The following is a 140,953-nucleotide window of genomic DNA, read 5'->3' on the forward strand; positions in this document are numbered from 1 at the left end:
CTTATCACCTCTGTGCCTTTGTACATGTTCCCTCTGTCTGGAACGCTCTTCTCCCACTTGTCCCCTTGGAGAACTCCTATTCATCCCTCAAAACCCAATTTAGATTCCATGATTCCCGAGGGCCCCTCTGTGCCCTCGCCCCCTTCTCTGGTTGCACATACCCTGCTTTGCTATAACTATTTTGTTTGGTTCCTTTCCTGGAGACAGTTTATCATCTTTGCCATAATGGTTTTAGATTTGGGAGACTTGGTTTTGCCTCTGGCCCTGATACTTACCAGGGCTCTGAACTTGGATGTTGTCTACCCACCTCTCTGAGACCTTTTCATTACTGATAAAATGGGGATTAAAATATTACCGTCTGCATTGTGTTGCTTTGATGTTTAAATAAGATCACACATGTGTGGGGCTTGGCACGGTGCATGGCACAGAGTTACTGCTTCATTATTTTGACGTCTTTCCTGATGTCGGGCAAGTTCTGTGAGACCAGGGAGTGTATCTCCTCATCTTTGGACCCTTGGGAGTCCAGGATGGGACTTCTCCCAGAGTAGACCCCAGGAGGACAAGTTGCTGGGTAGCTCAGGGCTCTGCTGTTCTGCCCTGTCTCTGGAAACTGTCCCCACTTTGAGTGCCATCTTTGACCGTGCTTAGGGAAAGGGCCCCGTGTCCCTCTAGGGACATTCATTGGAAGTGAGAAAAACCAGCAGGGCCCACGGGGTGAGAGAAGCAGGGATGGGGGCGGATGCTTAGCCCCAGCTTAGGAGAACAGCTGTGTAGTCCGGTGTGTGTTCCAGGGTGCCGGCGCCCTTCCCATCTCCTAGGGTCCTGCCCAGTGTCGGGGGGAAGACAGCGTGCCCGGGAGGCACCAGGACTGGCCCCAGCTGCAGAGCTGGAGCGAGAATCTCTTGATCTCTTGGCTACACCAAGAGGCGGAGGCAGCCGGGGCCCTGGAGATGGTCTCCATGACAACTGCTGCCACTCACTCCCCATCTCGGATGTAAATTAGTTACAATTTTATTAGTGTGCAGAATTTCAAGAGGCCGGATCCTGCCTTGGAAGGGAAAAGGATGGTGGGGGGACAGGGAAGAGTCTCCAAATGCTTCCTACTCCCACAAGGGCCCCAAACCCCAAGGTAGGTCCACGGAGACTGAATTGGGCCGCACGCCCTCATTTGTCTGGCCTGTCAGCCGGTCTGGACTGGGCGAGTCAGCCTGTCTCTGGAGAGGAAGGGACACACAGGCCCAGAGCACCAGCAGTGGGCCCCGTGCTTTTCAAGCCTTGTCTGGCCTCCTCCTTTTGGCAGCCTGTCCACCTCCCCACTTGTCGGGGGAGGTGGCTGAGGGCCACAGGGGTCATTAGCTGGTCCGAGGGTGCCCGGCTTGTCACGACCAGGCTCTGCTCTCCCCTCTCTGCTTAGCTGCCTCCCGATGGGGGGTCAGAGGTCACTGAGATGCTGCTGGGCACCAAGGCAGGCAGGTGAGGACACTGCCAAGAGTTTGGGTTTCTGAGCAAACTTGGGGCCCTGGGCGCCAGGAGTCAGCATGTGGGGCTGCTGCAGATGTGGCCGGTGGTGCCCAAGTCACGGCTTCCTGACGTTCGATGATCTGAATCACATGTGCAGATACACAGGCGTGCACACACACACATTTTTCCCCCCAAGGAGGGAAAAAAGGGACAAATGTGTCTTTCTCCTAAGGCTGTTGTCAAAATTAGTTGCGTCTCCCAAGGCACATCGCACCGTGTGTGCCCCTCAGGTGGTGCCACTCCCTCCGCTGCTGCGGAGATCAAGCTCTGGAGGGCGGGGCCCAAAGAAGCAGCAGGCCAGCCACGCCCCCTGGGCTCCTAGCCACGCCCCCTGGGCTCCTAATTGCGGCTGGCTTGGTGGTGGGCACTGAGGTGCTCTCCCAAGGGCAGAGGAGTTGGCACTGCAGGGGCAGGGGGGTGCCGAGGGACAGAGGGCAGGAGGGGATGAGGGAAAACTCCAGGTAGGTGTGAATGGCCGAGCCAACGAAGAAAAGAAAGCCGAATACAGGCTTGGAGGTGCGCGACAAAGCCTCAGCGAAGGCTCAGGGCATAGGCTATCGGGAGGACGGATGGAAAATGGATGGGGGGCTGGACAGGGGACTAGATGGGGATGAATCAGAGATGGATGGGAGGTTGGATAGGAAACTGGATGGGACATGGTTGGGAAGATGGATAAGCTGGATAGATGATGGACGGGAGGAAGGATGGAAGGGCAGGTGGGAGGCTGTTTCACACAGCGGTTAGGCTTGTGGGCTACGGCCACACGCGCTGGGATTCAGCCCCCAGCTAGTCCCTTTAGTAGTGCTGTCACCTTGGACAAGTTTTCATAATCTCTCTGAGCCTCAGTGTTCCAGACGGGAGGGTGGATGCAGGATCAGTGGAAGAAGCAGTAAACTGGGGGCTCATGCATGTAAAGCACACAGTAAGTGCTTAATAGATGCTCACACTATCATTTCATCCCCGAATCCCGAACTCGGCCTTGGGGACATGGTGGTGAGTAAAGAAATGCTGGGGTTGCCCTCGGGGGCTCGAGTCCATCGGGCAAGGTGATCGATCCTGATGCAGGGCCCCTTGGGGTGGAGAGAAAAGGAGGGGAAGGGGGGAGGAGAGGGGTCAGGGTTATGGGATCTGTGTCCCTGGGGTCTCGGGACAGGGTTAGTGCGCTGGCAGTGTTCAGGTGAAAGAGAAGAGGGCCTGGCTCTGGAGGTGCCAGTGCAAGGCGGGAGGGAAGCCAGAAGCAGGGGTGAGGAGGGCGATTGTGCTTCACGCAGGCAAGAGGCAGGCTGGACGAGGTGGAGCCAGACCAGGTGCTTTTCAACAGGGGGTGCTACTCCGACCGTCTCTCCCTCGCTCAGTCAGTACCCAGGACCTGGCCCACCCCTGCCTCTGGACCTCAGTTTCCCCAGGTGTACGTGGCCTGGAAGATTCCTAAAGGTGCTTCCAGATTTGGGGACAGTCTGCGCCTCATCCAGGTGGATGGTGGCATGGACCTCTCGCTCCTCCTTGGGAGTGAGCCAGCCATCGTGGCCGGCCCCTCCTAAATGCACTAGCTGGGGTTTGAATCCTAGCCCATGTGGCCGTAGCCCACAAGCCTAACCGCTACATGAAACAGCCCCTCCCGACAGGGATGGAGAGGCACCAGCCAGGCCGCAGGCCTGCCCTCCCGAGGTCCAGCCCACACGTGTGAGACAGATGAAAGTGTTAGGGAAGGATCTACAGGAGGAGAGCATCCTGCTGCTTCGACAGGGCTCTGTCTGTGGACTGTCCATCTGTGATTAGATCATGGCCCAGAGGCTGGGCAGACCCCGTGGCAAATAGGCCCCGGTGACCCTGTCCTGGAAACACGCCCTTATGGATAAACCACTGATTCTACAGAGACAGCGAGACCCCTCTCTCACTCCATACTGCTGGTTCCGACATCCGCGTGAGGGTGACGGGATCCCTGAGCTTCACCCGGGTTCAGTGTCTGGCGCCAGGTGCGTGGTAGATTCCCTGTAAGGCAAGGCCACCTGCCCATCTCCCGTCACGTGGAGACAGAAGCCCACGGAGCGAGGTGGCAGCTCCGGCTGGCTCCCCCGCCACCCCGTCTCCTCCATCCCCCATCTCACAACGCGCCATATTTTGTGGCCCGAGGGCTGAGAATCCTAACAGGCAAGAGCAGGGATGGGACCGCCCACCCTGTTCCAGTCATGTGTCTTCCTAATTATGCCACACACCGGAAAACTTAATTAAATCGATGCTTGGTGTGTAATTTCAACTAGTTTGGAAGTAGGGGCAAATCAAACAAACAGGCACACGGCCCTGCCGGCCCGCGCCACCTTCGGCAAAATCCGGCTGGGCCCGGGATGCTGAGAGTTGCGGGCACTTGTCCTGTCCGGCTCAGCTGTGGTGAAAACGCCTATTTCCCTCTGAGCCCCCGGAGGAAGCTCTGCTCCCTGGACTTCCCAGCCCTAGAGACACACACACACGTTCACACATAAACAAACACACACGTGCGTGTACAGACACACCAGGAACTACAGGAGGGAGCTAGATAGCCAAGGGGACAGGGAAGGTGGGAAAACCCTATGAAGTAAGGGCTGCACTCACGGTTAGCAAGACTGTAGGATAAAAATACAAGGAAATACAAGGAAAGGCCAGATACATAAAAATGAAGTCCAGTGTCCGAGTCTCCTGGGACTCATTTCCAGGTCACTCTAATCCTTCTCCTCCTCCTTCTTTCTGTCCCTCTTTGGGTGACACCCCTGCTCCGTGTTTTGCACATGAGGTCGCCCAGCTGCAGGCTGTGTCCCCCTTGGGGACCAGGGTGGTCCGAGAGGGAGGGAGGCCACCCCCAGGAAGGGCGTCCTGGTGCCCAGGTAGGGATGTGGTGGCAGAGGAGGGGGCGATGGATGGGAAGGGGACAGGAAGGGCGGGCAGGGAGGAGCTGGGCACGCTTCTATTTGATCCTGGTGTCAGCGGAGAGAATGTGAAGCAAAACAAGAGAGGCATCCCTCAGCAGTGGGGGGAGCTCCAGAGGTCTCCGTTGACTCAGCTTCTTCAGCCACAGCACTTAGCGGGAGCTGGCGGGGGCCAGGCACCTGGTGCACTGTGCACGGGTCAGACAGGCCCTGCTCCAGATGACTTGCCATCCAGGGCGGGAGACGCAGAGGGAACGAGGCAGCTGCAGAGACAGAGGGGGCCGCGGGCCAAGGCCTGCTGGAGAGTCCCTGTGCCGGGCGTGGTACCAACAGCTGGCAGAGTTAATTTTATTTCATTTATTTATTTTTTTGCGGTACGCGGGCCTCTCACTGTGTGGCCTCTCCCGTTGCGGAGCACAGATTCCGGACGCGCAGGCTCAGCGACCATGGCTCACGGGCCCAGCCGCTCCGCGGCATGTGGGATCTTCCCAGACTGGGGCACGAACCCGTGTCCTCTGCATCAGCAGGTGGACTCTCAACTACTGCACCACCAGGGAAGCCCTGGCAGCGTTACTTCTGACCCCTCATACAACAGCCTCCGGAGGCTGCTGCCATCCCCGTTACAGCCTGGGGAAATAGAGGCACAGACAGTTAAGTCACTGCCCAGGGCTCCCTGCTTGTAGACATCGCAGCTGGGCTGTAAGCGGTGGCCTCTCACTGGATTATAGTTGCTGTGGACAAACAAGGCTGCAGGGAAGGGTGGTCGAGGAGGCCCTCTCTGGGGAGGGGGCTTTTGAGCTGGGGCTGACTGACTGTGTTTGCTCTGGGCTGGGCACCAGGCATCCCACCAAGACCTCACCGGAGCCCCATTTTAGAGATTAGGAGACTGAGGCACAGGGGTTAAGGGATGGGCCTAGGTTCTCAAGGCCAGGGAGAACAGCTTGGGGCTCTCAGGACCTCAATCTGCCCCCAGCCCACCTGGCCATCCTGCCCCCACAAGGTCGTGGCCTCTTCCTGGCTCAGAATGAAAAAGACGGGTAAATGAGAGAAAAGAGGCCTTGCTTCTCAGAGACGTGAGGTGCTTTTCCCAGTGTCACCGGGTCCTGCATGGCCTGACTGTCTGTCCAAGATGCTGGCACATCTGCCCACTGCCACGGGGATGGCCCTGCAGGCAGCAGGTTGCAGTGCGCTGGGACTGCGGGCCCCCATGCTGCTAAGGAACGAAGGAGGGGTGGCTCTCACCCCCACAGCTCCTGGCCCCCGGGGTCCCTCGGCCTCCCTGCCTCCTCCACCCACCCCGCCCTTGCTAACCCTGGCCCAGGAGCCGCAGGAGAGCCCTGGGTACCTGCTCGGACTGCTGTCAGCTGGGCCTGGGTTTGAATCTTGTTGTGCTGCTGCCAATCCTGTTGCCTCAGTTTCCCTCTTGGGAAACACGCCTCAGAGTTTCGGTGGTTCCTCACCACTTGGGTTTTGGGCTCATGTCATCTCCTGGGAGAGGCCCTCGTGACTGCCCTCTCCCAACTCCTACCCCGCTGATTTCTCTCTTCCTTATTTGCTCACAGGTCCAGGAACATCTTTGCTCATGTGGGGCAGGCCCTTTCCTGTCTTGATCTCCCCAGCACAGGCCAGACCAGAGAAGGTGTTCAGTGGATGTTGGTGAATGAATGAGTCAATCTGACTAAAGCGGACAGCATGGGTCTCTCCCTCTCCAGGACCTTCTGAGTGTTAAACTAAGCGGGATGTCACAGCTTAGCTGGGGCTGGGCTCAGGCCCTGGCTACATAACTAGCGGGTCTTCGCCAAGGAGCCAGACCCTAACCTTGGGCCCATCCTTCCCGTGACCTGACCAAACACTGGGGTGCCACCTGGCACAGGCCTGCTACTCAACCCAGACAACCCCAGCCAGACCCCCCAGTATCCAGGGCCAGAGGTTAGGGCGGAGAGCTGGCGGTCTCTCCCTCAGGGCCCCAGGGACGGTCCTCACCCTTTCCCCCCTACCCTTCCACTCTCTGGTCCTCCCTCCTCCCTCCTTGTCCTCCCTTCCCCCCCTCACGCTCCCCCTTCGTCCCCATCCCTGCCCTTCAGGGCCCGGCTCGCCTAGATCTCCCTCTTTCTCAGGTTTCTCTCACTCCCTGCCTCTCTCCTTTTCTCTCTCCAGTTCTTTCCTCCCCGCCTCACCCCCTCCAAGGGAGGGGCCGCCAGGGGCCGGTGATTTGCAGTTCCCCAAGCAGCCATCTCTGCAGCTGCACATCTGGGTCATTAGGACGCTCTGGAAAACCGGGCTGCCTGAGCCCGGCTCCCGTCCCTCCTCCCTCCAACCTCCTCTCCATCCTCCTGCCACCTCCCACCCTCCTCCTTCCTCTTCCTCCTTCCTCCATCCTCCCCCGCCCCTCCCCAGCTCAAGCCAGTATTTTTAGCTCGCTGCTGTGCATCGGCGTGCACGGCGCTCCTGGTGAAGCCTGCATGAGGCTTTATCTGTTGTGACAGCCCCAAGGGCAGCTGGCAGACTTTTCTCCCTCTTCAGTTCGGAGCGCGCTCCCTCTCGCGCGGGTCAGAGCCTCCGCTGGATGCGGGGGCAGGGTCTCGGCTGGGTTTGGAGCCCCCGCGCCGCGTCCGGGCCGAGAGCTTTCCTCTACCTCCCCCTCCCTGCCGCCTCCCTCCCCAGCTCCCCTCCCCGCGCCTCCTCCGCGGGCCTCCGGGCCTTTGTCTCTGGAAGACTCCGCCGCGGAGCCTGCCCGCCGCCGCACGTTGGGCTCCCGCGGCCCCGCCGCTCTTCCCTCCCTTCTCTCCTCATTTACTCTTTTCCTTGGGCTGCTTCTCTCAAGGTTCAATCCCTCTCCGTTTGTGCCTCTCCTTGCTTGCCTCCATTTCCACCTCCCCCTTTCTCTCCTCTCCCCAAACACCTCCTCCCTGCCTTTAGGGAGTGGAACCGATTCCCGGGTTAGAGCACCGACCCCAGCCTCCTTCCCTGTCTCTGTTCCCTTCCGCCCTTGGCAGGTCCCTCCTGGACCGCAGCATGGGGGGATTGTGAAGGGACCCTGGGGCTTGGGGGTTCCTGGAGCCCCCTTCTCCAGGGTCAACCTTCATGGGGGCCCACCTGGGTGCCCAAGCCTTTCCAGGACTCCCTAGTGTCCAGCCTGGCCCCAGTGGGACGTGCTGCTACCGGCTGGGAGCCCCCAAGACAGCCCTGCTCCTCCTGGGACGGCCCCGAGCGTCCCGTCCAGGTGGCAGAGTCGTCCTGTGGAGGGGCGGGGCAGGGAACTCTTCTCAGAAACCTAAGCGTACCTTTGTAAATGACCATTTAAGATAAGCAACCCTTTGTGCATAGCACTTCACAGTTTCCATAGCTCTCTGTTCAGTGCCACAGCAACTGTGCATCACAGACCCAATTTGATTATCCCTCGCAATAGAGGAGGCACGGGGCCTCAGAGAGGCCAAGCGCCTGGGGCACAGATACCAGGCCAGTCTGGGTCTGACGCCCGCAGCCCAGGCCTTGCATCCCCCGAGCGCTGCCTTCTACACTAAGCTCAGCACCTTTCAGGGGGGCTCTGAGCCCCAGAGAGGCAAAGTCCCTGCCCAAGGTCACAGAGCCCAGGCTGATGCAGGGAGAAGCAGGGTTTGGGGGCTCAAGGGCAGAGAGCCTGAGGCCCCGAGGGGTCCTACCACCAGCCTCCTCGGCTGGACCCCTCACATGCCTGTCCTCTCCCCAGGGCAGCTTGGGGGTGGGGGCTGAGGGAGCCACCCTTTGGCCCCCTGCCTCCCCCAATCCCAGGGCTGACAAGGGATGTCATGAGGAGAAAGCCCTGGCCCATCTAAGACCCCCAGTCTCAGCCCCCATCCCCGCTCAGGGCCCCCAGCTGTACTCCGGGCACGGCTCCCACCCCCCCCTCCCTGTTCCCCACCTCCTCTCCCTTATCTTGGTCTCTCCCCATCCAGCCCTTCAGGGCTCTGCTTTCATGATTCTCTGATTCTCGCTGCCAGGCCGGCCCCTCGCTGGTGTCCCTCTTTCCCTTCTGTCACCTCCCCCTCTCTCTGAACTCCTCTCCCCAGCTTTCAAGCGTCCTCCTCCCTGTGTGTTTGCGTTGCTGCCTCTCCCTGTCACCCAGCCCTCTGCTCAGTCTGGATCTCTCTCTCCCTCCCGCCCTCCCTCCCTCCCTCCCTCTCCCATCCGCTGTTTCTGCCTGCCCCAACACACACACACACACACACACACACACACACACACACACACACACACACATGCCACATGGAGACACACACACAGAGCCCTGCCCATCATCACTGCAGTAGTGATGGGGTGAGGACTGGCCCCAGGAAGCTAAGCCTGGGGTGGGCTGGGGTTCCAGGCTCCAGCGGCTTGGCAGCGGCATTTTCTGAGGCTCTGGGGCAAGGTTTACCCCTGACCAGGCTGAAGTTTCTGGAAGGCGGGATCCCCAGAGTGCCCTGCCAGTGGTCACCACGTTGCAGGGACCCAGCAGGGGAGGGCAGCTCGGAGGGCAGAGGGTTAGGTCCGGGCTGGGACCCCAGAGATGGTAACAGTGAAGGACAGAGTAGCCAGGTGGCCACCAGGCCTGCCTCAGAGGCGCCTGGTCCTCCAGGCCCTGGGTCTACCCAGCGCATGTGGACACGGCAGGCCTGCACCGAGGGCCTGGCACACCAGAGTTCTCAGGTCCCCTGCTCCCCTTCTCTTCCCCTTGTTCTCCTAGGTACATGGGAGCCTGGGCCCTGGAGTCCAAAAGTCCTGGGTTCGAATCTCACCCCCTCTCACTAGCTGTGCAACTTTGCGGGTAACTGACTCCCTCCCTCAGGGCCTCGGTTTTTTTACCTGTAACGTGGGGCTAATGCAGCTGCCCACCCTCAGGACCGTTGTGAGGACCCGGGGGGGGCCTCCGTGGGAGGCACCTGGCCCACCCTGGGCTTGGGCACCCTCGCGAGCTGCCATTCGCCCGAACCCCGATTTCTCCACCATCCTGCCAACACCAGCTGAGTGTCGTTAGCCCTGAGTTGGCTCCTTGGCTCTAGCACCTGAGCAAGTTATCAGATCCATGGAGCCTTAGTTTTCTCCTCCATAAAATGGGGCTAATGATAGTCCAACCCTCCCTGGCTGCTCTGAGATCATCTGGGAATACTCTTAGTTCAGTGAGTGTTGAGGGTTCGAACGGGAGTGGCTGCCGAGGGCTGTTTTGTTATTTTTGTTTTGTTTTTAAATTTTATTTTATTTATTTATTTTTGGCCGCGTTGGGTCTTCATTGCTGCGCACGGGCTTCCTCTAGTTACGGTGAGCGGGGGCTACTCTTCGTTGCGGTGTGCGGGCTTCTCATCGCGGTGGCTTCTCTTGTGGCGGAGCACGGGCTCTAGGCCCGTGGGCTTCAGTAGTTGTGGCATGTGGGCTCAGTAGTTGTGGCTCGTGGGCTCTGGAGCACAGGCTCAGTAGTTGTGGCGCACGGGCTTCTCATCACGGTGGCTTCTCTTGTGGCGGAGCACGGGCTCTAGGCGTGCGGGCTTCAGTAGTTGTGGCACGTGGGCTCAGTAGTTGTGGCGCACGGGCTTAGTTGCTCTGTGGCATGTGGGATCTTCCCCACCCAGGGCTTGAACCCGTGTTCCCTGCATTGGCAGGCAGATTCTTAACCACTGCACCACCAGGGAAGTCCCAGCTGTTTTGTTTTATCTGCTGCTTGTTGTTTTAAATATTCAGCCCTGCCTCCTGCCTTCCAGCCCGCAGGAAGTGTCCACTCTGGGGCCTGGGGCTCAGGGGCCCTGTCCCACACAACCCTTTGTGTGCCGGGCAGAGGTTGCATTGTGGAGGGACAGGGGGATGGGGCCTGTAAGAGCTGAGTCTGCGCCCCTCACCGCAGGGCTGGTGCTTTGAGCCCCTCCTCAGCTCAGACACAGGTCCCTGGGTACTGGGAGGTTGTTCTGCTTGCGGGTCTGGCTTTGTCCCCAGATTGGCAGCTGACCAAGGAAAGGAGGGACAGAGGTTCGAGGGGGGGCCAAGAGGGGGAGAAGAGGGACGGGGAACAATGGTTCCGGAGCCCAGAAGCCCTGCTCGCTCTTCCCTCTTGATGATGGGGGAGCCATCATATCACTGTGAGCAGGGGAGGGGGTGCGCCGGAGGACTCCCAGACTAAAGGAGCGTCCATCAGGACTTGGTCCCCAAAGTCACCATTCCAGCTCTGACAGTGAGACCCTGCTTTCTCTGGCTGTGCCTCCTTCCTCCCCATCACACCTGTACTTCTACCTGACTTTCCATTTGCTTCTAAACCTTCAGCCTCTGGATGGAAGGCACTTGCTCGTATTCCCTGCTGTGTTCCTGGTACTGGTGAGCTGGGGAGTGACTAATAGTTGTCAAATGAATGAGAGAGCGAGTGAAAGAATGACTCATTGGGTGGCCAGGGGTCAGCCTGGCTCTTTCTAGATGATTAGACTCAGTGGTGCCAGAGGGCGGGTGCTGCTGGGCCCTGGGTCTCCTTGAAGCCCCGCGAGGCATGGAACGGCCTGGTGCTTTAGGGCACAGCTGTGGAGTCAGCCCTGGGCTCAAGTGTTGACACTTAAGGTAGAGAAAGGGGGAAGCGCTGGGGGGCTGTTCCTCACCCTTTGTGGGCCTGGGCCAGCCCTCTCCTGGTGTCCACTGGGGTCACAGCCTCCACTCACCTTTCAGGTTTGCCGGTCATTGCTACCTTGATGTGCTTCTGGGTCCCCAGGGCTGCTCGCCCTGCGAGGCAAGGGCTCTTCACTCCCTCCTTTGGTTTATTTCCCCATTTCACTTGCCTCCGGCCCAGCTTGCCTCCTCTTTGGGGCTGGTTTCTCTGGGCACTCAGTGCTGCCGGTCTAGCCCTCTCCCCTCCCCACCCTCCCACCACAAGAGCCTTTGCAGCTGCTGTTCCCTCTGCTGGGAATGCCATTCCTCGTGCTATGGCTTGGCTGCTTCTGAGATGTCAGCCCCAACCACTCTTCAGTGTGTGGCCTGATGACTGTCTTGAAAAAGCACACTGCTGCTCCGCTCTGTTGCACTTAGCACCATCTGTGAGCATCTTGTCATGGTGTTTCTCTTTGCTCGTCACCTGCCTGTCTCCTCCTTAGAAAGTCAGCTCCGTGCTGGTTGGGCCAGGGTCTGGCTTGCTTGCCATTGCCTCCCCAGTGCCTGCACAGTGCGTAGCATGGAAGAATCACTGCATTACCAGACCTTAGAGCGACGTTTCGCATGCAGTGCAGACAACAGTGAATGAATGGACAAACAGATGAGCTTACAATGGGACAAATAAGAGGATGGGCTTTGGAATGAGACGGCCTGGGTTTGTACCCTCATCAGCTCCCACCCTTGGGCAAATCGCCTCTCTGTGCCTTAGTTTCCTCATCTGTAAAATGGGGATAACAGTAGTGATTACCTTGTAGTATGGTTGTGTGGATTTTTTATTATTTTTTTATTGAAGTATAGTTGATTTGCAATATCTTGTTAGTTTTCGGAGCACAGTGGCTTTGTCCACTGTGAGCAGCACAGTGATTCAGTAATACATATATATATATTCTTTTTTTAAAATTATTTTTTGGCTGCTTTGGGTCTTCATTGCTGCTCGCGGGCTTTCTCTAGTTGTGGCGAGCGGCAGCTACTCTTTGCTGTGGTGCGCGGGCTTCTCATTGCAGTGGCTTCTCTTGTTGCGGAGCACGGGCTCTAGGTGTGTGGGCTTCAGTAGGTGTGGCACACAGGCTTCAGTACTTGTGGCTTGTGGGCTCTAGAGCACATGCTCAGCAGTTGTGGTGCACGGGCTTAGTTGCTTCGTGGCATGTGGGATCTTCCCGGACCAGGGCTCGTACCCGTATCCCCTGCATTGGCAGGCAGATTCTTAACCACTGCGCCACCAGGGAAGCCCTATATATATATATATATATATATATATATATATATACACATTATATATATGTTATATATTATATATATATTCTTTTTCAGATTCTTTTCCCTTATAGTTCATTACAAAATATTGAGTAGAGTTCCCTGTGCTATGCAGCAGGTCCTTGTTGGTTATCTATGTTATGTATAGTAGTGTGTATATGTTAATCCTAACCTCCTAATTTATCCCTCCCCGCCCCTTTCCCCTTTAGTAACCATAAAGTTGTTTTCTATGTCTGTGAGTCTCCTTCTGTTGTGTGGATTAAAAGACAACATCTGATAGCTCTAAGTGCACAATATGTGAGTATCAAACAGGCTTTTCCGACATACCGTGTCCAAATGCCAACTCTTGATTCCACCCCCCGCCACCCCCCCTCCCCCCGCACCTCTCCTATATTCTTCCTCCATCTCAGGAAATGGTACCTCCCACCTTTTGTGACACTGCAGTCATCCTTGACGTTTTTCTTTCTTCTACGCCCACATCCAGTCCTTTGGCCAATCCTGATGGCTGTACTTGAAATAAACCCTGAATCCAGCCATTTCTCTGTCTCCCACTGTTGCTATCCACAGCCAGGCCATCACCGTCTCTCACCAGGACTCCATCAGCTCCTAACTTCTCCAGCTTCTCTCTGGCTCCTTCAGGCTGTGATCCACTCAGACACCAGAGAGATTCTTTAAAAATGCAAATTAGCCCCTGGCTTCCTCTGCCCGCCACTGCCCCCTCCTCCCCGCATTGGCTTCAGGTATACCTAGAGAAAATCTGAGCATCCCCCCTCCCATGAGACCTGCACGTGCTGTGCCCCCCAGCCCTCAGGGCACCAGGATGTACCACCTCAGGACCTTTGCACTTGCTGTTCCTCTGCCCAGGACCACTCCTCCTGGCTTTGCACAGGGCTCACTCCCTCCCTTCACCCAAGTCTCAGTCCACTGTCACCTCCTCACAGCCCTGACCTCCCTTTCCAAATTCCAGCCCTTTTGTTCTCTGTGTAGCCCCTCACCCTGTTTTCTCTCTGACTTGTCTAGCTCTCTGGCTCTTGTATTGCCCTGTTTCTTTGTCTCTTTCTTCCCTAGCACGTGAGCCGCCCAAACTCAGGAACTGTGTCTTTGCTGCCCGCTGCCTCCCGATGCCTGGGACAGTGCCTGACAAGAACATGTGCTTGCCGATTGCCATGATGGGACAAATGAATGAGTGGGCGCTATTATGATCATTCTTGCTCTGCAAAAGCTGGAGAGAGAGAAGTTGAGGAGGGAGTTAATGTGATTGTGTCTCATAAGAGAAAATCCAGTGGCCTGACCCTGCCTGTCTCCTGCCAGAGACCAGTGGGCTTTCTGTGGTCGGGGCTCAGTCTGCCTGCTGCTATGGTTACCAGGCGCCACGGGCTCCGGAAGACAGGCAAGGCCAGTCTGACTCTGCTATTCTACTCAGCTTGTCACACATGTTCCTTGAGTGGCCCAGGTGGCCGCCCCCACCTTGTCCTGGCTCCATTGTGCCCGCGGGAGAGAGGAGGGAGAGGCTGGGGGTCCTGTAAAACTGTCCCTGCTCAATCCGCACGTGTTGCGGACCAACTCACGATCAGCAGCCCACGGTCCCTGCCCTCAGGGAGGTCTCTGGCAGCTGGGAGTGGCCAGGAGACGGCACCGGCTTAGCTGTGTATAAAAATAGCACGCGCTCTACCGCGGGAGGGAGGACGCAGACCCCCAGGGAGCCAGTGGGAGTTCGCTCCTCCCTGCTGCACACTCGCCCGGATGCAACCCCCTGGCCTGAGGCGGCTGGGCTCCTACTTCCGCAGCGCTGGAATCCCAGATGCTTAGCACCCTGGAGCGAAGCAGCGGCTTCTATAACAGCCCAACCCGAGGCCGAGGCCAAGAGGTTAAAGGGTTTGCTGGAGGCCTCGCAGCAGGTATGCAGCGCTTCGAGAAGGGTGTCTGGCTCTTCTCACGGCGCTAGCTTGGCAGTGATGTCCTGGAATCATCTTTCTCATTTCTCTGCTCCTTCAGCTGGACACTCCAACCCAGCTCTTCACTGCAGAGAAGAGACTCCTGAGCTCCAGAAAGCCTTGGGAACTGACCACAGCTCCCTAAGGAGCTCCCGCAGACTTTGGGGGTCCGGGGCTGAGGCCTGTTACCTTCACCGTCACTATCACTCTCATCTCCATCACCACCATCAGCTCCATTGCGACCACCGGTAGGGGGTGAACTGTGTCTCCCCAAAAGATATGTTGAAGTCCCAACTCCCCAGTACCTAAGAATGGGACCTTATTTGGAGATAGGGTCTTTTCAGAGGTAATCAAATTAGGATGAGGTCAGTAGGGTGGGACCTAATCCAATAAGACTGCTGTCCTTATAAAAAGGGGAAATGTCAACACAGAGACAGATACACACAGAGGGAAGACAATGTGAAGGGAGAATGCCATGTGAAGACAGAGGACTGGAGGACTGGGGTGATGCGTCCACAAGCCAAGGGATGCCTGAGCTACCAGAAGCCAGGAGAGAGGCCGGGAATGGTTCCTTCCCTGGAACCCAGTTTGTGATACTTGGTTAGGCACTCACTACCAGCATCACCCTCACCCCCTAACGTTAGCATCGCTGTGGCATCGAAGCCAGCATTACCACTGCATTAGTTTCCTGTGGCTGCATAACAAGTCACCACAAACCTGCTGGCTTAAAACAAGGTTATTCTGAGTTCTGCAGCCAGAAAGCCAAAGTCAAGGTGCCAGCAGGGCTGTGGTCCCTCCCGAGACTCCGGGAGGAACCCTTCCTTTCTATTCCAGCGTCTGGTGGCTCCAGGCGTTCCTCGGCTTGTGGCTGCATCAGTCGCATCTCCGCCTCAGCCTGCACGTGGCCTTTTCCTCTTCTGTGTCCTTGCCTTCTGTCTCCTGTAAGGACACTTGTGATGACATTGAGGCCCACCTGGGTAACCTAGGATGATCAGATCTCAATATCCTTAACATCTACAAAGAAACTTTCTCCAAATAAGGTCACATTCACAGGCTCCAGGGATGAGGATGAGGACATATGTTTTGCGGGGGCCACCATTCAACCCACTGCAACCACCAGCATCCCCACTGCCAACAGCATCACTGCCAACATCAGTGAAGTACTAGTATGTACCAGGCCCTAGTCCAGGTGCTTTTCCTGTACCATCTCTTTTATTCCTTAAGACAAAGGTAGGGCAGGTACTGTTATTATCCCCATTTAACACATGAGGAAACTGAGGCTCAGAGAGAAGAATTCGCTTGTCTAAGGTCTCCCTTAAAACCCAGGCAGTCTGACTTCAGTGCCTTCTGCCTCACCATAGTTGTCCTGCCCCACCCCCACCCTGTTCCTGAACTTCTGATCGTACAGATAATTCCATAGAAGAATCAGAGTGGGGCAATGAGCACCGGAATGGGAGGCAAGGCCCCTGGGTTCTGGTCTAGGTTCTGCCACTAGTTAGTAGTAGTCAGGTCTCTTCCCCTCTCTGGGCCTCAGTTTGCCCATCTGTAAAACAGGAAAGCAGTTGGTGTGGATAATCTCCAAGATCCTCCCAGCTCTGAAGTTCTGTGATGCTGGGTGTCATCTGACAACTCAGTTCTATTCAAACGCTGCCCATGGGTACGACTCTCACACCAGCTCAACTCTCTAAACCTGCTACCTACTGCCAGAGATGGGTTTGCTTGGAAGGCCGGCAGCAAGTGCTGGGGATAGAGATGGGAAGGGCAGTGCTGTTTTCCCACCTTTCCCTCTGCCTTCCCATACCACCAGGCTGGCACAAGCTGCTGAGGAAGGACTAGGCGGTGTGGGTACAGTTGGAGCTCAGGACTTCTGGTTCATACGTTCAGGGAGGGCTCCGAAGCTCAGAGCTCTGCGTGGATGCTGGGAACAGAGCTGAAGATAACTTGATTTTGCTGCCACACCCCAGACCCAGAGCCCTTAATGGGGAACTGGCCCTCACGCTAGACTCCAGAGAGTATGCAGAAACCATCCTGGGGCCAAAAAAGCCCTTGTTGATCATCTAAGGCCAAGAGACTGGGAGAGGCTGCAGTGACCAAACCCCAAGCCTCCTGCCCTTGGAAGGGGGAAAAAAAAAAACACAAAACAGCCTGAGGAGAGTCTCTGAAAGTTCAGTTTCCAAAACCTGGTCTGTTCATTAGTCGTTTGTTGATAAGTATAAACACTTTTTTAAAGTCCTTTTTATAGTGTGAACTCAGGCCTTTTTCCTCTGGCTTTTTCCTCTGCTTCTCTGTCCAGAGCACAACTGTGCATTTCAGCTAATAATTATTCAAGAGTGGGGAGTTAAGTTAGGGACAGAATTGCAAACTTTAATTAGCAGGTGAGATTAACATCCCAGCAGGGACTTCGGGGGTGAGGCATCCTTCAGGCCCATCTGATCCCCTTGGACACACCCCAGACAAACCCCCCAAGTTGAGGGCTCCCGGTGGGGTAAGCCGGAGTCAGATCGGCCAGGGTTTACACTCGCCGAGTTAATCTCCCCTCGCTGAGCCTCACCCTCTTCCAAGGCCCTGAGTCCAAGCACTGGCTCTGCTCCCCTGCCTCTGCTGGTTTTGTCCCCGCAGGTGTTTGAGCAGAATGAAAACTGGCTGTGTGACCTTGGGCCAGTTCTCACCCTCTCGGGGTACAGGAGTCTAAATGGGGCGGTTTGTTGGAAGACAAGCCCCAGGCCGGTGGACGAATTCGGCCCTCCCCCCGGGCACACCCAGGGCTCACGCGCCGCCAGCCTGCCCTTGCTGGGTTCAGACAAGGCTGAGAATTTTCTGGTCTTTATCTGGTTTAGTTTTGAGTGTTTCCAGCGGCAGCGGGGCCGTTCCACCACAGTCCCCAGGAAATTGGTCCACGTAGGACGGAGCCTTCCCGAAAATGAAGTCATCTGTTCCTTTTTTATTTTTTGTTGCCTTTCTCCTTCAGCACGAGTTACCCGGCCTCTGCAGTCTCTCCTCGCGAAAACACGGCCCGCGAGGGGGTCAGCCGGGCTGGCTGGGGGAAGGAGCGAGGAGAGAACCCCACGGGCCGGGGCTGCCCGGGGCGCCCCCTCGCCGCCCCCGATCTTTGCCCAGCGCCCGCCTCCCGTTCCCACCCGCGACTTCCCCGGGACCCCCCGAAAGGTGAGCTCCCGGTAGGCTGCCCGCGCCCCGGCGCGGCCAGCTCTGCAAACAATAACAGTAAATAACGCTCCCTTGTCAACGTAATAAAAACGGAAACGGTTACAATGTTTCTTAATAGGCGTCCCCCATCAATCTCCCTCCCTCTCTAGCTCCCCGGCCGCGGGCACCGGCAGGGCGGGGCGGGGCTGGGAGGAGGGGAAACCGGGGCGCGCGGGAGGGGGCCCCGTGCCGGAGGGGGAGAACGCCGTGGGGAGAGCGGGAGCACAGCAAGTGAGAGACGAGGGGGCGCGGGCGACCGGGGTCACGCGCGCCAGCCGAGCCGGGAAGCGGCCGCGGTGAGTAACACCGTTGCCATGGCGACGTGGCCGCGAGGAACAGGAAGCGGCAGAAATAGCAGCCGCCGCGGCCAGTGCGCCCGGCCCCTCCCCCCGCGAGCCCGTTGCCACGGAGACCGGCGGGAGCGAGGCTGCGCGGGCGGCAGCGGCCTCCTGCGCCCCGGCCCGCGCATGCGCCCTGGGCCGGCCCCGCGTGACGGACGCGGGAGCAACCGCCACAGTCCCGGTGACGCCCGGACCCCAAACCTGCCTGACCGCCGACTTGGGTGGAAAAAAAAAAAAAGAAAGCAAAAGTATTTGCTGTTTGCCTTTGTAAAGCAGCCCCGCTTTTGTTCCTGGCGGATTCGCTGGTTTCCAGACGTTGAAGGCGGGGTGCCGAGGGGGAGGGACACGTCAGCCGGCGATCCCAAATGTTTTCTGAGCGCCAGGCGCTGGGTCGCGTGCGGGATGCTTAGGGGACGCGGTACACCGGACCTGCCCTCCCGGAGGGAGGCCTGAAGGCCTGAAGCCCTCTCTGAGCCAGACCTCCCCATCGGGAGAGGGGGGACTTCTTACAGGTGATGCCCAGAGGTCCCCCCACCTCTGTGTTGCCTGCTCCCTTTCCCCTCATATCACCTTCCCCAGATTCTAACCCGCAGAGATCGCAGAGGGAGAAATAAAATCCTGCCAAACCCCAGGCTCCCTCTCCACTCTGTTCACCAGAAAACTATGAAACAGCCCGCCCCCTGCCCTTCACCCCACCAAAAAAAAAAAAAAAAAGTTGAGGGAAACCTAAATGTTTCATAAACAAAAGCCACTCGGCAACAACTTGTTTATGTGGAAGCCTGGCTGCAGCCTTGCACGTCTGAGGCTGTGTGTGTGTGTGTGTGTGTGTGTGTGTGTGTGTGTTGGGGGGAGGGAGGGGACATGAACATCTCTGAGGCTGTTTGTGCAGGATTTTTTTCTCTCCAGATTTTGTTTGTTTTTAATAAGGGTCAGAGGTCTGGGCTTCTGCGGGGAAGGAGGAAGGGTCATCTCGGATGGACAGGCCAGGAGGTCCCAGGAGGACAAGTCAGGGGGCCTGTGCGCCGGGGCGGAGGCCAGAAGCCAGAGCCTCCCCATCTGGCACAGCTCCTGGCAGGCAGGGGGGTGTCAGTGGGTGCCGGGCTCTCTGGGCTGCTCCCCAGGGTATGGCCCCAGCGAGGGCCCAGGCCAAGGACTCGAACCTGTTTCCCCTTGGCCAGGACCTCTGTCATTTCTCCAGCCCCTGCCCTGGCCACATTGGCCAAAAGAGAAGGCAAGCAGAGCAGCCCCGGTCTCTGAGGTTTTCTGTAATGGAAATGAGAAGCTTATGTTTTTTGTATGGGGCTGACTTAGATTTTCAGCATCCAGGCTGACCAGATGGGAGTGTAGGGAGCGCGTGTGCACGCAGAGGGGGACTTGCTGCTTCAAATCTCCTCCCCACCCCACCACCATCCAGCCTCCTTCCCCATGTGGCCTTGTGCAGGCTGATGGGTTTCTGGCCACTCAGCGTGGGCAGAGCTAAGGAGAGTGGGAGGGGCTGGAGTGATGTTCCTTGCCCCCTCTTCTCTCCCTCTTTTGATATGCGGGAGAGGGGCCCCAACCCTAAAGGGGAAGCTTGATTGATGATCAAAACACTTCAGGTTCACCATGGCCGACTTACCATCATATTTATCCCTCTTCTTCTTGGAGGAGGAAAGAAATACACAGAAGGGAGCTAGGAGCAGTTGGTACAATAAAGACAAGCTGCCGCCTCTGTTCAGAGGGCAGTAGCTTGTGCTGAGAACCAGGGCTTCAGAACCAGTCCTGGTGGTGAACTGCCTTGGCCCCCCACAAAGCTTGTAGCTCTGGACAATAAGGACAATGCAGTGCCTACCTTGAAAGTTGTGATGGTTCCATTAAGTTAAGCATAAAAGCTCTTAGCACGGCGCCAGGCACAGAGGAGGTGCTCAGGACATGGCAGCTCTTATTGGAGCTGGAAGAGATTTACCAGTCTCCCTGGTATGACTCAGGATTGCCGCCTTGGGCCCTGACGTCCATCTTTGGCACAAGCTCTGCCACCAACCAACTATACAATCTGAGGCAAGTCACTTACCTTCTTGAGGCCTCAGTCTTCCCATCTGGCAAATGGGAAGATAATAATCACAACCCCTGACGGGGAACTTACTCTGTGCCAGGCACTACCTCAAGGTCTGTGCATTTCCTTATCTAATTTAGCCTTCAGACAACCCTGAGAGGTTAGTACCCATGATGGTCCCAGTTTCACAGGTGAGCAGACAGAGCCTTAGAGAGGTGAAATCACTTGCTGGGGATTACCCAGCTAGAAGGTGGTCCGGAACGCAAAGTTGGTCAGATTGTCCTGCACCCCGAGATCAAGCTTCAGGTTGTTTGTATTACTACTGTTCTCCCCACATTCCTGCTCATCCTCTGACCTTTTCTGTGGCTCGGACCACAGCCGTCCTTCTGCATCTGCACCCTGGGCTTCAGCCATCCTGGCTCTCCTGAGACTGGTAGGGACCCAGCCCTTTCGGTGGGAGATACCGTCAGGGGTACATCTGCTTTAGGAGAGTCAGGTGGGCCCCACACAGGCCCTGCGGTCAACCTGGCAGCTCACACCAGTTCTCCCACTGTTTTTGTCTCTCCCTGCTATATTTATACGAAAGTGTTGGGGTCCCTTATACTTCCAGGTGGACGTGTGGCATCCAGATGGTGCAGTTAATCGAGCTGGAAGCCATAAATCTCCGTTATTGTCCCAGCTCCTCCTCCCCTCTGCTGTGCTGTCACTTCAAGGCACTGGTGGGAGAGGCACCCCACCAGCCCCGCCCACCCGCCCCAGGCTTTGTTCCCACTCTGTAGCCAGGCAGGAAATGGCCCAGTTGTGGCGTCCACTGCCTCCATTTGAATCCTGGCCCCGTCCCTTCCAGGCAGTGAGGCTTTGGCCAAGCACTTAATCATCCCGGTACCCTCAGTTTCCTATTCCATAAATTCAGGATGGTCACAGCACCTGCCTGTCCCACCAGATGGCCGATGCGTAATGAGCGCTCCTCCCCTCGCAGCTCCCAGAGGGTCCTCAGGATGTCACTGGTTGTAGCGAGCACTTACTCCGTGCTGGGTGATGTCATGCATTAGCTCAATGAATTTTCAAACAAGCACATTATTACCCCATTTTACAGGTGAGAAAGCTTCCACGCACCCAGGAGAAGGGAAGTGAGTTGCCCAAGGCCACATAGCCAATTAGCAGAGGAACTGGGATTAAACCAGGCAGGTCTGTGCGGCTCTAAAGCCCTTGATGTAACCCCAGGTTCCTGGCCCTCCCCACTGGAGCCCCTGTGGGGCTCTCCACCAAGGTCTGCAGTGACAGCATCGTTAGCCCTGCTCAGAGCTGCTTCTATAACCCAGGCATGAGAGACACTGGGTTAATAGGTCCTTAATGAGGCCAGCAGAGGCATCTGTATCTTCCTGGGGCAGGGACCAAGGAGCCAGGTGCATAGACGGGTCCTAATGAAAATGCTGGGGACGGGGAGGGGCCATGGGCGAACTGCCTGCTCTTGTGTCAAAGTCAGTCCTCTCACCCTGAGTCACTGGGTGCCTCCCATGGAAGGAACAGTCACCCATCACTCATTCCACCCTTTCTTTCTTCCTTTTATCCATCCAGTCACCCACCCACCCATGCACCTGCCCTTCCATCCATCCATCCACATATCCTTCCTCCCTCCCATCCTTCTCTCCATCCTTCCACCAACCCATCCATCCACCTACTCATTCACTCACTTCCTTCCTCCCTCCCACTCTCCCTCCCACTCTTCGTTCGTTCGTTCCTTCCTTTCCTCCTTCCTTACATCCATTGTTTATTTTTAAATTTTATTTATTTATTTGCGGTACGCGGGCCTCTCACTGTTGTGGCCTCTCCCGTTGTGGAGCACAGGCTGCGGACACGCAGGCTCAGCGGCCATGGCTCAGGGGCCCAGCCGCTCCACGGCATGTGGGATCTTCCCAGACCGGGGCATGAACCCGTGTCCCCTGCATCGGCAGGCAGACTCTCAACCACTGCGCCACCAGGGAAGCCCGTCATCCATCGTTTATTGAGCACCCGTCTTAAGCCAAACCTCACATTAGGTGCCTAGGGTCCCTCCCTCCAAGGGCCTCAAATTCTAAAAAAGACATAAAATAAACAACTAATTATGCACGCACAGGATGCCAGGAGATGAGAGGGCATCGTGGGTACTCTGCCACTGGGCTCTGCAGACCCACCTCAGCCAAACTCTCTGGGTGACCTTGGGCAGGTCACCCCCCCAAGAGGGCCACTCTCTCCCAACCTGTACAGATAAGGGCCCTGTGATCTCCCCTATTCTGCAATTCTAAAATTCCAAGCAGGATGAGGAAATTCCGAATTAACTTGTTCCCACCCTAGTCCCTAGGACCTGCCCTCAACACCCTTCAAGTCCCCAGATGGAGGCCCAGGTCTACTTTAACTGACCCAGAGAATGAAAGACAAGCTGGGGCTGGGGGGCTGGGGGGCTGGGGCAGAGTGGTGGACCAGGAGGCAGGAGACCAGGTGACGTGTGGCCAAGGGAGATGACTTCCCAGGTGGTCCCTCACCTCAGTTGAAGAGGCTTAGAGGACTCAGGGAACCTCAGATGTTGGGGTCATTGCTATTATTGTTAAGGTCATGTTGTTACAATGAAGGGAGCTGGTCTAGGGGGACTGGCTTTGGGAGGTGTTATTCATTCAACAGTCACCATTTATTCACTCACTCACTCAACAAATGTTTATCACTGTGACCTGTGCCGTGTACTGGGCCCCAGGCCAGGTCCTGGGACAGATACAAGATCAGACTAGACCTAAAATCTGGGAAGAGTGGTGAACAGGTATCACCTTGGTTGCCAACTCCACACTTGGTAAAGCCTGTGTTGAGAAGCCTGTGTTGAGAAGGATTCTGAGGCTTATAGGGGAAGAGTGCTGTGATCAATTAGTCATGTCTGCCATGAGCACAGAAAGGGAAGCAAGACCAGTGTATTTGCCAGTCTTAACACCGAAGAACAGGAAGAACCTCAGACAGGAGACCCTTTTGACTGTGACTAGCCTGGTACACAAACTTGGGCAAGTCATTGACCTACTGCCTGCCTCTTTTTTTTTTGCGGTACGCGGGCCTCTCACTGTTGTGGCCTCTCCCGTTGCGGAGCACAGGCTCCGGATGTGCAGCCTCAGCAGCCATGGCTCACGGGCCCAGCCGCTCCGCGGCATGTGGGATCTTCCCGGACCAGGGCCCGAACCCGTGTCCCCTGCATCGGCAGGCAGATTCTTTTTTTTTTTTTTTTGAGGTACGCGGGCCTCTCACTGTTGTGGCCTCTCCCGCTGCGGAGCACAGGCTCCGGACGCGCAGGCTCAGCGGCCATGGCTCACGGGCCCAGCCGCTCCGTGGCATGTGGGATCTTCCCGGACCGGGGCACGAACCCGTGTCCCCTGCATCGGCAGGCGGAATCTCAACCACTGCGCCACCAGGGAAGCCCGGCAGGCAGATTCTTAACCACTGTGCCACAAGGGAAGCCCTGCCTGCCTCTTTTTACAGATGCTGATAGGAGACTCTGCATTTTTAGAGACAGAAGGAGCTAGAGCAGGACAGCCCAGTCTTCCTGTTTGATCTCCTCCTGCTCTGGGTGGACGTGAGGATCAAATGTGAGATTCCCCTACGTGAAAACACAGGGCTGTCAGTAAATGCGTGGCGGGTGGGAGACCAGGAGCCCAGCAAAGCCGGCCCCCAGCTGCTCTGCTGACTGACCTTGTCTGGAACTCAGCTTCTCCACGTGCACAATGAGGAGGACAGGCAGGGGAAATCCTGAAGCGTTTCCCAAATCTGCTGTCGTCTGATGCCTGTAACGCTGAGGTCCTTGGCCGGGGTGGGGTGAGGGAGAGAATGAAAGAGAACCTCTGGAGGCAAGATGGTGGAAAGGAACTCTCCAGTACTCTTGGCAGTGTCCGACACCCTACCCCTCCGACGGCAGCTGGAGGCTGGGAAGGAAGTGGGGAAGGGGCGTGGGGCTGCTACAGCACCCGCGGGGAGGCCACCTCTGCTGGGTTCATTCTGAGGGCTGTTCAGCTCCACTGTGGGTCACTTCCCAGGTGTACCCTATAGATGCCATCCCTGAGCGAGGAAGGAAAGAGGGAAGAGAGTGGGCAATGTGGGGACCTAGGAAGGGCTGGAGGGGCTGAGACCCCTGACTGGTGGGAGTCCGTGTCCCTGGCAGGGATGGCCCCCCAGCCCCAGGGATAGTGAGCTGGGGCAGAAGACTCAGGCCAAACCCCGGTGTTTAGCAAAGTGCAGAAGGAAGACAGGGCCAGATCCCTGGAAGGCCTGTAACCACCAGTGGACCTCGGAAACAGACCTGCCAAGTCTCCACAAGCCTGAATTCGGGGGTTTGGAGCATCTAGACTCTATGACCCACCCGATCCCCTTTAAAATCCCTCGTGGTTCCAAGCTGCGTTACGGTGAAGTACGAACTCCTTAGAGGTCGCACATGCTGCTGGGTTAGAACTGGGAGCCTGGATCCAAGTCCCAGACCAGCCACTATCAGATGTGTGACCACCAGCCACTCACCTAACCTCTCTGGGTCTCAGTTACCTCATCTGTCAATGGGGATGATAATAGTATTCACGTAATGGGATTGTTGGAGGAGCCGGTGGACCTCAGTGCTTGCGATGGGCTTAGCGTGGTGCTGGACACATTATAACTGTCCGATAGCAGATAGCATCGTTATCACTATCGACTCAAAGACTTGGCAGAGCACGACACAGAAGGCCTTGACCACGTGAAGCCAGGTCTGCCTCTCATGTCTCATCAGCTCCAGCCATTGGACTCCACTCTGACTACACCGAGCTGCTCTGTCCTCCCAGCACGCCACGTTCTTTCATGTCAGGCCGCTGGGCCTTTGCTCGTGCTGTGCCCTCTGTCAGGAGCGCCCTCTCCTCTCCACGCTGCTTTCAGACCCCAGTCAGTTGCCAGTTGCTCTGCGAACCACCCTCCTGGCGAGTTGCTCGGCATCCTCTAGGCATTCAGAGTTTTGTGCACACGCGGCCCCGTGGCCATTGCCCATGTGGCGTCCGTGTTTCCCTCCCACCTGACTCTCCTGCTGCAGCCCATCCCCAAGCTGTGAGCACTCACAGCACACGCAGACCCCTCCCCGCTCCTGCACCTCTTCTCCCTTATCAAGGAGAAGCAGGATGCCTGAGCGCCTCTCTGATGATTCCCATGGGAGAAGTTTCTATGAAATGCTGGGGCCTCCAAGTTAGAGCTCAGCACAAGGGGGAGGGTCAGAGGGCCCCCCCCGCCCTCCCACCCCAGCCCCTGCACCTCTCCTAGCCCCCCCGCCCCTGCTTATCTCCACTGCCTTCTACTCCTGGCCTGGGCAGAGCGACTGATCTCTGGGACTGAGTGGGGAATGGAGAACAGCGGGTAGATGGGCAACAGATACCCACCCAGGTCCTACTGGAGCTGCTGGGGTCACAGAGGATGGCCCCTCACTGCCCCGTGAGCTGTCTGCAGTGTGGGGGCAGCCGGGCGGGGGGTGCTCTGTGGCTAGCCCTGGCTGGGCTCTTGTCCCCCGTTCTCACTGTGTCCCTGTCTGGCCACTAGGCCTCTTTCTGCCACTCACTGCAAGGCAGCCAGGTCTCCCTATCCTGGCAGAGGGACGGCTGTTTCTCCCGTCTGGCTGGATGCTCTACTCCCAGCCACCTGCCCCAGACCGAGGGCCTCTGCAGGATGCTCAAATTGAACGAGGTCCATCTGGCAGATGAGAGAGCTGAGGCCCAGGGAGGGAAAGGGGTGTGTCTGAGGTGACAGGGTGAACCCAGTGTTTTTTTTTTCTGTAGCTCACTGCCCTGCCAGGAGAGGAGAAGACCTACAGACCTTGGCTTTGACCTTGAGGAAATGGAAAAACTTGGAACTTAAAGACAGATTTCCATGGCTAAGACATGGGCAGGCTGTGTGACCTTGGGCATATTACCTAACCTCTCTGAACCTCACGTGCTAGTGAGGATTCAGTGAGCTGACAACTGTACAGGGCCTAAAAGGCCTCCTGGCATGGACTAAGCTCTCAGTAAACCGGTGCTTTCTTATGATTCAGGAGCAGGTAAGCCTCACCTTGAACACATGCAGCCGATGAAATTTGTTTCTTTGCAGACGTGGTCATTCGCCCGCCCTTTTTTATGTTATGGGAAAATCCTCAATGTTGTAAAAGGAACCACTGCAGGTTTGTCTGGGTATAGTCATGGGGGACCTGACAGATATCCTGCTCTGCCTCTAGAAGCTGTGACCTCAGGAGAGGGACTTGCTGACTCTGGACCTCAACTTGCTCAGCTTCAAAATGGGGACAATGGCGCCTCCCTCCAAGGACTGCTGTGGGGCTCAGTGAGGTAACTTAGGGCTACAGGGCCTGGTGACCACAAGCCTTCCAGATCCCATAGTTTTCACAAACTAAGGATGCCCATTATGGAGAAAGTGCTTGCCTTTGGTTGTGGGCTTGGGAGACTTGGTCTTAGGGATTATGTTTCCTGGGGAGGGATGGTGTCCAGAGCTCCGGGGCTAGGTGAGCGGGGTCCCTGCAGGACAGGGAAGCCCCACCTGGCAGCCCCTCCTGCTGCCTGGTCCACAGCTGGCCATCCCTTCCTTCCCACCCTCGCTGGAGGCCCGTGATGCCCGGCCTCCTCCCCTTGCTGCTGGCGCTGCGCAGCTGCCCTTTGCTGAGGGGGCGGGGGTGCACGTTTTCCAGGCGATGTTTCCCTGGCAGCTCTGAAAATTAATTGGCCTCTAATGTGGCACCGTATTTGTTTTAATTAGCAGGAAACTGACCAATTTCTTAATAAGGGACTCTGTGGAGGCTCCATATTTGGGGGGTGTGTAAGGGGGTTTGGTGATCAAGCAAGAATGACACCCACAGTCCAAGAGGGGGCTTTCAGGTACCACGGAACTTGGCCTTCCTGGCTGCAATTCCTGCTTTCAGGGAATGAGGGGGCCTGTCGTGAGGGTCAGGGAGGTGAGAAGGACAGAGGTGACAGGCCTGCCAGACTGGGAGCAGAGTCTGGAGACAGGGGGAGGGGAGGGCTCTGGGCCCGGGGACACCCAGAGGGCCAGGTGGCTTGGCCACAGGCCTCTCGGGGTCTGACAGCCTCAAATTCTGCCTCTGACCTTGGTCTAGTGGGTACAGGTCACTGATCCTCCTGGCCTGAGCAATGCTCCCTCCCCATCTGAGGAATTAACAGAGTAGATCAGTAGAGCTTTCTTTTTTATTTTTTTAATTAATTAGTTAATTTTTATTTTTGGCCGCATTGGGACTTTATTGCTGCAGGGCTTTCTCTAGTTGCGGTGAGCGGGGGCTACTCTTCGTTGGGGTGCGGGGGCTTCTCACTGCATTGGCTTCTCTTGTTGCAGAGCACGGGCTCTAGGTGCGCGGGCTCAGTAGTTGTGGCTCGCGGGCTCTAGAGCGCAGGCTCAGTAGTTGTGGCGCACGGGCTTAGTTGCTCCGCGGCATGTGGGATCTTCTCGGACCAGGGCTCAAACTCCTGTCCCCTGCATTGGCAGGCGGATTCTTAACCACTGTGCCACCAGGGTAAGCCCACTAGGGCTCTCTTAAAGGATAAATTCCTTTTCTTTCATCTGGTAGAATCAGGCTCCCTGAGCTGTGTAGTGCCCCGGCTATGACAAGACACCCCCTTTACAAAATGTGGAGACGGAGGCTCGGAGAGGTGCGGTGTTGTACCGAAGCCTCACAGACAGTTTTGCAGAACTGAAAAGCGAAAGCCTTGCGAGCTGTCGCCATCCCTCTGCCTCGGCGTGTCTTTATGATTTTATATTTTAATTGTGATGGATGCTGACGGGGGACGTGCCCCGCTCCCTGACCAGATAACTCATCTCCAGGGCACTGTCTCACCTCTCAGTTCCTTGGGGTGTGACCCAGGAGCCTGTGTGTTCATGTGCCCATTTGGGTGAAGGAGAGAAGAACGCTTATTCCGTCTCCTGGCCTGGATCCAGAAGGGCGCCGTGCTGGGCAGCCTGCCTGCTGCTCAGCCTCCAAAGTCCAGGGGAGGGGGCTGCCCATGGACCTCAGATCTCGTGGCCTCACTGAGCCCTCCCAGGGCTGTCCAAGGATCTGCCTTGGTCTGTGGCTGGGGAAAGTAAAGCCATGACCGCTCACCCCAGCCCTAGCACAGCATCCCTGCCTCCTGCTGCCCCAGGGTCCGTGGACCCTCCCGGTCCAGAGACATCCCGGGGGCTTCTCTGCCTCTCTGCCTGGACTCAGACCTACCACGTTCCCTATTTATTTATTTAAAACCATTTACACGATGCTTTCTCTGCGCCAGGCACTGTTCTGAGCACTTTAGAGACGTTTATCCTCAGTATGAAGCAGGTGCCGTTATGTCCCCATTTTACAGACAAGAAAACTGAGGCACAGAGGGGGCAAGTGACTGATCCACCTTCCCTCTGGCTTTCACTGCAGACCTCTGGGGAAGAAAACTGAGGCACAGAGGGGGCAAGTGACTGACCCACCTTCCCTCTGGCTTTCACTGCAGACCTCTGGGGTGGGGGAATTGGTGCTCATAGGCTTCTTAGGTAATTGCTGCCCCCACGATTCCATCCAGCTGCCCGGCATTTGCTCACGCAGGTTACCTGTCCCCAGACGCAGGCACGATGGATGGACAGTCGTCCCTGGCACACTAGGTGGAGCAAGGACATGGCCCCTGGAACCAGCCACACCAGCTTTGAATCTGGATTTGCCGCATGTAGCTGTGTGATCCTGGGCAAGTGGCTTCAGGTCTCTTTGGCCACCTGTTATCTGAAGACTGGGGGCAAAACTGTTTACCCAAAAGGTCGTAACACGGAAAAAGCAGGGGAACCCATCTAAAGCACCGGTGTCCGGCTTGCAATTTTTCATTAGTAAAAGTCATATTCTCCCCTTTTCTGCCCCAACCCGTCCTCCTGTCCTTCAAAGCATAGTCATCCCAGAAGGCTTTGCCCCCTTTCCAGGGAAGAGTCCCTAGTTACAGGGTCCCCAGAGCACTTTCTGTCTGTGTCGCTCAGCCTGGTTATGTCCACTCTGGCCCCGGGACCCTCAGAGCCCCAGGCAGAGGGGAGATCAGGCCAGAGGAAGGCAGGGGCTGTGCTGGGGATAGAGCCAGCATTCTGGGCTCCTTCACCTGTGAAGACCAACATTTATTGAGCACCTACTGTGTGCCAGGCACTGTGAGTGAGCCTCCAGGAAGCCCACCATGCGGTGGGAGAGGCAGACAAGTGAACTGGCCACACTGCCTCGATGGTCATCCAGGCTCAGATCAGCCCAGGGGCGGAGACTGATGTAGCTGCAGAGTCGGGAGCCTTCGGGAAGAAATGACATCCACGCCGAGGCTGGAAGTGGGGGTGGAAGCTGGCGGCTGAGGGGCATTTCTGGCAGAGGGGTGGAGGGTGAGGCAAGTGTGGTCTTCGGGAAACAGCCGGTCATTGGCTGTGGCCCTGCCCAGCATCCTTGCCGGGTGACAGGTGCTGACAAAGGTGAACAGAAGGGAGCTGGTCTCTGTCCCCCTGAATTACATTCAAGTGGGAGACGGATGGGAGCAAACATCAACCCAGTAACCAAATAAATAAACAAGATCATGGCTGAGGGTGAAGAGTGAATGAGGCCAACAGAGCAGGGAGGGGGGGAAACCCGGCCTGAGGGTGCATCCGGGAGCTGGCCTCTCTCCCAGGGGTGCTGGGAGCCGGGAGGCCTGATGCAGGGAGAGGCATGGTCGGAGAGTGTTCTAGAAGAGTCCTGTACGGCTGGGGGGCAGAATGGAGTACAAGGAAAGACCAGAGCCCAGGGGTCAGGGGAGTCTCCAGGCAAAGGGTAGTGGCCGTGGGGCTGAGAGAAGAAGGCTGATGCGAAAGCTCTCTAGGAGGTAAAGGGAAGGGGCTTGGTGGTTACAGCTGTGGAGGGGGAGGGATGTGGGCAGATGAGGCTGAACCCAGATTTCTGGACCTGGCCTTGGGGTAACAACGATGCCACTTACTGGTATGGGTCAGAGCTGCCCAACAGTCCCTCCAGATCCCGCCTTTACCAAAGAAAAACTCAGGCCATCCTCCTTCCCTTCCAGTGTTCCCGACTCATCCCAGAGAGTCTGCAGTATAAAACATTCTAGAATCTTGAAGATTTTTCCTCCAGGTTGGCAAAGTCCTTCAAAATCCCCTTCCTTGCCTTCACGTTCCTTCCACTGGGACCCAGCAATCAAAGGTTCCGACTGGGGAAGGGGAGAGGCTATCTCTCAGGAAGGAAGGGGTTCCTGGGCAGCTCAGGTTCACCACCACCGCCCCCCCAGCTTTAAAAAGCACCATCACTGCTGTCATATCCTGTGTGTTGGGTTCTCGACCCAGTGGGAAGGGATGCTTGGGGTGGAGACTACGGGGTCTTGAGCCGTGGTCCTCGTGAGGGTAGGGTTGGGTCACAGGCTCCCTGGTTATTCTCATTGAGGGGCATTTCTCAACTCCTTGGGGGTGGGGGCTCTGTGTCTGTTTTGTCCCCACAACTGGGGGCTGGGCAGGGACCCAGCTGGGCTCTGTCACTGGGCCTTACAGACTGATGGAGAAAGGGATGTGTGTGTGTGTGTGTGTGTGTGCGTGCATGCGTGTGCGTGTGAGAGAGAGAGAGCGAGAGAGCGCCTGCCTGAAACCTAATTGTCCGCTGTCTAATCTGTCAGCCGGAGGACAGCTTGCCAGCCCCTCCCGGCAGGCTGATAAATGCCGACCGAGGCCCCCCCTGCGCCAGAGCCGCCTTAATTGGTATCAGGACGTGCCTGGACTCCATCCTCCTGGCCCCCGCCTTCCTCCCCTCCTGCCGCTGCCTCCAGCCTGCAGGCCTCCACCCCCAGCAGGGCTCACAGCCCCAGGAGGAGGGTGTGAGACCAACAAAGACAGCTCCACTTACACAGCACCTACTGTGTGCCTCCTGCACGCCCTCCCCCACCCTCATGCAGCCCTGGGAGATGGGGGACCACGCTGCTTTCCCATCCACACACACACAGGACATATTCCCTGAGCCCTCCGCAGACTGGGTGCTGGGGTACATGGGGAACAAGGCGGACTCACAGACAGGACTGCCTGTCCCCGGGGACCTCCCCATACTGGCAGGAAGGGGCTGGTTCCCAGACATTTGGCCTGGTAGGGCTCAAGGGTAGGAGTTAATCCTTTGCCCATTTTAGACAGTTCAGAGAGGTCTGGCAACCTGCCCAAGATCACACAGCCAGGACAGGAGGGAGAGAGAGCAAGGCTGCCCTCAAGACGACCACACAGTTGGTTTGCAATGTCATGTGGGTCTGAATCATTCAGGGCGCAAGTTAGAAACTCATATGCCTCCCCCTGAGACTCGGAATGCGGGTCTGGGCGCCCCAAGAATCAGCATGGACGTTTGGCTCTCCAGTGAGTGGGCCACACAGGACCCTGATGAAGGTTAGTTCTCTGTTCCCCACGCTGATGGAAAATCAGGGAGGGGCAAAGCAGACAAGATGAGGGTGACGTTTCATTCATGCATTCATTCAACCAGCACTTACTGAGTGACTGCCTCGAGCCAGAGCTCCTCGTTCTGGACACAGGCAGGGCCAGCCACGTGATCTGCGGGTTCTGTGCAAAAGGAAAACAGGGGCCCCTTTTCCAAAAGGTATCAAGAGTTGGAAGATGGCGACCCCAGAGCATTAAAGCAAGTGGGGGCCTGGAGCGATTGTGCAGGGTGCCCTGCAGGGAGACAGCCAAACCGGCGAGGCCCAGCCCCATCCTGATCTGGCCCCCACCCCTTATCTGGAATTCTGAAATTAACAAAAGTTCTGAAAATCCAAAGTTCTTTTGTAAGATGGTGGCAAACTCATTTGGAGGCAAAACCTGACCCCAACCAACAGGAAGCTATTTATAGCTTTATTTATTCCCCTTGATGCGAACATTTGTACATTTCATTGTAGTGCTATTAATGTGTTTGACTATGGGGGCTGCCCAGGCCCTGCTGGGGTGTTACCTAAAATATACCATATGCACCATATTACTCTTCTAAAGGGACAACTCTGAGTCCCCGAACACCTCTGGCCCCGCGTTTAGGAGAAGGGATTTGGAATCACACAAGACGGTCATCTATGCCCTGTACGGAGCAATTGCCATGTGCTCCATTTTTTTTTAGTGTAATTGACACATGACATGTTAGTTTCAGTTACAGCATAATGATTAGATATTTGTATATTCCATTTTTTTCTGCACCATCCAAAGAAGATGAGGGTCTGACAATGACCCCAGTTCCTGGCCTGCCCGTTCCTTGCGTGTTTGGTAGCTGCTCTGTGCTAGGAAGGGGGCTCGCTGATCTGATGCCCAAGAGGGCTTGGGTGGGTATCATTCTCAAGGTCCACTGGGATATTTTATTTCATAGTGAAGGGGTTGGGGAGAAGATGTGAGGTCAAGCAACAGAGCGGTTTTCTTTTCTTTTCTTTTCTTTTTTGGAGCGGTTTTCTTGAAAAGAAAATAGTTTTGATTTTGCATGTAATATATGCCCACCATCATCAAAAAAAAATTAATAGAAAAGAAGAAAGTAACCATAATCTGAAACTTACCCTCTCCACAGTAACTACTGTGGACATTTCTGTGACTACCCTTCCTTCCAGACTTTTCTAGATAGATCTTTTTTTTTTCCCCCAGAGATGGGCTTCACCACCCAGTGCTTTGCAACCTGCACTTTTTCCCATCACTGAACAATATGTTGTAGCCATCTTCCCACACTTCCGTCCTTGTGTTACAGGGAGACGGGGAAATCCGTGTAAACACGTAACCAGCTCAAACAATCGCTTTGTTGGCCGTTATCTGATTACAGCTTTTCACTGTGTAGATCCCCGAGACGGCATCCGTGCGCACACGCCGGCCTATGTCCTTAGGGCACGTCCATAGATTTGGAACCCCCAGGTCTACGTGGGGTGGGAACCTCCATCGCACTGGAGGTGCTGCCAGATCGCCGATGCCATATTCCCTGCCCTGGGCCCATCTCTCCCAAAGTGCCATTCGCTGATCATTCAAAGAGTGGCCCATCCAGGCTGGGCAAAGGGTCCTGCCAGAGGAGCCCCTCGCTCTGCAGCTGCAGGAGAGGCGGGAAGCCGGCAAGGGCGCCACGTCAGCTCTACCTTGACGGCCCTGCGGCCGCCTCTGTGTGTCTGTCTCTCCCTCTGCCTCCGCTGGTTCACAGTCTACCTTCCCGGTCTCCATGAGGCCCCTCGGTTCTCTCTTCTCAGGCGGGGATAAAGCCTGGACCCCAGGCCCTATCACACCCTAATCACTTGCGTTTTCTCCTGATTTGCACGTCCTTAAGGCACCTTGATTAATACCCCTTCCTAGGATCTTCTGCGATCCGACCACGAGGGCGCTGATTGCAAAGTGGCCTCAACTTCTTTAAAAATAAGATAAATCCCCCCTAATGCAAGTGGAGCCCATGCTTCTCTGAACAGTAAGAGAGCTGGAGGCGTCTCCCAGGAGCCCTGTGAGCATGGAAACACTGGAAATTTCCGGACAGAATCAGGCCATTTCTCTAACTGGTAGTCTAGAGCCTGTTATCAGCACAGACATGAACTCTGATGGTAGCTGTTGGGAGCGGACATCACCTTCCCCATCACCGAAAGGAAACTGGAGTTCAGAGAGGGCAAGCTATGTGCTCAAGGCCACCCAGCCAGGCAATTTTCGGCTCAGTCGAGATTTGAACTCAGCACTGTCTGATGCCAGCTAGACACTTATCTGACACTCTTCACTGCCTTGTTAAACGCAGGCTGGGCCTGGAGCTGGGGCTGCGGGGAGGATGAGACTGCATGTCCTTGCAGTGGATGAAGCCCGGCCGCAGACCTAGGAAGAGAACCACATGCCCCTCTGCTATCCCCCAGCTGTGTGTTTTCATGTCTGGGGGTTGGCACAGGGGGTGCTGGGTTTTCGTGGCTGTTACTGCAAGACCTCTTGGGACCGTGGTCATGACGCACAGTTGCGCCCGTGCATTTCCCGCGCGTGGTCTAATTCTCACATGCCCTCCAGTCTACACTATTAAGAGAGTGCGCCCCACATGCAGCCCAGGAATTCTGGTTGCTCTCTGTTGCTTGGAAATGCTCTTCGGGGGTCTGTGTGGGGCAGGATGGTCCCCAGGGTGGCAGGGAGCAGAGACCTACCTGGCTAAACTCTCTGCCCTGCCATCCCCTTGGAGGTCTCCCTTCCCTGTCTGCTGCAATTCTTCCTGCTTCTCATTAGGGCCGAGCTGTGGGAGCTGCAGGGCTTCGAACACTGTGAGTGGAGCACACTGTTCGCCTTTCATCTCCCTGGTTGAGCCATTTCCCAGCCCACTGCTTCTGCCACCGCTCTTTCCTGGGTCCTCCCTCTCTCTCGACAGGTGGGTTGTCAGGGTCTCCCAGACCATTTGCAGGGCCCCTAGGGGGGCCTGGACTCTCCCATGAGTTCCTGTTATCCTGGACATCTCAAGGTTTGCTGAGCTGGACCTCCAGCTGAGTGTGGCTGTCCCCGACAGGAACCTGCCAGGTCACTGGGCCTTGGAGCAGGTGTGCCCACACGGTCCACTGGCCCGCGCCCGGAACACGCCCTCACTGGCCTCTGGAACACGGTGTGCTGGGGACTCCACCTTCCTGGGGAGCTGTAACAACTGTTCCCACTCCACAGGGGACACCTCCAGGGAGTGGCGAGGCGGCCATGGGAGGCACAAAGCAGGCTAGGAACGTTCTCCCTGTGCCAGGCCTTGGGGCCCAAAGTGCAGGCATCTGGAACAGTGGCCCCTGGGCATCCAGCACCCCCCCCAACTGCTGCTGGCCCCTCGCAAGGGCAGCTGCCCGCCCCTCCTGCATTATTTCTCCCAGCTGGAACAAATGGAGGGAATTCCCTGGTGGTCCATTGGTTAAGACTCCGCGCTCCCACTGCAGGGGGCGTGGGTTCGATCCCTGGTCGGGGAATTAAGACCCCACATGCAAGTCACTTCCCCTTCCTGAGCCTCAGCTTGTCTCCATCTGTAAAATGGGTATGTGTACAGTGAGGATTCCATGAGCTATGCATACCAAGTGCAGAACTGAGCCCTGGGAGCCGGAGCAGCTTCTCCCCACCCCCATCTCCTGCTTGGGGCTTCTCCTGGGAGGCACCAGCTCCAGGGTGTGTGGAGGGAGCAGGGTGAGGGCTCCCCCAGGGAGGCCTTGCTTCCCAGCCAGTTGTTAGCACCCCATGAATGACCCCCTAGGGAGTGCAGCCCCCTGTTGCTGGCCCCTGGGGACACCTGCCTTCACCCATCCGTCCACAGTGTCCCGACGGCAGAGTGAGCCAGGAGAGTCCCTCCGGGAGTTGTCTCTGAGCAGGGGTGGCCCTAGCAGAATCAGGGGAGGGTTCTCTGTTTTTCTCTTTTACCCCGTCCCCACCCCTCCCCAGACCCGCCAGATTGTCCACCCAGACTGTCCCGCTTTCCATGTGGGTGACTCCCTGCCCCGGAGCCTCAGCTCTCAGACCCACAGAAGGGGGGCTGGCCCAGCAGCCTCCTCACTGTTGAGGTCCCAGGGGGTGGTGGGGCCGCCCTGCCCTGCGCCCCACAAGGCCTGTCTTGTGCAAGCCTCTCCTCTTCCAGAATCCAAACCTGGGGGGCTGGGGGGAGCTGGCAGCAGTGAGGCAGAACCTGAGCGGCCGGGGGGGGTGCGGGGGGCGACAGGCAGTTGAGAGCCGCTGGGTGGGGGGCGGGCAGCAAGCAGTTAATCAGAAGGGCCACTTGGCTTGTGGCTGCATCGAAGCTGTCCCCCTCACGAGGCCACCCCAAGGCAGCCCCTGCGAACCGTGGACCCGGAGGAGGCCCCTCTCCTCCTGGCCCCTCCCCCCACTCTCCACAAGCCCCCTCCTTCCCCCCTTCCTCTCATCCCCCCAACTTCGCAGGCTTCCTAGGCTTTGGTTAGAGAACAGGCAGAGACCCACCCAGGCTAGGTGTGTGCATGCGTGTATTGTGCTGTGCGCATGTGTGCACACGCGCGTGTGTGCACGGGTGCGTGTGTGCACACACGTGTGCACAGGTGCAAGTATGTGTGTGGTGCCTTGTGCACGCGTGCACGTGTGTGCCTTTGTGCACATGCTTGTGCATGGGTGCTCGTGTATGTGTACACTATGCATGTGTGCACACGTGCACGTGTGTGTGTGTGTGCTCGCGTGTGTGCCTGTGTGAGCGGCGTGAGGCCTCGAGGAGGGGCCCGCCGGGCTCGGGAGGGGATTTAAAGCTGCTTCCGCGGCTGCCGGCGTGAGCGCTCCTGATAAACACCCCGGAGCCGAAGCGCTGCCGGCGGCGGGAGGCTGCGTATCAGAGCTCCTGGCAGGCTCGCAAAAAGCTGTCCTCGGCCCCGCGAGCCGCTCTATCAGCCCACGGAGGGAGGGCGGGGGAGGCAGGAGGGAGGAAGGGAAGAAGTATTTGCTTCAGCCCTTAATCACGGAATTTGAAATCCCAGCAAGTCGGTGCCGTTTATTTTCAGAGGCTGTCGAGGCGGGTTTCAGCGTTTAAAAGAAAAGGAGGATAAAAAACATTTGCATTTCCCTCCCTCTCTGCTCTCTCCTCTCTCCCCCTCACTCTCTGCTCACCTCGCTGCCAGTTGGGGCTGTGTGTTGGGGAAGGGATGCCAGAGAGAGATTTTTCAAGGCGCTTCGGGCACCGGCCAGTGTGGGGGGCAGCCCCGGTCAGAGGCAAGGGTGTCGGTGTGATGGGTGGGGGGGAGGACCAAGCCTGGTGGAAGGGGACAAGGGGTGGAGGTGGGGAGCCAGGCTTGGCCGGGGCTGCTGTTTTGGGGGGTGCTGGGGGCTGTCGGCGGGGCTCTCCTGGGTCCCTTCAGAAAGGAGCCCTGGCCCCCAAATTTGCCCCAGCCCCGGCGGACCCCACCGACTCTTCCTGGCTTCTGCAGTGGAAGTGTAGGATGTTGAGGCTGCCAGGGGAGCTAGGACACCCCCCGGGGCAACACGCTCCCTGCACAGATAGGGAACTGAGGCCTGGAAGCGGAGAATGACACGGGCAAGGTCACACCCTGGCAGGACCAGGGCAAGGAGGGAGGCTAACTGGGTGTTAAGCATATGCTGGATGCCAAGCGCTATGCAGCACCAAGTACGGGGCTCTGATCGGCGCTGGACGCGGAGCTGGGGTCTGGGCAAGGAGGTCTTTGCCATCAGATGGACCAACCAGGGCTCCAAAGCCAGCCGTGATGCTTTCCAGCACAGTGACCTTGGCCATGGCCTTCTCTCTGACCTTCAGCCGGAGCCCATGGTACCTCCCATGAGGACCATGTCAATGTGTGCACTGCATTGCGGAGGTGGCTCTGTCACCAGCATCCTTCCCGTGTCCACCGCACTCACTGTTCTTGCCTGGTGTCTCTTGGGGAATGACTTGGTGGTTGGATGATTCTGTCCTTGAAGAGGCTGGGGCACAGAACCCCCCTGGGTCTGCTCCCCAGGGCTCCCTTCTGAGACTCAGTTTCCTCACTGGTGAAATGAGAAAACGCACAGAATTACGGTCGTATTTCGATGAGTTAATGCATGTGAAGCCCTGGGCAGACCACAGAGCACTGGGAGGTGCCCTCCCACCGCCATGGTGATGATGACTTTTAGCTTTATGAGCATGTGCCCACCTGTCTCACTCTGAAGATTCCAGACGTCTCTAGGCCAAGACCCTGCGGTTCGTCTCAGAATGCCTCTTGGTCCCAACTTAAGGGAGTGATGCTGAAAGGTGCCCAGTAGTCCCCCTGCTGAGGCAGATGGAGAGAAAGCCATCTGGAGGGGAGAAAAGAACCCCGGCCCTGTGGATGGACCCCCCACTTTGCCTGAACTGAGGCTGGGAAGTAAGTTCTGGTATCTTTTGCAGACACCCAGGATGCCCCACTCCCCGCCCCCCCCCACCATTTGCTGATTTTTTTAATTAGCAAAATGAGCCATCTTCATTGTTACACCACAGAAGGTATAAAGAAAATAGTAAAATCGTCTCCCTCCCAACACCTCCCAATTCAACTCCCTAGATAACCAGCGTCCAGAGATTAAGACTTCTGTCTTAAGTTTCTTCTGTCAATAGAAGCCCATCTAAATACTTCTTTTGATAAAAGTCGGGCAGTGCTCTACATCCTGTTTGGCAATTTATTTTCCTTTACACATTACAGTCTCCTTTCCAGGTCTATACGTGTGGCGACCTCGCTCTTCCTCGTGACTGAATAGTGTTCCCTTGTGCGCATGCCCCTGCGCGCGGTGATCCAGTCCCCGGTGGATGGGCACAGAGGTTGTGTCCACTCTTGCCCTCTCAGGGCTGCAGAGAACGGGCTGGCCTTCCACAGCAGGCAGCGTTGTTGGCATCGGAGGGGCCGCTGTACTGAGGGTGCACGGGGAGGACAAGGGCGTCTGGGGGAGCCCCCCACCCTTCCCCAGGGACAGGCTGGTTGGTGCCCTGCTAGGACCAGGGCTGGGTGGGGAAGATAGCCTCAGGGAAAGCAGGGTCCTGGGGTCCCAGCCCTCAACCCTGCAGGGGAAGGAAACCCCTCACCCGGCCACCTGGGGGCCCCGGGGTGTGGAAGCCGTGCGGAGAGGACCCAGTCTGGGCTGTTCCGGCCGAGCCCCTCCCCACCTCCCTGCCCTGAGGAGGTGGAGCCGTCTGTGTCCCTCGGGGCGGGGGGGGGGGGCAGTAGCCATCTCCCTCTCCTCCGCCTTTAGCACCTTCTGTGGCCCCCCGTCCCTGCCTCCCTCTCCCCTCCAAACTGCCCCCGCCCACCAGAGGGGGACCCCAAACCTTGCATCCACGGAGAGAGCCTAAGTCAGCCAGGAGCGGCTCTGTGTGCAGCGAGGTGGGCCTTTGTTCATGATTTTGTTGTTTGTGCATCGAAGGGAACATTCAGTGTGGCTTCTGGAGACGGGCTGACCCGTGTTCAGTGACAGCTCCATCCATCCCAAGCTCCAAATCCTCGAGCCTCAGTTTCCCAGTCGTGGTACCCAACTTCCCCACGGGGGCACCGACAGCACCTGCTTCACAGGGGTGGTGGGAACTCCGTGAAGGGGTCCATGCGAAGCCTTCACGAGTCTCCTGACCCGCAACAAGTTCTCAATGAACGCCCGCTATTGTCATTACTATTTTTGTTATTATTCCTAATCGTGACGTTTTCAAAAATCTGCAGTACAAAAAGACCGCCTCTGAGTTGGGTGTCAAAACCAAGAAAAAGTCTGCCGTGGTGTGTGTGCTGTGGGTGGTGTGTGGTATGTGATGTACGGTGTGCGTGTGAGGGTGTTATGTTTGATGTGTGTGTGGTATGTGTGTTAAGTATGGAGTGTGTGGGGTGTGTTACATATGGTATGTGTGTGAAGAGGTGTGAATGCAGTATGTGTGGTGTGTGCAGCATATGTGAATGCGGTGTGCGGTATGCATGTGTGCATGTGTGTCCTATGTATGTCAGGGTGTCCTCACACCATCTTTTGTGCCCTCTGCCCCCTGCCAGGCACTCTCTCCATTATCTCGGGCCCCTGGACTCTGTCCCTCTCCCCGGGAATCACTGTCACACCTACATCTTCCTTGTTACTGAAGGACAAGCCTGTTGACCTGGTGGCCTGGGAAGACCCGAGGACAACCCTGGGAAGCCTAAGAGGCCCCCCCTTCCCTAACTACTTCCCCATCTGGCCCCACGTGGACCTCATGTTCGGTGGGGTTTAGGTCAGCATCACCACTGGCTATGGGAAGTTGCTTCTACCTCTCGGGTCTCAGTTTCCCCATCTGGAAAACAAGGATAAGAACAATAAGGTCCTAAGATTGTTTAAGCTCCTCATTTGCTCCCAACAGACAAACAAACAAGCGAACAAACAAAACAAATGAACCAGAAAATGCTCAACGTTCCCAGAGACACTGAGAGCAGGAAGAGGTGTGTCCAAGCAGGCGATCCGCACAGACTCACATAGTACACAGGCTCCTGGGATGGAGCGAGACTCTTCCTCTCCCTTTCCCCCAAGAGTTGTGTTATTGTAAGCCCCCTGCCCTCCTCAGTGGCTCTGGCAGTATTTCTAGATTTGCTGGGCAGGGTGAGCCAGGTGGAGCTGAGCTAAAAGGTGGGGTGTGAGCTCCCCAAGGAATGGGCTCTTCTGACACCCTGAGAACGTTGCCACGGCCAACATTCCTGAGCATGCCCCATGGGCCATATCTTGAGCCAGCCCCTCCTCACCAAGTGTTTTCTCACCCCGGATGCCGAGAAGAGAAGTGACAGGAGTAAGACCCCATGTGCGTGTAGACCCTTAGGGCTTTTTCAAGGCATGTTCGTAGATCTTGTTTATCATACTAGACAGTGAACAAGTCTCTTCCTCTCTCAAGGCCTCAGTTTTCTTATCTGTAAAATGGGGCTATGACGATGAGTCAATGAGCTGAGGATGTGAGGCTGCCGGCCCAAAGCCCCACATCTGGTAAATGTGAACCAGTGTTAACTCTTGTGGTGGATGGGGCCATTGTGCCCAGTGATTCTGGACCCTAAGGAGGTGACATCTCCCTGCCCCGTGGTCAGCGACTCACCGTGCCTCCCTATGGGCAGAACATACTTCCACACCCACTGGCAGCAGGCTTGGCCACGTGAATTGCTCTGACCAATGAACTGTGAGAAGTGACCACATGCCAGTGCCTGGCAGAAGCCTGAAAATCTATCCTGTGGTTATGCCAGCTCTCTGGCTCTTTTCTCTCAGGTTTACACGTCCTAGATAGGGGCTGCATCTTCAGCCTGGACCCCAAAATAAAGATAGCATGTGAAGCAGAGTGGTGCAGTGGAGGGGCAAGCAAACTGTGGGCAGCATTAAACCTGAAGGAAGATAAACCTTGGCTATGGTAATGTACTTATATTTAGGGAATGCTTGTTATGTAGCATAACCTAGCAAAATCTGACCAATACAGAAATTGGCAGCATCAAAAATTTGTAGCACTGGCTCTAAGAGTAGGTAACAGATGACAGGTGACAAGGAATCAGTTATTGGGGGTAGGAGAGATGGTGACCCATGTTATACAGTGGGAAACATTTGGGAAGATTCTTGTCCACAGTAACTTGCAAAGCTGATACTATACTGCACTTGTGGCTTTAGCTGAAGAGCTTGGGAAACAGAAATGTCTAGAATGTCTTTTCGCTACATGTCATGGGCTGAATCAAGTCCCTGCAATTCATATGTTGAAGCCCTAACCCCCAGTACCTCAGAATGTGACTGTATTTGGAGACAGGGTCCTTAAAGAGGTGATTAAGATAAAATGAAGTCTTCAGGGTGGGCCCTAATCCAACATGACTGGTGTCCTTCTAAGAAGAGGAAATTTACATACAAATGTGTACAGAGGAAAGGCGTTGCAAAGACAGGGAGAATGTGGCCCTCTACACACCAAGGAGAGAGGCCTGGAACAGACCCTTCCTTCTGGGTCTTCAGAAGGAACGAGCCCACTGACACCTTGATTGTGAGAACCAGCCTCCAGAATTGTGAGAAAATAAAGTTCTGTTGTACTTTGTTACAGCAGCCCTAGAAACTCATATACTGCCTTTCACAAGCACATCAGAGATGCCCTCTGAAAGGAATTAGCCTGCTTACAAGCAGGAAAGACAGGGAAAGGGAAAATTCAGAAATTGTGGGTTTGCAGGGTTGAAAAATGCAACGATTTCTCATCTCTAGCCAGTGAAAGGGAAAGGAAGCAGGAGCTCCACGGGCCCGGTGCCCAGAGGCCTGGAGCCCACGGGAGGATGCAGAGATGGCATTAGGGGAAGGGGTCCCCTGTAGGGTGCTGAACTTGGGTGTAAACACCTCATCCCCAGTGGAAAAAGGTGGCATTCCCCACCCCCACCCTAGCAGTTTGTCTTCCAGAAAACCTAGAGAGAAAACCCAGTCCCATTGTGGGAAAAGCCTGCTCTTTGCCTGACAAGTGGGCGCAACAGACCCAGGTCCTGCCCCTCCGGCAGTTAGCAGATTCCGCAAATTCGGAAATGACATTTTAGTAAAAGTTCTAATACGTGGGTGTTTGGAATACATGATGTGACTTTGGAGCAGATAATGAGTTTAAATTTTAACTGTCTGTGTCCCCAGAAATGTATCGTTTGAGAAGTCTAATTGTAAATTTGAATCTTTACGTAGAGGCCTGCAAAATGGGTAATCCACAAATAATCAATAAAGAATATTCTAGACTTATGAAGAAATAATAAAACTAAGAAATGCCGGGGCTTCCCCGGTGGCGCAGCGGTTAAGAAGCTGCCTGCTGGACTTCCCTCGTGGTGCAGTGGTTAAGAATCCGCCTGCTAACGCAGGGGACACAGGTTGGAACCCTGGTCTGGGATGATCCCACATGCCGCGGAGCAACTAAGCCCGTGCGCCACAACTACTGAGCCTGCGCTCTAGAGCCCACGTGCCACAGCTATTGCAGTCCGCGTGCCTAGAGCCCGTGCTCCGCAACAAGAGAAGCCACCGCAATGAGAAGCCCGCACACCGCAAGGAAGAGTAGCCCTCACTCACCGCAAATAGAGAGAGCCCGTGCGCAGCAACGAAGACCCAATGCAGCCAAAAATAAATAAATAAATATAAATAAATTTATTTTTTTAAAAAAAGAAATGTCTCGGGTGATAGAGTCTAGTTAAGACCCAGTGTCAGGGTAAAGATTGCATAGGCATATGACCAGCACTCCCTTGGTTAAAACCTCTGGTGAGGGGCTTCCCTGGTGGCGCAGTGGTTGAGAGTCCGCCTGCCAATGCAGGGGACATGGGTTCGTGCCCCGGTCCGGGAAGATCCCACATGCTACGGAGCAGCTGGGCCTGTGAGCCATGGCCGCTGAGTCTGCGCGTCCGGAGCCTGTGCTCCGCAATGGGAGAGGCCGCAACAGTGAGAGGCCCACGTACCGCAAAAAAAAACAAAACAAAAAACCCTCTGGTGAGCTCAGGATACCTGTGATAAAGTCTAGAGAGGCAAATCTAGAAAAAGTGGATGCATCTTCAGCATAAGAAGCTGAATGGCAACAAATAGAGAAAGGGTAACTAAGTTCTGAAGATGGTCACACTGTCAAAAGAGCTGCCAGTCTGGACTAAAAGAGGCTGTGACCGTTCACGACTTCAAACAGCATCTGGACCCCAAAGGGAGGAAAGCTGATGAGCCCCATCGATGTGGCCAAAGAGGTGATGGGAAAGGAAGTCCTCCCAGAGGGTGACCCAGGGGCCACAGGGAACAGGGGGCTGGGGGCAGTTCTGAGGGAGCACAGATTGAAGAGTGTTTTCTTCACCTGGGGGAGGTGACCCCCACAGTGTCCACCCAGCGGGGCTCAGGATCGCCACGCACAGTGCCTGCGGCTTCCCTCCCAGCCCTCCTCCTTCTAAAGGAGCATGTCTGCAGGTTACCCTGTCCCTCTTCCACCCCTGAGTATCAGGCGTGTGGATGAATTGCTAGGGCCGCCATAACAAATTCCAGACTAGGAGGCTTAAACAGCAGAGGTTTACTTTCTCCCAGTTCTGGAGGCTGGAAGTCCAAGAGTAAGGTGTCAGCAGGGTTGGTTTCTTCTGAGGCCTCTCTCCTGGGCTTGTAGACGGCCTTCCTCTCATTGTGTCCTCGCACGGTCTTTTCTCTGTGTGCACACACACGTGTCTGGTGTCTTTCTGTGTGTCCCTCTTCTTACAAGGACACTGGTGGGTTAGGGCCCACCGTAAAGGCCTCATTTTAACTTAATTACCTCTTGGGAATTCCCTGGATGCCCAGTGGTTAGGACTCGGCACTTTCACTGCCGGGGCCCAGGTTCAATCCTTGGTCAGGGAGCTAAGCTCCTGAAAGCCGTGTGGCACGGCCAAAAAACAAACAAACAAAACCCCAAAAGTAATTACCTCTTATAAGATACATCCAAACATGGTTACATTCTGAGATACTGATGGCTGGGACTTCAACATGCAAATTTTGGGGAGACACAATTCAGTCTATAACTGTGTGTGAGACCAGAAAACGTTACCCCATATACAGAGCTCCGCATCAAGAGAAGCATGGGGCGTGGGGTGGCATTGACGCAGTTGCATTTAGCCGGCAGCTGGGCTGGAAGGTCCAAGAAGTCTTACTTTGTAGGTTCGGAACCTCAGTGCTCCCCCACTGGCCCCTCTCTTTTCTCTCCCTCCCTCCCTCCCTCCCTTTCTCTCTCTCTCTCTCTCTCTCTCTCTCTCTCTCTCCCCCTCCCTCTCCAGGGCTTCCTCACAGCATGGTGGATTTTTGCATGGCTTCCAAGAAGGAGCATTCCAGAAAGGGTGAATGCAGAGGCTTCAAAGCCAATCCTGGGGCCAGCCCGGATTCAAGGGAGAGGGAAGAAAACACCAGCTAGGTCTTGATGGGAGGATGACAGAGAGCCTGCAGCCATCTTTAATCTCCCACATGCTCTAGAAAGGGCCGTTACACAAGCTCCACGTTCCATACGATACAAGTCCAATTGGTGAGGCGTCTACTCACCTTGGGCCCTTTATATTTCTACATCCCTCCATTCTCAGATATTCAAAGTCCTTAAATGCATCCATTTTTCTAGAAGTAACACCTGGTGAGTCTGGCACCTCAAAACACCACCTATTCTTCCTCATCTGCGGAACTCTCTGAGGGCGGCAACCCAACCTAGGAAATCACCCTAGTCTTCACAGTTGGGCTCAGATGCAGTGAACCCCTGAGTCATGCGCTCCACAAGTGTGGGGGCATTGCCTGTCGGGGCTGAGTCCTGACCTTGGACCCGTCTGGACCCTCACATGGGAACCCTGTGGCTCAGAGAGGTTATGTGACTTGCCCAAGGTCACTCAGCTAGGAAGTAGTAGCAGAGTCAGGATTTGAACCCATGGCTCTTTTGCTCCCGAGTTCTTAGCCACTGGGGTCTCCTGCGTCACAGTCTGTAAGTGGTCTACAGATATTTAGGATATTTAGTAAGTGGATAAATAAACTACTTGGTGTTTCCTTTGGCAACCTGGGAGGTTCTGGACGCAGTCACAGGGGTGTTTCAATCTCAAGAGTTGACTAGAAGTCTAGAAACTAGAGTTAAGGTAGGATGCATTAACCGGAATCCACTTTCCTCCCCTGCCCTCAGGGGAAAAGTGGGTGCTTTTAATGCAGAATATGGAAAATGCGCAAAAATAATAGCGACTTTGACATCCAATGAGAGCTCGCAGTGCCCAGCCACGGTCCTGAGAACCTTCCATAGATTAACTTCATTTACTTTTCCCAGGGACCTGATGAGCTTAGGGGACATCATTATTCCCATTTTACTTATGAGGAAACTGAGGCACAGAGTAGGTTAAGTCTGCGCTTCTCAAACGATCTGTGGTGAAGGAACTTTCAGAAAAAAAAATTCCAATCTGTGGGAAGTGACGCTTTTGTAATCTAGACAGTCGCAATTGGATGTAGGCAGTGCCAAACTGCTGTGGATGTTTCTAAATGATCGGTTTCTATGCTTCTCTTATCATGTCAACAAACAGTGTGTGGGCCAGCACCAGCTTGTGGACCCCACTTTGGGCTGCACAGCATCGAGTGGCTTGCCAATGGTTATCCAGCTGGTCAGCGATGGGGCCAGGATCTGGATCTGAATCCGAGCTCTTGACCACTCACTCTGTCAGCAGGAGGGATGGAGAAGGGTTTGGCCATTGAGTATAGATCGTAATAAGTATCTGAGAAAGTAGAGAAAGAACACGGAGTGACTGAAAACCTATAGGTTGGTATCAGAAGTGTTAAGGAGTTTGTGCAAAATTCCAGCGCTACTATCGAGAGAACTGGGGCGAGAATAAAAGGGCTGCTGAGAGCTATTGCCGTGGGTTGTGAATTAGACCTCTTTGATGTTCTTTGGGGAACAAGTGAGTTCAGAAAACTCATTTAAATTACTTTCGACGGCTGGACTATTAAGTCAGTCAGCGCTGAGACTGAGCTATGTGGAACCTCGGCTTTTATTTGGGTTACACCGACATGAGCTTAGGTCTCTGCACATCTCTCTCCACCCCCAAAGAATTTAAACCACCACCAAGTTGTGACCTACTGAGGGTTCAATGAGCACTTTGGGAATGAATGAGTAATGAACAAACAGGTAAATGGTCAGACATAAAGTCCTTCTTACAAGTCCATTGGGTGCAAGACTCCAAGAGAAAATGCTGGATATGGAGGACCAGGAGGGGAAGCAAGCCCTCCACATGTCAAAAGTGACCATCATTAAATTATAGGATTAAAAGTGGTCTTATTGTCTGTATTGAGCTTATCTGTATTTTCTACAATATCTATAACAAGTATGTCTTACTTTTGTAGTAAACATGAAGTTATTTGGGAGGAAATAAACAGTCCCTACTTTAAGTGTGCCCCCAGTTCAATTGGAGAAAAGATGGTCAGATCACGGAGAGTAAGGATCTAGGCAAACGGGAGGTGCTCAATGCGTTTGGCTTAAATTTCAGTCATGCACCGGAAGGAAGGAGACCTTTCTGAGAAGGGCACTTTTCTTTATTTCTTTATCTCTTGCGCCCGTAGGTACCACTGTCCTTAGTCTGTAGGCTCACCGTGGGCAAGGCCAGGTTGCCTGGACTGATGCCCCCCACCTAGTGCTGGGTCCGTAACAGCCACCGTTGGCCCCCCATGGGGATGGCAAAGTCTATCTATCTGCGTGGTTTACTTCTCCTTCCGGTTCTCTGGTCTGTTCAGTTTCCAAGGGGACGAGGGATGGGGACAGCCTGGGGACCTCAGAAGACCAGGCAGAAGAGGCCGCCTGCTTCCCCTCCCTCTTGGCCTCTGTGGCTGGCTGTGCCTGCGGCATGGCCTGTCTCCTTCCTTTCTTCTAATTTCCCATCACCTGGCTGGGCCCCTGGGGCAGAGTGCAGGCTCCTGGGGCCACAGTCCCAGCTTCTCTCCCCCTTCCCCTCCCAGCTCCTGTCTCTCCCCTTTCTGGCTGCCTCAGCTCCTGCTCAAGGTCAAGGAACGAACAGACCTTTCCCTGGAGCCAGCCACGGAGAGGACGCCTCCAGCTAGAATCCAATTCTGAGTCAGGGCCAGGGCTTTCTCTTTCCTGTGAATGTGAAGACAGGAAGGAAATTTTCTGTAGCCATAAAATCAGTGAAAAAAAAAAAAGTTTTGTAGGCAGAGAAGAAGCCAAGGCACAAATAACACATGGAAATGGTCAGACCTGGAGAGGGAGGGTCTGGGGGTAAACTCGAATATCCTTGTAGCTTTTAGCAATATCTTCTTTCACCTGAGGGCCAACCAGGTGTTGGTCGTGGGATTGAGAACATGGGATGGCTCCCTGGCTTTGGGGGACAGAATGGGGGGGGGTTGTCTAAGTGGAGTCAAGTGTGGGGATGAGCAGGGAGGTGAAGACTCAGGATGTTTCTAGGCTTTGGGTCAAGACAGTCCAGTGGCTGGAGCCAGGACCATGGCTTTGGAGACCCAATATGACTAGCAATGAACTTGATGGATTTCTAATCTTAGAGGGATGAACCTGGAACCCAGAGAAGGCAGCGCTGGCCAACTTGGGAAGGGTCTTATAGGCAATGAGAGCGATTTAGGACTTTACCCAGAGGACAGATAGAAGCCATGAAAGGTTTAAGTGGGAGAATCGAATGGTCAAGTGTCTAATGTGGAAAGATCTCTCTCATTGCACCGTGCACGTGGCCTCATGGAGAGCAAGCCTGGAGGAAGGGAGAGCAGCAAGGAGGCTGCCACTCTGATCCAGGTTGGTGGCTGAGCAGGTGGAGAGAAGATTCAGGGTATGTCAGAGGAGGGAGGTATGACAGGTCTGGGTGACTGACTCACACGGCGGTGGCACTGGGGAGAGAGGAACGGGAAGAGGATGGCGCCCAGGCTTTTGGGCAGAGTGACTGGGTGTATGGAAGGGGTTCCGCAGAGGAAGAAGGGGAGGATTTGGGAGCAGGATACATATTTTTATTTCTTGAATATTTTTTTGAGTTTTGACCAAGTACCACGGGACAGGACACCAAGAAGGATAAGGCATAGCTCTGACCCAGAGAAGCCAGAATTCACACATATCAAGAAAAAGCCTGGGCTTCCCTGGTGGTGCAGTGGTTGGGGGTCCGCCTGCCGGTGCGGGGGACACGGGTTCGGTCCCTGGTCCAGGAGGATCCCACATGCTGCGGAGAGGCTGGGCCCGTGAGCCACAATTACTGAGCCTGTGCTCTGGAGCCAGCGGGCCACAGCTACTGAGTCAGCGAGCCACAACTACTGAGCCCACATGACACAGCTGCTGAGGCCCGCATGCCTAGGGCCCGTGCTCTGCAGCAAGAGAAGCCACAACAATGAGAAGCCCACCCACCGCAACGAAGACCCAACGCAGCCAAAAATAAATAAAATGAAAGAAAGAAAGAAAGAAAGAAAGAAAGAGCAAGCCTGTAAGGGTGGGGCTGTAGGGATCTAACCCTGAGACATTGGGACTTCGGGCGATGGAGAGGTGGGGGAGGGCTGCAGGAACTGGACGGGCCTATTTGGAGGGGTCAGTGATGAGCAGCTGCAGGACCGCGACTTGGCCTTCCACATCCTTCACACCCCTTCCCACGAGCCCGTGTGCCTGGCTCTATGCCAGGCAAGGTGTCCCCGCTTGATGCCCTCCCCCTGCTGCCCACTCCAGCCTCAGAGCTGGCCTCTCCCTGGCTCTCTGGTAAACTACTCTCTCTTAAGCTAAAACCAAAACGCGACCCGGTGTTTCCCTAAGGGGCCTTTGTCTCTCGTCTCCCATCTGGCTGGGAAACACTCTCCGTTCCACATTTTACCTGGATTGCTTCTACCCATTCTTTATGTCTCAGCTTAGAGGGTCTTTGTCCTGGAAGCCTTTCCTGTCGCCTAAATCTGGGCTGATTGTGCCTCTCCTGTGCTGAAGAAACATTCTTTGGGTGGATGCATGGGGAATGAATGGACATTTGGATGAGTGGATGAATGAATGAAGGAATGAATGGGGGAGATGAATGAATGGAGATGGGTGAATGGATGGGGGATGGATGGCTGCATAGATGAACTAATGGATAGATGGGTGAAGGGGACGATTGGTGAACTAGATAGATGGATGGCTGGGTAGATGAAGAGCAGAGGGTGAACTGGTTAGGTGGGAGGTAGGGTAGGTGGGACAGGTGAATAGGTAGGTGGGTTAGCGGATGGAGGTGGATGGAGAGTGGCGGGCACGTGGAAAGGAGACTGGATGTAAAGGAAGGGAAAGGAGACGAGGCTGGCTCAGGCATGCGGAAATTTGTGGAAGGCCCAGCGTGTCCAAGGCAGCAGTGGAGTCGGAATCTTGTTCTCCTTACTCCTTCCTCTGACCCCTCGGCTTCCTCAGACCATTCTGCTCCCACATTGGAGGGACCCAGCTCTGGGCACTGCAGTCAGAGATGTAACTGGCACCAGGAACCTTCTTCCATTTTCCCTTTTTTTTTTTTTTTTTTTTTGCGGTACGTGAGCCTCTCACTGTTGCGGCCTCTCCCGTTGCGGAGCACAGGCTCCGCGCGCGCAGGCTCAGCGGCCATGGCTCACGGGCCCAGCCGCTCCGCGGCATGTGGGATCTTCCCGGACCGGGGCACGAACCCGCGTCCCCTGCATCGGCAGGCGGACTCTCAACCACTGCGCCACCAGGGCAGCCCTTCCCTCTTTTGTATAACTCTTCATCTTGTGGATTTTTTCCCAGCTGGTCTGATTACTGACAATGCCCTGCGTCTGGGGATGAACTAAGAGATTTCCGTCTCTCCGTAGCCATTTTCCTCCCGCTTCCTTCCTCGCCTTCTCCACCCTCCTCCTCCTCTGCTGGGGCCTTGCAGCACAGAGCCGAATACCCACCTGTGCTGGGCCGGTCTGCAAGCACAGCCTTAGCCAGCAGCGGCTGCCTGAGCCCCGTTGCCCTCGGCCCCAACCAGCCCCGGTCCCTGCTGCCTGGTGCCCGCCCCCGCCCGGCAGCTCCGATTTTCAGCTCGGGTTTGATCGCCTGCCAGGATCTTCCAAATGTCAGCTGCAACGTTAGCATCTTTAAGAGAGCGCCCGAGGCGATCTTTAAGCAGGGAGGCTGGGGCCCCATGCTGATGAGAGGAGCGGGCTCCGGGCTGACAGCTCTGCCTGCTGCCTCCCAGCCGCAGTTCTGGGAGCCTGTGGCCCCCCAGTCTTTGGACCTGGACAGTACTTGGGTTTATTTTTAAGTCTGGATGAAGCAGGGCTTTGCCAGGAGTTGAGCTCGATCCCCATCGCCTCCCCCTACCAGGGAGCCCCAGGAGGGAGAGGGGGCCGGTGTTGTCACTGCTCTACCCCCAAGGCCAGCGTGAGGACTGACCCTGAGGGGGAGGGGATAAATATTTGTTAATCAAATGACCGCATGAGCATCCTAAGCTGCCCCAAAGAGCGAATGCTGAATAGGGTGCTTTCTCCCTCACCTTCGCCTTGAGGGTGAGATGCTCAGGGTGAGGGGAGATGAGCAAAGGCTCCAGCCTTTGGAGTCAGACCGACAGATCCAGCATGTGGGAGCTGTGTGGCTTTGGGAAAGTTGCTGGCCCTCTCTGAGCCTTGGCTTTTCTTTTTAATAAATTTATTTACTTATTTATTTATGGCTGCGTTGGGTCTTCTCGTTGCTGCGCACCGGCTTTCTCTAGTTGCGGCGAGCGGGGGCTACTCTTCCTTCTGGTGCGGGGCTTTCTCATTGCAATGGCTTCTCTTGTTGTAGAGCACGGGCTCTAGGTGCGCGGGCTTCAGTAGTTGTGGCTCGCGGGCTCTAGAGCTCAGGCTCAGGAGTTGTGGCTCACGGGCTCTACAGTGCAGGCTCAGTAGTTGTGGCACACAGGCTTAGTTGCTCCGCGGCACGTGGGATCTTCCCGGACCAGGGCTCGAACCTGTGTCCCCTGCATTGGCAGGCAGATTCTTAACCACTGCGCCACCAGGGAGGTCCCTCAGAGCCTCGGCTTTATCATCAATGAAATGTGCAAGAGGATAGAATGCCAGCCACGTAGCTGTTGGGAGGATCCACGAGCTAATGATATGGGGACACTGGGTACAGTGCCAGCACATAGTAGGGACTCAAGGGAGTCGGTCCCCTTCCTCTCTTTCCCCTTTCTGCCCCTCGCTGCCCCTATGGCTTTGCAGGTGCTATTCCTTCTGCCACGAAGGCCCTTCTCCAATCACCCTTGTCCTTCCAGATCCTGAGCACGCCCCTGCTCTGGGACCCCTCCTCACCCGCCCAGTCCAGGCACAGTTGACACTCCTCCTCAGGTCTCCCAGGACAGAGTTCGCGCCTGACACCCACGCAGTGTGACTGTGGTTTCTGTTCCAAGCCAAGGGTCGGCACGTTTCTTGGGGGCAGAAAATATTTGTATTGATTCTAGAGTCTTAAACAGGTCCTAGTACACAGCCGATGCAGAATGAATGAATGAATGAGTGAATGAATGCCTAGTTAGTTGGTGTGGGCAGAATCAAGGAACGTTTCTGGAAGGTTTTAGTAATAAGAGAATGTACACCTCAAAGGCTGAGCCCTGCTAACACCTTCAAAAAACTCCCCATGGTGTTGGTGAAAGGCTGTTGCCTTTTCCCAAAATGCCACGTTTCTCTCGGATCCTCGGAACAAGGATGATTATTCTCAGTTTTCAGTTGCCGTTTGTCACACAGCGGGTTGGAGGAAGGTGCCTGGTCCAGACCATTCTTCTGATCCTTGGTCCCTGGACTGGTGGGTCACGGCCCATCCCATGGCCGCCACTGGTGCCCATGGCATACTCCCCAGTGCCCTGATGATCAATGCCCTTTGCAGAGTGGTAAGGCTATGGAAGTGGCCTCCATATTGGTGACTTGGTCTATTTCCACATTTTTGAGGCCTTTCACTTGAGGCTGAAATGCCCAGATGGGGAGGTGAAGCGACTCAGAAAAGGATAAGAAGCGCCTAGAGGCCAGATCCCACCCAAGGGGAGGCAAGCAGGGGAGAGCAGCCTGAACCTCTTACACTGGAGTTGTGGTCTTGATGGGGACCAGTTGGAACTGGTGTGCTGAACTGGGGGATGGGGAATTGGTACACTTCCACAGAGAGGGCAGGATCCGCACCCAGCTCACATAAGCATATGTTTAAAAACTAAAAGGTGAAGAAACCGGACTCAGAATGGTTATAGAATAAATACAGAATGAATAGACGAATGAATGGTGGGTGAGTGGTAGGTGGATGGATGGATACATGGGTGGGTGGTGGTTGGCTGGGTGATGGCTAGATGACTGGATGAGTTGATGGATGAATAGATGGGTAGATAAATGGATGGATGGATGGTGGATAGATGAGTGGGTGGGTGGATGGGTGAAGAGGGGAAGATGGATGCGTAAATGGGTTTACGCAGGGGTGGGTAGGTGAGTGGATCGGCGGATGGATGGATAGATGGGAGATGGGTGGATGGATGAGTAGATGGATGAGTGGACGGATGGATGGTGGATGGCGATGTAGATGGGAAGATGGACAAGTGAATGGGTTCATGGATGGGTGGGTGGGTAAGCATGTAAGTACATGGATAGACGGGTGGATAGATGGGAAGATGGATGAATGAGTGGGTAGGTGGGTGAGTGGATGGATGGGCAGATGGTGGCTGGGTGGAGGGATCTGCAGATGATAGGACAGGAAGCATAGGATGGACAGGAAGATGGATGGGGAGCGGGATAGGTGGATGGGTGAGTGGGTGGATAGAGGTAGCGTTGGTGTAGAGTGAAGAGCAAACTGGTTGAGGGTTAGGGAATCTTGCCACTGCCCCGATTCTCACCCTTATGCCCTACGGGCCTTGTGCTGGTCATCTGACCTTCTTGGACGTCAGCTTCCTTACCTGCCTAAAAGGGCAATAGTCCCCGCCCCCACCCACTACCCAGGGATCAGAAAAGACCCCTGGCTGTGAGTACTCCCTGGCACCATGACCTCTCCAGCCCTCCTGACCAATGTCACCCTGCCCATGTGCCCATCCTGTGCTGAGCTTCCTCTTTCCCGTGCCCAGGGCACTTCTGTGCAGTTTCCATCAACGCTTTTTAATAGAGGTCAAGGGAATTCTGTTCACAGCCCAGTCCAGCAGGGCAACACCCACAGTCCAGCATGGGCAACACCCACAGCCCTGAGTCTGGTCGAGCTTGGCTGTTATGTGCTGGGGTTAAGAGGCCATCTCTGAGATCAGGAAGCGGCAGCTCTGGCACTCAGTGCGGTGGGACCTGAGGCAGGTCAACACCCCTCTCTGAGCCTCACTTTCCCCACCTGAAAACAGGGCTAGCAGCAGCCACCCAAGGAGGGTGCCTAAGAGGCCCCACGACGCAACACACGTGGGTGTTCAGCCCAGCATGGGGCCCAGGGCTGGGCTCGGAGAGGCAGAGCTGCCCTTGCTACTATCTTCACCAGAACCGAATGCTGGCCCGAAGGGCTTGCTGTAGAATGAGCCTCCCGGGGGCGAAGGTCTGGCTGCACGCGGGCTTGTGGAACGGGGAAGTTCCCGGGAGTCAAGTACCCCCTGGTACAGGCAGGCTCACAGCCACAGTAGCCAGCTCGGAGGACAACTGTGTGGCGGCTTTGTGGCCTCACATGTACCTCGTTCTCGACAGCCCACAGCCTGGCACTTCCCCTTGCCAGCTGGGTGACCCTGGGCAAGTGACCTCCCCTCTCTGAGTCTTGTTTTCCTCACCTGTAAAAGGGGGGTTTCGGAGTTACCGCTGTGCTTTCTCATTTGCCTCCCAGCAAGGGGGTGGGACCAGCACCCTTCACTGCTGGAGAGGCAAATGCTGGGGTCCAGAGAGGTTCTAGATCGACTTAAGTGCGGAGCTAGGATAGGAATGCAGCCCCCTCCCGAGCACCCAACCTGCCCTAAGTATTCTAGCTGAAGCCTTGGGCTGAACTTTGGGCTCTGGGGCCCCCATCCCGCCTGCTACTGCTACTCCCGGCCAATGCCTGACACTTCCTGGCCAGGGTGGAGTCCTTGCTGTGAGCGGGCGGGGGCGCGGGGGGTGTCACGGGGCTCTCCTTGACATGGAGCCTTGAGAGACTGCCCCCCAGGGGACCCTCCCCCAACACCCGCAGACCCAAGGGGCACCCACAGAGTCCACGGGAGTTTGGGCAGCCCAAGTGACCTGGTTGTTGGGTCAGTGCCCCCTCAGACCTGGTGCCAGGGGACAGGAATGGGGACCCAGGGCCCCTGGGGGTGGCAGCAGTGCAAGATCCCAGCCCCCACCAGCCCTAGGGTCCCCTCTCCCCTTCCCCAACTGCTGCAGACTCTGGTTAAAATGGCATGCCACCATCTGTCATCCTTCCCCCACTCCATGGGCTGGCTGTGACTCTGACTCGGGGACTTCCTTGCCTGTAAACAGGAGGCAGGCAGGTCCCCAGGGCCGGGGGGTGATGGGCCTGATGCTGGCCCAGGGCTGCTGAGCTGGGGAGGAACCCGTGGGTGGGCGGGCAGGATACCAGGTACCAGGGGGTCTCCAAGCCCTCCCGCAGCGGTGCTCCTACCCCCCAGGGGTCCCTCAGTGACCCTGGCCCCCATCTGCACCCACCCCCTTCCCTGAGCTCCTCCAGCTGCCTGGATCGCTCACATCCGCCCCCGCCTTGCTTCTGCTGTGTTTAGAGAATTTCAAATCAATACCTGGGTCTGAGAGCGTTGATGGACCCTCCGTAACGAGGGTTGCCTCCCTGGGCAGCCTGCATCCCGCCCCAGGCATCTTTGCTTTACAACCGGGAAAACCCAGACCAGAAAGCAGGGCAGTGGGAGAGCTGGGGGTAGACCAGAACTCACCCCGGACCTGGCCCTGGCTTCAGCTTTGCCTCGCAGTCGGAAGCAGCAAGGGGGAGGGAGGGAGGAGTGACACAGAGGTGAAAGGCTCTGAAACTGTAAACAAGCCTCCTGGCCTCACTTTTCCCATCTGGGGAATGGGGGAGTCAAGGCTGCTCGGAAAGAGTATCTTTTGAGCCAGAGAGCACACGGGGACTTGTTCTTGTCTCCTAAAGCCCGGCAACTTGGGAGGGGCAGCAGTGCGGCTGGGGGCGGTGAAGGGGATTCCTTCTGGGAAAGAATCAGTTCGGGTCAGCCCCCTCCACGGTCCTCCCCCGCCCCAGTTCTGCAGCTTCTCCCTCCCCCCACCACAGGGCTGCCAGCTGCCCCCTCCCCTCCCCGCCTTCTGACTGCCAGCTCCTCCCCGCAAAGCCCCCAGACCCCAGCTGCAGTGTTCTTACAGCTTTGACCAGCCGCTCAGTCCCTCCTCTCCCTCCCCTCCGCCTCCATCTCTCCCCCGCTCTCATCCATCCTCTGCCCCTCCTCCTCTTCATCTTTCTCCCTCTGTTCTCCCCTCTCCATCCTCTCCCCCTCCTCCCCTCCGCCTCCCCCTTCCTCCCTCCCCCTTCCTCCCTCCCTCTATCCTCTCTCCTCCTCCCCCCCCCTTCCTCCCTCCCAAGCTCTCCCTCCCTCCCTCTCTCCGGGGGAAGAAAGGTCACCGTGCAGCTGATTACTCAGAGCTCAGTTGCTGTAGCAACCGGCGGGGGAAGTGGGACAGGCTGGCTTTGAGGACGCGTGAGGTCGGCCGCGGGCGGCTGGAGCCGGCGCGGGTCTCTGTGCTCCTGCGAGCGGGAAGCTGCCGGCAGCCCGGCTTCTCGGCCGCCGCGGGCCCGGCTCCGGGGTTTTTTAATGAAGAATTCCTGCTCCCCTCTCGCACCCCTCCCCGCCTCCTTCCCACCTCCCTGGGGTCTGGAAGGAGAGGTTCGCCCCCTCCTCGGTTTGGCTGCTTCTCTCTGGTCGTCTGGTCTCTGTCTCTCCCCCTCTGCTAGGTTCTGATGGCTTCTTTCCTTCTCGTTCTGTCCCAGAGCTCAAAGGCACAAGCCCCTTCCCCACACACGCGCGCGCATAGACGCGAGAGCGCGCGCACACACACGAACACACTCATCTCTCACCGGCTTGGTAAGAAGACCAGTGAAACCCTCAGCATCTCCATCCCCAGCCTGTGCCATGGGCCTGGGAGGCTCCAGGCTTTCTCAGCACAGCCAGAGACAAGAACCCACAGAGGGTCTGGCCCGCTGCTCCCTGAGCACAGCGGCATCCGCCTGGCACCCACTGTGTGCCCAGCTCTGCCCTCCAGGAGCTGGGGCGCGGGCTGGGGAAGGCAGCACTCTGCTCAGAAAGGAAGCCAGACCCGTGAGGGGGAGGGGGGATTGCGTCCCAAGCCCTGCTGTGGCTTGGTCCTTCTCCTGCAGCTCAGAAGCCCAGGGCGCAAGACCTGGGACAGAGGGTCCTGGACGTGTCGGATGCAGGCTCTGTAGTGGGCTGGGCCTGGGTGCCGGTCCCCACCCTCCTCTGGGACCCTCCTCCACTGTTAGTGGGAATGTAAAGTGGTTCAACCACTTTGGAAAACATCAGGCAGCTTTTTCAAAAGTGAAGCATACACCTTCCATATGGTCAGGCCATTGCCCTCCTAGGCATTTATCCCAGAGAAATGCAAACTTAGGTCCACGCAGACTTGGACACGAATGTTCATAGCAGCTGCATTTGTAACAGGCAAAACTGGAACCAACCCAAATGTCCGTCAGCAAAAGACTGGCTCCGCAGGTCCTGGACATCCCTATGATGGGGCAGGACTCCGTAAACAACAATAAGAAGAAATGAACTGCCGATACTGCAGCAACGTGGAAGAAACTCAAGGTCATGATGCTGAGTGAGAGGAGCCAGGAGACAAAGAGTGCATACATTTCTAGTACATTCTAGAAAGTGCCAACTAACCTATAGTGACAAAGCAACTCAGGGGACACCGGGTGCTAGGAGCTCCCACAAAAGTCACAAGAAAAGTCTTGGAGGGGGTGGACGTGTTCACTGTCTTGATGGTAGTGACGGTTTTATACATATCCCGAAATGCAATTTTTTTTTTTTTGGCCATGCCACGCAGTTGCAGGATCTCAGTTCCCCAACCAGGAATTGAACCTGGGCCACAGCAGGGAAAGCCCGGCATCCTAACCACTAGGCCACCAGGGAACTCCCCGAAATGCAGTTTAAATGTGTGCAGTTATTGTAAGTCCATTCTACCTCAATAAATTGAAAAAACTTCCTGCTCTGCCACTCACTGGCTGAGTGACCTTGGGTGAGTCACCTCACTTCTCCAAGCCTCAATTATGAAAATGGAATAATGATAGTGGTACCCTCACGGGATGGTTATGAGGATTCAATTACATAATGTTAGCTCATCACTCAGCTCCATCCCAAGCAAATCAAGGGGGCCCCATCCAGGGCAGAGAAGAGTAGCACTGGGGGACCTGCCTACAGTTCCCTGTTTCGGTTTGTCCCCCGCTCACTCACTCATGCCTTGGCAATGAGAAGGGGAGCCCCTGATCCATGCTGGGCCTGGCCACTTCCTGGGTAAACAAGGGAGAAACCAGCCCTAACCCCATCCTCATGGGTACATAGTCTGGAGCAGTTACAACACGAGGAAGAGAGGTCCAGGCACTTGCAAAGGCCCTGTGGCTGGTGGGAGCCCTGTATGTCCCAGAAGCTGAAATGCAGGCAGCAAGAGGTGCACAGACAGGCCCCATCCTGTGGCCTCTTGCAGGCCCTGGCAAGGAGTTTGCAAGCCTCCTGAGGGCTGCCACACTCCTGTGTGTGGCTTGTAGGGGACTGTAGTGTTGGCTCCACCTCCGTGCAAATTCCAGCTCTCAGCTCACCTCCCCTTTCTCTAAGCCTCGAATTCCCCATCTGGCAAATGGGAGTGATGATCCCTTATGGGACCTGGCCCAGTGCTCAGTGGTTAGGGGTCTGGGGTGTGGCTGACTCTGTCGTCAGGTTTGCCACACTGTGTTCTAATTCTTGGACTCTGGATAGCTTGCCTGGCCCAGCTGTGGGCTCCTGGGGGCTGCATGTACAGCCCCCTCCCCTCTGAGCCTCTGTGTCTGGCACAGAGCAGGCACCCAATAAATATCTCAGGATATGAATAATCAAGGCACCCATGCAGGATAGAGGGTCCACGCTCTGGCTGAAAGACAGACTACCCTCCACCCTCAGCCTTGGTCTGAGGATTTCTCTCAAGTTGAGAGTAAGCGTGGGGACAGTTTTCTTGGGGTTCCGAGCTGTGGTTAGTTTTGGCCCTTCGACTGCGAATGACTTTGACCAGCCAGGTTGTCCCCTTTACTCGCCTGAGGAGGCCCTGGAGAGGACGAGGTTCTGAACACCCACCCCGACCCTGGACCAGCTGCCCAGACCATCAAGGGGGATGGAGTTGACATGAGAGATTCCCACCAGGCATCTCATGCCCAGAGAGGAGGCAGACCTGGGCCAGGTGCACAGGGAGGCCATGCCAGAGCCTGCCTTGGACTCACCGTCCAGTGCTCTTCCCACAGGGCTGGGCCAGGCTGCAGGCTAGCTGCCCCAATCCTTTTTGGCCACCGAGGCTCACACCGGAGCTTCCCAGATTTGCACCAGGGCCGGGGGAGTAAAGCATTATGTTGAGACCCTCACAGAGTTTGCCAGGAAGGCGGGCTCTGGCCTCTGAGGGGCTCACGTTTCCACCACCCCTTTCAAACCTCCTGAGCCCCTGCGCCTGCCCTGGGAGCTGAGGGAGAGCCAGGGCCAGAGGGAGCCCAAAGCCACAGTCCCGACCCCATGGAGCCTCCCAGGCTCTCCCTCGACTTGGCCGAGCGGTGCACCCACCCCCCCCCAGCCCCGATGGCTATGGTCTCAGGGAGAAGCTTGACGGAGAAAATCTCACCAAGTAGCACTAGCCTTGGCCTCAGAGGCTAACCCAAATCCCCCCACATGCTCTGTGACCGCGGCCACATCACTGTCCCTCCCTCTCTGACCCACCTCTTCCGAAAGCTGGGCCTGCATCACTCACCTGCAGGGCGCTGGTACCACAAACACCCCGAAAAGCAGTCATTACCGTGAAGAAGCCCATTTTCTGGAGAAGGAGCCGAGGCCTGCGGGGTCTAGGTGAAGTGTCCGAAGCCACCAGGTGGTGACTGATGATACGCACAGCCAGAATCCGGGGCTCCCACCCCAGCTCCGGTGTGACTGTGTGCCCTTGAGCAAGTCGCAGCACCCCCTCAGAGCCTCAGTTTCCTCATCTGTGACCTGGGGCTGATAAAGGGACAGAAGGAGCTCGAGCAAAGGTGGCTCTCGGCACAGAGCGCGACACTGTCACCGGTATGATTGTCTGTGGGCAGAGCCCTCCAGCTGCTCTTGCATTTGTGGCAGTGGCCCAAGATCTTCCATGGGACCATGTTGGGGCCCTGGAGATGCGAGGTTACATTTGCTGTGACAATGGCCCCCGGAGCTGCCTCCTTCGCTCCCCGGCACACATACCCCAGAGGCCTGAGCACGACCCACCAATCCTCCCAGCCTGCCCTTGAACCTTCTCCCAGACACCTACTGTGTGTGGGCATAGAGAGGCCCTGAAGAGGAGGACCTGTCCAGTGTGGCCAGGGGGGTGATGGGGGAGGGGGCAGGGTCTAGAGATGCCTGAGGAGAAGAGGGCTAACCTGAAACCCAAAGCTTGAGTATCAGTCAGCCAGGCAGAGGCTGTGGGGATGCTCCCGGCAAAGGACACAGAGCACGTGCAAAGGCCCAGGGGGCGAGAATGAAACAGAGCTAATTCAAACAATTGAAAAATATTCAGTTTCAGAAGCCGAGAGCTACAGAAAGTATCACTGAAGGATGGCGGTAGAGAGGTCAGCCTGGGTCGGGCCATTCCCGGGCTTGTGTTAGTTTCAATGTTATACTGAGGGTACTGGGGAGCCATGGCAGGTTTTAGGCAGAGGAGTGACACATTCAGAAGAACCTTCCAGAAAGATTGCTCTGGCTGCCCCGAGCGGAAGGGACTGAAGGGACAAAGGGAGAAGCAGGGAGACCAGCAGGGTGGCTGCTGCAGACGTCCAGGCAAGAAATAATGGGGGGCCACACTGGAGCAGCAGAGGGAGGGGCAGAGCAGACTGACGGGAAGGACCTAAAGGGTTGATTTGCTGGACAAGGGGATGAGGGAGGGGGAAGAAGAGGGTGCACAATGTGGGGGATGGTGGGGTGGTCTCTGAGGCCACGCGGAGAAGCAGGCAGGGTGGTATCTTCGGCGCCCTGGGTCCCACAGCGCCGCCCGCTGCCTCATGGTACAGCCCTGACCCTAAAACCGCCCTCCTCGGCCCCCAGGGGAGCTGTCCTCATGGAAACCAGGGGTCTCTGGCAGGTAGAGGGCCTCATGGGTAAACAGCCGGCAGTCGTGGGGGCCGATCCCAGGGTACAGGGGGCACCACCTGCAGCCAGCAGAGCGTCCCGGGTTGCTTCCCGGGATGAGGCGTCCAGGGCACAGCGGAGTGAGGAGGGTCTGGCTCCAGCCCTGGTGGATGTTCCCTCTGCCTCCGGTTTCCTCCTCGCTGAGACAGACAGATGCAGATGGACAGACTCGCCGCCAGCCCCTGAGGGCCCAGATGGCTGGGCAAACACTGCACGGGGCCTCCACTGATCAGAAAGAACGAGGACATGGGGTGGGGCTGCGGGTCCCAGGGAGCCTGTCGTCTGGGGGTCGCCCCACTTATGGGGGGAGTTTCTCACCCCAACCTCAGGCCCCTCTCTGTCCCAAGTGCTGAAAAGTGAAGGTCCCCAAACTCAGGGTCCTCCCTGACCCCGACACCAGGCATAAGCAAGTCCTGTTGGCTCTGTCACCAAATCTGTCCCCTGTCCCTCCGCACAGCCACCCCGAGGTCCAGCCTCTCCATCCCCCCTCACCCCCCCAGGCACACCAGCCTCCTCAGGGCCTCCCTGCCTCCGCCTCCCCCTTCCCCGGGGCCTCCCACGCAGTGCAGCCCCAGGGAAGCCCACAGCGCCTTCAAAGACATGACTGGGTTCATGTCTGACCCCCGGTGGCTTCGCATTGTACCCAGAAGGGCATCGGACTCTGTGCCCACAGCAGCAGCCCACGCACGACTCCGCCTCGGTCCCCATCTTCCTCGGTCCCCGTCTCCCATCCCTCCCTCCATCTCACACACAGGCTGCCCTCGTCCCCTCCTCTAGGCCTTTACACTTGCCGTTCCTGACACTCGGAGACCCTGTCCCCAGGCCTTCCGGGCCTCCTCCGGCCTTAGCCCACAGGTCATCTCCTCAGGGAGGCACGGGCCCAGCCGCATTCGCTCCACTGCTTTCCTCCCCATCAGCACAGATTCACAGCGCTTAGCAAGCCAGACCTACCCCGTTCGCGTGCGCGCTCTCCGTGTGTGTCGTCGGCTGCCCTGCAGGAAGCTCCCTGTGGACAGACGCTGGGCTCACCTGCGTACCCTGTTGTCCACATGGTATCTGAGTGAGTGAATGAGTGAGCATGTGAAGGAGTGCATGAATGATTGAGAGAGTGAGTGAATGAATAAGTGACTGAGCGCATGGATGGATGGACGGATGGACGGATGGATGGAACGGCCGCCTCTGCTTGCGGGAGGAAAAGGTGGCGGCCCAGGGCTGTGAAGATACTGCCCTGCCCGCTTCGCCCCCGCCCCTGCCGCGGCCTGTTGCAGAGATGACCCCTCCGTCCACCCCACTGTCTGCCCCCTTCCCCCTCCTCCCTCATTCTGGAGGCCCCAGGAGGGGGTGGGAAAGAAAGGAGGCCTCTCTCTGAATCCACACAGCTGCCTCTGAAGGGCCTCCCCTGGAGGTGGGCCTCCACCTGCCTTCCTGACCGTTTCCCACCCTCCCACCCGGCCAGCCACCCGCTGGAACTACTGAAGCCAGAATACAGAAAGGGCGGGTCCCCCACCTTGTGCAGCAGAGGTGAGTCCAGGGTCCTTAGGCCTGGAGCACCCCACCCCTCATTCCTTCACCAAGAGGTGGAACCGTGTGGTGCCTGAACTCAGGCAAACAAGGTTCAGACCCCAGCTCTGCCATCTTCAAGCCGCAGGCCCTGGGCAAGCTTCTTCATCTCTCCGTGCCTCCGTTTTCTTGTCTATAAAATGGGGAGAATAACCGTACCTCCCTCACAGGGCCAGAGTGAGGAGCCCGCAGATTCCCGCCCGGCACAAACGGTTGAGCTGGTGTGCACAGCGTGTGGTAAGTGCTCAGTAAACGGCAGCCCCTCGACAGCATCTGCCCCCTCGACAGGCTCCTGCCCTGAGCCAGGCCTCAGGGTCGTGCCAGGCGAAGGGCAGAGGCCTGTGTTTGGAAGCCAAGGCCCTGTTTTCTTTCTGCCCAACAACGCACCTCCATCTCCCTTCAGAATCCCTTTGGTGTGGGATGGGCGGTCATCCCTCGGGGTGGGAGCTTCGTGAGGCCAGGGACCACGGCTATCTTTGTCACTTTGTGGGCCCCGCACAGGCCTGGAGCCTGTGAACAAATGAGGAATGCCGAATGAGTGAGTGAGTGAATGAATGAATGAATGAGGCCAGAATCCATCTGTCTCCCAAGGCAGCCTCCCAAGAGAAGCCCACGTTGGCTCCAACCTCTGTGGGGTCACCAGCCCAACAGCGGAGGTTGCCAGTATTGCCAACGGTTCGGAGGCTTCTAAGAGTCTCTTGACAAAAGGATCAAAGGAAGCAGATGAGAGAAGGGCAGGAAATGGCTGCTGGTGGGGTGGGGATGCAGAGCCACCCCAGGCCGGGATGAAAGAGGCACAGGAAAAGGACACAGATGGACCAGCCATGGGGTAGGGGTGGGGGGGTAAATGACAGGATGTGGACAGAGGGTCTCAGCCACTTCCCTTTGCACAGAGGATGAACTCAATGGTTTTCTCCTCCGTGCAGGACCCTCCTTTCTGCCCCCAGCCAGCAGCATCCAGCCCTGGTCCTGGCACCCAGAGAATACGCAGAAAATGTTTGCTGAATCACCGTGTGCATGCATGCGTGAATGATTGAATGAATGAATGAAAGAATGAATGAAAGTTTTTGTCAGCTCTTCCTGAGCTTTCCAGTAGTCAAGGAGAGTGGGTCAGTCCGGGAAATTTTGACATAAAAGTGCAGAGCAAACCCCTTGTTGTTTCAAGAAGAACATTAACGGTAGTTATGACTAGCCAATATTTTAAAATAACTATAAATGGAGTATAACTTTTTTTTTTTGTTTTGCGGTACGCGGGCCTCTCACTGCTGTGGCCCCTCCTGCTGCGGAGCACAGGCTCTGGACGCGCAGGCTCAGCGGCCACGGCTCACGGGCCCAGCCACTCCGCGGCATGTGGGATCCTCCCGGACCGGGGCACGAACCCGCGTCCCCTGCATCGGCAGGCGGACTCTCAACCACTGCGCCACCAGGGAAGCCCGGAGTATAACTTTTAAAAATTGTGAGTCGCTGTACTGGACAGCTGTCACTTTTATATAATCTTGTACATCAACTACACTTCAAGAAAAAAACAAAAACAAAACAATAGCTATTATTCCAGCCAGCGCTTACCAAGCAGTTACTATGTGTTAGGAGCTCAGTATCTCTGCATTATTTCCCCATGATCTCAGTGACTCCTTTTGCCATACTCTATGAAGTGTTGTTAGTTTCCAGATGAGGAAACTGAAACTCCAGAAGAAGCAGGGAGGAGGTGGGAGTGGAAAAAATAAAAAAGACGCAGGATCCTGTTCTGAGCCACCGGCAAGTCAGTGACAGAGCTGAAATTAAAATTAGTCTTTCAAAGTCTCTGAACTCTGCTCTTTATTTATTTATTTATGGCTGCGCTGGGTCTTCATTGCTGCACGCGGGCCTTCTCTAGTTGCGGTGAGCCGGGGCTACTCTTTGTTGCGGTGCAGGGACTTCTCATTGCGTTGGAATGAGAAGCATTCCACCTTCTCTTGTTGCAGAGCGCGGGATCTAGGTGCGCGGGCTTCAGTAGTTGTGGCACGCAGCCTCAGTACTTGTGGCGCACGGGCTTAGTTGCTCCGCAGCATGTGGGACCTTCCCAGACCAGGGATCGAACCCGTGGCCCCTGCATTGGCAGGTGGATTCTTAACCACTGCACCGCCAGGGAAGTCCCTGAACTCTGCTCTTAAATACACATTCTTAGGCTGGCAGCAAAACGCCCTCTTCGCTCATCCAGCCATTCATTCATTTACTCATTCACTCATTCTGCCAACAATTACTAGACTCCTCACCATGCTGCCACACCCTGTGCTGGGCACTAGGGCTATGCCAATGAATGAAATATGCACACTCCCTGCTGGCTCAGGACTCCTCGTCTGGAGGGCAGTGCTTCACCCAACAATGAATGCATCATGATTTGGAAAGTGCTGGGAAGGAGAAAGCTGGAATGCAATGCAAAGCCAGCTGACACGCAGGGGACCTGCCCAATCCGGGGGCCTCGGAAAACGCTTAGCGTGCAGACTGCGGGATGGGAGGGCATCGCCAGCAGGGAGGTGTGGACAGGTGGGGGGCAGGCAAAGTGTGGAACGGATGGAAGAAAATAATAGTCATAATCCGGGTCTGGGTAGGCACCGTTCATCGAGCTCCTCCTCTCCACAAGCACCTCGCATGGGTTACTTTATACATCTTTACAGTAAGATGGAGAGATGGGTGCCCTTCTCATCCCCACTGATTGGAGAGAGAGGCTCACGCAGCTGCTAAGAGGCAGAGCCAGGACCGATCTGATCCGGGGCTCTCAGCTCCTGAGCGTGGACCCAGCCTCTGCAGAAGACAGCCTCCTGATCCGTGGCTAGGGGTGAGCTGGACCCGCGGGGGCACAGTGCCCACCGGAGGTCGTGCTCCCCCTCCTGTGTCGCCTACCAGCCCCCCTTGGGCTGAGAAGGGCTTCGTGTCCAGAGGGCAGTATTTAGGCAGGAAATGTCTCTAAGCTCAAACCAGCCAGTGCCGCATTCAGAGGGTGTGGAACGAAGACACCTGCCAGGTCTTCTGCCCAGGCTTTGAGAGCCTGAGTGTTGCAAGGTGGACCCCAGCCTCCAGCCCTGGGCTGGCAGAGGTTGCCATGCTCCGTTGAGGCAGCCGTGCAGCAGAGCTGCAAGGCCCCCAGTGTCACCCATCTCTCCATGTCCCCAAGCCCTGAAGACAAGGCCACGTTCCTGTTCTTTCTTTGAAAGGAAAGAGGAGGCCTGAGATACTCCCCAGCCTGGTCCTGAGGGGTTGGGTGGAGGATTGCTGTCTCTCAGTGCTTCTCTCCATCACCTAGAGGATGCAGGGCATGGGACGGAGGCCCCCACGAGGCAGCCAGAGCAGTTCCAGGGCTTGGTTCTCAGCGGGTCTCTGTATCCCTTGGGAAAGTGCAAAGCACTCACCTGTGACACCAGTGATAGCGCACATTTCCTGAGCGCCAGCCACGTACCTGGCCCTGTGCTGAGTGCTTCCCCCAGGGCACCTCCCTGAATCCTACGTGGCAGCGGCTGCTGGCTGCTGCCCAGTACCCATTCTGCCATCTCCCCTTTAGTAACAGAACACCCTCTCCCGGGTTTACTGAGGCACAGGGCTGCCAGGCTAAATACTACATTTCCCAGTCTCCCTTGCAGCTAGTCACGGTCATGTGATCGGTTATGGCCAGTGGGATACAAGAGAGGTGATCTATGCACTGTCCAGCTCTCCCTTAAAAGGGAGGATTGATCTCCACCTCCTGGGTCCCCCCCAACACACACAGGAAAGAATGGGAAGGGGCAGGTGGTGGCCATCTTCTACCTTGTGGATGGAGGCAATCCCCGATGGGATGGAAGAGACAGAGAGAGCCCAGACCCTGGACCGGCTCCCGGCACAGAGCCCCCTAGACTGACACGTGAGGCTCCTCTCTCCTTCAGCTGCTGTTCCCTGGGTTGCATCCTAACAGGAGACACGGAGGGTCCCAGAGGGAGGGCCACGTGCGCTGGAGAGCGGTGAAGCCGAGATCTGAACTCAGGACAGGAAAGGGTTGACCCGGAGCCTGTGCTCAAAGCTGCTGGGCTGGACATACTGCTGCACGTAGCAGGTGCTCAGTACATGATTTTCAGGCAGAAAGATGCATAAATGAATGCGGGGCTTTCTAGGGAGGATCTAACCCTGGAAGAACTGATTGCTCTGGGCCCTAAATACTGGTCAGTTTCCCTGATAGGAGCCTCAGCACTTACTTCTAATCTCTATGCCCAAAGATGGTCACGGTGGCAGTGTCCTCCAGTTTATAAAGAGCTGCGTCACGTTCACTGTCACCTTTAACCGTGAACCCCTCCCGTGAGGTCAGCGGGGAAACATCGTTATCATCCCCATTACAGGTGAGCAAACGATCCCCGCACACGTCACCTGCACATGGTAACCACTTGACGCGTGGCAGGTCTTCTCATTCCTTTAACAATGTTTTCTTATTAATAAGCTACCACTAATAACTTCTAAAATATCACTTTTAAAGAGGAGTAGGAGGTGGGAGTGCACAGGAGAAGCCCACGTGGACTGAGACGTCTCTTCCTCTCTTCGATACCCATTTCCCCTGGTATAAAATGAGGGCATTGGAGGAGATGGTCCCCTCTCCCTATTCCCATGCCAGTTTCTGCTGCTGTGTACCCCTGGGGTTGGGAAAGGCCAGAGTCCCTGGCCACTGAGGGCAGAAGCAGCCCCACAGTGGGAGGGCAGCATGTTTCTTCTTGGACCTCTGCTGGCATTTCCCAGCTCACTTCCTGAGCCTGGCTCTGAGTCCTGGGTCACATGTCAGCTCTCAGTGTCCTCATCTGTAAAATGGGAATGATAGTAAAAGTAAGGACATTGCGTGTATGACTGTCATGTCAATTATACAGGTTTATATAGAAAGTGCTTAGCATAGAGTCTGTCTCAGTAAGTGCTCAGTTCATGCTATGGGTATTACGGTTATTGATTGTCAGTTATCACTACTATTATTATTAATCACTATCATGAAGAGCTAATGAGCATTTACAGATGACTGCAAGAGAAAGCAGCACACCTTAATGTCAAAGAAATGGCAGCTCTGCTGGAAGGCCAAGGGCTGGGGGCTTGGTTCCGTGCCCCTGGGTGCCTTTCCAGCATCTGTGGGTTCCCATTCTGGGCACCTTAACCTGTGGCTACCTTCTGTCTCTGTTAATTTTTCCCATCTGCCCCGCTTGGGCAGGTCAGTTATGTTAAGAATGGAAATTCCCAAAGTCTCAACATTGAAAAAGATCTCAAGGTTGCCTCAGCCAATCCTTTTCCTGAGTCATGGCTCTGTACATACACACACACATATGCCCTACTTGTCCTTGAATACCTCCCCAGGTGGGGCACTCACTACCTACAAGTCTGCCCTGACAATTAGACAGTTTATCTTGTGAGGCAAAACAGACCCCTCTGGGTGACCTCTGGGTGACCTCCCTTAGTTCTGCCTTCTGGGTCTTCCCAGAATAAGTCCACACCCTCTGCCCCAACTAGCTCCTCAGGCACCAGGAACAGAGGCCACTAAATCAGCTCCTCCCCACCTGACACCTCCCCAGTGCCTTGATCATCCTACTGGAGCAGGAGAGGGTTAGGCTGTGTTCGCACAGAGCACTGGCCCAGGGTTGGGGGGGCGGGAATCACATGATACGGTCCTACAGATAGCCCAGGGAGCCATGCTGGCCTGCAGTGCCAGCCTGCCTGCCTACCACCAGCCCTGGTTCCCTCCTCTTGCTGGCCTGGCCCTTTCCCTTTTGTACCAGAACTGCAGGCAGAGAAAAGGCAAAGATTTGCCTGAAGCAAATCCTTCTGCGAACACCCATTCCCCAGAACACTGACTCCAAAGATACCAGGGAGAAGAGGCCTACTTGATTAGATTTCTTTGGGGTCTGTCACCTAATTTTGTTGCACATCTTAGCCTGAGATCCCTTTAGTGACTGTAGCGTGTTTGATTTCTCCAAGCCATTCATAGGCAGTGTATAAATTCTCATCTAAGGATTTTCTCAGGAGACCCTTGTAAATTACTGAGGCCAGTGGTCCTGCAGACGGCTCTCCTATTCCAACCTCATCGTTCCCCAGTGCTTTGTCCCTCTGCAAGTCACTTTGCCTCCCCTGGCCTCAGTTTCTCCATCTGTAAAATGGGGACAATAATTGTCCCTACTTCTTAGGGCTTTTGTGAGTGTCCAATCAGGTCAACTGTCTGAAGTCTAAGATCCAGTCCCAGGCACACAATAGGTCTTTAGTAAGTGTTAGAAACAATTAGCTCTCAGCTGGAAGGTGAGCTTGGTGCACAGGTAAAACTGCCCAGAATTAGGGAAGATGAATCCCCTTTGTGAGAGGAGCTTGGTCGAGACACAGCATTTTGTGCTTTCTGGCCCCTGGGTCAGTGAGTCTCAAACTTTACTGAGCTTGAGATGCACCTGAGGGAGTTTTAAAATGCAGAGTGCCAGGCCGTGTGCTCAGAGAGCCTGATTCAGTAGGTCTGGAGGGACCCAGGAATCTGCAATTTAACAAACTCTCCTCTGTCCCTAACACCCCATCCCCTCCCTGAGCTGGGAATAGACGTTACCACTAAATTCACTTTGACAGCCTGCACTGTGCTGAGAGCTGGAAATACTTTGCCGAAGGAGAAGGAACCAGCCCCTGCCCCTGGGAGCTTACCACCTAACAGCGGGTGTTCCTTGGCGTCAGTTGAGAAGCCTGGGTTCCGGAATGAGCAGGTACAGCTGTGGGAATGGAAAGGTTAGAAGAGACCTACTTCTTGGTACTGTGTGGTTGTTGTCACAAGACAGAAAGTCTCCTAGGCTGGAGCCCCTGGGCATGAAGGCCTTGGGACGGAGGGCACGGGCTGGTCTGGAGACAAAGGCTGCTTTCCCTGACCTTGCCTGGGCTGGACCCATGGTGGGGACAGGTGAGATATGACACAGAGTGGATGAGGCAGTAAGATGGTAAGTGAGTGCACTGAGGCAGTTCAGGGTGTTGCCTGTAGCAGAAGATCTGGGCTGGAATCCCAGCTGCGGTGTTCTTTTCAGCTGTGTGACCTTGGGCCAGCGACTTCCCTCTCTTAAGCTTTGTTTCCACCTCTGCGAAGGAGTAATTGTGTCCCCCACCTACAGTAGCAATTTATCAAGAAGCTAATAAAGCTTCAGGTTCAGGGACTCTTGTCAAGGCCCCGGGTTTAACTGTGTATTCATAACTTTGCATTATTTTTCTTAAACAGGGTCCCCAAGATTGTAAAAGCTTCAGGCCCCACAAAACCGGAATCTGTCCAGGTCCACCTGATACAGCTGCTGTAAGATTTGGTGAGAAGACAGTAAACCCCTTGGCAAGCCTGAGTCTGAAAACAGAAGCCTCCTTAGCTCCTGAGCCTTGGACGGAAAACATACTGACACACTGAACAGGGGAGTCTGAGCCCCACGCCTATTCTGACAGTCCCTTGTCCCCATGGCCTCAGGGCTCCAAACCTTTCCAGCCCAGATGGGAAGCAGGGAGGAGCAGATCGGAAGGAGAATGGGGGACATGGGGAAGGGAAGAGGCTTTGGAGGAGGGAAGGATGAGGGGAGAAAGCGGATTCCACTGAGGCGCACGCGGACCCCTCTAGCTGCCTTATGCACTAGCCTTCGGAGGGCCAGGCTAGGAAGAAGCCTGCCAGAGGTGAGAGCCCTGGGCAGAGTCCTTGGCTTTGATAATAACTTTTCAGTGTCTGAAAGCAGGGAAAGATGCAGGTTCTCCAGGACCCACAGATGGGGACAGGGGAGAGGGAAGGATATTGGGGGCCTTGGCATATTCCCCTCAATGTGAACAGAGGACCCCACTCTGTGCCAGGCCCTGCCCAAGTGCCCCATTTTACTGAAACCTCACACCACCTCCTTCAATTCCTCATTCTGCTCTTCTCCATCCAGCAGATGAGGAAGTGGAGACGCAGAGAGGGCAAGTCCCTTGCCAAAGGGCACACAGTTGGAGAGAATACAGTACAAACCAGGAATTGGACCCAGCTCTAACTCCAAATTCCTGCCCTTAACCCTCTCCTGCCACCCGCCACACTAGGCTCTGGGCACAGTGGCATGCAGTGGGCTCGCAATAAACATGGGAATGAATGAAGTAAGAAAGGAAAGAATTCACAGGCCGGGCTCTTCCCACGCCACCCACCCCATCCTCAGCCAGCTCTTTCCAACCCAAGCCTCCCGCTCTCCACCCCTCTCCCCAATCTAATTGGGTGGTATCTCAGCTATCTTGCTTCTGCGGATTCCCCCGCGCTCCTCCTGGAGCCCACCCCGAGGCAGCTTTCTCACAACAGGACCCCCGGCGTGGGGACGCCTGCCGATCCCCGAGGCCCAGCGGGAGAGCCGCGACCTCCCGGGGGGTGGTCTCCGCAGCCGCTCTCCCCCTCCCCGGCCTTACCCGCCCCTCCCCTTCCCGGGGCAGCTGAATAATTGATTCGCCCATAAATAATTGATCAGTGTTGCGGGCGCGCCCTCTGCCCCCAGGGTGCGGGGGTTCCCCAGCAGGGTTAGGGGAGCCGGGGTGGGCTGGGGGGACGGGGACCACGGAGCTGAGCGGGTCCGGGGACGCAGTTTCGCTCTGCGGGCCTTTCTCTTTCTCTCTCGCTCCCTCGCGCCGGCTTTTTCCCTTTTGCTTTTCTCCTTTTTTTCTTTCCTGGAGCGGAGCCCGGCGCCAGGAGTCTGGAACCAGCTTGACAAGCTTTTGAGTTATGGAGGAGGGAGCGGGCGGGCGGTGCTGGGAGGGGAGGGGGGGGCGCCACAGCGGGTGGGGGCGGGGCGGTGGGCTCCGGCGTGCAGGGGCGCGGGCACCTCCATTGGGAGACCCTCCCCTACTTTGGGCAAAGGTTGTTAGAGGGTCTGATGGTGGCGGCCGGGAGGGGGGCGGGAGTGGGCGGCGGGGCGCGGGGGTGAGTCATGCGGCGGACCCGCGGAGCAGCCCGGCTGGCGGAACGAGCCGGGCTTTAGAGCCGCAATAAATGAGGCCCGGGGAGGGGCGGCGGGGTTTACACGGCCTCGGGGGCCGCGGCCTCCCCCGCCGAGCAAGACATTCCTTTCCGCTGAACTGGGCGCCTGGGCCCGCGCCGCTGCCGCGCCCTGCTCGCATCGCCCTCGGCGGCCTGGCCCCGGGTGGGGAACGGCGCCCGGCCGGGGGCGGGGGTTGTGGTGGTGGCGGAGACGAGGGAGCGGGGAGCAAGGCCTGGGGTGGCCCCTTTCCCTCCCTGCGCTGTTCCTGGGAGCTCACTGAAGCCTCAGCTGCCTGGGAGGGAAGGGATCGGTTTGCCCATTTAAGGGGTGGGGGACCTGAGCCCAGTGAGAGTCATCACTGCGGGGTGTCTGATGCCCCCCGCCCCCCGCCCCATTCCTTTGCCCAAGGCCTGAGACTCTCCCTTCACCCCTCTCCCCGGGTTGTGACTTTGGGTCTGCTGACAGCCCTGGGGTCTGAGGGCCAGGCACACTGTAGGGGCACCTTAGCCACTGGCTGAGTTTGACTGGGGTGCTTTTCCAGGGACCCCGGAGCGCAGTGAGCAGGCCCGTGCATCTGACCTCACAGTGTCAGACGCCCGCAGCCCCAGGGCCGGGCAGGGGTGGGAGGTGTCTGGAATTACTGGTTTACCAAGACCGGTTGTAGGGAGAAGTTTCCAGACCCCTTGAGGTCTCCAGGGGGACTCAGTGTAGGAAGAGGACACTCTTAGATGCTAATAGAGACCCCAGGGCCAAGCAGGCCTTCCCCTGGACTGCAGATCGCGGTCGAGCCGTGGTTAACTTCTGTGTATCGAAGTTTCCTTTAGGGGGCCCTAGTGTTTCCCCCACCCCAGCCACCCCTGGGCCCCTTCCAGCCCTGCCCGCTCCCAGCCAGTTAGTGACCTGCACCTACTGGGTTCCAGAGTTTGGCCTCAGCTTCCAGCTGTGTAGCCTGGGGCAGCCGCCTTCACCACTGGATCCTCTCGCTCACCTGTGAGATGGGTTAGTAACAGTGCCAGCCTCGCCTGCGCTCTGGAAGGTTCCGTTAGGCCAGTCTTGACTTAGCACAGGATCTGGCAGGCAGTAAGCGCTCAATACACAGTCGCTGTTGTTGGCGCTGGTTGTTTATTACTGTTATTTCTGAAGGACTCACCAAGGCCTAGCGAAGCCCCCCTCCCTGTCCTCTTAAGCAGAGCCGTGAGAATGCTGAGCCTCGCAGCAGCCTGGCTTCTCCTCCCTGTCCCCCATGAGCCGTGTCGAAATCCTCCCAGAGAAGCTGCTGGGCAGAAATTTCCAGTCTCCCTGGCAAAGCCGGGAAGAGTTTGGGTGCGGCTCAGAGACGAAGTTGGGCAGGTTCTGCGGGGCCAGGGCTGGGGAAGGGCCCCCAGATGATCTTCGAGACCTGGGAAGCACCCCCGACCCTGGGCTGCGCCTGGCCCCCAGCTCCAGCCCCGGTGCTGTTACAGCCCAGGCAAGAGCCCACGGTCCTGCTGGTCCTGAGGGCTGGGGGAGGAAGAATGCTGGCCATGCCCCTCCTTTGGCAAGCCCCTGTACCGCAGGAGTCTGAGTGAGCGCCCCTGGAAGATGGGATAATGGGGTCACTGTGAGCATCCCACAAGTGGGGGCTCTTTGCTTTATTGACTGTCCCAATTGTAGGGGCCACCGGGCCTCCAAGAGGCCCACTTTGCTGATTCCTTGACCACCAGGAGGACTAGAGGCTCTGATCAGGATGGTGGGTCTCACTGGGGCTGTGGGGAAGTGGCCAGGGGAACCCACCAGGGACCTGGCAGACAGACTGATCCTTGCTTTGCTCACAGGGCTGTGTGACCTGGGGTCACAATTCAGCCTCTCTGGACCCTGTTCTATCTGCAAAACAGACAGTGGCCTGTGAGCCTCACTCATCAGCGGGAAGTTGGGCGCACTGCAGTAGGAAGAGATGGGAGTCGAGTCCCTGTGCTGCCCACAACTGGACAGGTGGCCTTGGGCAAGTCTGAATGAGACTGAATAAGACTGAATAACTCGAATGAGTAGAACGTGTCAGCGGCGCTCTGCTTCAGGCTGATGTTGGGTGTTTTACATACATTGTCATCTCACTGTTACTCTTGGAGGGAGGTTTTATTATTGACTTTATTTTCCAGATGAAGTAACTGAGGCTCAGAGAGGTCAATTCACTTTCTCAAGGACACACAGCTAGGAAATGAGAGAGTCAGGATTCAAACCCTGATCTGCTGGCTTGGAGCCTGAATCCCTAAAGAAAAAGCAAGTTGAATGTTTTCAAAAATAAAACATTTGAAGCACCTACTATGTGTAAGACGTCGAGGTAGGTGGCAACAAAATTAAGAATGGGGTGGCCGGAGAGCCTTCGAGAAACTCATAGTTGAGTGAGAACACACGACTCCAATAACACCCTTGTGAAAGTTAAATGCGAAAAGCACCACCATAAAAGAACCTCCGGGGCTGCAGGGCACCAGGAGGGAGGTCGGGGGCAGGGAGGGCAGGAGCTGGGGGAGGAGGCCCAGAAACAGGGAAGCCTGGCTTGCAGCAATGAAGAGGAATTTTGGTGGAGGCTCTTTGCAAGGGCAAAGGCATGGCAGCCTGAGAGGAGGTAACACACTCGGGGTGGTGTTGCTAAAAGCCTTAGAAAAGCTACCTTTGCTGTATAAAGGTAGGGAGCCACCGAAGGTCTTTGAGCAGAGGTCGGTATGATCCTGCGGGAGTTGGAGAAAGACAGTTCTGTAGGCAGAGAAATGTCCTGGAAACATACATGCAAAAAAACTAGAAGGACGGGTGAGCATGTACTGCGTGAACTTTTGCAGCACTTCCTTAAAAACATTTTTCTTTTGCCTGTACAGGTATGTCTATTCCAAAAAGAAAGAAAGAACGAAATTTGCAAAGGAAAGAGCCGGGAGACAGAGACATAGAAGACTGCAGCGGACTGAGGCAGGATGGGTGGGTCCAGGCCACCTCTGACTCATGGCTTTCCGGCGATTTGAGTGATGGGCCATCTGGCAGCACCTTCTCAGAGATCTACAGGTGAGGCCAGGGGCTGTGGGGCTTGGAGACCCTCCTGTTACCTAGAGCCTGAGCCTCCCCTGACTGATGGCTTCAGCCTGTCCCTACTCGCCCCAGAAGACTGTCCTTAGCAAACTCATCCCCACTGTGGGACACAGGCTGAGCCTTAAATCCCATTCTGGGCTATATGGGGACAGTTATCCCAGGGGCCTCCCTCTGTCCTTGAGGACAGACTGTCCTATGTAGGAGCACCAGGCACTGTGCTAGGTGCTTTACGGGCAGTGTCTCTTAATCTGAATACAATCCAGCAAAAAAAAAAAAAAAAAAAAAAAAAAAAATATATATATATATATATATATATATATATATATATATATATATGTTGCTCTCCCCATTGGACAGATGGGGAAATGGGGCTCAGAGTCTTGCCCAAGCTTCACAGTGGTGGCGGTAGTGTGAGTCTCACCCACGGTGGGCTCACCCGGGAGTCCTGACCACTAGGCTGTACTGCCTCCAGCTCTTTAGGAGAAAATCTATCCCTCTGGTATCCCCAGATCTCGGGCCTTTGGCCTGCTCTGGTTCCCGGAAGAGGGGCCTCAGCCATCGCTCTGAGCCATTCCCACTGCCGGGGATGCCTCTCCTCCCTTCTCCCCACCATTCACAGGGCGAACACCTACTTGACCTGTGGAGCCCAGTGAAACCACGCTTCCTCTCCAGAGAGCCCCAGACTGTCCCTCCTGTCCCCTTATCTATGTTCCCATAGAGTTCCCAGGAGGGGAGGAGAAAACTCAGGGGATATGGCTGGGAGATGAGTTCCAGCCCAGCCCCGTGTGGGCGGAGAGGAGGAAACAGCTGGTTCTGGGTGCTCAGAAGGGCAGGACTGGGGCAGGGTAGACGTGAGAGGGAGGGAGGCCTTGCCTCACCCAGGGAAAGACGGATTGGCCAGCCCCTGGGGTTAGTTGAAGGAGAAGGACACATTCCAGAAGGAGAGGGAAGCAAAGATCCAGGCTGCCTAGCCTGGTCTGCTCCGCCCTGCGTTAGCCCCAAGACGGCGGCCCTTTTCTGCCTGGCCCACCCACTGTGTGTGCACGCAGACCTCTGTGGCTAGGCCGGGGGTGGGAAACTGTCTTCTGTGCACAGGTGCCCTAGACCCCCACCCCAAGTGAGCCTGAGCACAGAAAATCCCCTCTTAGAGCCCAGAGACCTCCACCCCAGGGTGGAGATGACCAGCATTGGGAACAGAGTGGCATGGGTTCCTCCTAAACTCAGAGAATCCCCAGTGTTGAGAACAGTAACTGGCACACAGTAGGCACTTAAGCATCAGTTGGATGAACAAATGAATGAATGAATGAATGAGTGATTGCCTGACCCCAGGCCCAAGGAGGAGGGCCAGGAGCCTTGAAGTCTGTGGCCTGCTCCCTTGTGAAGCAAGACCTCCTGTTGAGCCCCTGATGTGCCTGGGCTGGGGGCTGGGGCGGGGAGCACGCGCAGGCTTCAAAGCGGGGGGGGGGGGGGGCAAGTTGGGGGACTGGGAATGCCACGGTGAAGCAGCCACGCTTCTGGTGAAACCCCCTCTGATGCCTGGGCCCTTGCAGCGCTGGCGGTCCTGAAGAACTTTCAGGTACCCCCGGATCATCCCAGAGGGGACCCACACAAACAGTTCCACAGGGGGCAGCATGGCATGGGTGTTAAAGCCAGGGGCTGTGGACTTAGACATCTCTGGGCTCCAGCTTCACCCTTCGCCTGCTAGACCACTGCCTCAGTGTCCTTGTCTGCAAAGGGGCCTGATGGAGCCCCTGCAGCACAGGTTTGCTGGGGAGAGCACATGAGAGGTACCAGCTCCAGCACCTTCTGTCTGCCATTGTTGTAAACAACGGCACAGGAGAGCAGGGAGCAGAAAACACCCAACACCCAGGCCCTGGGTTCTGGGCCCTCCATGCCACTCACTCACCGGGTGACTTTGGACAAGGCCCAGCCTCTCCCCAGGCCTCAGTTTCCCCATTGTACAGTCAGACCCTGTGACCCTTCCCCCAGCCCCAAGCCAGACTGTACACACAGCTGCCTCCCCCAGACTTACACACAGCCCTTGGGATTGTCCAGAGGAACACAGGCAACGCTCACACACACACACACACACAGGCCCTCACACAGGCTTACACGCAGGCCCGTGCTCCCTCGGGCACACACGTTCACACAAGCGGACACACAGGCACACAACCACACTCATACACGTTTACACTTAGACCTCTCGGGCACATCCCACCCTCTCACTCCGCCCCCCATGCCGCGTTCAGGTCCTCCCCACCCGGCCCTTACCCTTGCCCACGGCCTCCACACCGGCTCACACTCATGCTCGCTCACACACACCCCAAATCGGCCGTGCACCAACTGTTGGCGCGGGCGGGGCTGGGAGCGGGAGGGAAAAAAGCCCACGACTCAGCCGGGGAAGAGGGGTGCGGGGGTGCGCGGGCGAGGGAAATGACAGCCCGCGGTCCCCCTCGAGTCCCGGCTCATGAATATTAATGCGGCGGTAATTAAAATGCAGGGACGCAGCAGGATGGATGCGGCTGCCTCCGGAGCGCTGGGGAGCGCGGCGTCTTAGCAGGCGGGTGGAACCCGCTCCTCGCCGGCAAGCGCGGAATCGGGCTCCAGGGCCTGGATCCCGGGCCGGGGGCTGGGAGCGGGGTGCCGGGGGTGAGGGGGGTCGGTATTTTTCGGCGCGGCGGAGCGTGACGACCCCGCGTTCCTCCCGCCCGCGCCCTCCCGCGCCCTGCCCTAGGCCGGGCTGCCCGCCAGGCCGCCGTTTTCCGGAGCCGGCCCCCTCCCGCCCTCGCGGCCCGGTGATGTCATCTGCACAAAACTTTCCGCTTCCCGGCCGTCTCGGGGCCCTGAGTCATCACCGCCCCCGGTCCGGCCCGCGCCGTCTGTCTGTGCAGAGCTAGGCCCCGCTGGCCCCGGCCTGACGTCAGGCTGGCCGGGCCTGGAACCGCGTGGGGCCCCTGAGCCCCGCGCTGCGGGCCGCTAGGGGCGGGGACAGCACTCCTGGAGGCTTTGGAGTAGGCCGCCTTGAAGGGCACACACTGGGGTTCCAGGTTCAAATCCGAGTCGCATTATGCGGGTTGCTTGACCTTGGGCAAGTCCTTTAGGCTCTCAGGACGTCGGTCTCATCTGCCACTTAGCAGGTGCTCAACAAATCTTCCCAGACTCAGTAAGGGAATTGCACAGACCCAGGCCCAGAGGTGGAAAGAGACTCACCCAAGGTCACACGGCACGTGGGCAGCAGAGCTGAGTTTCCGGGCCCAAGTCCTTTCTGCCTTGCCGCAGGCTCTTAGCCACCTGCAGTTGAGGGCCGTTTCCGCATATGCTGGGAAAACCGGCTGCATACATACAAGGTGGGGGAAGGGGGTGCATTCTGGAGCAGGTCCGCCTGGGTTTGAGTCCTGGCCAGTTTTCTCATTTCTAAATCACGACTGATAATCTAGCAAGAAATAAGAAAAGGATAAGATATATAAGAAAAGACCATGGAAAGTGAAGGCTCTGGGGCAGCTGTTAGCGCGTGACCCAGATTATGAACCTACCGCAGTCAGGTGAGAGGGCCATTTTGGAGTCCGGTCACCTGGGTTGAAATCCTGGCTCTCGTCGCCCACCCCATGCCCTCCTCTGTGCCCTCAGGCCAGGTACTAACAGCTGAGCCCTGTGCCAGGGCTGCCATCTTCCGCATCTCCGGCCTCCTGGGGTGCTGGGAAAGCTTGTTAGCAAATGCCCACCCCACCCTTCACCAGAGACACACACAGACTGCACTGAAAACGTGGACAGTTCTTAGGCTCTTTCTTGGGTCTTTGACATATAATCTCGGGACCCAATTTATAGACGGGAAACTAAGAACCTTCTAGCTACTGCTCTCAGCGGCTGAGCCGGGATTAGGCTCAGGTCCGGGATCCCAGACCACACAGCTTCCCAGATGCGTGTGGCCGGGGCTCTGACTGTTCCGCAAACACGGCCCCACCACCACCCAGCATCTGCCCCTGGTCCAGGCCCGCCCCTCCCGCCTGGTCAGTGCGGCTGAACCCTCTCGGCGCACCCCCTCCCCCCCAACTCCCACCCGCACTCCTGCCCGGCACACCCTCAAGCTATCAGAGAAAGAGACCCGCCCTACCCGTCCCCCAGCCTCACTGGAACTCTTTCAAGTACTCCAGTGCTCTGGGCGCCCTCTTCTTGCCTAGAGGTCTTTGCATGTGCTGTTCCCTCCCTCTGCCCGGAACACCTCCTCTGCTCCCCCGTTTTCCTGGTTAACACCTCTGCCATCTCTCCTTAGCTCTTCCCCTGGGGAGTGTCCCAGTTACCACCACCCCACAACACACAAACCAGCACACAGGCACAGACACACCCCAAGGCACACACACACGCTTGCGTGTGTACACACTCCATATGCCATAGGCCGCAGACACACATCCCACCCATATCACACAGACCATTCAATGTGCACACCTTACATACCCTGGCCACACAATAGACGCACACACATTCACACACAGACCTTTCAGCAGTGGTGCCCCTCCTCTGGGTCCTATAGACTCTAATCTTGCTTCCCCGCCATGGCATTTACCCTCCGCACTCGGGTGAGGGCAGGGACCCATCCTCCTCTCCTCCACTCCAGCACAGGGCCTTGCACCAACTCTGGCTCCGTTAGTGCCTGGACCCGTGACCCCCTCCCATGGCCAACATTGTCCCAGTCCCACCTCCATCAAGGTCCTCTCAAGTGAGTACCTGCCCCCATTTGTGCCAGGAGCTGTCCTCACTCCCAGTAGAGTCACTCCAGGCCTGGCCCTCTCACCTTCAGGTCACACACACTTACCTGGGCTTTGGTCAGCCGCACTCCCACCCAGACCACAGCTACTGGAGCGGAAGGACAGTGTCTTAGATGCTCCCCACCCCCACCCCCTCTCACCCCCACCACCCCTCCAGTGCCTCAGGAATATTTGGTGACTTGAACAGCACCAGAGCCTTGAGGTCACTTCTCTCCATAGTCTCAACTTTCTCATCTGTAAAATGGGGTCACACTGAAAGTGCCTTGCAGAAACTCAGAAGTGTCAGAGTGGATGTTATTTCAGGGCTACCGGGTTCCTGCTGGGCCGAGTTTGTGAGTGAACTGAGCTGTGGTAGGTGCAACTCATCCCCTGTGTGAGCCCTTCCCCAACTGAGTGTCCTGGTCATGCCCTTCCCTTCTGGCAAACTGGGTTCCTGGGACACTTTGTGCCAAGCCCTGGGGGTGGGGTGTTTGCTTGGGGCTCCTGACAAGTAGCTTGTAGAGCTACTTGTAGAGAAGGAGGGTGGACCTCTCCTGGAGAGTGACCAGAGTCAGGAGAATAAGGAGGGGAGAAAGGCAGACGCGGGGAAGGAACTGAGTTACCCGCTTTCTTCAAGGAGATGGGGAAGATGAGCGTAGAACCTCACAGCATCCACCCTCGTCCCCACTGCCCCTTGGGTGTTAGGGCCCCTCCCTTGGCCCAGCAGGAGCCCAGCAGCTCACCTGAGCTCAGGTTCAGGGTGGCATGCACCACCCCATAGGCAGAGATGGAGAAACAGAGGCCAGAGCGGGGAGACGGAAAGGGCACGCGGAAATGGGGGGGTACGGAGCGGCCACGCGCTGCTCTTGGAGTTGCTTGTATTTTCATTCACCGGGGTTCACTGGCACCTCCGTGTGCCCGGCATGGAATTGTGTCCTGGGTACATGGTGAGGAACGAATCAGCTGCTGCCCTCATGGAGCTTGGGGTCTAAGGAGTGAATACATGAAGGCAGCATGAGAAAGGCAGGGAGGAGGGATGCTGGGATGGTGAAGAAGGGGCACGCATGCGCATTCATAAACACTCCCTTACATCGGGACTTCCCTGGCGGCCCAGTGCTTAGGACTCGGCGCTTTCACTTCCGTGGCCTGGGTTCAATCCCTGGTCGGGGAACAAAGATCCCGCAAGCCATGTGGTGCGGCCAAAAACAAGACCAAAAAACCACTCCCTTACGCGGACCTGCATTTGTGTCCCGGAGTTTCTTCCAGAACTTTTCTTATCACTTCGCTCATACTCATTCTGTCTATGAACGTGTTTGTTTTTTGTTGTTTTTTTGGCCACACCACGCAGCATGTGCGATCTTAGTTCCCCGACCACGGATCGAACCTGAGCCCCTTGCACTGGAAGCGTGAAGTCTTAACCACTGGACCACCAGGGAGGTCCCTACTAATGTGTTTTGAACACCTTTGCCTGAAGCAGGGGGCAGAGTGATTAAGAGCAAAATTCAGACTCCTTCTCCTGGCTGTGTGACTTTGGGCAAGTCACTGTCCCTCTCTGAGTCTTCATGTAGTGTCCTCCTCTGGAAAATGGGTACATATCCCACAGGGCTGTTGTGATGAGTCCCCGAGATGTGGTGGAGTGTCCCCTCTGGCATGGGGACCCAAGCTTGAGTCTATTCCAGGTGCCCCCTGGGCATGACTGCCGTGCTCAGGCCCCCTGGACCACTAGCCTCCTGTCTCTGCCTGAACCCCAGTACCTGGCAGCTCAGCTCTTGGAGGGTATGTTCAGTCCCTGGGAGGGGGAGGCCCAGCACCAGCTGGCCATGATGACAAGACAGTTTGGTTACCCAGCCGAGTACTCTGGGCTCCTGCCTGTCCGAGGTGGAACGTTTCAAATAGAGATGAGTTCTAGAACCACAGGGTCAAGTTGGTGAGGGGAGCCATGGGCCCTGCCTCCTGCCTCTGGGGCTCACTGATTAAAAAAGGAAAATTGACCACAGCTTCTAAGTACTGACCACCCCCACCTGCCTTGCCTAACTCACACCCAACTGTTCTCCATCCATTCAACTCCCTGGGCATCACCCATAGGACCCCCACAGAGAGCCTTGGCCTGAGACCTGGGGACGGGGCCTGAAAGCAGGTACTCACCAAAGGGCAGATCATCAGAGGAACTTGCCAGGAAGCGTCATGAGACCCCAGGGTGTCAGCCTGGAAGAGAGCTCAGGGATCACCACTTTGGCAACCCTATGTTGCACGGACAGAAAATCTTCAGCTCAGAGAGGTAGAGACAGTGGCCCAGGGACCCACAGCAAGGTACTGGCCCAGCTGGGACTAGACGGGAAGAGGGAGGTGGTTGAGCTTTGGAACTCAACTGCCCAGGTTCAAATCTGGGCCTGTTGCTTGCCAGCCGTGAGCCTAAGTCTCTGAACCCTCTGTGCCTCAGTGTTCTCATTCTGTAGAATGGGAAGAATAATAGTTCCTATTTCAACAATGGCTGTGAGAAATAAGCATACACTATGAATAAAAGCAGGGCTTGGTATACAGTGTGCAGTGGATACTGTCACTCTCAGGTTCCTGATTTTTATTTTTTATTTTTTTGCTGCACCTCGTGGCTTGCAGGAGCTCCCATCAGTCCGATTTCTAGCCCAGTGCAGACCCATCTGTCCCATGAACTTGCAGCATCACCTACTCTGGGCCAGTCACGCTGCCAGCACTGAAGATGGAGCAGTGAACAAGACAGACCAAGTCTGCCCTCCTGGCGCCTACAGCCCAGATGCGAAACACCTGAAATGGGTAACTCCAGAGAGAATCGGCTCATTACGGTGTCACTTCTGCTGATCCGGGGATTCAGGCAGGGTCCCATGGGGTGGGGACTCTTAAGCTGATATTGGCAAAATGAAGAGCGGAAAGCATGGTTCCAGGCGAGGGGAATGACACGCCTGAAGACCCTGGGGCAGAAAGGACATAAAGCTGTCCAGACTGGAGAGAAGGTCCAAATGGCTGGATCTTAGAACCGAAGGTGATGGGAGGGGAGGAGAAGCTGAGAGGAGCCAGATATCCGGAGCCTGGGAATGCTGCTTTGAAAGCCTGGAGAGCCAGAGAGGGAAGGAAGTGATCAATCATGCTTGCATATTAGAAAGATCTGTCTGGGGGACATAAAGGGCAGACTGGGCAGGGAGGTGAGCAGAGAGTGGGAGCTGGGGGCCCAGCCTGGATTGGGGCAGGGGCAGTGGGCACAGGGTGAAGGGAGCTGACTTCTTGAAGTGGGAAGCTCTTTAGGTCTTGGTAAGTATTGGGCTTGGGGGTTAGGGAGAAGCAGTCGGCGATGGCACCTGGGAACTGGGCAGGGTCAGGTGCATGGCTGGAAGCGATGGTCAGGGGCAAGTTCCAAAAAGAGGGGAAGCGCTGCATCCAGCTTGGGCCACCCCAGTCTGCAGCAGTGCCCGGGGACCACAGCGCAGTCCTCAGACCCCAGTCCCAGTCTAGACAGCGGCACTCTGGCCCTTTTCTGATTGTGCCTTTCCTCATGGGGCAAGGAATCTGTGATCTGGGCACCTGAGACCATGGAATTCCCTGCTCAATGCCCCCCAGCCCACTTCCTGGGTCCATCCTCCTGGGGGTGGTCTGAGCTGCCTGTTTGAGTACCCCTAATCCCTAGGGGTGGCCAAGAGGTGGCTGTTTGCCATGGGTGTGGGCAGGCTGGAGCGTCAGCACCCAAGCTCGTAAAGCCCCTCGTGGAAAAGAGCAAAACCTGCGCAGAAAGAAAAGAGGGACTGTGTGGAAACCGGAGGCCAGGGCTGCCTCTCCTCGTGCTGCCACTTCCAGCATGGACCCCAGGGGCCCGAGACTTCTAATTACAAACCCAGCCTTCCAGGGGTGTTTGTCCTTAGGAAGGTGTATTTGTCAAGGACGGAGGACAGAACGTATTTTATTTAGCAGTTCGGCAGCTTGATTTATAACTTGTAAATACTTAGACACAAGGTATGTGGCCTTTGCTTGTGCCCTGCCCTCCAGTGTTGCCCAGAGAGGAGCCGCCGCCCGGGTTCCACATCGGCGTCGGCTGGCTGACCCTGGACCTGGAGGTCGGCCGCAGGGGATGCTTCAGGCTTCTTCAGAGCTTCCAGACCCAACTTCATGTGCCCCCACAGCACATCCATCCTTTTTTTAAAAAAAAATTTATTTATTATTTATATTTGATTGCATTGGGTCTCTGTTGTGGTGCGTGGACCTCTCATTGCGGTGGCTTCTCTTGTTGCGGAGCACGGGCTCTAGGCGAGTGGGCTTCAGTAGTTGTGGCACGTGGGCTCAGTAGTTGTGGCACGTGGGCTCAGTAGTTGTGGCTCGCGGGCTCTAGAGCGCAGGCTCAGCAGCTGCGGCGCACGGGCTTAGCTGCTCCACGGCATGTGGGATCTTCCCAGACCGGGGCTTGAACCCGTGTCCCCTGCATTGGCAGGCAGGCTCTTAACCACTGCGCCACCAGGAAAGCCCCCATCCTCTGTCTTTATCCAAGGGTCCTCCTGCCTCCCCCTTTGAATGTTCACCTCCAGCCCCTCCTGCTGCAGGAAGCCTTCGCTCCCTGGAGGCCCTGGCTCTCCAGCTTGTCCCTGGTGTTATTAGGTCACAGTCTCCTCTTGCGTGGCCTGTCTGGGGATGTGAGTCCTGTCCCTCCTGCGGGACCAGGAGCTCCGAGAAGCAGCATCTCCCAGCAGAAACAGTATCTTGCATTGGGTAGGAATCCAGGCTCAGAACGCACACAGGCTTGGGGTCAAATCCCAGCTCTGTCACTTTCGTGCTGTGTGACCTTGGGAGGCGCTTCTCTGCTCTGAGCCGCTTTCTTCTTCTGAAAACCCATAATCATAAGTGTACCTCTTGCAGTGAGGAGGCAATGTGGAACACGGAGCCCACGTGTGCCCGGCACTTGGCAAATACTGGGAAAGGAATTAGGAAGGGCAGGAGTTACATCATTCACTTCTTTTTACAGCTGAGAAAACAAGTAGAGGAGGCTGAGGGAGGTGAGGTTGTTTGCCCAAGGTCACACAGCCTGTAGGAGGATGGGGCCCGAGAGAGGCTGACTGACTTGTGCTCTAACCACTGAGCTCTCTGCCTGCGGGCCAGCCCCCCAAGTGCCCTTCCCGGTCTCCGTGGCCCGTGGACTCCCGAAGGCCGCGTGGGGCCGCGGGGACAACTGGCATGGCCTAGGCTGAGTCCGCGGGGCGGGAAGGGTTAACGAGCTTCGCCGCATTGGGCCGGCCTCCGGGGGAACCAGCCAATGGGCACGCGCCGCGATGAGGTAATGCCGGGACCTAGCGGAGTGGGCGGAGCCGGCGGGGTCCTCGCAGGATTTGAGTTCTTTCCCTCCCCACCTACCCCTCACCTTTGACCTTGATGTCCCCCGCCCCTCCACCCCGCAGCCTTACACCCGTAGAAACCCCTGTGGTGGAGCTGAGGGTCTCGGGTGGCCCTGCATCCCTTAAGGTCTGCGGCAGGAACCCGGAGACGTACTGCCTCCTCCGGGACTCAGTTTCCCCTTTTGCAAGAAGATCACTGAAGACCAGACCAGCGGTGGACGTTCTTGGATCCCAGGACGGTTTTCAGCCCCTCCCTGCCCTTGGCCCACACTGTAGAGGGCACAGTCGTGGCCCCCCTCAGGCAGTGCCCAGCTCCGGGGCGGGGGGGCAAGGAGTCTGCCAGGCCAAGGGGAGGGAGACTCACCGGCCCAGTCACACCCTCCTTGTGACCCCAAAGTATCAGCCCCTCCCTATCCCTTGGGTGTCTGCGATGTCGCTTCGCTGCCTCCAAGCCCCAAGTTAGCTGCAAAAGCAGCTGGAGGAGCCGGTTTGGTGGTCACAGGTCAAAGTTCATCGAAGCACCAAAATTAATTGAGCGTCTACTACGTGCGGCTCAGAGCTTCGGGTCTGGCCGCTGCCTGGCCGGCTTCCGGGGCTGCCCACGACTCGGGGTCCCCATCCCGGCCGGCCTGCAGGGGGCCGAGCGCCAATCCCGCAGTCTGGGCACGAAGTGGTTAAAGCCTTTCTAGCCTAGCTGGCTTTGCTGCCGGCCCGGGCTTATTAGTCAGCTCGCGGGGAGAGGGGCGGTGGGTGGGGGAGAGGAGGGGCTCGAGTTGAGAACCGCAGAAAGCTATTCTCAGGGGCTCCCAAGTGTGGGGAGGGCGGCTCAGCAGGAGCTGCTGCTTCCCAGAAAGTTGATTATTTTTAACCCAGGAAGAAGAAAGGAAGGAGGCGAGGGAGAAGGACTCAGAGAAAAGAGGAGAGGATGGCAGAAGAGAGGAGAGGATGGGGAAAGGGAATGGAGAGGGGGAGGGGGAGGGAAAGGGGTGGGGAGGGAAAGGGGTGGGGAGGGAAAGGGAAGGTGAGCAGGAGAGAGGGGTGAGGGAAGGCAGAAGGGGGGGAAGGGGCAGACTGTGGGATCAGCGAGGGGAGTGCAGGGAGAGACTGGGCCAGCTGGAGTGGCGGAAGCCAGCTGGGGGTGAGGGGTCTCTGGGAGGGGAATGGATGTGGAATAGGGCACTGCCACCCTTGTAGCCCCTCCCTGCACCCCTCTGGCTCCTCTCCCAGGCCCCTGGCTGGGGGCGGGGGTGCTCCCGCTGGACCCACCCCCAGGCCACCCATCCTGGTCTTGCCAAGCCTGAGCTGAGAGCAGCGCCCCCTCGAGTATCACCAACCCAGGGCTATGCAAGGCACTGGGGCTTGGGGAGTGGGGGGCAGGGTGCTCTCCAGCCCACAGCAGCCTGGTGACTTGCCCTTGTCGGGGTGGTGATCACTGTGGGAGGGGCAAGGAGGGCCACCCTGAAAACCCCATGGCCTCTGCAGGGAGGGGTTCCTGGAGAGAAGGGCGGAAGCAGGGCAGAAGGGACCTCGGGCCCCCTTTCTCCTGCCTTGGGGTGGAGTCAAGCTGAAAAGCAAACTCAGTGAGGGGGCCTATGGGGAGGGTGCTGGGGTCACAGTGACAAACAAGACAGACAGCCGGGTCCACACGGGGCTCACAGTCCTGCAGGGGAGGCTGAGGCTGCGCAAACCATTCTGAATAATGCAGTAAATGATGACAAGAGGGCGGTGGGCTGGGAGGGGACTGTACAGGGGCTGAAAGGGCTGGACCCCACGGCCTGATCTCTGCAGAGATCATAGGAGGGATCCCGGAGGAGGGAGGAGGGGTGCCTGAGGACCGGAGGGTCTAACTAACGAGGGAAGAGTGACTGGTGGAGGGAGTGAGGATGGCGTGGATGGGGGTCCCAAAGATACAGACCTGAAGGCCCAAGAGAGGATCAGTGTGGCCGACCAAGGTCCTTGTCCTAGAGGCGACTGGAAGCTTTGGAAGTTTTATAGAGCAGAGTGAGATCAGATCCGCAAAGTTCACTTGGGCTGTAGGGGACAAGAGTGGATACAGGAGTGGTATCAAGGTCCCAGGAGAGTGAGGGCAGCCTGGCCCGGGGCAGCGGCTTCTGAGACAGAGGGGAGGCTGGCCTTGGATGTGATTGGGGAGGTCCAGAGGACAGGAGTTGGTGTGTCATGGTGTGGGGCTGACGTAGACCAAGAAGTGGTGGTCTACAGGGAAGTACCAGGCTGCAGCTCCTGCAAGGACAGAGTCAGGGGCTGTCCCCTGAGACAGAGGGCAGCCCGGGGAGAAGGCTCACAGGAGGTCAGGCATTTGTGTTGGGACAAGGTGGGGACAGGCTGCAGGGACAGCTTGAGCAAAGGCACGGAGAGGAGAAGGGCAAGGGGAACCACATGTGGTACCTCGGGATGTGCTGAATCTTCCAGAAAGAGGGGCTGAGTCTGGTCATGGTGGCCTTGACTGCAGGCAAAGGCGTCTGAACTCAGCTTATAGTCAGTGTTGAGCAGTGGAAATGTGGGAACAGAAGAAGGACGCAGGGAGGGTACCTAGCAAACAGTGACCAGGGCGGGCAGGGGCCTGCACCCCAAGGCCGGAGGGGGGATGGGCATGACTGGGGCGTGTCATGAGCCCGCCTCTGGGACAGCCTGTGGGGTGGGTGAGCGAGAGTAACTGTGTGTGTGTCCCTTGCACTGAGTGTCCTGCCCTTCACTTGAGGCAGGACCTGGGGGACACATCCAAATCCTCCAGGACCAGAGAGTGGTCTGACCAGGCCAGACCAGACCAGGGGGATGATGGATGGAGGAGGACCTCAGCCCCTGGCCACAGCTCTGGAACTCCTTAGACACACACACACACACACACACACACACACACACACACACACCCCATTCTGGAACCTGGAAGCAGCATCTGACCACCCCCCAGCAAAGGAACTGGTGTGGGCGGTGCTAGGTTATTGGCTGGAGGGCAATGTCTGTATGTTTTTAACTACTGCAATGTTCCGAGGAGGCCTTGTTGCAGCAACCCAGGGTCACCCGTGCCCGCTTCCCACTCAGGGCCCAGGTTGGTCCTCTCCCAGGACGGGAGGGCAGATCTGCTCAGCCTAGTGCTGCATTTAATAGGAGGGTCCAGTGGCTCAGCTGAGGCCTGATTCCAGATAGTGGCTGGGGGCTGTGGCCTGGCCACCTGCAGCTCTGACCCCACCTTCAGACTCTTGGACCACATGGACCTGTGGCTTTCCCATCAGTCCTGCTACCTACCTTTAGCACCCAACCCCCTAGGGCAGGTACACATCATAAAGTCATGGTTAAGATTAAGGAACAGGGCTTCCCTGGTGGCGCAGTGGTTGGGAGTCCACCTGCTGATGCGGGGGACACAGGTTCGTGCCCCGGTCCGGGAGGATCCCGCATGCCGCGGAGCGGCTCGGCCTGTGAACCATGGCCGCTGAGCCTGTGCGTCCGGAGCCTGTGCTGCGCAATGGGAGAGGCCACAACAGTGAGAGGCCCGCGTACCGCAAAGAAAAAAAAAAAAAAAAAGATTAACAAACAAACCTGAATCCATACCCATTGCTGCCTGGTGGGCTGAGAGCTCTGGCTTCTGTGCCTCAGTTTCTTCATCGGCAAAATGGGGATAATAATGGCAGAGGCAGAGAAACTATGGAGGTAAGGCCTTTAGCAAGGAAAGGGGCCTGTCCCAGTTCACTTGGGGCCCTGAAGCTTCCCCATCAGTACAACGACGAGGGGTGTGGGCTGCAGCCCTCCAAGGTGGAAGAGAATTGGACTTGCCACGGGTCAGGTGGTGGCATTGTTCCCATTTTGCAGATGAGAAAACAGAGGCTCAGAGAAATCTGTAACTGGCCCTACACAAAAGGAAGGGTTCACATTCTCAGGCCTGCTGGGATTTGGGATTCGGTTCCCACCGCCCTCCAGATAAAGAAACTCAAGTGCAAAATGCATTTCCCCGCCAGGACACCCTTCTCTCCCTCCCCAAAACCCACACACAGTGACTCTGGCCTGGCCGTCTGGGCCCAGGAGGAGCCGGGTCCCCATCAGGCATCTCTGAGCTGGCTTTCACATCGATGGAGCACAAAGGGGGGTAAGCCGGGCAGAGAAAGAGCCCGACAGGCGAGGAGCCGGCTCCGCGGGCGCCTTCCTCCCTGCTTTCTTCCTCTCTCGGCTCTTTGTTACGCTCCCTTTCAGCTGAGCCGGCAGAGCCTGGGTGTTCCGAGCTGACAATAATTGCTGCGTCTAGACAGTGTCTGGTATGAGGCCTCCCTCTCCCGCGCCTCGCTGGCCTCCCCGAGGCTCCCTTTCCCAGCGCTGCCGGCCCTGCCCCACGCCCTGTGTTTCCCACACCCCTTCCCCTCTCTGGCTGCCCGGGGTCCCCGTCTGTCCCGGCTCCCTCCTGCTCAGACCCTACCTCTCTCTCTCCCTCTCCCCCTCCCACCCTCAGACTCACACGCGCCCCTTCTGGTCCCCAGGCCTGAAATCAGGGAACAAAAGTGTTTTTGCATGGGCTGGGGCTGGGAGGCCTTGGAGGAGACTGAGCCCAGCAAACCCTCCTGACTGTCGGCCGCTCACCTTGCTGGATTCTGTGCTGAGCTGGGAAGCACCGGGATTCATCGGCTCCTCCCCTCCTCTTTCCATCCAGGCTTGGATGGGAACCCAGAGGAATCACCAGAGGTCCAAGGAAGAACCTCCTGGTGACTCTGACCATCAGCCGTGGATAGAGCGCTTTCAGGAGATACAGGGGGTGGGAAGTGAATTTTCACAAGTTCTAAGATTTGTCCCTGCCCCAACTCAGACCAGTAATTCTGGAAGATTTTCCAGAATCTGGAATGTCCTCACTGGGATCAGAATCGAGACCCTCAGTGTGATTTTGAGACAGTAATAATAACAGGCAGCCTTTGCTCGGCCCTCTCCCCGCGCCATTTATTTAATCCTCCCAACAGCAGAGAGAGAGAGGGGGGGAGAGAGAGAGAGAGAGAGAGAGAAAGCACACACGTGCGCAGAAGCCTATGATTTGTCCCATTTTACAGATGAGGAAACCGAGGCCCAGAGAGGTTAAGTAACTTGCCCAAAGTCACAAAGCCAAGCAAGTGGAGGAACCTAGATTTGAAGCCACAGAGGCTGGCTCCAGAGCCCCGGTAATTAATAGCAATAGGAGCATTAAATGCTTACTGAATACCCGTGGCTGAGATTAGCACTTTACCTGTACTATTTCCTTTATCCTCATAATGCTGTTAGATAGGATCCGGGATTCTGCCCATTATTTACATTAAAGGAGAATAGCCCAGGGCTGCTGGGTGTGGCCAGATGGTGACCTAATTCCACATCAGAAAGGCCTAGTAATCCACGTGCTGCACATGAAAGGCTTGGCCTTGAGTAGAAGCTCAATAAATGTTGCGATTCCATTTCCAACTTCTTCCCTCTGGGCTTTCTTGAGCCCTGGCTAGGCTGGGGGAGACAATGTGGGGCTCTGTCCTCCTGAGACCCTGGCCTAGAGGGAACTGGCAAATCAGTCACTTTCAAAGTAGACAGGGAATTATGATGATATGAGGGAGGCAGGGCCTCTGGGGGTCAAGGGGAGGGACCCTGAATCCAAGAAGGCTTCCTGGAGGAGGGTGAATCAACACTGTCCTGGAGGATACATAAGAGTTGGGCAGCTTAAGAGGGAAGGGAAAGGTGTTCCAGGCAGAGGGAACCACACATAAGGAGGTCCCAAAGTGAGAGAGGAACAGGGTCATCTCAGAGAACCAGAGGTCCCTAAGCAGCTTTGTTGGACTGAACAGATGCAGGGGCCAAGGAGGGAGTTGGGGGAGCCATGAGGCTGGAGCTGCAATTAGGAAGGGCCTCAACTGCCAGGCCGCTGGGAGGTGGGACCTATCCCAAGGCGGGGAGGCTGGTTAGGGAACTGCAGTGCTGTCATAACCAGGAGGATGTGGAATGGGGTAGGCTGGGTGGATCAGAGAGAGACCCTGAGGAGTTTTAGAAGGATGGTCTCCTCTGATGTTGGGTCTTGGCCTATGTGTTTGCCTTCAGTGGCATTCCAGACGTGGACATAGTGAGGACGAAGGCGTGGAGGTGAGGGGAGCCAGGTGTGTGCTCTGGGAAGGAGACAGTGGGGCCAGGTACCAAGTGGCCTTTGGAAGCGAGGTCAGCAGCGAAGGTTGGGCAGCTCAGGTAGGAAGATTAACTGGGAAGATTCATCTGGAACCTTTGCAGGATGGATTAAAGGGGCAAAGCTGGAGGCAGGGAGGCTGGGGAGGAGGCCAGGAGGAGGCCGCTGTTGACCGGGTTTTCCTTCCCAAGCAGATCTGTCCTCATCTCCAGCCGCTCTTCCAGTCTGCAGAGTCATTTTGATTCTGCACCGACTCCTTCCCCATAGGCTGCTTACACCCTCCGCCCCCAGCTGGAACGGAAGGGGGACTCTCACCATTCAGTCCTCATCCAGGCCATCGACAAAAATGTCAGACAGCCTGAGTCCACACCTGTACGCCTCTCGGCCGCCAGTGGCCAACACTGGCAGATCCACCGATGAGCTCCCAGCCTGCCACCTCCGGGCCTGCCTGCAGCACTGGGCCTGGGTCTTGACTTGGAATGCGAAGCCTGGGCCTAACTGGGGGCCATGGACATGCAGAGACAGCACCTCCCATCTCTAGACTGAAACGCTGAGCTGTGTATCTGATGCTGGGAGTTCACAGGCTGGAAGAGGAGAAAAACAGGAACAGGGACATGATATAAGGCTGATGGGGATGGTACAGGAGCACTTATGGTGAAGACCACACAGGCCCACCGTCCCGGACCCCAAATCCCTGGGCGGATGGGTCCAGAGCTCAGAATGTTTCCAGTTGTAGGAGGAAAGCATGACACATAGACCACATCGCTCCTAATACCGCCAATGAAGGGTGGGGCACCCCCGTAATCGAACTCGTTAACACATCTGCAGCAAAGCCTCTGAAGAAAGACATAAATACTCCGAATCTCAGTTTTCTCATCTCTAAAGTGGGGCAATGGCGGTAGTCGGCTCACACAGTTGCCCTAAGAACTTTTTTTTTTTACATCTTTATTAGAGTATAATTGCTTTACAATGGTGTGTTAGTTTCTGCTTTATAACAAAGTGAGTCAGTTATACATATACATATGTTCCCATATCTCTTCCCTCTTGCGTCTCCCTCCCTCCCACCCTCCCTATGACCTAAGAATTTGCTGCTTCTCATGATACCAGCCAGCCCGCAGGGCCTCAGACACAGGCTCTTGTCCTGCCCCAAGCCCTTGGCACTTGCTGCTCCTTTCTGGAATATTCCTCCCCAGACATCTCACAAGATCGCTCTCTCACCTCCTTCAGGACTCTCCTCCAGCACGCCTTGCCCTGGCCGTCCCAGTCTCCTCCCGCCCCTCTTGTTCTCCTTTCTCTTTGTTCCCAGCCTCTAACATCTGACGCATCATTGATTAAATTACTCATTTGTTAATTGCCTGCTCTCCCACGGCAGAATCCAAGTTTTGCGTGGGCAGGACTGTGTGCTGTCACCCACTTTGCCCCAGGACCTAGGACAGCGCTGGCACAGATGGGCACTCTGATTTTTGCTGAATGAACGATTGTCTGTTAAATGTGCCTCGCACATCAGAAAGACTCAATAAAGCACAGCTGGTGTCATCACCATTACTGTTATTATCGATGCTGCTGCTGTTATTATTATCATCATCATTACTATGTTCCTGAGCTGATCCCAGACCTTGGTTCTCCAGCCTCTGAAATGGGCATCCAGGGGACTGAGATGTCGGCTGCCACCAGAAGCGGATCAGGTCCTTGCAGGAGAGACAAAGAACCTTGCCCGCCCCCCTGGGGGTGCCTGCACCCCTCGCTGGAGAGAGAGGCCGGGGAGAAGCTTGGAGAAGGCACACAGCCCCAGTGAACAGGGCTGCCAGAAGGCCATACATAATTCATTGCCAAATGGGGCGGTGGGCGACTGTGCGCTGGGGCTCACTCTGCGCCTGGCGCTTTGCTGACTGCTCCTCACACGCTGCCTCATTGCATCTTCACGGATTTGCAGGGTGCGAACCTTCCCCCGCCTCCCCGTTTTCCCCGGGGGGGAAGACAGGTTCCGAGGATGGGGCCACCGTGCAAGTCACACAGCTTCTCAGTAGCCAAGCAGTGTCTCCAGTCACTGCCTCTCTGTGGAGGAAAGAGACAGCCCTGGGGACGGAGTGGAGACAGAGACCTACCCCAGACAGGGCAGCAGAGGACAGGCTGGGTCACAGCAGGGCTGAGGAAGGGGCAGGGGACCCCCAGCCCACCTCACCCTCCTCTCCTGGAGGACGCGTTCCCTGCTGTGGCCACCAAGAGTGCTGGCTCTGGAGTTTCAACGGCTCACTTTGCTCAGTTGGAAGAGTAACAGAGCCCACGCCCTGGGGCCCTGCAATCCTCCTGACAGGATGCTGGCCCCAAAAGTGGCATCTGCCTAGGGGAAAAACCAATCCCAAAAGGTTACATACTCTACTATTCCCTTTACATAACATTTTCAACATCACAAAATGTTAGCAATGGAGGACAGAATTAGGGACAGGCTGGATGGGGATGGAATGGGCATGTGGTCATAAAAGAGCAACAGGCGGGATCCTTGTGCCGATGGACAAGTTCTGTATCCCGACTGTGAGACTGTGACGGAGGATCCACAAACCTGTGATAAAACTGTATAGAACTAAACGCACACACAAAATATTACAAGTAAAACTGGGAAATCGGAGTAAGATCGGTGAGTTGTGTCAATGCCCACAGCCCAGCTGTGATCTTGTCCTATAGCTCTGCTCGGTGATTCCATTGGGGGAAACTGGGTGAAGGGTACAGGGGATCTCTGTGTCATTTCTGATAATTGCACGTCAGTCTACAATGATCTCAATGGAAATTTCAATTTTAAAAATGTCATCTGGGGGGCTTCCCTGGTGGCGCAGTGGTTGAGAGTCCGCCTGCCGATGCAGGGGACACGGGTTCGTGCCCAGGGCCGGGAAGATCCCACATGCCGCGGAGTGGCTGGGCCCGTGAGCCATGGCCGCTGAGCCTGCGCGTCCGGAGCCTGTGCTCCACAACGGGAGAGGCCGCAACAGTGAGAGGCCCGCGTACCGCAAAAAAAAAAAAAAAAAATGTCATCTGGGGAATTCCCTGGCGGTCCAGTGGTGAGGACTCTGCGTTTTCACTGCCGAGGGCGCAGGTTCAATCCCTGGTTGGGAACTAGGGTTCTGCAGGCTGCGCAGAGTGGCAAAAAAAAAAGCCGTCTGCCTCTGCCCAGAAAGGGTTACGTAAACTACTGCAATTCGTTCTCGCCCAACCCCACAACCGCCCAGACCAGGACAGGGACAAGTGGGCATTTACCAGGCAGCTAGAGTTTTCCTCAGCTCTGAATTGTCCTTCCTGCCTCACTTGGAGGGTCCTCAGTCTTTATTCCAGAATGTTCCTGTCCTCTCTCACCTTCCCATAGACAAGAATTCAGTACGACCCCATGGGACTCGAGATGGACACTGGAGGAGGACGAGGAAGGCCTTTGTCATCAGTCTCCTGTCTGCATCCGGCTGGGACTCCTAGCCACGCTCAGAGGCTCCCAGTCAGGATCATGAAAACAGCAACCCTCGCCCACCTTGGTCTCCTGCTCCACGAGAGTGTGGGGCAGCGGAAAGAACCGTGAGTATCAGGTCCCACGGGCCCCAGACCCCACCAAGCTCCTGCCTCACCATGTGCGTCTAGACAATCCCCGTCTTCTTTTTGGTTCTTAGTTTCCTCATTTGAAGCACAAAAGAATTGGACTGGATTATCCTTAAGGGTCTTCCGGGCCGGTGAAGAGGTGACCCTGGCCCCCGTCCTGCTACCCAGAGGACTCTCCTTCACATTCATGTGGTTGGACAAGAAGAGCTGGGCCCCAGGCCTGCCTCTAGCCCTTCCCTATGCTTGCATGCATGACTTTGGGCCCTCCCTGCCTTTCAGCATCAATACAGTTGAGAGGGTTACACAAGCTCAGGTCATTAAGTCACTCAACAAACGTGTATTGAACACTCACTAACTGCCAAGCACTAGAGAAAAAAAGCGGGGTTGGGGGAGGCAGGGAAATGCCGTCCCTGCCTTTGTGGAACCTGCGGTCTAGGAGGGAAGAATGCCACAAAGAAATAAAAAATTGCAGCTGATTTTATGCAAAGAAGAAAAGCGTCAGCTGGGATGGTGTGTTTCAGGGCCATCCTTGAAAGGATGGGCTTCCCTGGGAAGTAACAGTTGAGCTGAGGTCTGAGCAAGGAATCAACTCTAAGCAAAGAAAGGGGAAAGGTGGCCAAGGGCAGAGGCTGCTCCAAAACAGGGAGCAGCAAGAGCTGGGGGCCTGTGCAGAGTGAAAGCCCAGCGTGAGAGATCACGGTCCAGGAAGGGGCAACAGCTTCAGTGGATGACACAGGAGAGCAGGGATGAGGGGAGCAGGGATGACGGGAGTCAGGCTGAGCAGGCTCGTCTCCATCACAGACAGAAGGGATTCTTTGAGTCACATTAAGCAAGGGAGTTACCAGATTGGATTTGTGTTTTGAAATTTTCCTCCTGGTTACCAAGAGGAGAGGGGACCTCATGAGCCCTCTTTGTTGCCTTAAGTGATTTTTACTGTGGTGTCATTCGGACAGGTACAAACATTAAATGAAGCATAAACTCCTTATAGCTCTTATACAACCATAAAACCAAGACAAATTGGTCGATCAAATACAAAATCAATTCAAATCAGATTAATCTCATATAATGTATCCTTTGTTTGAAACCCTGTCACCACCTACAGTGCAAGTGTGACCGAACTATGATGGCTTTGAGTCTGTGGGGCAGAGCAGGCTGGCTTTATAATCCAAGAAGAAAGAGGCAGACAGCTCAAGAGAAAAATGGAGGAAATGAATTAAAGTACTTCACAAGTGAATAGCCAACCGGCAAATGCATGATAAAGTGCTCAGCTCCGTAACTCATCAAGGGGAAATGCAAATTAAGACCACAGTGAGCTACCACATCAGACACAAGAAAAGCTAAAGTGAGGAAGACTGACAACGTCAAGTGTTGGTAAGCACGTGGAGCAACTGGAACTCACACCCAGCTGGCGGGTATGTGAATTGGTACAACCACTGTGGGAAGCATGCCCTACCCTCTGACCCACACTTCCACTCCAAGGCATGTACCTAACAGAAGTTGATCCTTGCGTTCTCCAAAGATGTGACTGGGGATATTCACAGCAGCGCTATTCACACAGTAGGGCTGCTGGAATGAATCCAAATATCCTGGAGCTGTAGAACAGACAATTTGTAGACTAGTCTTGCGGTGGATGGCTGGGCAGCTTTAAGGATGGATGATGTACAACGAGCCACAACAGTAGAGATGAACCTCACGAACGTAATGTGGAAAAGACGTTTACATAAAGGACAAAAACAAGCAAAATTAGTCTGTGGTGTTAGAGATCAGAGTAGAATTACCCACAGGTGGGAGGAGGGTTAGTGACTGGGGATTTGGAGGAGGGAGAGACCAATGGACTAGACAGTCTGGAAGTTGCTAGAAATAGCACTGTGGTCCTCAAGGCTCTGGACTCAACTGAGAGGCCAGACATGGGGGGAGGAGAAGGACACGTAGAAACGCAGCTCAGCGTCCCCTGGCCCCCTTTCCTTGCCCACACAGGCCAACTTGCAAGTGGTAACCTAGGTGCCTGGGCTTGGCTGGAGGGAACTAGACGCCAGGCGTAAGAAAGGGCTGGCCTTCCAAGCCAGAGATCGAGAGCTCCTCTGGGGGAAGAAGCCTTGCCTGTAGCCCTGGGGCACTGGAGGTTGGTGGAGGCCTTGGCACCAGCTTCCAGGTAAGAAGAGGGTACTGGGCAGCATGAGGCAGCCTCACCAGCCACAGGCCACCGACCCCAGGCAGCCTCAGGGAAGCTCAGCTCCAGTCCTAGCTTTGAGGATCCACTTCTTTGTACCTTAAGCCCTCCCCCACCTCCCAGGTTTGGAGCAGGTAGAGGAGGAGGGTCATTCCCTCCTCCTGAAAAGCAGACGTATAATCCACATGCTGGTGAGAACAGTTCTGACTGTCTGGTATGAAGCTGTTGCTCAGCAAAGTCTGGCTGGATGAACGCCCAGCTGGGCATGATGCTCTGTGCGTGGCTGACTGGGGCCTCCCCATGAGAAGTTCATCGACAGGTTTGCAGGAAAGGGATTGCAAAATAAGTTCAGAGTTTTCACTTAAGAAGCACCCACCATGGGCCAGGCCCTCTGCTCAGAGCTTTGGTGCACAACCTCATTTAATTCTCCTACTTAACACACCAATAACTCAGACATGACTATTTTTAAAATCAAGTCTGACAATATCTGCCTTCAGTTGGAGAGTCTAGAGCTTTTACATTTAATGTACTTCTTTTTTTTTCTCAGTACACGGGCCTCTCACTGTTGTGGCCTCTCCCGTTGCGGAGCACAGGCTCCGGACACGCAGGCTCAGCGGCCATGGCTCACGGGCCCAGCCGCTCCGCGGCATGCGGGATCTTCCCGGACCAGGGCATGAACCCACTTCCCCTGCATTGGCAGGCAGACTCTCAACCACTGCGCCGCCAGGGAAGCCCTAATGTACTTATTATTGTGGGTGGGTTTATGTCTGTCATCCTGCTGCTTGTTATCTATTTGTCCCCTCTCTTCTTTTTTCCTTTGTTCTTCCTTGACTGCCTTCGGTTGGGTTAATCAAGTATTTTTATAAGCATTCCATTCTGTCTTCCCTGTTTGCTTTTTAGCTCCACCTCTTTAAATTTTGGGCTGCTCTCAAAGGGATTACGATGTTCATTCTTAAGTTATCACAGTCTGCCTTCCAATGAGAATGCACCACTTCATGTATTCTGTAAGGACTTTACAAAAATAGAATTCCATTTCATCCTCTCCTGTACTTTGTGTTATTATAGTTGTATATTTTACTTTATATGTGATATAAATCCCAGAAAAACTGTCATTTTGCTTTAAGGAGGCAATTAATTTTTAAAGAAGTTAAGAAAAGGAAGAGTCTTTTGTATCTATTCACATATTTACCATTCCCAGTGCTACTTTTTCCTTTAAAAATTTCCTTGTAAATTTTCTACAGTTCTATCTGGTATCATTTTCCTTGAGCCTAAAGACCTTTCTTTAGCATTTCTTAGAATTCGGGTCTACTGGAAACAAATTCTCTGTTTTATCTATTCAAGAATGTTTTGATTTTTCCATTTTGAAATATATTTTCACTGTTAGCATTCTAAGTTGACAGATTTTAACTTCATCTGTGGTTAATTGTTCTATTGTCTTCTGACTTGCATTATTTTCATGAGAAGTCTGTTGTCTTTTGCATCATTGTTTTCCTATACATAATTATTATATATATTTTTCTAGCTGTTGTCCAGATTCTCTCTTCATCTTTGGTTTTCGGCAGTCTGACCATGATGTGCCTGAGTGTGATTTTCCTTGTATCTATCCTGGTTAGGGTTTGCTGAACGTCCTGGATCTGCAGGTTGACTGCTTTTTCAAACACGGAACATTCTCAGCCAATATTTCATCAAAAAAAAAACCCAATTTTTTTGCTCCGTTATCTCTCTTCCCGCCTCTGGGACTCAAATTACATGTATGTTAAGACTGCTTGATGCTGTCACATAGGTTATTGAGACTCTGTTCATTTTTTCAATCATTTTTCTCTTTGTGCTTCAGTGTAGATAATTTCTGTTGATCTGTTTTTAAACTCACTGATCCTTTTTGTATTGGGTCTAGTCCCATCCAATGAGCGTTCAACTTCAGTTATTGTATTTTCAAGTTTAGAATTTGATATGATCCTGTTTTTTAAGAAAAAAAGTTTCCACATCTCCTCTTGTTATGGGTTGAATTACGTCACCCTCCGAAAAAAAAGATATGTTGAAGAGCTAACCCCCCGTACTTCAAAATATGACCTTATTTAGAAACAGGGTCACTACAGATGTAATTAGGTAAATTAAGGTGAGGTCATACTGGAATAAAGTGGGCCCTTAATCCAATATGACTGGTGTCTTTATAAGGAAAGCAGAGAGACACGGGGAGAACATCATGTGATGACAGAGACTGAAATTCTTGCAAGCCAAGGCATGCTAAGGATTGCTGGCAGTCACCAGAAGCTAGGAGAGAAGCATGGAACAGATACCCCTTCAGAGCTCTCAGAAGGAATTAACCCTGCCCACAACTGGATTTCAGACTTCTAGTCTTTGGAACTGTGACAAAATACATTTCTGTTGTTGTAAGCCACCCAGTTTGTGGTAGTTTGTTCTGGCAGCCCTAGGAAACTAATAACGCTTCTGAAATTTCCCACACCTTCATCCACTGCCTTTTCCTGTAAATTCTTTAACACATTTATCTTAATGATTTAAAAATCTGCCAACTAATTCCAACGTCTAGATCGCCTTTGGATCTGTTTCTACTGACTTTTAAAAAAATCTTGTCCCTGTGTCACATGTTCCTGTTTCTTTCCATGTCTATCAATAATAATTTTTAATTTTATTGTGGACATTGTGAGGCTATAATGTAGAGCTTCTGGATTGTGTTATCTTCCTCTGAAGAGTTTTGTATCTCATTTCTGTTTAATTGTTGGCCATTCACCTCGATCTTGTGAAGCCCTGGTTTTAGACTTTGTTAGGGCAGGTTTATTTTGGTCCTTACTCCTAAGTAATGGTCTCCCAGGATCTCAGTGAAGAGCCTGGCATGTTTACCAAGCCACTCTAACTTGGTGCGATTTGAACTAGAAAATTTGGATCCCCAATGCCAAGCAGCTGCAGAAGTCTCTGCTCAGCTCTTTCAGCCCTCTGGCTGTGTTTTCCCCCTGAGCTCCTTGGAGTCATGCCCCACACCAGAGCCAGCCAAGAATCTGAGGGGAGTTTGCTCCCTCTGCAGCTCTGTTTTCTGGGATGTCTCTCTCTCTCAATTTCCAGCTGCTCTGCAGGCCCTGAACTCCAACTTCTTACTCCTCAGTCAATAAGGCTTCTGCTTTCTGCTTGAGTTCTATCCCCCAAGCACAACGTAAACTAGGGAATGCCCTCAGGGGAAAATCCAGATAAATGTGTCTCTCACCAGTAGAGTTTCCTGGTTTCAAGGGTCATATCTCCTCTAGTCACTCTGCTTTTGGTCACTCTCCAATAGTTCCAAGCAAATCTGTTTTATATATTTTTGTCCAGATTTTATAATTGTTACCAGCAGGAAGTTAATCTGATATAAACGACTCTTCTACTACCAGCAAGTCTATGCTTTATAAATCACTCCATCATGTTGCCTAAGACATAATTTAGTGCTCGTGTTTAGGTCTAGTTTTAGACTTGACATTGGAAGCAATACCGTTTAGTGGAAAATGCAGGCCATTGTGCTGGGGTCTGGAGCCAGCCATTCAAACGGTTGAGTCTTGATTCGGATACTTTGCTGTGTGACCTTGAACGAAGTTCTTCATCTCACTGAGCCTCAGTGGCCTCACTTGTGTAACAGGAATAACAGTCCCTGTCTTCCGGATGAGGAATGGAAGTAACCTGAGCAAAAGCCCAGACCCATGTCTACACATGGTAATGTGCTCAATAGATGGAAGATGTTATTAGCAGTGAATTAGCAGTTCTGTTCTTGCAAGCAAAGATCCCCAATGACATCATGATCAGCCAGACCCAGTATTGACCTTGAGTAAATCCCCACTCCTTTTAAGAGTAAATCCGCACTCATTTTAAGAGTAAACCCCCACTCTCAAAGTGACACGTTTTAAGAGACAAGCTGATGTCTTCAAGTTTGGCTTCACAGTCATGTCAGAGGTGCATCTTCTAAGGGCAGCGAGAGACCTGCATCCTCTGGGATGGCCCTAACTCTGCCTTTTCGGCAGCAGAATGTCCCCCGTTAGAAGACCGACAAGGACTCCTGCCAACTTGTGTCTGGGCTAAGTCAAGTCCTGATCAAATGGGCTGGGCTGGGTTGGGTGACACTCACCAGGCTTAAACAGCAACCCAAATAAGGAGACACCAATATATCAATGGTATTTATGGGGAGGGTCCCCCTCTGGAGGGGCAAATGCCTTCAACACAGCAACCAAAACAATTCCCTTGACAGAAGGGCAGAGCTGTGGAAGCCAAGCCTGCATTCCGGACCAGCCAATGGCCTTCGGCAGGCCCCTCCCCCTCTCTGGATCGCCTTCCACCGCCTGTATGAAGTGCTGACTTCTAAAGGCCCCCTCAATGTGGGCTCAGACATCGGGCAGCCTGATGCCTAGCCATGGTCCTGCCTCCAACGTGGGAAGTGAGGTTGGGCACCTCACTTAATCACTCTCTGCCTCAGTTTCCCCATCTGTAACATGGGGTACACATGCTCAATACTCCCTTTTGCACCAGGCTGCCATGGAGCCCTTAAAAATAACAAAGTATTCTGAAAGTCAGAATAGCAAACACGTATATCGTACCCCAGATCTACAGCCTTGCACCACGGTTGGCAAACTCAACAGAGTCTTGCATTATGAAGACAAGGAGGGGAAATGTAGCCAGCCCACCCTTGGGGAAAAAATGAGAGCTTTCAAAGAGAGACAAATAACTCGCAATTTAAATGCATAAGAGACCAGGCTGTGCCACCGCATATGCAGATAGATGCAAATGATATGCAAATGGGCCAGAGCAAGCCTGGGTTTGCCAGGGTCCTCTGCCAAGCAGCCAGTTATGGGGTTCAGCCAGGTCTGCTCTGTGCCAGAAGCTCACATCTGGGGCCCAGAGGCCTTGGGGTGAATATCCGATTGCGCCTCCTCCAGAAAGCTTTCCAAGACCCAGCAGGCCGCAGCCCCGCCCCCTCTCCCCAGGGCTTGGAGCCTGCCTCCGGACTCTGCCAGGGTACCACCATCTCCCCCTCCAGACAGCGAGCTCCTAGGGGCAGGGCTCCGTCTCATTCACCACCGCACCCCTGGAACTTTCACAGGCCCTGGCACCAAGGAGGTGCTCGGAGGCTGCAGGCTGAGTGATCACAGGAAGGCAGGATGGGTGGGTGAATTCATTCATAAGTCCTCCTTGACCCAAGGAACAGGCCGAATCCTCTTCAGGGGCTTTGGGTCCTGCCGTCACCCAACAATGGGGGACCTTCATCACTACCCTGTTCCCAGGGAAGATTAAAGGACGGAAGTTTGCAGGTAACACCTAATTTCTAAATTAGGAAAGATGCCACTTTGTTGGTACAATGACATCCTTACCCCTCTCTTTCGTTCTGCTGTCCTTTCTGGGGTGGGCGAGGGCCTGACTCAGAATCAGTGTCCAATAAATATCGACTGATGAATGAATGAGTGAATGAATGCATGGACAAAAGAATGAGGTTTCAGCTAACTTTCCAGAAATTGCCCGTAAGCCGTAGCCCATTCTGTCAAAATACAGACCTTAAGTTGAGCTACTGATTGTGTCTATTTGTTGTAGCACGTTTGAATTCTTTTTGCTGTGTTTCTAGACTTTAGGGACTGTAGCAGACACTTCTGTGCCACATCACACGTCCTTGCTCCACCTCTGATTTCAGCTGCAATGAGGCGGACAGTCCTGACTCAGCATGACTCATGCCATCTCAAGCAGGAGGCTTTCTGCCAGGGGGCTTTTCCCAAGGCCTCCTGAAGCCACTAGACAGCTCAGGAGTCGGGAGTAAAGACCCCTGAGCAACCTTCTGCACTAGAGGACAGGAGCCAGTGGACGGAGCTCCCACCTCCTGTCTTCCAGAAAACAATTCCGGGAGGCATCCTGTATGCTTCTAGAGTTCCTGGTGGAAACCAGCCTTCTCTCACCCACAGCAGGGGACACCCCCATCGCTTCTCCTCCTCTCCTGCCTTGCTCTCCTACCTCCTGGGGTCACCCCGGAGTCCTTAACTCAGGCTCTGCTTCAAAGGATCCCAAAATAGGACAGTGGCCGTTCTCAAATCTGGTTGCGCCCATGGCTGTGCACCTCATGAATATGATACACACGTGAAGGTGGAAACCAGATCGAGAATGTCTTCACAGCCAGTGGGAACTATTTCATTGATAAGCCAGCGTTCAGTGGGGTTGAACCAGCACTCATTCATTCATTCACCCTACAGCAGGCAAGGCCCCGCCCTCTCGCTGCTACGGCCCAGTGGCTGTTGTGATGAAGATATGCATGGACCACTGGGAAGGGCTCTATTGAATCCTGGATCCTCAAAACCATCTCGTTTCCCTGTGGGCAAAACGGTGCCCTTTTCAGATGAGGAAACCAGGACTTGTCCTGGGGAAGGTCAGACAGCTCCTAGGTGCTGTAGCAGAGTCCACATCTGGGGCGTGCAGAGACACCACCCACCAGGTGGTGCCTGGGGCCATGAGTGAAGGAAGGTCTGCTTAGGAATCACGTGGCCCACACTCTAGACCAGTACTTCCCACAGAAAAAAGACACCAGCCACAAACACAACCCACGTGGGTCATTTTACCTTTTCTGGTAGCTTCATTACAACAAAGTCAAAAGAAACTGGTGGAATTCATTCTAACAATATTTGTATTTAAGCTAATACATGCAAAATATTATCATTGTGACATGTCATAAATATTTAAAATTCTTAATGAGACGTTTACCCTTTTGATTTTTCACACTAAGTCTTTGAACTCTGGTGTGTATTTTACACTGAAGGCACATCTCAGTTCAGAATTTCAGCGCTCGGGGCTCACTCGGTGGTGACGCGCGCAGCTCTTGGCCGCTGGATAAGGCAGCCCTAACATCCCGACCCCTCACATCCCACCCCCAGCTTGTGTGATCTTGGCCGAGTCCCTTCCTAGTTTGTCTTCATCAGAGGGGAAGTGCTTTGTAAACTCACTGTGAGCGGGTCACTGCGACCTCCTTTCATCCGTGTACTACCTTGGCAGCCAAGGCACCCACAGAGACAAAGTTGCTGGGGGCCACAGCTCTGGGGAGACACACACCCAGTTCCCCTCGTGGAAAGAGATGTCTTCTCAAACTTGGGCCGGGGAGCCCCACGCACCCGCGAGAGGGGGAGGGGAGGGGCTGGGGGAGGAGTCCCTCCCCGCACCCCCGCCCCCCCCCCGGCCCAGGATGTTACAGCAACCAGACTATAACAGCTGCTTTAATTTTGTAAAATCGGAACTCCGTGCTTGGAGCTGGTTCTCTGGGAATGCCGGCTCTCTCGTTCATGCTTCAGCCGCACGTTTATGGAGCGCCCCGGCTGTTTACGCTGTTACCATGAAGATGCCGAAGATACAAAGGAGAAAGCAGCCCGGCCCGGCCTCCTCCCCGTGTCTGGTGGCGCAGGCCGGTCAAGGGAGAAAAGCGCCCCAGCGAAGCTCTACGGGCAGCGCTTCAGAGGCTCTGGGTGGGCACCCTGCCTGAGCGAGGGGGTGGGAACAGCAAGTTCAAAGAAGGGTGAGACGGAGGGAAAGAAAGGTGAGACGGAGCTTGTGATCAGGTGTGTGGCTGGAGGGCAGGATGCCTGGGAGGGCTGGCAGGACATCAGACGGTACCCACGGGTAGGCTGGGTCCAGCCCAGGATGGATCTGGAATGTTCTCTGAGACCCCTGCTCCAGACAGCAGGACCGCCAGAGGAGCCCTGACTCGCTTTGCTGCGCCTTTGGCAAAATCGCCGATTAGGTGAGTAGGACACCAATCGCGGCAATTCAACTCCTCGTTTCACTATTCACAGGGGCCTCTATTGATGCTCTGCTGTGGGGAACACTGAGATGCAGAAGACAGTAGAAACCAGCAAAAAATATAGGACTTTTATTTCCAACACAATTGTGAGTTACGCTGCAGAAAACCCTCCTGCTACAAAACACTACTTGGAAATGGTGGCGAAAATATAACAAACATCCTTTTAAATGCACGGCTGAGCTTGCAAGAAAGGAAGGGAACTCCCCAGGGATAAAAACAAAGAAGGAGCTGAAAACCAGAGCAGGAATCAGGAGGGCTAGTATCGGTGAAGTGCTGGCACGGGCAGGGTGGAGCTGTGGGTCTCAGCAGCCTGGGGTTGGATGTTACAGCCCCTGTGGGGACGAGAAATAAGGCTTTGGGCACCACAAAGCCAGGAGTTGTAAATGAGACCCACCTCCAAGCCAGACTCTTCAGAGTTATAGTCTCGGTGAAAAAGTGGGCAAGGATTTAAAAACAAAAACAACCCACTCTCTGCTCAGACGATCACCAATCAGCTCATCTGCTACAGCCTGGGCTCTGGGAAGACCAGACTTAGCCCCAAGGGCTTTGGGATTTAAATTTACACTACCCTGCTTCCCTTGTGTTCAGGAGACTCTGAAAGCAAGAAGTTAACACAGAAAAGGGTCCCTGGCTGGAGATGCCTGTGGGCACTGGGCAGAAACAAATGCAAACACTCCCTAGAGGGCCGTGACCTCAACCTAGGCTGCCCAGTGTTCCCACAGACAAAGGTTCCTGCAGATGAGCTCACAAAGACAAAATTACAAAACAAAAGGAGTCATAAGACAGAGTCAGTGGCAAAACCAATAAGCTTGCCTCACCCTCACCCACCCACCCAACACTACCACCACCACCACCACCACCACCACCCCCTCCCCGCCACCCATCCCAAGATGATAGATCCAGGAGATAGAGATCAGAGGATACCTGTGATTACAATGACTAAGATGTTTTGGGAAATATCAAAAAGAATTAATATAATGAAAAAAGAACAGCCAGGGTTCCTGGTTACAGACAGAAGATTAATATGTGTGCTGCTCAAGTGGGCATATAGACAGCAGATTAGGCACAGGCATTTATCCCTGCTCCCTCCTGAAACACCTTTAAAAGTGGCAGAAAAGGAATTTTTCAAGTACTACAATGACAAAGAAAATGGGATAATTTCGAAATTGGAAAGCAAACCGACAAGTGGGAATTGACTTAGTGGATGCAAAAAAACTGAGTCTTAAACGGGCAGTGAGGAAAGTCGAGGACACACAGAACCCCCAAAGGTTCAGGAATTGAGTATCAGGTACTTCTGGAAGCAGAGGGAACCACAGGGGACTTGTTGAAAGAGAGTTTAAAAGGCAGTTAGTAACCAAGATCCCATCTCCCAAGGTGACCTTCTCTACTATATCCCTGAGATATAGTAGAGAGAGAATGTTATTCCCTGGAGTGGATAAAACCATGGGACTCGGCACTGGGGAAGAGCAGATCCAGCTGGGGGCAGGGGCATCACACTGAAAATGGGAGAATTAAGTGAAGGTCTTCACACTGAATATTAATACTCCTAAATGGCAACCGGGCTTAGTATGAACCTCCAGGCAAGAGAGCAAAAGATCTTTGCAAACTTGAGAAACCTAGGAAGGAAGACCTAAAGGCAGTGACATCAGAAGTTGCTCAGTGAGGACTTCCCTGGTGGCTCAGTGGTTGAGAATCCACCTGCCAATGCAGGGGACACAGGTTTAAGCCCCAGTCCAGGAAGATCCCACATGCCACAGGGCAACAAAGCCCATGAGCCATAACTACTGAGCCTGCGCTCTAGAGCCTTGCGAGCCACAACTACTGAGCCCACCTGTTGCAACTATTGAAGCCCGCACACTCTAGGGCCCGTGTGCTGCAACTACGGAGCCCGTGTGCTGCAACTACTGAAGCCCGCGTGCCTAGAGCCCATGCTCTGCAACAAGAGAAGCCACCGCACCGCAACACCGCAATGAAGAGTAGCCCCTGCTCACTGCAACTAGAGAAAGCCCTCATGCAACAAAGACCCAACACAGACAAATTAATTAATTAATTAATTTAAAAAATTATATTAAAAATTTTTTTAAAAAAAGAAGTTGCTCAGTGAAAGAGGCTAGTCAGATCATGCTTCAGTGGAGTCCTTGGTGGGCAGCCAGCTCTGAGCTTTGAGTTTCCGAGCAGACTCTGTGTGTAGAAGCCAAGGATCACTGGGCACATAAGGGAAGCTCCTAACTCAGAGCCAAACAATAACAAACAGATAAAAAGCAACTTGGAGGGAACACACATGATGATGATAAGAAGAAAATGCCAAAAAGTTATCATCAGTAGCATCAAAGACATAAGAGACATAGCACATATTAAACAAGTACAGGATGTTATTAAAAAGGAATGTTCCGAGAAGAAAAAAATCTCTCTTGCATAGAACAAATTAAAAGCTTAGTGGTAAGTTTAGAAGATAAGGTTGCAGATTAGGCAATTTCCCAGAAAGCAGAGCAAAAGGACAAAGCGTAAGAGAGAAAAGACATGAAAATTAGAGAATCAACCTGGGAGATCTAACATCCAAATAAAAGAAATCTCAGAAAGAACAGAGAAAATAAAAGGGGGAGGGGGACTCATCCAATAAGTTATTCAAGTAAATGTCTCTGAATTAAATTACATGAGTTTCCAGATTGAAGATGCCCACCAAGTATTGAACAAAATGGATGCTATTTGCACACTAAGACATATCATTGTGAAAGTTTAGATCACTAAGAACAAATGAAAAATCATACAAACTCCCAGAGAGGGAAAAACTAGATTTTACACAAAGCATCAAAAATCAGAATGGGAGACTTCCCTGGCAGGCCAGTGGTTGGGACTCTGCACTTCCACTGCAGGGGACATGAGTTAGGTCCCTGGTCAGGGAACTGGGATCCCACATGTCGAGTGGCTCAGCCAAAAAAATAAATAAATAAAATTTAAAATTTTTAAAAATCAGAATGGCATCAGATTTCTTAAGAGCAACACTGATTTAGACCACAATGCCTTCAAAATCCAGAGAAACACATATATCAAACTTAGAATTCTCTACCCAGCCAAACTATCAATTGTGAGCATAGAATAAAGATTTTCAGAAATGAATGGTCTCAAAAATTTTAGCTCCCATGCATCTGTAACAGAGCAGGACCCTATGGCACCTTCCCAGAACAGAACACCCATTCCATCCTGCCATGTCCTCCTCCTGCCTTTTGTCTGTAGAAAAACTTTAGTCAAAGAATACATTTAATCAGAGAAGTGAGAAAAATCAGAAAGAAAGGAAAACAGTCAAGCAAGACAAAATAATAGTTTAGCCATTAAACAAAGCCAACAACGTTTAGTTTCTTCTCAAGGGCTATAGGTAATATTCTGGGCTCTATCCTTTGAGTTGTTTTGCAGATACTGAAACCCGCACCAGGTGGAAGAAGTTACCTCTATGCTCCCCACAAGCACATTAGACCCCAGACCAGTTGAAACCAGAAGGTTGATGATGTTGACTCCCAATTACCTCACCACCAACCAATCAGAAGAATGTCCCTGAGCTGATCACATACCCCACAACCCCCTCCCTCACCCTATCTTTAAAACCCTTTCCCTGAAAGCCTTTGGGAAGTTTGGGCCTTTTAAGCACTAGCTACCTGGACTCCTTGCTTGATGCCCTGCACTTTCCTTCACCATGGCCTGGTGTCAATAGATTGGCTTTACTGCGTGTGGGCAAGTAGACCCAGGTTTGGTTTGTAACATCCTTTCTTGGGAATTTACTAGAGAATGTGCACCACTAAGACAGGGAATAAATCAAGAAAGAGGTTAAGGTGAGAAATCAACGCATGAGAGAAATCATGTGAATCCTCAAGCTATTGATGAAGGGAGAGCCAAATAGGCTTGGAGAGCAGCCAGAAGAAATTGGAAGAGACAAGAAAGGTCTGTGAAAAATGTTTCCAAGATGATGCAGTTGGGAAATGTGCTTGGATATATCAAGAGGCTGTTGGTTCTGTTGGAGAAGGATTTGGGATGAATTCATGATAATTAGACAGAAAACTAAGCAAACAAATAAAAACTAGACAGTATTAACTATGAAGAAAACAAAAGATTGTGGAAGAAAAGAAAAATAACTATCGTGTTCTACATGGCACAATGGTGAATAGAGTTTATGTAATCATAATAATGTAAACTTTAAATTATGATTTAAACTCTATTGGAAGAATGGTGGGATAGGAAGTGTGTGTGTGTGCAAGGTAGAGGGAGGGGTGGTGCTGGTGAAAGCCAGACAGTTCCTCATTTTCTATTGTGGAAAGTTGACAGATAATGCCTAAAACTGGGCGGGGGGTGGATGGGGGAGGAATAATAAAGCATATTATTGTGTGATGTAGAGGTAAATTCCAAAAGCAGTAGTTAAAAGAGTAGAAGTTGCTTGGCCCTGGGGAGCAGAAAATGGAAGACTTTGGGGACGGAGGATAAGAGACTGCAGTTTTTATAATAAGCCTGTGGACCTACTTGACATTTTAAACTATATGCGTGTATACAAATGAAAATCTAAAACACAGATGAGAGAGATTTGGACCATAAACTTCTCATATGCTCTCATATGCCAGCTTGAACCCACTCAGCTCCACTAGTCTACAAGAGTCTTGGCCAGTTGTTTTGTCCCAACCAATTTTGCATGGGCTCTGTTTAACTCCACAGGGACACAGCATGATAGCATTTCTGCCTTCTACCCCCATGTGCTTCCCTGTGGCTGCTGGTGCTGGAAATGCCATGGATCCACTCAATGCCCAGGCATGTGCAAGATAGTTCCATGAGATGAAGCAATCAATCGTGATTAACATCAAGCAGTGGCCAGCTCAATAATGTACCTTCACATTGGTTCTCCCTCCTTTCCTTTTTCCCACTTCAGCTTTCCTGGGATTACACTCCCTAAAACATTAGTGGCACTCCACTTTCACTTTAATTCTGCTTACTAAGGCCCTAGAAAGCAGACCTTTGGTTTGGAATTTGACGTTGGATTATTCACGTCATACATAATTATGAAAGACGGAATGTTTTCCCCTTAAGATCAGAAACAAGGACGCCCTTTCTCGCTACTCCTGCTCAACAACATAAGAGAATTCCCAGCCAGTTCAATAAGGCAATAAACGAGGCATACGGCTTGGAAAGGAAGAAATCTCCTTCTATTCATATGTAACATGATTGTCTATGTGAAAAATCCTTTAGAACTAATAAGTTTAGCAAGATCACATAAGTCAATATACCAAAAAAAAAAAAAAAAGTTTTTTTTTGTTTTTTTTGTAGTACGCGGGCCTCTCACTGCCGTGGCCTCTCCCGCTGTGGCACACAGGCTCCGGACGCACAGGCTCAGCGGCCATGGCTCACGGGCCCAGCCGCTCCGCGGCATGTGGGATCTTCCCGGACCGGGGCACGAACCCGTGTCCCCTGCATCGGCAGGCAGACTCTCAACCACTGCGCCACCAGGGAAGCCCCCCCCCCCAAAAAAGTATTTTATATACTCACAATGAATAACTGGAACCTAAAATTAAGAAATAGCACTGGAAAAAATGAAATACTTGGGTATAAATCTGCATGCTGAAGACTATAAAACACTAATGAAAAAAATTTTAAATACCTAAATAAATGGAGAGATATACCATGTTCATGGATTGGAAGACTGAATTTTGTTAAGCTGTCAGTTATCTCCAAGTTGATCTACAGATTCAGTCTAATCCCAAAGTCCTAGCAGGCTTTTCTGTAAAAATCAACAAGCTGATTCTAAAATTTACATGGAAAGGCAAAGGAACCAGAATAGCCAAAACAATTTTGAAAAAGAAGAACAAAGTTTCAGGATTTACACTATCTACTTTAAGACTTTCTATAAAGCAACAGTAATTACTGTGGAACTGGTCAAGGGATAGATACATGGATCAATGGAGCAAGGAATAGAATCCAGAAATAGAATCACACAAGTTTGTCCAGCTGATTTCTTACAAAGGTGCAAAGGCACTTTTACTGAGAAAGAATAGCTGGTTGTTGTTGTTTTTCAACAAATGGATTTTAATAATTTGGATAGCAATATTGAAAAAAAGATTGTCAATCTTTGTCACGTGTTACCCAAAAATTAACTCAAAATTCATCATAGACCCAAATGATAACAGTAAAATAATAAAACTTTTAAAAGAAAATATGGGGGAAAAGTCTTTGTGACTTTGGAATAACCAAACCATTCTTAGGTATAACACCAAAAGCATGGCATATAACAGAAAAAATTGATAAATTATGTTATATCAAAAATTTTAAATTTTGCTTCTGTAAAAGGCACTGTTAAGAGAATGAAAGATAGGGACTTCCACGGTGGTCCAGTGGGTAAGACTCTGTGCTCCCAATGCAGGGGGCCCAGGTTCAATCCCTGGTCAGGGAACTAGATCCTGCATGCCTGCTGCAACTAAGAGTTTGCATGCTGCAGCTAAGAAGTCCGTGTGCCACAACTAAAGATCCCACATGCCACAATGAAGATCCCGTGTGCCGCAACCAAAATGACCCAGCACAGCCTAAATAAATAAATAAAAATAACTTAAAAAAGAGAATGAAAGATAAACTGCAGATTGAGAGAAAATATTTGCAAATCTCATAGCCAACAAAAACTCAACCAGGATATGTGAAGAACTCTCAAAACTCAATAAAAAGGCAATACTTCAAATGGGCAAAAGATTTAAGCAGTCACTTCACAAAAGAAGATATATGAATGGTAAATAAGTAGATGAAAAGATGCTCAATTTCATTCTCTAGTCACTAGGGAAGTTCATATTAAAACCACAAGGGGGCTTCCCTCGTGGTGCAGTGGTTAAGAATCCGCCTGCCAATGCAGGGGACACAGGTTTGAGCCCTGGTCCAGGAAGATCCCACATGCTGCAGAGCAACTAAACTGGTGCACCGCAACTACTGAGCCTGCACTCTAGACCCTGTGAGCCATAACTACTGAGCCCGTATGCTGCAACTACCGAAGCCCGCACGCCTAGAGCCCATGCTCTGCAACAAGAGAAGCCACCGCAATGAGAAGCCTGCGTGTGGCAATGAAGAGTAGCCCCCCTCGCTACAACCACAGGAAAGCCCTCGTGCATCAACAAAGACCCAACGCAGCCAAAAATAAAATAAAATAAATTAATTAAAAAAAAACCCACATGGGATACCATTACACACCAATTAAAAAGGCTAAATTAAAAAAAAATTATCAAGTGCTGTCAATAACATACCATGATCTACGGGGATTCATTCCAGGAAGCAAGGGTGATTTAACAATTATAAAATCTTTTTAGGGCTTCCCTGGTGGCGCAGTGGTTGAGAGTCCACTTGCCGATGCAGGGGACATGGGTTCGTGCCCCAGTCCGGGAGGATCCCACATGCTGCGGAGCGGCTGGGCCCGTGAGCCTTGGCCGCTGGGCCTGCGCGTCCGGAGCCTGTGCTCCACAATGGGAGAGGCCACAACAGTGAGAGGCCCACGTACCGCAAAAAAAAAAAAAAAAAAAAAAAATTTTTAAAAAGTCAACATAATTCACAATATTAACAAAATAAAGAATCAGAATCATATGATCATCTCAGTAGATGCATAAAAAGCATTCAATAAAATCTAATATTCATTCAGAATAAAAATTCTTAATAACTAGAAGACCGGAAATTTCCTTAATCTAATAAAATATCTACCATAAAGTACAGCAAACATCATACTTAATTGCAAAATATTGAAAATTTTCCTCCAGAGGTTAGGAAGAAGATAAGGCTGTTCACTATCACCACTTCTATTCAATATTGTAGAGGAGATCCTATTCAGTGCAATAAAGCAATAAAAAAATTTTAAGTATAACAACTGGAAAGAAAGAACAAACTGTTACTATTCACAGACAACATGAACAAACTGTTACTATTCACAGACAACATGAGATCCTATTCCGTGGGATAAAGCAATAAAAAAATTTAAAGCATAACAACTGGAAAGAAAGAACAAACTGTTACTATTCATAGACAACCTGACTGTATACATAGAAGACCCACAAGAATTAAAAAATAAATGATTAGATTTAATAAGTGAATTTAGTAAAGTCCCTGGCTAAAATGTCAACATCAAAAAAATCAATTGCCGGGCTTCCCTGGTGGCGCAGTGGTTGAGAGTTCACCTGCCTATGCAGGAGACACGGGTTCGTGCCCCGGTCTGGGAAGATCCCACATGCCTTGGAGCGGCTGGGCCCGTGGGCCATGGCTGCTGGGCCTGCGCATCCGGAGCCTGTGCTCCGCAACGGGAGGGGCCGCGGCGGTGAGACGCCCGCGTACCGCAAAAAAAAAAAAAAAAAATCAATTGCCTTTCTATATACTAGCAATAAACAATTACAAGATGAAAAATAAACAATGATACCATTTACAATACTATCAGAAAACATCAAGTACCTAGGGGAAAACGATAGACAAGATCTCTATACATGAAACTGCAAATCATTACTGTGAAAAATTAATGACCTAAAAAGATATACTATGTTCATGGATCAAAAGATTCAATATTGGAAAGAATATAATTCTCCTCAAATTGATCCATATATTCAATGTAATTCCAACCAACATTTCAGCAAATATTTGTGGAAATTTACAAGTTGATTCCAAAATATAATAGAAATAAAAGGGCTGGGCTTCCCTGGTGGTTCAGTGGTTAAGAGTCCGCCTGCCATTGCAGGGAACACGGTTCAAGCCCTGGCCCAGGAAGATCCCACATGCTGCGGAGCAACTACTGTGCACCACAACTACTGAGCCTGTGCTCTAGAACCCACGAGCCACAACTACTGAGCCTGTGCACCACAACTACTGAGGCCAATGCGCCTACAGCCCATGCTCTGCCACAAGAGAAGCCACCGCAATGAGAAGGCCGCACACCACAATGAAGAGTAGCCCCTGCCTGCAGCAACTAGAGAAAGCCCTTGAGCAGCAATGAAGACCCAACGCAGCAAAAAATAAAAATAAAAAAGAAATTAAAAAAAAAGAAATAAAAGGGACAATAATAGCCAATACAACATTGAAGAAGTACAAAATTAAAGACTTACACCATCAAGAATTATAAATTTGAAGAAATTGATGGTGTGATATTAGCAAGGATAGAAAAAAAGGCCCACAGAACCACAGAACAGAATAAAGAGTGCATATAGAGACCCATAGATATTTAGTCACTTGCTTTGTGACAAAGATGTCCCTACAATGCAATGGGAGAAAGGTAGCTCTTTTTAGTAAATGGTACTGAGTCAACTGGATATCCATATAGGAAAAAAATGAATCTTGACCCCTGCCACACCATGTGTAGAAATAAATTTCTGTTAGATAATAGACTTAAATGTAAAAGATAAAACAATAAACCTTTAAGAAAACGTAAGAGAATTGGAAATAGATCGTGGGCTAAGAAAATATTTCTTAAGTAGGACACAAAGGGTTCTAGTCTTTAAAAAATAATCAACAAATTAGACTTCATTGGCATAAGAAGTTTTGTTCACACACCACACAAAAACCATCAACTGAACAAAAATGTAAATTAGAGTGGAATAAGATATTTGCAATACATATTTCCAACAAAGGAACTCATGTCCAGAATATATGATGAGTTCCCACAAAGTAATTTTAAAAAAACAACTTCATTTAGAAAATGGGCAAAAGACTTGCATAGGGGCATCAAAAAAGAGGATATCCAGATAACCAATGAATATCTGAAAAGGTGTCCAACATCATTAATTATCAAGAAAATGCAAAAAAAAAAAAAAAAAGAAAAGAAAATGCAAGTCAAACCACTATGAGATACCTTTGTACACACTAAATTAAAAATTTTTAATTGATAAAGCCAAGTGTTGGCAAGGATGCAGGGCAAGTGAAATACTCATATTCTGCTGGTTGGAGAAAAAATTGGCATAAACACTTTGAAAACAAAAGCACTATCTACTAAAGCTGAATGTATGTATATACATCCTAGGTATATAGTCAACAAAAAAATGCATACATATATTTAACAAAAGACATGCCTACAAATGTTCATGGCAGTTTTATTCATAATAGCCCTGTCTTAGTCAGTTCAGGCTGCTGTAACAGAATACCATAGACTGAATGGTTAACAAACAACAGACATTTTTATTTCTCACAGTTCTGGAGGCTGGAAGTTGAAGATCACGGTGTCAGCATGATTGGCTTCTGGTGAGAAGCCTCTTCCAGGTTGCAGACTGCTGACTTTTCTTATATCCTCACTTGGCAGAAAGAGAGTGAGCAAGCTCTCTGGGGTCCCTTTTATAAGGGTACTAATCCCATTCATGAGGGCTCCACCCTCATGGGCTAATCATCTCACATAGACCCTCTCCCAATACCACCATATTGGGGTTAAGATTCCAACATATGGACTTTGAGAGTACACAAACATTCAGTCCATAGCAAATCCCAAACTGGAAACTACCTAAATATCCATCAGTAGTATAATATAGTTAAGTTTGATATAATCACACAACAGAATACTAAAAAACATTAAAAATGATTGAACTATCACTACACAGGACAACATTATGAACTTCACAAACACAATGTTGAATGATATAAGTCAGAAACAAATAAATATACTCAATGATTCCACTTATAAAAGGTTCAAAAACAAGCAAAACTTACCTCTGGTGATAAAAGTCAAATTCATGATTATCTTTTTGGAGTTAACGACTGAAGAAACAAGAGGAGAGGCTTCTAGGATGCTGCTAATATTCTAATTCTTGTCCTCGATGGTGATTACATAGATGTGTTCACTTTGTAAAAATTCACCAAACTGAACATTTAAGATTTGCACCATTTTCTCTATGTTATTATTCTTTAACAAAATGTTTACTTTAAGCAAATAGTTTTGGCTGTTTTACATAGATATCATATTTTAAAACTTGGTATACTAAAAAGTATAGAGGAGAATAAAAATAACCCATGGTCTCTCATCCATGCATAACCACTGTTCACATTTTGGTGGACTACCCCATTCAGTGTACATAAGTTCCAAGAGCTTCGCTCATACTAAAGACAGAACTTCATAAGCTATAACTCAAATATAGGGACATGTATAATTAGTCCTCTAATCTTCAAGCAAATTATCTCAAATCTAATGAGTTAAAACAACACACTTTATTTTCACATGGTTTCTGTGGGTCAAAAGTCCAGGCAGATGTTAGCTTCTTCCTTTGACTAAGGTCTCATATGGCTGCAAAGTGTCAACCAGGCTGTGTTTTTATCTGGAGGCTTGACTGGGGATGAATCCACTTCCAAGTTCAATCAGGAGATGAATTCACTACTGTTAAAGTTCAAAGAATGAAACCTTCTTAGAAATGCTTTTAAATAAACATGCTCAAGCTTCACAAAGAGACAAGGAAAGTAACAACAAAAAACATGATATAAAACAGATATGAATCAAGAACAAATGGATATAAAAAATTATAATCATTGACGTAACAGCTCAAAAGATGGAATAAACTGTAAACTAGATGAAGAGAGAGCTGGGTAATAGAAAGATTGCACTGAAGAATTCATTTAGAAGGCAATATAGAAAAAGTGATGGAAAATATGAGAGAGAAGTTAAGAGAAATGGAAAATAACATTAGAAGATCAAGAATACATATAACAGAAATTTCCATAAGTATGATGTAGAAGGAATTACAAGAGAGCAATATTCAAAGAGTTAATAGCTGAGAATTTTCTAGAAGTGAAAAAAGATGTGTGTTCTCAAAATAAAGAAGCCCAACAAATGTCACGCTAAATAAATAAAAATTAAAATTCCACCTAGATATTCAGAATATCAAAGTTGAAGAGAAAAATCTTAAAAGCAACCCTGAAGGTGAAAAAAGGTTGCTCACAAAGAAATGATAAATAAACTGAAATGAGAATTCTCAACCACAAAAGAGATAAGAAAACAATGCAATAATACCTTCAGGTATTCCGGGTATTGAGGGAAATTAATTACTAACAGAATAATATACCTAGCTAAACTATCACTAAACAAAATGAAAACATCTTCAAACTTACAAAAACCAAGAATTTTTCATCCCCCAAACTTTTGATGAAAAAACTCCTAAGAGAGGTTCTCTGCCAAGAAGAAATAGAAACTGGGGACTCCTCTGGTGGTGCAGTGGATAAGACTCCGCACTCCCAACGCGGGGGGCCTGGGTTCGACCCCTGGTCAAGGAGCTAGATCCCACATGCATGCCACAACTAAGAGTTCGCATGCCACAACTAAGGAGCCCACTGCTGCAACTAAGGAGCCAGCGAACAGCAACTAAAGAGCCTGCCTGCTGCAACTAAGACCTGGTGCAACCAAATAAATGAATAAATAAATTAAAAAATAGAAACCTGGGACTTCCCTGGTGGCTCAGTGGTTAAGAATCCACCTGCCAATGCAGGGGACATGGGTTTGAGCCCTGGTCTGGGAAGACAGCACATGCTGTGGAGCAACTAAGCCCGTGTGCCACAACTACTGAGCCTACACTCTAGGGCCCACAAGCCACAACTCCCGAACCCGCATGCCACAACTACTGAAGCCCGTGCACCTAGAGCTCTGCAACAAAGAGAAGCCACCGCAATGAGAAGCCCGTGCACCGCAATGAAGAGTGGCCCCTGCTCGCCGCAACTAGAGAGAAAGCCTGTGTGCAGCAAAGAAGACCCAATGAAGCTATAAATAAATAAATAAATAAATTTATTTAAAAAAAATAGAAACCAAAAAGGAAGGAGTATCAAGAAGCAATGATGAACAAATAAGTTACTAAATGATATTGGTAAATCTAATTATTATATTAGGTTATAGGTTTGGCTGATCTGACTGAGATCCAAAATTCTAGTGGCTCACAAAGATAGAAATTATTTCTCAGTACAGCCTGGGCATAACTAGCTCATATAACAGCTTCAAGGTGTCAGGGCCTCAGGCTCCTTATGTTTTGTTCCTTTATGGTACCTGTGGTGTTGCTCTCCTCCCCACAGTTCAAGATGGCTCTCCACTGCATCTACCTTCTCATTAGCGGAAACAGGGAAAGGGCAAACACAGTTTCCTTTAAAGAGCAGGAACGGTGATTTGCTTATATATCACTCCCACTTGCATCTCATTGGCGACAGCTAGCTCCAAGGGAGGCTGGGAAATGTAGTCCTTAGCAAGACAGCCATCTGCCCAGATAAAAATTCTTTTACTCTGCAAATGGACAGATCAGATATTGTGGGACAACCAGCAACTCCACCACAACCATTGATTATAAAAACTATATAATCCTAATTAAATTTTTACCCTAAAAAAGTATGATTAAATCAAGAAGGAAATATGTCCAAGCAAAAAAAGCCTGCAAGGGAGATTTTTTTAAAGTGATAATGTGCGCAGTTTGCAAAATGATACTCAGTGTCAAGCGTCTGCAAAAGAGTGAAATCCCCATGTAAAATCAAGAGGTTCCATCTGGAACATAGGAAGTAAAGATTGACTTCCACAAAGATGCAAACAAGTGACAACGTTAGGAGTTAGACTGATACGCTAAGAGATATCAAACCAGGTTGAGTACGTATGCTGTAAACCTATACACTACCCACCTGTTAAAAAAAAAAAAAAAAGGTAGAATTGAAATTCCAGACAAAAATAACAAGGAATTGATTTCAAGACTTACTATTATGCTACAGTCATCAGGACAATGAGAGGTTGGCCTAAGGACAAGTAGATCAATGGAACAGAAGAAAGAATCCAGAAATAGACCCATACATTCACTGTTGATTGATTTCAGCAAAGGTGCCAGAGTAACACAACACAGAAGATAGCTTTCTAACAGCTGGTGCTGGAATTGCTGGATATCCACTTGGAAAAATAATGAACCGCAACTCTTACTTCACACCTGACACAAAAACTAAATTGAAATAGATCACAAATCTAAATATAAAAGGTACAGCAATGAAACTGCTAGAAGAAAACACAGGAGAAGATCTTCTCAACCTCAGGGTATGCAAAGATATCTTAAAAACATGAGAGTACAAGCTGGGGAAAGAGGGTACAAGAGGGGAAAAAATGGATAAATTTGGCTTCATCAGTGATAAAAAAAAAACTTTTGCCCTTCAAAAGACACCACTGAGAAAATGAAAAGACAAACCCCAGATTGGGAGAAAATATTCACAATACAAATAACTGATAAAAGACTAATATACAAAATATTTAAAGAACTGCCACAACTCAATAAGAAAAAGGGAAATAGCCCAATTAAAAACAGGCAAGAGGGGCTTCCCTGGTGGCACAGTGGTTGAGGGTCCGCCTGCTGATGCAGGGGACGCGGGTTTGTGCCCCGGTCCGGGAAGATCCCACATGCCGCGGAGCGGCTGGGCCCGTGAGCCACGGCCGCTGAGCCTGTGCTTCCGGAGCCTGTGCTTCCGGAGCCTGTGCTCCACAACGGGAGAGGCCAGAACAGTGAGAGGCCCACGTACCGCAAAAAAATAAACAGGCAGAAGAATTGAACAGATACTTCCCAAAAGAAGATATATGAATTTTTCATTGTACATTATTTCACCCATATGAAGATGTGTATGTTTTTCATCCACGTGAAACTATGCTCAATATCACTAGTCATACCGAGTGTTGTGGAGGATGTGGAGCAGTGGGACCTTCAGACAGTACTGAGGGACTTAAAGTGACACAACCACTTTGGAAAACTGACAGTTTCTTAATAAAGTTAAACATACACCTACCATACAACTCAGCCAGTCCACTCCTAGGTATGTATTTACCCAAGACAAATGAAAACATATGTCCACACAAAGACTTGTACACAAATGTTAATGGCAGCCTTATTCATGACAGCCCCAACCTAGAAACAAACCAAATGTCTTCCAACAGGTGAATGGAGAGACAAATGGTGATATAGCCACACAACGGAAGACAACTTTGCAATGAACAAAGTAACAAACTACTGACACGAGTAAATTATGTTAAGTGAAAGAAGCCAGATATAAAACAGCACATACCTTAGGAGTCCAATTATATGAAATTGGGGGAAAGGCAAAACTCATCTAGAGGGAAAGAAAGCAAAAATCAGTTGTTTGCTATCTTCATTCTGGTGGTGGTTGCATGGGTATATTCACTTTTCAAAACTCATCAAAATTGTGTAAGTATTATATGTAGATTATATAGGACACGCGCTGTCTAAACCAGCAGACACAGCCACATGCGGCAGTTGAGTACTTGAAGTGTGGCTGGTCCAAAATGAGATGTGCTGTTAAGTGTAAGATACCTACCAGAGTTCAAGACTTAGCACAGAAAATATAAACTATAAATACAAAATAAAATATATAAATATAAAATATTTATAAAATATTTATAAAAAATAAAATATTAATAATCTCATATTGACTACATTTTGAAATACTCTTTTTGACATATTATGTTAAATAAAGCATATTATTAAAATTAATTTCACCTGTTTTTTAATGTGGCTACTAGAAAATTTTAAATAATACATGTGACTCATATTTGTATTGGACAGCACTGCTTTGGACATTGTTGGGAAAATATATATCTGCGTATCAATGTTAAAAATTTAAGGGCAACCAGTTAAACAACAGAAAGACATCTATAGTTTCAAAACTATCAAAGAAAAAAGGAGAATAAAGAAAACTGTAAATTTAAGAGATGATAGAACATGAGAAATAATAATTTAAAAATTTTTAAAGAGAACAACAAAATAAAATGGTAGAAGTAAGTCTAAATATATCAACAGTCTTTACAAGTGTAAATTGATTTCATTTGTCTCTTTAAAGACAGGGAATGTCATATTGGATCAAAACAAACAAAACAAAATACAATAGCATGCTGGTTAGAAGGAACACTCTAAAGCAACAGAAAAGGGAAAGGCTGAAAATAAAATAATGGGAAAAGATATACCAGGCAAATAGTAACCAAAAGAAATCTGATATAGAATATTAATATCAAGCAAAATACACCTAAGGCCATGAAATATTAAAGGCGATAAAGAGAGACACTATAGGATGTTGAAAGTAACAAATCACCAAAACTATCCACCAATAATAAGCTTTTTGTACCTAACTACTAGCCTTGGAATAAGTAAAGCACAAACTGGAGGAATTAGCTTGAAAAACTGAGGAATTCACAAAAGGAATGGGTTCATGGTTGTCATGAACACATGAACATTTATAAAAAATTGTCCTTGTGTTGGGTCACACATGAAAGCCTGAACAACTTTTGAAGTGGATGTAAAGCAGACCACATTCTCTACCCACAATGCAGCAAAATTAGAAGTCAACAACAACAACAAAGGCAGATTAACAACTGCTGTAACTTTGAAAACTAAAAAGCACACTTGTTGTAGGAACATTTCTTTCCAATCCTGATGTTTCCTCCTCTGTGGAGGGAACCAAATTAGTGTAGCACTCCCAGCCTCTCTCTGCCCAGGGGAGGAAGAGTGACATAGCTGGTCAATGCGGGGAACATAAGATGGGCTTACTTGATATACCAACTTCCTTTCTCTGCTTGGGAGTGAGCTGCCTACGGGCAGTGGACATTGTCTGTCCCCGATCCACCACCCACAGCATCACAGTGACCAGGGGTTAAGGTTGCCAAATCCCCATTTTCAGTATTAGGAAACCCATTTGGCTGTCACATCTACCCTCATCCTTGTCCTCCAACCTTATCTTTATCAGTTAAAAAAAAAAAAAGATACCTCCCCGCACTCTTTGTCTTGTCTCTCAGTTCAAAATCCAGGAGTCCAGGAGAGGAAAGGGAAGTTGTTTACTGAGCTCCCTCGAAGACATCAACAGAAATCGCAATGGGAATGCTGAAATATCTGGTACTGAGGATAAAGAGATAGATACAAAACAAGACTTGTGGAATGGAGCTAAAATGACGTTTGTAGAGAAATATATAGTCTTAAGTGCATTTACTCTAAAACAAGAATGACTTAAACATAATGAGTAAAGCTTTCAACTATCTAAAGCTTTCAACTATCTAAAAAACTGTTGAAGGAAGTAAACAGTAGAGATAAGAGCATAAATGAAAAGGAAATCACAAAAATGATCAACAAAACTAAAAGTTGTTTCTTTTGAAAGACAATAAAACATCTGGCAAGATTAATCAAGGAAAGAAAGAAAAAGGCACAAATATCTAATATTAAGAATGAAAGGAGGGGCTTCCCTGGTGGTGCAGTGGTTGGGAGTCCACCTGCCGATGCAGGGGACGTGGGATCGTGCCCCGGTCCGGGAGGATCCCTTATGCCGCTGAGCGGCTGGGCCCGTGAGCCATGGCCGCTGAGCCTGCACGTCTGGAGCCTGTGCTCCGCGACGGGAGAGGCCGCGGCAGTGAGAGGCCCGCGTACCGCCAAAAAGAATGAAAGGAGAATGAAACTACAGATATAGCAGAAGATTTAAGAATCATAAGACAATACTGTGAGCAACTTTATGCCACTATATATGAAGACATGAAATAGAGAATTTCTAGAAAAATAGAGATGATTAAAGTTTACTCAAGAAGGGGACTTTCCTGGTGGTCCAGTGGGTAAGACTTCATGCTCCCAATGCAGGGGGCCCGGATGCGATCCCTCGTTGGTGAACTAGATCCTGCATGCATGCTGCAACTAAGAGTCCGAATGCCACAACTAAGAAGTCCACATACCACAACTAAAGATCCCGCATGCCACAGTGAAGATCCCACGTGCCTCAACTAAGACCCAGTGCAGCCAAAATAAAATTAATAATTAATTAATTTAAAACGTTTACTCAAGAAGAAGAAGAAACTAAATACATCAGTGACCATTAAAGAAAAGAAAGCAGTATTTTAAAAATCACCCCTCTCCCCTCTCCACCTCCCCAAAGAAACCACAAATACATTGGAGAGGAATGAGACAGGGCTGTTCGTTAAAGGCAGAAAGAAGCAGGCAGGAACAGCTAGAGATCTGGATGACCTCACTGAGGTCCACTCCATTCCTCCATTCCTGACCTTGTCACTGTTTGGCCTCACACATGAGCTCATGAGTTCCCCTTTTATCCTGAGCAAATTCAGCTGGGTTTCTATCATTGATGTAACCCAACTACAAGCAGAGGTACCACATGGAACACTATAGGAGTGAGGAGTTCCCTGGTGGTCTAGTGGTTAGGATTTGGTGCTTTCACTGATGTGGCCTGGGTTCAGTCCCTGGTCAAGGAACTGAGATCCTGCAAGCCTCACAGCACAGCCAAAAAAAGGAAAGAAATAATGTAGATGGGGCACCGCGTCTCACACAGTCCTAGGACTCCCCTGTACATATATGCTCTTCAAAATTCCACATCTGTGGCCACTGCAAAAACCAAACTTTCCTTCTCTCTCTGCTTTTCAAACAATTCCATAGGGTTCCTCACTACCAGTTGGTTCTGTTTACTTCTTCCTCTTTAACGAAGGAGAAAGTATCTGGCCACATATCCCAATCGTGGAGTGGGGGCTTCTGCTCCTGCCTGCTGTTCTGCTCGAAGACGTCCAGAGGATCTCTAACATGCCAACCACCCAGTCCCATCCCCCTGTGCCCTGGGAAATGCTGATGAGGAATTTCAGTTCACTGATGGCTCAGCCTCTGCCTGACACACAGCGGGCCCTAGCTGAGTATACCGTATATCTCCTTCTCCCGCACCCCACTGCCAACACAGAACTTAGCCAAGCACTGCTTCCTCCAGGAGGACATTTCCTTCACTAGAAGGCAAAGAAAGGGAGAAGCTCTGAATTTCAGACCAATCCTTTAGAGGATTACTGAATTCGGAGTTGTTTAAAGGGACCTCAGGGACCCACTCACTTTTCAAATGAGAAGTGTGAAGGTCAAGGCTTACACTGCGGGAGTGGTACCCAGGCTACTGCTGACCTAGGACTTTTCTTCTGGAGGAGGCTGGCATGCACGGTCCATCTTAGTAAGCTCCCACCATAAAAAGAAGCCACAGGACAGAGTATGGACAACACCTGAGGACACATTCAGAGTCCTTGGAATCCACGTCCCCAGCAGACAGTGTCCCAGCAGCTCCATCCCTGCACGTGGCCGGAGATGAACCTGGTTTTCTAACGGCCTCGTGTCATGTAGTTCAAGCATGATGACAGCAGGGGTTAAGTCACAATTAGTAAACCAGTAACCAGCTGAATGTACGCAGTAAGTATATTTTCAGTCGATAAGTATTTAATTGGGGCTTAATTACTGAGTGATCACAGAGCATTTGAGATGCTTGGGTGAATGGCCCACTGAAAGAGACTAGTGCTAGTTTCCTATGAGCACGGGTATTTTAAGGCATTCATATCGATCAGTGTGATAAATCCCAGAAGGTTAAATTTGCTGAAAGTGTACATGAAAATTAGTGCCCTTGTGTGACCTGCACCTCTCTCCACACCCCTTCTTCTTTTTTTTTTTTTTTTGCGGTACGCGGGCCTCTCACTGTTGTGGCCTCTCCCGTTGCAGAGCACAGGCTCCGGACGCACAGGCTCAGCGGCCATGGCTCACGGGCCCAGCCGCTCCGCGGCATGTGGGATCTTCCCAGACCGGGGCACGAACCCGTGTCCCCTGCATCGGCAGGCGGACTCTCAACCACTGCGCCACCAGGGAAGCCCTCTCCACACCACTTCTTTCTTTCTTCCTCCTCCCAGAAACATCATGGGTCTGACAGAACCGCTCGTGTGTGAATAAGGCTCTCATAGACTCATAACATTTGACTCTTAAACTGAGAACTAGACCTTGGGACTGGGAGCTCCATGAGGGCAGGCATGTTTCTCTCTTACTCACGGCTGCACCCCAGTGAGCCTGCGCCAACTAGAAGCCTAATAAATCTTGGTAGAATGCAGGAGTGCAGAATGCTAGGACATTAGGCCTCAGTGTCTCAACGTCAGAGTCACAGGCGATCAGTCTCCCAGCCTCTTGGACTCAAGGACCTAGAGAGAGAAGCAGCACACACACTGTTCAGGTGCAAAACTGAGAAGCTCTGGCTTCAGGGGCTTCTGCTGAGCTGCTCTCTTGGCTGTTGGAGGGGAGGGAGGGATGCACAGAAGGGAGGGAGAAAGGGTGCGAGTATCCAGGGACTCCTAATGAGCTTGGACAGCAATGGAAGCCCTCACTCCTAAAGGCCCCAGAACTTCTCCATTCCCCTGCCCTGCCCCCACTATACCCTCCGTAGGCAAAGCAGCTCTGGGACGTGGGAGGATCCAGAAGACCGCTCACTCCCCCACCTCTACTCTCTCCTCCCCTTTCCCCTCCCCCTAACCTTGGGAAACTGCAGCGGGAAATTTTGGAAGAGGGTCAAGGGAGATCCCTTATGGGCCTCTGGATGAGAACTTGGACCCTTTTACTTAACTGTTGCTCTCCCCATTCCACCTTCCATTTCCTCTCAAAAGCTCCATGGAACTCACAGGTCAGGGTGTCATCACTTCACTGGGGCAGGTTGTATAGCCCAAGATAATTGAGAAGGAGAGCTTCAGTGGGTGGCCACAGTTTCCCTGTCTGGAAAGTGAGTTTTGGATTAGAAGAGTTCTGAGATGCCTTCTGGCTCCGATATGCTAGGACTTCCCTTTTTTTTTTATGTATCCCACTCCTTAGCAATGGGGTCTTGGGCAAGTCACCAAAGCAAAGGCCCTGCTAACTCATCTGTAAAATGGGTACATTACCAGAGGCAGCCTGTCAGCTAGAGTGGATTTTCACCCCAACACACCCCTTGCTGCTGGTTCATTGCGTCCACCGTGGAGGTAGCCCAGGGCACTTAGTTAAGAGTTCAGACCTTGGTGTCTGGCAAGGTCAGCTTTGCCTTCCAGCCTTACCATTGACTGACCACATGACAAGTAGCTTAAACTCTCTGATCGTCAGTCTCCTCATCTGTGAAAAACAATCTTAACATGTACCTACTTCCTTTTTTTTTTTTGGCCCCGCCTCAAGGCTTGTGGGATCCCAGATCCCCACCAACCATGGATCGAGCCCAGGCCCTCGGCCCTCGGCCCTCGGCAGTGAGAGAGCAGAGTGCTATCCACTGGCGCGCCAGGGGATTCCCCAACAGATACCTACTTCGTAGGACTGTTGGGAGACCAGATCTGCGAGCTCATAGCATGTGCTAAGTACTTGGTGAATGCCAACTGTCACTTTGTGGTTCGCTGAGGTTCCAGGGCTCAAGGCAACCGCACTGGCCTGGAGCGAGTCACCAGCTCAGAGGCAGAATTGAAACCCCCTTTGATTGCAGACCAGTTCTTTATTTGTTTTGGAATTTTTGACCCCAAAATGCCCTTTTGGATCATTCTTTTTTATTTTTTTTCTCTGAAGTATAGCTGACTTACAATGTTGTGTCAGTTTCTGGTATGCAGTAAAGTGATTCAGTTATATGTATGTGTGTATATATATATATTCTTTTTCATATCCTTTTCCATTATGATTTGTTACAAGATATTGAATACAGTTCCGAGACCAGTTCTTAGGCCTGGGAGTGCCACCAAGGCGGCAGCAGCGAGCCCAGGATGTTCTTGACCCTCTATCCCTGCCCCACTTGCCCTTGGACCATTTTCTGAGAAGCCCAGGACCCCATAGCTCCAAGCTTCTGCAAGGACCTGATTCATCTCTGGAGGGGAGCTGCTGGACAGGCCTCCCTCCCCCCTGGTCCGTCCTTCCCTGCCTGGTGGGCTCACAGAGGCCAGCCCTCCCTGGGAGGCTGCGAGGCAGCAGCAGGTCCTACCCCTGCTTTGCTGGTTCAGAGAAAACCCTGTTCCAGCTAGGTGGCAGGAGGTACCCTCCAGGGTCACAGCTCCCTGAGCCAAAAAGCCCAGCTCCCCCAGGGCCAGTTAAAGGAGAACTGCAGGGATTTGCCTGGTGGTCCAGTGGTTAAGACTTTGCCTTCCAATGCAGGGGGTGTGGGTTCGATCCCTGGCTGGGGAGCTAAGATCCCACATGCCTCACCGCCAAATCCCCCCCCCAAAAAAGAAGAAGCAATATTGTAACAAGTTCAATAAAGACTTAAATGGCCCACATCAAAAAAACCAAAAAAAAATCTTAAAAAAAAAAAAAGGAGAACCGCAGTGGTCCCTGTGGTGCGTGTGCCTTGGGGAAGTCGTGCTTTGACCTGCAGATGCGTGTGCACCGTGACATACCAACCAGCCCCACCCAAATCACCCTGCCCTCTGAACCTTTGCGTAGGCTTCTGCAGTTGAGAATCTGGCCGTGCACTTGGCTCTAGTTACTGGTGGACTCCTCTATAGCCCTAACAGTGATAAAATGTCCCTTAGAGTGAGTGCCACTAGGTACCGTAGCCAAGAGCTACTGGTGTCTCTCCCTAAATCCACCCAGCCAAGCCCGGTGAAGTGGCCCTTACTGCTATTCTATCCCCATTTGACAGCTGGGCAAACTGAGGTTCTCAGAGTAACTTGCCTCAGGACACATACGACCAGTAAGTAGAGAAGCAGACTTTAAACCCAAATCCACTGGACTCCAGGCTTTAACCTCCTTACTGGGCAGCCTCCACTCTGCCTGCCAGGGCCTGAGTTCCCTGAGGTCTGCTGCGGCTGCTTCTGGTGCAGGCCAGGCTCCTTCCAGGGCCCAGTGCAAGGCCCAGAATCTGGTTGCTATCTAGTTGGCATCGAATGAATACACTGTCTACTGAGAGAACCAGTTCAATGAAAGAGAGAGAGTGTGTCTCACAGGGCAGATGGGTGTCTGGTCAGAAGCCCTTCAACCCGCAGCCACAACCAGACAGGGGGGGACTCCAGGTGCTGGGGAGTTTTGACATCACTCTCCACCCCCGATGCTGGATAGGACCCAAGGGTGAAAACTAGAAAGTAGAGACGATAACAGGGGGCTGCAGATGGCCTGGGAGCTGGGGAGTGACGGAATGCAGAGGGACACTGCTTACACTATGCAAGTGGGTACCGGAGGCAACAGCCCAGTTCTTTGAGAATTGGGCAGACCCGGCAAGCCACGAGGGAAGGAGAGGGCAGACGCAAGTGGCGACCCCCCTTCCTAAGTCACAGCAAACACGACGGATCCGGTCAGCCCTCGCCGCAGGGCCTGGCCCCAGCCATCCATCGGCCTTCTTGGGGAGAAGGGGACGGGCAGCGGGGAGGCCCGGACATTAAGATTTGGGAAAGTGGGGCTCTTTCACCTATCTTCTGAGGCAGAGGTGGAGACTGTGAAGGCGAGGCGACGCCCCAGAGAGCAGGAGCTGGTGTGCGCGGAACACAGATGCTCGGGCCGAGGCGCATACGGTAGGGCGCAAGCTTAGGCACACAGGGTAGAGCGCTCCAGTTGGGATGCACAGGCTGGGGCGCTCGGGCTGGAGTGCCGGGGCCTGGGCACCCGCTGGGGTGCAGCGCCCAGGGAGCACCGGGGAGCCGGTCTCCGCGCCCCGCCGCGGCCGGGACGCGCCACGGCGGGCTGCTGCAGGAGGCGCCCCTCAGAGAAGCCGTTTGCAGCCGGTGTGTAACCTGATATTTTTCTGCACGGCCCCCAGAGGAATTTTTCCATTACCCAGGCAGCGCCGCAAGCCGCAGCCTTTTCTCTCTCCTCGCCTGGCTCGCCCACCGCCCCCCGCCGTCCCCCGCGGTCCCCCGCAGCCTCTCCGAGCCGCCGCGCCGAGGCACTCTGTGCAAATGTAACCTTTCAGCAGGCCCCGCCTCCGCCAGGAAGCCGCGCGCCGGGTTGCCAGGAACGCGGCGCAGCGCGCTCGGAGCTGGAAGGCGGCCCGTTAATCAGCGGCGGCTGACAGTAAATCAGACAGCCCGGGCGGCCGGCCGGCCTCGGCCCTCTCCCTCCCGGCGCCTCCGCGCCTCGCTCGCTGCGCGCCCGCTCTTTGTTCCTCCGGCTCGCCCAGCTCTTCCCTCCGCGGGGCTGCGCCTCTCCATCACGCCCCCTTCTCCTCCCTGATTCTCGTCCTCTCCTCTCTTTTCCCTCTCCTCCTGGCCCTGTGCTTCCCGCTCTCTCCCCTTCCTGCCAGATGGCCTCGGACTCGCTTCCTTTCCTTCTCTTGGACAGCAGAAAGTCAAAGAAAAGGGGCTCATTCACCCCGTTCTTCGCCAGCCTACTGGGGGGAGGTTGGGCTCCCCAGTGCGCCTCTTGGTAACATCTTCCCCACCGTCTCCCCGGGATCTCAAGACCGGCCCCCGCCCCAGATAGAAAGATCTTAAGCTGAGCTTCATGAATGACCTTAAGGCGGAGCAGTCCATGAAATCCCTAAAATTTTATGTCCCACTTTGGGTGCATGGTGGGGTGGGAGGGGGGGTTGTCCAAAGGTTTCGTGGGTTTTTCAAAGCAGTCAGTGATTCAGAAAGGTTAAAAATCACAGCCCTAGAAATGCTTCCCATTCATCTTAATGAATCTATTCAACACATATTTATAGAGACCTACTACGTGCCAGGTGCGTGCTAAGTCCTGGGCATATAGCCATGAACTCGAGACGAGGACCCTCATATTAGACAAACTATAAATGTGTCATTACAGGCACTCCGGGGCTGGGAGGGAACTGGGGAGAGGTTGAGCGGAATGACAGGTGAGCCGAACCTGGGCTGGGGCAGGTGGAGGGGTGGTCTGAGGACTTCACAGGTGCCCCGGTTCCTACAAAGCCTGCACCCCAGCCTCACCACTCCCAGCGCAGGCGCCAGGCCGGTGCAGCCCTTCCCCGCTCTGTTCCCACACCACCATAAACAACGCTCAAAGCATGCTTGGGGCTGGGGGCAGGGGGGCACTACGGCCCCACCCTGTGCCCTCTGCAAGGCAGTAGAGCTGGCAGAGTGACCCGAAGGTCACCGTGTTCTATGTAGACAGGCTCAAAATGTGAGTCTGTGCTTGTTTTGTAGTAAGAACGTTCACTAGCATCCCTTGAGCAGCTGCTCCGTAGCAGGCACTGGGCTAAGCATTTTACACGCGTCATCTTTCATTGGCTTATTCGCCGCTTGGACAAGTGTCTCCTGAGCCCCTCCTCTTGCCAGGCGTCCTGCCAGACACTGAGGATAAACCACTGGGGGTGCTTCTTGCCCTCATGGAGCTCACAGTCTGGTAGAGAAGAGACAACAGACAATTAACAGATGTCACGGCCGGTGACAAGGGCTGGGGATGAAATAAGCAAGGCAGTGAGAGAGACAGCAACCAGTGGGCAAGGCAGGAGGCAGGTGGTAGCTAGGCTGGCTAGGGATGGTCAGGGATGCCATCCCTGAGGAGGGGGCATTCAAGCTGGGATGTAAAGTGTGGGAAGGAGCTGGTCCCCTGAAGGGCCAGAGAGGAAATTCCCAGGCAGGGGTAACAATCCACAAAAAGGTTCTGCCGTGCTTACAACTACCTTAGGAGGTGGACACCACCACTGTGCCCATTTTACAGATGAGGAAACCGAGGCTCGGAAAAGTGAAATTCCTTCTGGCCTGGGGCCATCCCGCTAGGAACAGGCAAAGCAGGCCCTGGAATCCAGGCCTTCCCCCCACCCTTTCACCTCCTGCCCCCCCAGCCCCCCACCTCCTTCCAGAGGACTGGTTAGCAGGCTCTCTGTGGAGGCAGCAGTGTGTGGCCGTGTACAGTGCAAAATGCTCTAGTCTGGACTAGGAGGCCTGAGCTCTAATCCTGCCTCTCCCAGCAGGGTGACCTTGGGCAATTCACCTACCTTCTCTGGGCCTCAGTTTCCCCCTCTGTGTACAAGGATAATAAAGGCATGCCTCTCACAAGGCTGCAGTCCAGCGAGGTCAAGGGCATAGAGTGTTTAACACGGGTCTCTGCACCCAGAAAGCGATCGGTGTGATCGTAGCTGACGCCAGATTAAATGAAGTGTCGCTATAGAAGTGGTTTCTATAACCTGGCAAAAATTAGACAGGATTTTTGTTGCTGCGAATGGCAGTGAGGGATTGCCTCCACCTTTTGCTAAAGGGTCCGTGGTGACGCTGCCCGATGCCCCCTCCTCGCTCGCCTCCCCAAGCACCCAGCCTTTGTCTAACCCTCCACATGCAGCTCTAACGGTGCCGTTCAGTTTTGCCCATCAAGAGGTGGTAAGGAGATTCTGCTCACTGCGCCCCTGGCCTCAGCAAGAATTTACTTTTTACAATCCCCACCGTGCTCCTGGGCTGCGTGGAGGAGAGATGAGGGGCAAGGAATCCCCGAGGCTGGGGAACTAAGTTCTGAGCCTGGAGAAAGAGGAATCTCACGGTTGGTGGTCAACTTCCGCTGTGAACTTGGAGCCGGGCAGAACTCAGGTCTGCTGTCTGGCTTCCACTCTCTCATCTGTAAAATGGGTGTGATAATAACAGCACTTCCTTTGTAGCTGATGAAGTTGGAGAGGCCTTAGCCAGTTCCTGGCCCCAGCAAGGGCTCTGCTGTCAGTGAGCCTTTATTATTGTGGTGTTTCTGCCCTGCGAGGTTGGGAAGACAGAATGGAGGTACCATGTGAACTGAACATTGTAGGACAAAGAACTGGAGGGCTCAAGAAAAGGGAATGGCAGCAGAAGGGCACCTGGGGAGCGGCAGATAGGCAAGGGGCAACTGAGGAGGAAGACGGGGTGGGCCCGGATCTGAGCAGCCTCAGGTCTGGACAGCTGGCTGCCTGTTCCACACGCTGCATCAGTGAGGACGCTCCCGGCTGCAGGTAACGGGCATGCTGACTCAGACTGGCATAAGCAATAAGTATACCCAAACAAAACATAACAGGCAGTCCAGAGGTGAGGACAGCTCCCGGGTCGGTGCCGTCCCTTCTTCAGCCAGAGCTTAATCCTCAGGGAATAGTGGAGGCCACCTGTTTCCTTCCTGGAGTCCAGCGGAAGGGAGAGAGGGCCTGGCATGGAGTGGATGCTGCATGAAGGTTTGTCAAATGAATGCTGAACGATGCCCTATTTCTGTAAGTTTAGAGAATCTTGAGAGAGCAGCCATCAGTTAAATAAACAAGCCTTCAGACCAGGGTTTCTCAGGAGAGTGTCTGGACCTTCTACATTGGAATCACTAAGGGGATGGGTGACAGGCTGAATAAAATCTAATCACCCCTAAAGATACCAGGTCATAATCCCTGAAACCTGTGGATGTTAACTTACAGGGCAAAAGAGACGCGACAGATGAGATTAAATAAAGGATCTCGAGATAGGGAAATTATCCTGGATTGTCTAGACAGGCCCTAATGTAATCACAGGTGTTCTTATAGGAGGAAAGCAGAGGAGATTTGAGAGAGAGGAGGAAAGGTGATCTGAAGACAGAGGCAGAGATTGGAGTGATGTGGCCACAAGCCAAGGAATGCCAGCAGTCACCAGAAGCTGGGAGTGGCAAGAAACAGATTCTCCCCTGGAGCCTCCAGAGCAACCCGCCCTGCCAACACCTAATTTTAGCCTAATTTTAGCCTCAGTTTGGACTTCGGTCTACAGACCTGCAAGAGGATACATTTCTGTTGTATTAAGCCACCCAGTTGCAGGTCACGTGTTACCGCAGCCCTAGGAAACAGGATGGTTATTAAAATGCAGATTACTGGGTTCCAACTAAAAACACTGGGTGCTGGGCCAGAGACTCTGCATTTTATTTATTTATTTATTTATTTATTTGCGGTACGCGGGCCTCTCACTGCTGGGGCCCCTCCCGTTGCGGAGCACAAGCTCCGGACGCGCAGGCTCAGCGGCCATGGCTCACAGGCCCAGCCGCTTCGCGGCATGTGGGATCTTCCCGGACCGGGGCACGAACCCGTGTCCCCTGCATCGGCAGGCGGACTCTCAACCACTGCGCCACCAGGGAAGCCCAGAGACTCTGCATTTTAAGCAAGCTTTTCTCCCCCCTCCCCGATCCTGCATGACCGTTGCACACTGAAGTGTGAGGAAGAAACTGCATTGGAACAGAAGGGTGACCTGGGCTTGATCCACACAGGAAAACACTGGCGAGAATTAGCTTCGACTCATGGCAGCCTCTTTGGGGTCCCGAGGACCCAGTCCTGTGGAACTCATCAGCTCTCCCAGGAGCCCTGCCTCAAGGCCATGCATATACTGGTCCCGGCCTGGGCCCCCTCCCCTCCTCTCATTTCTGGTTCCCCTCCTCTACCGGTCTTCAGTGTCCCTTATCACAGATTACGGCACCGGACTGTGGCTTCCCCCAGGCTGTGAGCACCCACCCCAGGGCAGGCCCAGTCCTATCCTAACCACCAGGGGTCCCTACATTACTCTTGGCGTACACTGAGAGCTCTGTAAACACCTGAATGTGCCCATGATGGCACTGACCCTTCTGTACCCCCCAGACCTTTTGGCAGTGAGACAGGGGCCGGGCAAGTACTGGCTGTCTGGTCCCCTCGCCAGCCCCCCAGATGCTCACGGGAATGCAGGCAGAGCCCCTCCACAACCTCCCTGCCTCTCCCCCAGCACCACCCTGGGTGGCTTGCCAGCAGGTAAATAGAGGAGGAGTCTGGGAAGGAAGAACCCACAGCAGCCTGGCTCTTGGGGGCTGGAAAGGATAGGAGTGTGAGGGCACCAGCACTGCCTTGGCTTCAGGACACCACGTCTCACCTCTCCCTGCCTCTCACCAGCTGGGTGATGGGCCGTGGGCCCATCCCTTTCCCTCCCTGGTCCTCCGTCCTTCAGCCGAAGTGTCAACAGCGGGGGTCCCCAGAGCTCAGGAGCTGGGTCCCTGCGTCCCACCAGAATGCACACCACCCAGGTGTCTTTTTTTTTGGCCGCACCACACATGGCACGCAGGACTTTATTTCCCCGACCAGGGATCGAACCCGAGACCCCTGCAGTGGAAGCGCGGAGTCCTAACCACTGGACCGCCAGGGAAGTCCCCAAGTGTCTTTTGTGGGGACGTGTTCTACTCCCAAGTTCCAAGCAGGTCTGCTCCTCCAGGCCGTGTTATCTAAACCTGCTGCTTTCACTCACGGAACTCCCCCAGCTCTGAAGACTTGTAGGTCTTTCCCCATTCTGCTCCCGGCCCTAAAGCAACCTTGCAAATAAGTGTGGCCATTTGCCAGCCCATGGAAGGCTGATGGCGAAATGATCAAGTCCAGCCCTTCTCTCTACCAGCCCAGGATAGATGGCCGCTGCTGGCTACCTCCGTATCACTCCTCCGCTTAAACCCTCCATGGCTCCCTATTGGCTAGAGCAGTCGTTTCCAAACCTCCCTTTCTAGCAGGGAGACTTTCCTACACCTGTGTTTATAAAACAGATGAATGCTAAGCAGCTCAGGTTGAGGGAGGAGTGAGGGCAAGACTGGACTCTGCCCTAACCTCCCCTCTCCTTGTATGGTTTGCTAATGTTGGCAAACCATTAGCCAAAAGATAAGAAAGGTTAGAGTGTAGCCCACGGACCTCCCACCCCTCCTTGGCTGGCCTCCTGGGACAGGGGTCAGGAAGCCTCCCCAGGAGAGAGCCCAGCAGGGTCCCCACCTCCCAGCGCCTACAGACACACTCACAAATGTTTGATGGACCACCACCCCACACCAGGTTCTGTGCTAGACACTGGGATACACGAGGCAGAAATGGCTGCCTCCAGAGAGCAGGAACCTTTGGGGAGGGGCCTGGCACCCAAGAAACAAGTCCAGGGGTAAGATGAACAAGTGCCACAAAGACAACAGATCTAGGAACGGGAATCGGCATGAAGGACTGGGGGATATCGTTAGACCAGAGGGTCAGGGAGGGTCTCTCTGAGAAGGAGTGGGAGTAGAGCATCAGAGCAGAGGGAACAACACATGCAAAGGCCCTGTGGCTCTGTATGCTCCTAGTCGGGAGTCACGGGATAAGCAAAACTGTCACAAGTTCCTCCCTCTCCACAAAAGGACAGGTACGTGACGTTCCCAGCAGCTTCACTCATCAGAGTCAGAGACCAGAAACCAGAATAGCCATTGACAGGAGACGGGATAAACAAACAGTGAGGGCTTCCCTGGTGGCACAGTGGTTAAGAATCGGCCTGCCAATGCAGGGGACATGGGTTCGAGCCCTGGTCCGGGAAGATCCCACATGCCGCGGAGCAACTAAGCCCGTGCGCCACAACTGCTGAGCCTGTGCTCTAGAGCCTGTGAGCCACAACTACTGAAGCCTGTGCGCCTAGAGCCCGTGCTCTGCAACAAGAGAAGCCATCGCGATGAGAAGCCTGCTCACTGCAACTAGAGAAAGCTCGCTCGCAGCAATGAAGACCCAACACAACCAGAAAATAATAAAATTAATTAATTAAAAAAAAAACAGTGAAATTCAACTGAGCGATGAAAAAGGAAGGTACGGGTGGGCTCAATGACATGGACGAATCCACAGAATATGTGGAGTGAAAGAGACCGTCCTCTGATTACACTTGTGTGTAAAGGAACAACTGTCTGTGGGGATGGAGGTCAGACTAGTGGATCCGTGGAGTGGAGCACCATGGGAACTTCCCCCAAGCGATGGGGATGTTTGGATAGAATCTTGCTCAGGGTGGCGCTCACACAGTGACACAAATGTAAGAAACTGCAGAGCTGTACACTAACACGACAGCATTTTGTTTTATTTTCTGTAAAGTCCACCTCAAGAAGGTACCGAAAGGTGGAGAAATACAGTTTGCCCTATTTGGAGAGAAAGACTCCCGCGTCACCCCAGCCCACCACTTCCAAATCGGGAGTCACCCTGCAGGCTTTGCCTGATGTCACAGCCAGGGCAGAAGGGTCCTGGCTCCCCTCCCACCCCCGCAAAAGCCACCCAAACCCCGCCTTGCCCAACGCGCACGTGAGGACGAAGGTCCTCCCTGACTCTGCCTCCATCTCCCAGTTCTTCCGCCTCGAGGTTCGAGGGCCGGGAGGGGGTCCCGGGGTGGGGATGGGGTGGGCCTGGAGACCAACTTTCCGGAATGTTCGGTGTCAGGCTGGGAAGGGCCCGGCTCCTCCGGAGCAGCTAGGCTGTAACCCGAGCCTCCGGTTACGTGGATTTCTCCTGGGGCAGGACCCCCACCCCCCAGGTTCTGGAATGCAGCCTGGGGCGCGGAGGGTGGCCCGGGAAGGGGTAACAAAGGTGCAAACGCTTTGAAATTCTGCTTCCTGTCCCCCCAGCCCCAGAGCTGAACAAACACTCCCTCTCCTGCCCGCTGGGCCTTTATCGGGAGTGGAGTGGGGACAGTCCGATGCCCGCCCCCGCCTGGGCTGGGATTGCGTTTCCACTCTCACCTGCCACCACCCAACCTCCAGGCCTAGCTGCGCCCGCCGGCTGCCCAAAGCCCACCAGCGCACGAGGTCCAGCGCTTCCTCCCCAACTCGATGGGCTCCAAACCTGGGCCCACCCGTCGTCGGGATGACATTCAGCCCCACTGGTTGGGGGTCCGGGGGAAGGAGGCATCAGGGGCCTCCCGCAGTGGTTGAGGCTGGCAGTGAGGCCGAGACTGAGGTCGTGGGGTTAAAGGCCAGCTTGGGGGGAACATGCACCCCGGTCGCTTCTCCCCTCGCCCACCCCGGCGAGGCCTGCTTGCATGGGTCCAGCGCCAGGATTCTGGTTCTCAAACCCGGACAGGCTGAGGCAGGGGCTGTGAAGTGTCCCCAGCATTGTTTTGCTTAGTTTCAGTAAGAGGAGCCACCTTTATTGGGTGCCTTCCAGCAGCTCCCAGAAGCGCGGTCAGGATGGAATGAGCATGCCGCGGGCGGGGCCAGCTCTGGGAGCTTCCCAATCCCAGAAAATAAATAAGGAGGTGGGGGGGGCAACAGTGAGGCTCCAGCCCCTCTCCGGCGTCTCCAGAGGTGCTGGGGAGCAGCCAGGCGGGAGAGCTTACCGGGGAACCAGCAATACGCACGCACGCGGTGACACACGCACGTAATGACACACGAGTGCGCACACAAGCACACGCATAGGCACCTGGCCCCCCTCCCCCGCTCCCCCAGCTCCCAGGCCAGTCCCAACAATCCAACCCCTGCAGTGTCCTCTAAAAAGCCCCAGCAGAGCCCACCACTCTCCCAGAAGACCCCTGCCCCACCCGCTGGCCCTGCAGTCTGTCCTCCTCCCTGTCTCTCTGCCCTTCCTGCCCTCCCACCGCTGAGCCCCACCTTCACCCCCCAGCTCAGCTCCCATCTGCACCCCGGCCCGAAAACACAAGGCTCCCCAAGGCCAGGCCCACACGGCCCCTGCAGCCTCTCCATCCCCGGAGCCTCCTCTCCGGCAGGACCTCCACCTCAGCGGTGCCCCCCGCCTCCCTCCTCAGCCCGCACTTGGACCACCCTGGGCCCCTGTCTCATCCATCTGTCCAGGGGTATTAGCTGGGGGCCAGGCGCCGGGGATGGGGGCAGGAGCTGGCCGGACCATTGGAGGAAATCCCCAGCTTAGTCTCTTGGTGAGGGGAAAGCAAGGATAGAAGTGGGCTTGATGGCATCATCCCTGCCGGCAGGGATGTTACAGAAGTTGAGCCAGGGTGGGGTGGGGCTGAGAGCCCGACAAGGCCCTCCACACCACACAAACCAGCAGATGTGGTCCAGCCACGTGAGACCTGCTGGTGTCCTCGGGGGCCTGCCCCTCTCCAAGCAGCTTCGCCGACTCCACCAAGCTGGCCTGGGGGTCTCTCCTGTCTGCTGCCCCTGCCACATCACTGACCACTCTGTCCTTGTCCCCAAGGCTCTGTTCCCCCACCAGCTGGGGCTCCAGGATTCTGCTCATTGACAGGCACGGAGAGAGAAGTGGATTAGTGAGCAAGTGAATGAATGAACGAACGAATGAATGAATGAGGGAAGAGCTTTTCCACCAGCTGCTCATTTACGGGCTTCCCCGCCCTTGCAGGTCATGCCCACACTCGGGGGGAAGAATTTACCCCTTCCCCAGCCTCGTGTTGGTCATTAACTCAGTGCCTGGACTTGCCTGGTTAATAAATAATTAAGCTGGATAGGGGCTGACCTCAGGCTGACCTTGAGCCTCTCCGCAGGTCCTCCCCCAATTGGATGTGTGACTGCTTCGTAGTGACCCTTTTCTCCTCTGTGCTGGTGGGTTCTGAATCCTGGGGAAGTGTCAGGCACAGAGAAGGCCTGGCCCCAGCCCCGGAGTGCCCCAGCCTGCCCGCGAGGCCACCCGCCCCCCACCCCAGGACACAGAGAGTAGGGACTCCTTTTTCTCCACTCTCCTTACCAAAGCCCAGGATCCCTGAACTGACAGCACGCGGGCCTCAAGCTGGGCTCTGCCGATGATGCGCTGAGTGACCTGGGGGTCCAGCTCGCCCCCACCACTGGGCCTCGGTTTCCCCATCGGTCAGACAAGGAGGATGGGTTCAGCGTGACTGCAACTCATTCCATGATGCTGTGGAAACGGGCGGGTGTTGTGACATCCAGAGGGGACCTCAGAGACCACGTCATCGTGTGCCGTGAGGGCCCGAGATCACACAGCACCTGGGGGAGGGCTGGGAGGAGGACACCATAGTCCGTCCTGGTCTCCCTCCCCTCCATGGCAGCCCTCCTTGCTGTCCATTATTCTCTTTCCTTCTTGTCATTCATTCATTCAGTGATAAGTTAGGCAGGGCTCAGCCTGAGGGGCCAGGGTCTTGCCGTCAGGGAGGCCCAAACTAGGGGACACAGACCTCCCAGGCAGCTACACTCCAGAGCGATTTGTGCAGGTTCGCAAAAGGGAGGGGTGAGAGCAGGTGGAGGAGAAGAGGAGAGGGGAAGCAGGGGCTCCTGGCAGGGGAAACAGCAGAGCAAAGGCCCCACAGAGCGAGAATGACCCGTTGGGAGAGTTACACGCAGTTCAGTCTGGTTGGCTGTATCAAGACCTGATGAGCGGGACCTCCCTGATGGTCCAGTGGGTAAGACTCCACGTGCAGGGGGCCTGGGTTCGATCCCTGGTCAAGGAGCTAGATCCCACATGCCGCAACTAAGAAGTCGGCACGCCGCAACTGAGAGTCCACAAGCCGCAACTAACAGTCTGCATGCTGCAACCAAAAGGTCCTGCGTGCCACAACGAACATCCCGCGTGCCGCAGCTAAGGCCCGGCAGAGCCGAAATAAAATAAGTAAATCAATTAATTCAAAAAAAAAAATCTTAAAAAAAAAAGACCTGATGAGCCACAAGTAAGAGTTTGAAATTAACTCCAAGACAGTGAGGAGTGAAAGCGTTCGAACTAAGGAGAGGCGTGCTCAGATTGCTGGGAAGGTGGCTCTGGCCGCTGCTACTGCATGGAATGACTGAATGGAGTAGACACAGCCTGGGAGGCTATGAGTGTCACCCCAGGCAGGAGGCAGTGGAGTCTGGGTCGCCGGCAGGTGGTGGGAGAGAAGTAGATAGATCCCAGAGTTACTAAGAAGTAGAATCATTAAGACTTGGTAACTAACTTCTGCTTCTGGCCAAGATGGAGTAACAGAGGCCAGATTTCCTATCCCACTTGAAACAACCAAAAAAAAAAAAAAAAAAACATGAAACAGTGGTTTTCAAGAAAGAACCATCTGAAGGGATTAGAGGGAACTGTGTCTGATGCTCATACAGGGTTGGGAATACTGCCTGTTCCCACCAGTCAGGCTGGAAAACTCATAATTCACAGGGAAGTGGGTATAGCATTTAGGAAAGTCTTGTCTCAGAGGTGGGGAATAATTAGCCCTAAACGGAGCATTGCTAAAAACCCACCTAATAAATCATAACGCAAGCCCCAAAAGGATCAATTGGATCCCAAGTAATTTAACTGCTTCCCAGAATAAACCACAAGCAGATTTATAAAAATACAAAAATATCCAAAAATCACATCTGGCGTCCACCAAACATTACCAGGTGTGCAAAGAAGCAAGGAAACACGACCCATAAAGAAAAGAATAATCAATCAATTGAACCTGACCCAGAACGGACACAGATGTTAGAATTAGCAGAGAAGGATTCTAAAACAGTTTTTATAACTGTATTCCATATTTTCGAAATGTTAGAGACATGAAGTTATAAAAAAAGATCCAGGGGCTTCCCTGGTGGCGCAGCGGTTAAGAATCCGCCTGCCAATGCAGGGGACACGGGTTTGAGCCCTGGTCCAGGAAGATCTCACATGCCGCGGAGCAACTAAGCCCATGCGCCACAACTACTGAGCCTGCGCTCTAGAGCCCGTGAGCCACAACTATTGAGCCCACAACTATTGAGCCACAACTATCGAACCCACAACTATTGTGCCACAACTACTGAAGCCTGTGCGCCTAGAGCCCGTGCTCCGCAACAAGAGAAGCCACTGCAATGAGAAGCCCGCGCACGGCAACCAAGAGTAGCCCGCGCTTGCCGCAACTAGAGAAAGCCCGCGTGCAGCAACAAAGACCCAACACAGCCAAAAATAAATAAATTAATTTTAAAAAAAAAGATCCAAATTAACTTTTTCTTTTTTTTTTCGGTATGCGGGCCTCTCACTGTTGTGGCCTCTCCCGTTGCGGAGCACAGGCTCCGGACACGCAGGCTCAGCGGCCATGGCTCACGGGCCCAGCCGCTCCGTGGCATGTGGGATCTTCCCGGACCGGGGCACAAACCCGTGTACCCTGTATCAGCAGGCGGACTCTCAACCACTGCGCCACCAGGGAAGCCCCCAAATTAACTTTTAAGAGTCGAAAATTACAATGTCTGAGATGAAAAATACACTGAATGGGATTTGTGGCAGATTAGACAAGACAGAAGAAAAGTTAATGAACCTGAAGGTACAGCAATAAAACCTATCCAAAATGAAACAGAGAGAAAAGAATTTTTTTAAAAAATGGAAAGAACACCAGTCAGCTGTAGGATAATTCCAAGCAGCCGAATATATGGGGAGTCCCAGAGGAAAAGAGGAAGGGGAACAGAAGAAATAGTGGAAGAAATCATGGATGAAAAATTTCCAAATTTAATGAAACCTGTATCCAAGAAGCTCAATGAACCCCAAGCACAGATGCCTGGTGACCGACTGGAAGTGGAGGAGCAGACAAGGGTGACGCCCTTGCTTCTGGCCCAGGAGACATGGCTGGGGTACCATTCTCTGAGGGGGAGGCCTGCAGGGGGTGCAGGCACGGTGGGATCTGTGTCAGCTTTAGGGACACAGATGGAGGTGTCAAGGGCAGCAGGCATGATGGGTCTAGCGTTCAGAAGGCAATGGACTGGAGATAGAAGTCCAGGAGGCCATGGACTTGGTGGGTCCTGCCGGAGAGAGCTGAAGGCCAGGGGCAGACCCCAGGACACACCATCAGTTAATCAAGAGGCAGAGCCCGAGGGCCACATGGGGAGCTGAGAAGGGACATGCAGAGAGGGAGTAGGGAAACCAAGGAGCATGGTACCCAGGTGGACTGGCCCTGCTGAGAGACTGGTCTAAAGTGGCCATGTTGTCACTCAGAGGTGAAGTCTGCCGTGGCTGGCTTGGCCCCAGGGCAGGACTGTCTCAGGATATTGCCCAGAAAGTGGCAGATGTCCTGGGGAGGGTTGGGACCAAAGGGGTCTGGAAGAGGGTGGCAAGCATAAAATATTCTCGCAAGAGTGAGGACTAGATGGGTGGGAGATGGGGTGGAGGCAGGGATGTCTGAATTTCAGACCTCAGAAGTGCAGCCGTGGAAGTGATGACCAGGTCAGCGTGGACCACAGTGCAGGGGCCCAGCTAAGGGCCCCGGAAACAGCAGGATGGAGAAAGGGAGAGACCAGCATATTGGCCAGGGCGTCCTGGTGGTGCCAGAGGAACACTGAGCCTGGAGAGGAGGACTGTGGGAGGCCCCAAAGTCTTCTGAGCATGAAGCATTGTGCCAGGAGTGAGGAGGTGATTCCAGGGACCAGGGGGCAGGAACCACAAAGGGGTGAGGGAGTTGCGTGGGGGTGCAGGGAGAGGCAAGCTGTGGTGGGCGGAAGAGCATCACAGACTTGGGTTAGGAACCACAGAGATTCCTATGGGGAGAGAGAGAAAAAGAGTGCAAGCAAGTTCATTTTCTGCACACCGGGCTCCATCACTCCCACCCAGGCGGGCAGCTTAAGGAAGGATGCGCTTGTGCATGCCTTCACAGGAGCCTCCAGCTCCTGAGAGGAGAGCTCTGGCCCAGCCCCGACCTGGGCCTTGAAGCCAGGGAGGTGGGATGGTGCAAGAGTTGGGAGGAGCCGGGCCCCACAGCTGCCACTGGAGCCCGAGGATGCTCAGAGCAGACAGGCTGGGGCGCAGGTGTGAGAGGCCCAAGCAGGGACGTGGCATGCAGCGGCCTGCCTCTCCACGCTCAGAGGCTCAGGAGAGCCCCTCTTGGCAAGGGGCCCCGGGGGAGGACTCAGCCTGCTCGGCGGGGCCACCTGCTGTCTCTTGCCCCTGCCAGCCCTAGAGGCCCCGGGGAGGTGCAGGGAGCAGGCCGTTTCCCTGGACCCAAGCCGGGTGCAGGGGGCAGCTGGCCGTCCTGGCCAGCTTCTACCTCCCTCTTCAGAATCTTCTACCAGGTAAGTAGCAGGCAAGCCCTGCCCCGGTCTCTCTGTCCTTTTGCACTCTGCTGAAAGACCGACAAGTGCCCTCCTCCCCCTGGGAGCGTGCTGTGCTCCCTAATGAATGTGGGGTTACACACACCCAGGGTGCTGTGTGTATGTTCCAAACGCGCGTGGAGACGAACAGAGACCCAGGCACAAACGTAAGCAACCTCGGAAACGTGCATGCGCTTGGGAGGAGCTACCTACACTAACAGGCATGTGTGTAGAGGAATTACACATGGGCGTATGCAAACACAAGGAAGGCATGAAACCACAAAGGTGAGTACCTGCACCACGTGCACCTGCATACCCATGCATGCCAGCGTGCACACATTACGCACCCAGAATGCAAACAGAGAGCAGATGTCCAGGCACACACGACCATTTCATACACATCCCTGTAGCTC

General features: G+C 53.6%; 6 long non-coding RNA genes across 22 annotated transcripts in view; 3 read left to right on the plus strand and 3 right to left on the minus strand.

Annotated features, from left to right (window-relative positions):
- Positions 1 to 16,416: 16,416 nt before the first annotated feature.
- Positions 16,417 to 28,759, plus strand: LOC141279014 (uncharacterized). Of its 2 annotated transcripts, none has more exons than XR_012332720.1 (4): positions 16,417 to 17,410; positions 25,612 to 25,871; positions 26,046 to 26,154; positions 28,401 to 28,759. It is a non-coding gene; the product is annotated as an uncharacterized lncRNA (long non-coding RNA). The 2 variants fall into 2 exon arrangements; XR_012332719.1 differs by lacking the exon at positions 16,417 to 17,410 and adding an exon at positions 17,645 to 17,745.
- A 7,413-nt stretch (positions 28,760 to 36,172) lies between these two features.
- On the minus strand, positions 36,173 to 54,539 carry LOC109552444 (uncharacterized). Of its 11 annotated transcripts, none has more exons than XR_004527142.2 (6): positions 54,328 to 54,467; positions 46,704 to 46,781; positions 39,438 to 39,518; positions 38,547 to 38,776; positions 37,405 to 38,132; positions 36,178 to 37,258 (listed from the first exon to the last, which is right to left on the minus strand). It is a non-coding gene; the product is annotated as an uncharacterized lncRNA (long non-coding RNA). The 11 variants fall into 11 exon arrangements; XR_012332730.1 differs by having other exon boundaries at positions 36,179 to 37,258; positions 37,405 to 37,521; positions 37,918 to 38,776; XR_012332724.1 differs by having other exon boundaries at positions 36,174 to 37,258; positions 37,405 to 38,779.
- Positions 54,540 to 65,942: 11,403 nt separating this feature from the next.
- On the minus strand, positions 65,943 to 71,663 carry LOC109552442 (uncharacterized). 2 transcript variants are annotated; one of them, XR_002179260.3, is made up of 3 exons: positions 71,356 to 71,663; positions 68,140 to 68,204; positions 65,943 to 66,284 (listed from the first exon to the last, which is right to left on the minus strand). It is a non-coding gene; the product is annotated as an uncharacterized lncRNA (long non-coding RNA). The 2 variants fall into 2 exon arrangements; XR_004527148.2 differs by having other exon boundaries at positions 71,434 to 71,653.
- LOC117312688 (uncharacterized) lies at positions 69,673 to 84,544 on the plus strand. 4 transcript variants are annotated; one of them, XR_012332731.1, is made up of 4 exons: positions 69,673 to 70,186; positions 72,581 to 72,762; positions 73,295 to 73,475; positions 80,858 to 84,544. It is a non-coding gene; the product is annotated as an uncharacterized lncRNA (long non-coding RNA). The 4 variants fall into 4 exon arrangements; XR_012332732.1 differs by lacking the exon at positions 69,673 to 70,186 and adding an exon at positions 71,746 to 72,174; XR_004527150.2 differs by lacking the exon at positions 69,673 to 70,186 and having other exon boundaries at positions 72,498 to 72,762; positions 80,858 to 81,031; positions 82,253 to 82,619.
- Positions 84,545 to 114,401: 29,857 nt separating this feature from the next.
- Positions 114,402 to 116,322, minus strand: LOC109552427 (uncharacterized). Its single transcript, XR_002179225.2, has 2 exons — positions 116,237 to 116,322; positions 114,402 to 114,586 (listed from the first exon to the last, which is right to left on the minus strand). It is a non-coding gene; the product is annotated as an uncharacterized lncRNA (long non-coding RNA).
- Positions 116,323 to 140,284: 23,962 nt separating this feature from the next.
- The window catches only part of LOC117312690 (uncharacterized), a 7,481-nt gene continuing 6,812 nt past the window's right edge, over positions 140,285 to 140,953 (plus strand). The window contains exons 1-2 of one of the 2 annotated variants that reach the window (XR_012332735.1): positions 140,285 to 140,522; positions 140,651 to 140,825. This is a non-coding gene — a long non-coding RNA (uncharacterized lncRNA). Of the gene's footprint in view, positions 140,523 to 140,570; positions 140,826 to 140,953 lie in introns of those variants that run through there. The other variant, XR_012332734.1, reaches the window with a different exon arrangement.

This window comes from Tursiops truncatus, chromosome 6 (assembly GCF_011762595.2).
Source record: "Tursiops truncatus isolate mTurTru1 chromosome 6, mTurTru1.mat.Y, whole genome shotgun sequence".
In the NCBI taxonomy this organism is placed as follows: Eukaryota; Metazoa; Chordata; class Mammalia; order Artiodactyla; family Delphinidae; genus Tursiops; species Tursiops truncatus.